Genomic DNA, 144,179 nt, shown 5'->3' with positions numbered 1-144,179 from the left:
ATCATTGGGCCATCAATGTTTGTGATCATTGGGCCATCAATTGTTGTGATCATTGGGCCATCATGGTTGTGATCATTGGGCCATCAATGGTTGTGATCATTGGGCCATCAATTGTTGTGATCATTGGGCCATCAATGGTTGTGATCATTGGGCCATCAATGGTTGTGATCATTGGGCCATCAATGGTTGTGATCATTGGGCCATCAATGGTTGTGATCATTGGGCCATCAATGGTTGCAGGGCAATAAAATATCTTATCAGCCTTGTAAAACTTTTCCAAATAATGTGAGGATGAAAACTATGCATTTATACAAAATTCAAAATGATGCATAAGATCAATACAAGTATAACTTTTTGAATGGTATTCAGGTTAATAAAGTTGTAATGTAACCTTTGATTAATACTGTAATTGATAAAATAGTATAAAGTCAAACTATGAACACTTTCTCAACCATAGTTTACCAACCATTCTTTAAAAAAAAAAATTCAAAATACACAGCAAAAAATGCTTTTCTTAGTATTTGTGTCTTGTGTCCAGTATAAATATCTAAAAATCCCTAAATCAAGATAGGATTACTTGGGGAGTATACAAATCCAATGATTGTAAAAGGACCTTAGTGGTATTTCTGTACAAACGTCTCCATAATCTAAGCCAGGTAAGAAAATAGCTTCCACCAGCTTTCTCTTGGCTGACTGTGAAAAACATGCACTATTTCAAAAGTAAAACCCCAGCTGTAGCCTTAACTTTGATAACAAATGCTTAATATGTAGCTTAAATGATAAGTCCTCTTCCAACACAAAGCCCAGGTATCTATAGGAGGAGACTAGTTCTAGAGAATTACCCTGCAAAGTGTAAAGAGAAGGTAAAGAAGATTCACACTTATGTTTCTTAGAAAATACCATTTATTTAGTTTTCTTATCATTCAGAACTAGTTTTAAAGAGATGAGGTTACGCTGAAGTATTACAAATGCTTCCTGCAGCTTTAAGATGCATTTATAACTATTTAAGATAATTTTGCTTGCTTTAAGGAAAAACTCAATTAAATTGTATTTATTTTCCAGGAAACAAGACTTAATATCTTATGTCATTTTACTACTTTGGTAAATGCATCTTGAGTTAAGAAATGTTCGATATTTGGACTGGAAACAAGACAAAAATACTAAGTCAGAAAAGCATTTTTTTTGCTGTATATTTGTAAAGTTTAAAGTTATGAACACGTTTTACAATCTGTTAGCTACAATATACACTTTTATTAACCATTATTAAGGATTAATGTAAAACTTTATCTCTGATAAAACTTTTCCAGATGGTAGCTCCTCCCACCCGATAAACAATTGAAATCAACATGATTGGTCTGCTGGCGATGACATCACACGCACTGGTGCAGTATATATACTGCAGCCGGATGAAGCACACATTCACTTTGTCTTCAAATCTGATTACAGAGACTACCTTTTGACCTTTGCAAGGACATCTTCAACTTTTTGGGAAAATGGCATCTGAATAGTAAGTTCACATTTCTTTTTTCTAGTTGATTTTTCCTATTTGTGTTGTGTCTGATCAAATATTTTTTCCATGTTATTACCATGCTGTTGTTATATGCTGTTATTTGCCTATTGGTTATTTGCTTGTTATTGCCTGTTATTGTTATATGCCAGTTGACAAAGTATGGATAAAAACATGATATAACTAATGTTGAGCAAATTGTGGAAAATTAAAGGATAGTATCTCTTTAAAGTAAGACTTGTTTCTCATCCCAAACCTAAACTAGGTCAAGGGCCAGGTGTGAATTGGTCAGTCACTTTAGCACACACCAGGCCCCTTTCTTAAGAAGGCTGAAAAACTGGTTCTGGTAGCATTACAATAGCTTTCTATGATAAGCTTTGCTGGTCATTTTTCACATTATGCCTCTGTTTTAAGAATGCTCTGTCTTCATTCATTTTCACATTTGTAATCGTTGGTGTGTCTGCTTTGTCTCACAGCCAGAAATCTGACCGCCGCATTGTTCACTGCTTGCTGTGTGAAAAACCACAGGAGATACTGACGACGCATCTGAGCAGAGTTTGCATGAAGAAAAATACACCCGAAGAACGGCTGAAGGAGGTGAAGAGGGCCAAGGAGTCTGCCAAGGCGTGGACACGGCAAGCAAGGAACTGGGACTACAAGGAAATGGTCAAACGTTACCCCCACAGACCATCCAGGCTGGCTCTTCTGGAAGAGCTGCACCAAAGAAACTTTTTTGTGGCTAATGCTCCTAATCAGGCAGACCTGGTGTACGAAGAGACGTCCACCAGCACGGCTGCCGTTCCCACAGCCAGTGACCCTTCTGGAGCGGCCGGTGTCAGCTCTGGGGCGGACAGTGGCATCTCTGTGGCAGAGGTTAGCAGCTCTGAAAACAGCACCACTGATCCAAGTGACCGGACATGGCAAAAGTAAGTTCTAAACCTCACACACATCAGTGCAGAAACTGTGAACAAACTGTAAGGTTGCTTTGAGCTCATTTTCTTCTGTCTATTTTTTTCAGAGAAGGCCCCCAGGCAGAGAAGAGAAGGCGAGTGAAAGAGGAGGTTGGCAGCCCAACACCAGACTTTGACGCTTTCCTACAGGCCTTCCCTGTAGGAATCACTGGCCAGCCACCCAACAAAACCCAAAGAGCAAACGCTGGGTTCCCTGCCGACCGAGTGTTTTATGACAAGTGGAGAGCGCTGCAGTACAGCAAGCGGGAGCAACATCTTTTGTGTAAGTGTAGATACTTTCTTAGCCAATGATTAGATTTGCACCAACAGAAACATTTAGAACTCGTGTGTGAACCTGAATTTTAATTTAAATGTTCTCTCTTTGACAGCAAAATGCTCAAGACTTGCCCCGACTGCAGTGACGGTGGCTAAAGTCATAGAGGCAGAGGGGTGGACGGCCAATCATCCCTGCCCAGAGGACGTCATTGCAAAGTGGAGGCCGCTCAGCAGAGCACAGGCACAGAGTGACCCAAACATCATCAGGGGGGTGACCAAGCAGAAATGGTCGGGTCTGGCTGTGAAGGACTTTGGGGAGCAGAAAGGTATGTACAAATGTCTTATGAACACAGTAAAATCCATCAAAAAAAAGAATATAATAACATCGTGGACAGCAAATTAATGACTCCTCTTTTTGACCACAGTTGTTGTTGCAACCAAGGCCTTTGGGAAGGGCTCCATCCTGTGTGATTTCCATGGAAAAGTGATCACAGGTGCTGAGGGCAGGGAGATGGCAGAGATGCAGGACGAGCTGGGCAACCTGTTTTTCTTCAAACATGGCAGTGAAGAAGTCTGCATCGATGCAGAGACCTTCCCCTGCGAGTGCCACCCGTCTCTGGAAACCACAGGGAGATGGATTACACACTCCAGGAAGAACTACAACGTGCAGCCACTCCACTGCATACTGAAGCTTCAGGGAGGAGACAGGCACGTCCTGCTCTTTCAGGCCACCAAGGACATTGTGAAAGATGAGAAGATCCGCTTTGACCACAGCATCAAGAAGAGGTCCTATTGTGGGAAGAAAGTGGAGCTGGAGTGGCTGGACGTCTGATTTCTGAAAGATTCTGAAACTGGGAGCTTGCATATGGACTATCAATAATTTACGTCACAATACTGGGAGCTTGCGTACGGACTATCAATGTTTTACATCACAATACTGGGAGCTTGCGTACGGACTATCAATGTGTTACATCACAATACTGGGAGCTTGCGTACGGACTATCAATGTTTTACGTCACAATACTGGGAGCTTGCGTATGGACAATCAAGTTTTTACGTCACAATACTGGGAGCTTGCATATGGACTATCAATAATTTACGTCACAATACTGGGAGCTTGCGTACGGACTATCAATGTTTTACATCACAATACTGGGAGCTTGCGTACGGACTATCAATGTTTTACGTCACAATACTGGGAGCTTGCGAATGGACTATCAAGTTTTTACGTCACAATACTGGGAGCTTGCGTATGGACAATCAAGTTTTTACGTCACAATACTGGGAGCTTACGAATGGACTATCAAGTTTTTACGTCACAATACTGGGAGCTTGCGTATGGACTATCAATGTTTTACGTCACAATACTGGGAGCTTGCGTATGGACTATCGATGTGTCATAACATTGGTTATGCGACCCAGACTCGGAGAGTCGTTGCTGGGATGTGCTCCGCTTTCATGTGGATGAATGCAGCAGCCACAGCGCCGTTATTCCCATGACCTGCCGGGCAGCGTCTGGGCTGTAATTCCTCTTGTTCAGCCACAACATTATTGTTTGCGTTATTTAGGTAAGCACATATTCTCGAAGAATGAGTGGATTTGAGATGATTTCTGTGTTTTATTAGATTTATAGTTTCAATTTTATTGATTTCTTTTTATTAAAATTTATTTATTGTAGTTGATGTTGACAAATGGGACTATTTTTCAGTAGATTTGACCTGCTGAGATGCTGAACCAGAGGAGGACAGACATGCTTCACAGACACATGCAACCAGGTAAGGTCACACAATTGGTTCAGTGGGTTGCTGCTTGAGTTATGTACATAATAAAACTGAAAACAGTGTCAAGTTAATAAAATGTGCAAACAAAATGCAATGTATATATTCTTTCAGAGTGCTGAATGTGTTTGTAGCTGCTGCTTAAGCAAGGCCTCCCGCAACTCTCTCTCACACACAAAAAGTGCTATATAAATAAAGGTGACTTTTTTTAATTGCAAACACGTATCTCTTAGAAATCTAACATTTCCAACAATGTAGATATTAAACAAGTAAACTCATGGGACATGTGGTCTTCACCTCACAGCCGGTGGAAAATAGGACTCAGGCAGAAATCACATTCATGCATGCGGTTATTAACGTTATTGTAGTGAAGCAGAGCAGGACCGAGTGTTGAGGAGCTGAGCACGGCCGCTGGAGCGATTGGTTATTAACGTCACTTTAGTGTAAAGCAGAGCAGGACCGAGTGTTGTTGAGCTGAGCACGGCTGCTGGAGCGATTGGTTATTAACGTTACTGTAGTGAAGCAGAGCAGGACCGAGTGTTGAGGAGCTGAGCACGGCCGCTGGAGTGATTGGTTATTAACGTTACTGTAGTGAAGCAGAGCAGGACCGAGTGTTGAGGAGCTGAGCACGGCCGCTGGAGCGATTGGTTATTAACGTTACTGTAGTGAAGCAGAGCAGGAGCGAGTGTTGTGGAGCTGAGCACGGCCGCTGGAGCGATTGGTTATTAACATTACTGTAGTGAAGCAGAGCAGGAGCGAGTGTTGAGGAGCTGAGCACGGCCGCTGGAGCGATTGGTTATTAACGTCACTTTAGTGTAAAGCAGAGCAGGACCGAGTGTTGTTGAGCTGAGCACGGCTGCTGGAGCGATTGGTTATTAACGTTACTGTAGTGAAGCAGAGCAGGACCGAGTGTTGAGGAGCTGAGCACGGCCGCTGGAGTGATTGGTTATTAACGTTACTGTAGTGAAGCAGAGCAGGACCGAGTGTTGAGGAGCTGAGCACGGCCGCTGGAGCGATTGGTTATTAACGTTACTGTAGTGAAGCAGAGCAGGAGCGAGTGTTGTGGAGCTGAGCACGGCCGCTGGAGCGATTGGTTATTAACATTACTGTAGTGAAGCAGAGCAGGAGCGAGTGTTGAGGAGCTGAGCACGGCCGCTGGAGCGATTGGTTATTAACGTTACTGTAGTGAAGCAGAGCAGGAGCGAGTGTTGAGGAGCTGAGCACGGCCGCTGGAGCGATTGGTTATTAACATTACTGTAGTGAAGCAGAGCAGGAGCGAGTGTTGAGGAGCTGAGCACGGCCGCTGGAGCGATTGGTTATTAACGTTACTGTAGTAAAGCAGAGCAGGAGCGAGTGTTGAGGAGCTGAGCACGGCTGCTGGAGCGATTGGTTATTAACGTTACTGTAGTGTAAAGCAGAGCAGGACCGAGTGTTGAGGAGCTGAGCACGGCTGCTGGAGCGATTGGTTATTAACGTTACTGTAGTGAAGCAGAGCAGGAGCGAGTGTTGAGGAGCTGAGCACGGCCGCTGGAGCGATTGGTTATTAACGTTACTGTAGTGAAGCAGAGCAGGAGCGAGTGTTGAGGAGCTGAGCACGGCCGCTGGAGCGATTGTTAAACAAATACCCGCCTTGTGAATACCGGGACTTTGATTATGACGGGACGGGACACATTCACCAGGAGCCGGCACTGATCCGCTCTTCCGGTTATGATTGAGGTAATGGAGCTCAGTTTATCATATTAGATACATTTAAGTGTGTTGAAAATGATGTTATGACGTTACTCTGTCCGTTCACTTGTTCACACTGCTAAGAGTAAAGCGCTCCTGCCAAATAAAACCCGAAACCGAGGGTAGCGCAGATATGACGCGATTGACAGCCGACTTCCTCAAACGCTATGCTGACACGTCCCGGTGTGTGTGTGTGTGTGTGTGTGTGTGTGTGTGTGTGTGTGTGTGTGTGTGTGTGTATGTATGCATGCATGTATGGAAGGGCCGGGACTTTAACGCGTTAATTAAGATTAATTAATTACGGGACTTTAACGCGTTAATTACGATTAATTAATTACGGGACTTTAACGCGTTAATTAATTAAGCAAAAAAAATAAATAAATTTAGCCACACTTATTTTTGCACCGCGGAACGTTTTTCAATGAATGAGTTTCGACGGACCGATTATACTGGAACACCAACTAGCGCTCCGGAGTCACGACAACAACAAACCATCTCATGTTCATGTTCAAGACTGAACATGAACGAAGAAGCTGATGAGACCGCTTTGCTTGGCCGTGATGGGAAATTTTGTTTTAAAAAACGAAAGAATGGAAGCGTCGTCAAGAGCATGGTTGTGTGCAAGCTATACAACAAGGAATTTGCGTATCACCGCAGCACATCGAGCCTCAAATATCACAAATATGCTTTTGCTAAACTTACTGGCAAACATTGCACCGCTAGACTGAAATAAATAAACGATATTTTGTTGATTAAGAGCTTATGTATTCAGTCATTATTCAATGGTATACTAAAAATACATGTGAAAAATTACTTCTCATTGTTCTCAGGTCAAATATTTATATGCAATTAAAATGCGATTAATTTCGATTAATTAATTACAAAGCCTCTAATTAATTAGATTATTTTTTTTAATCGAGTCCCGGCCTTAAATATATATATATATATATATATATATATATATATATATATATATATATATATATATAATATACAATTTTTTTTTTTTGTTCCATAAACACACAATTTCACTTCATTTTCACAGAGGAATTTTTATTACTTCAAAAACTCCAAACAATAGTTGTTTCCAGTAAGAAGACACATTAAAAAGTGACATGTCAGTTTGTGATAGTTCCATTATCAAAAACAAGAAAGGTGAACTCTTGCAATTGATGACGACACTGGTCACAACTCCCTGAAAGTCCGCGTTGGCAGATTCGTACGTCCACCTTCTCGCCAAACTTTAGAAACAATAAAAAGAAAAATAAAGAAAAAACACTTTAAATAAGTACTTAGGGTTCGAGAGAACCTAAACAACTACAAATCTCAAATTAGGGATAATTATTATAATTAAACAATAACAAAACATACATAGGAAAAAGTGCGGAAGTGAATGGAAACGTGTGTGTGTGTGTGTGTTAGCAGGTGAATCTGTGAGTGAGTGTTGGCGTGAGACTGCAGCGGTGAGCACACTGACCAAACTGACCGTAAATGGAGAGTTTAGAGGGACCTCATCAGGCTCCAGGATGAACGGGACAGCCTTTGAACTTCTCGTGTCCAGCCGACCATTGAAGTGCGTCGCATCAGAAGTCACAGACTCGCGTCGTACCAGACAGTGTGCGATGAACAAGCGGCCGTTTTCTTCCACGGTAACCAATTCTCTCTCTCTCTCAATCAAATGAATCCTCGCTTATGCTGACCAACAACAACACTGACGTGTCCTTTTTTCCTGGCTCTCAGGTGAAACAGACCTCGCCTTTATATACTTATTTCCGCTAGTTAATTTACTCCACCCTATTCGTTTTAAAGTGACAGTGAAAGTAAATTCCTATTTGCTATTCTGTTACAACCGGCCTAGTGGTTTTTGGATATATTACTATAAAAAATACTACATAGTGCACCTTTAACTATCCAATTAAATTTTCTGTTTGTTTGCCCCCCCAAAAAAAAAAGTTTGTGTCCTGTGCTCGATTAACTGAGATTTCTTACAGCTTTTACAGGTTGTTGGCCTTGTTTGTTTCGTTGCTTCTATTGCGCTCCTCTTTTTGTAATTCGTTTTGGATAAAAGCTCCCTGCGCCGCTGAGGCGCCCTGCTCTGCCTGCGCCGCTGAGGCGCCCTGCTCTGCCTGCGCCGCTGAGGCGCCCTGCTCTGCCTGCGCCGCTGAGGCGCCCTGCTCTGCCTGCGCCGCTGAGGCGCCCTGCTCTGCCTGAGCCGCTGAGGCGCCCTGCTCTGCCTGAGCCGCTGAGGCGCCCTGCTCTGCCTGAGCCGCTGAGGCGCCCTGCTCTGCCTGAGCCGCTGAGGCGCCCTGCTCTGCCTGAGCCGCTGAGGCGCCCTGCTCTGCCTGAGCCGCTGAGGCGCCCTGCTCTCACCGCACCTCCCCCTGCCCCCGCGCCGCCCTGGCTGCCTAAACTCTACGGGCCGCCCCGGCCACTTGAACTCGGTGGGCCTCCCGAACTCGGCGGGCTGCCCTGGTCATTCGAACTTTGTGGGCCACCATGGCATCCTGAACTTTTTGTTTTCCTTGTCCCTCCCTTGTTTACCCCTCCCTTGTCTGTTCCTTCCTTGTCTGTTTCCCCTTTCCCTCCCGTGCCCCCATGGTCTGTCCCTCCCGTCCCTAGTGGAGCGTCTGGTAGCCGCTCCTTAAGGAGGGGGTAATGTCACATGCCTGTCCTGTCTTGTGTGCACATGTGGGTTTTGTCATGTCTAGCATGTGCTCCTGTCATTGTCTGATCCCTCCCCCTTGTTATCTGATTAGTGTTGATTTCTCCCACCTGTTCCCTCTTGATTTCTTCCCCTTATAAGCTCCTTGTGTTTGTCAGTCTGTGTTGGATCCTTGTGTAATGTCTGCGTCTTCCGTCCTCCCTGTGATTCTGTTGGTTTGTTTAAGTTTGTATTTTTATTAGTCTATTATGTGTTTTTCCCCCTCGTGGATTGTTGTTTTGAGTTTGTTTTATTTTGTAAATAAATTATCATTCTCCTGCACATGAGTCCTCGCACCATTTTCCCTTGTCTGTGACGTGACAATTAGAAATATACTTACAAAAATTGTACCATTTCTAAATATATAAAAAATATATTAGCATCATATTTCACAATACAACTTTTAACACACTTTAAAGCTACACTGTGTAAATTTTGTAGTTTATTCTTAGCTAAAATCACTTAGTTCTTTCAAAAATATATGTGCTCATTAATGTATATTTACTTCTTTCAAGTAATAATGTATTCTCGTAATTTTATAATATTCCATTGAAAATACATACGGATGAGGGTTCGGATGGCGTTCGCCATGTTGCTCCTCCATCTTGAAAGTACATTTGCCAAAGAGGGACAAACCCGTAAATTCAAGCTTCGCTTTTCGCGTTTTAACACTCGATGGCACTGTGTCGAATGTGAAGAGGAGGATTGCTTGAGGCTGCTATATGATGACGGAGGATCACTCTTAAGCCCCTTTCACACTGCACGTCGGACCTGCAATATTCAACTGCAACAGAAACTATTGACTCTCTCCTTACTAGCACTTTAGACATAGTTGCTCCCCGGCGCTTAAAGAAGATTAAAGCAAATAATCCAACGCCGTGGTACAACGAGCACACTCGGGCCCTTAAAACAGCAGCCAGAAAAATGGAGCGCAGCTGGAAGAAAACAAAACTAGAGGTTTTTCGCAATTTGTGGAAAGAGAGCATGATTGCATACAGAAAGGCCATAAAAACTGCTAGATCTGCTTATTTCTCATCTCTTTTAGAAGAAAACAAACACAACCCTAAGTATTTATTCGATACAGTGGCTAAATTATCAAAAAATAAAGCTTCAGCTTCTGATGTTTGTAAACAACACAGCAGTAATGACTTTGTGAACTTCTTTACTAGTAAGATTGATAATATTAGGAATAAAATTATAACCATGCAGCCGTCTATTACAGTATCACTTCAGACAGAGCACTGCAGGGTCACTGAGGAAAAATTACACTCATTCACTGCTATAGGAGGAGAAGAACTGGATAAACTTGTAAAATCATCAAAATCAACAACATGTATGCTTGACCCTATACCGACTAGGCTATTAAAAGAGATACTTTCAGAGGTCATAGATCCTCTGCTTAATATCATTAATTCATCTTTGACATTAGGATATGTACCGAAAACTTTTAAGTTGGCTATAATTAAACCACTTATTAAAAAAACGCAACTTGATCCTAAAGAATTAGTCAATTACAGGCCAATCTCGACTCTACCGTTTCTATCAAAAATACTAGAAAAGGCTGTGTCTTCACAATTATGTTCTTTTTTAGAAAGAAATGGTATATGTGAGGATTTCCAGTCAGGATTTAGACCGTATCATAGCACTGTGACTGCTCTAATTAGAGTTACAAATGATTTACTCTTATCATCTGATCGTGGTTGTATCTCTCTATTAGTGTTACTCGATCTTAGCGCTGCATTTGATACTATCGATCACAATATTCTTCTGAATAGAATCGAAAATTATGTTGGCGTTAGTGGAACTGCTTTGGCATGGTTTAAATCGTACTTATCTGACCGTTATCAGTTTGTAGCAGTAAATGAAGAGATGTCACACCGATCACAAGTTCAGTATGGGGTACCGCAAGGCTCAGTGTTAGGACCGTTGCTTTTCACCCTGTATATGCTACCACTGGGAGATATCATTAAGAAGCATGGCGTTAGTTTTCACTGTTATGCTGACGATACTCAGCTCTATATTTCCTCACGCCCTGATGAAACCTACCAATTCACAAGATTAACAGAATGCATAGCTGATATAAAAAATTGGATGAATAGTAATTTTCTGCAACTTAATTCAGATAAAACTGAATTTTTAATTATTGGACAGAAAAGCTCCACAAGTAGTAACCGAGAATACTGTCTAACACTTGATGAGTGCTCTGTCAAGCCCTCGTCGTCAGTGAGGAACCTGGGTGTGCTCTTTGATACCAATCTTTCATTTGAAAGCCACGTTTCTAGCATCTGTAAAACCGCATTCTATCATCTTAAAAATATATCTAAATTACGGCACATGCTTTCAATGCAAAATGCTGAACAGTTAGTACACGCGTTCATGAGCTCAAGGCTAGATTATTGTAATGCTCTACTGGGTGGTTGCCCTGCCCGCTTAATAAACAAACTCCAGCTAGTCCAAAATGCAGCAGCTAGAGTTCTTACTAGAACCAGGAAGTATGATCATATTAGTCCAGTTCTGTCAACACTGCACTGGCTCCCTATTAAACATCGCATACATTTTAAAATCTTGCTTATTACTTACAAAGCACTAAATAGTTTAGCTCCCCGGTACTTAAGCGAGCTCTTAACGCATTATACCCCATCACGTCGATTGCGGTCTCTAAACTCTGGCCAGTTGATAATACCTAGAATATCTAAATCAACTGCAGGCGGTCGATCATTTTCCTATTTAGCTCCTAAATTGTGGAATAGTCTTCCTAGCATTGTTCGGGAAGCAGACACACTCTGTCAGTTTAAATCTAGACTAAAAACACATCTCTTTACTATGGCATACACATAGAACATTTTTAACTTTCATTATTCAATTCAATTGACTGATTGTTAGGCTGCATTAACTAGGTCAGCCGGAACCGGGAACACTTCCCATAACACCTGATGTACTCGTTACATCATAAAAAGAGTGGCATCTACGCTAATGTTGTCTCTCTGTTTATCCCGAGGTTTATCCCGGATCTGGGCCCTGTCCGGATCGGATGGTGGACCTGCCTGGACATGACCAGCTCATCCTGGAGTGTCTGCTGAGCCGTGTCAAATGGTGTCTCCTCCGAATTTGCCTCACTGGCACGACATGCTCAAAACCCGTCTTCGGCGCAATAATTCCGATCTTTCATGTATTCATACTCTTGTGTAATCGACGCCCCATCCTAAATAAACCCGTCTCTTCCGTGATACCCTGAAAATTTTGAATAATCCGATCTAATATGATTTCCGACCTGTAAGGTTGCCAGAATAATAATCTTACACGGTGTGTTAATAGGCCAGAGGAGAACTGGCACCCCGACTGAGTCTGGTTTCTCCCAAGGTTTATTTTTCTCCATCACGCCCCGATGGAGTTTTGGTTCCTTGCCACTGTCGCCTTTGGCTTGGCTTGCTCAGTTGGGGACACTAAAAATATGATTAAAGTTATTCAACTTATTATACAAATAAAATATATGAATTAGGTCTTATTTAATTCTATAAACTATAATACTGATCTGCCAACATTGTCTCTGTATGATAAATTAAAATAAGCTGATAACATCACTGTTTTCTCCAGTACGACTGTACAGCCAAATCTAATTTTGTCGCAATATTATCATGTTTTACACTGTGAAGCGGCTTTGACACAATCGTGATTGTAAAAGCGCTATATAAATAAAGTTGATTGATTGATTGATATTCCCAGAACAGTGCCGGGTCTCCTTCTGTGTGAAAGCAACCACGTCCCGGAATTGATTACCGAATTCGACCCGAGTCGGGGACCTAGTAACATGCGGGATATGTATCAGAGTCGCCAACGAAGCGGAAAAGAACATTAAGACGGCAACGCAACGGGCAAATCAACAAGACAAAAGTAAATATTGGAGTGGCCTTTCCAAGATGGAAAGAGCTCATGAGGAGCAACGATTTTAAAAAGAACGCCGACGTTGCCTGCGTTCTTCTCGACAGGTAATATTAATTCAGCCTATTTGTGTATATTGGAAGTTTTATTGTTGCTTGGCTAATTATATCATGGTGTGCTGTGCATAACACTAGAACGACGTCTGGATAGTTTTCCTCGCGTCAATGATGAAAAAATATTGTTTACCTTATAACATAAATCTGTGTTCTATGACGGATAACATGAGATTAATATTTTAATTGCATTATAATTACTTAGATTAGCTTGTATTCGTCTGGGAACCTGATAGCTGATGTTAGCAATGAAATGGTAAAAAATAACGAAAACGTAAAACTATTATTCATTTTACATAGATTAATTTCATCATAGATCATTTGGCAAATTAAATAACTGCAAATTATAATTGTTGCTTCAAGTGATGAGGTTACTTTTGAAAGCTCTCACTGAAGAGGTCGAACTGGAAGCCATGACTAAATCAGCCACCGTAGGAGTTAAAACGAAATCGAAATTGAGAGGAACAGAAACTATTATTCACTGGATGGTCATATACCTTTTCACCACTAGATGGGGGAAAATATCACACAGTGTAGCTATAAAATAATTGTATTTTAGTATATTTTCTAAAAAATATATACTGAAAATTAGTCTGGCCGCAAGTATATTTAATATACTTTTTTCACTAGGGTGTCCTTTAAACATATGCAATGCCTTTAACTTTTAAAAACTTTGAAACACAGTAACTTACCTTTCTGAGCTTGTTCCTTCATTGCAATGGCAATCATACACGATTAAGGAAAGATACAGTGTTTAAAACAGAAATCCTCAGTGTCTGATGAAGGAAGGTCTGTGGTGATGTTTGCTGGAATCACCACTAAACCCGGCTACATCAGTAAGTTGGTTTTATTACAGTGACTCACTTTAAATTCACTCCATTTCCAGGTAAGTGTACAGTGACTTACTGTAAATAAACAAAAATCTCACCTCTAACTTATTTGACGGGTACATTTTAGGCTAATTGTGCAAAATGAATAGCTGTACTGTATTTTACGGTGTCCCCTGTGTGGTGGACAATAAGTTTTATCACATAATACCACTTTAATTATGAAGTCTGTCCATCAATGGACAGACAACAGACAGCCTGCGGCACTTCACCATATGTGATGTGTTTCCTAAAATCCAACGACATGTTTCCGGGAATTCATCAGCTCAAAAAAACTGAGTCTGAACCGGCATCCTACCTGTGATCTATATGACGGGGCAAGGCATGTGCCAGTATCAATTTATCATGTTGCGATTAATTGCTGAAGCTTTTATTACGGTATACGGTATTATCACGATACTGAAATAAGCTGCAAAAGAAGTGTTGTCATAGTATAACAGCTTTAAGGACCCCTTTAGTAATAACAAAAATAACTGAATGTTTAAATACAATAATACAATGCACCAAACATATATAAAAGTAACATTTTCAATCAGATTAAAGTGCTAAAGAATTAGGCTATGAAGAACAACTGGTAACACTACAATAAGGTCTCATTATTTAATGCATTCACTAAGATTGAGCAATAACTACATTTGTTACAGAAAGTATAATGTTTTGTTAATGTTAGTTAAGAAATACTGATCATTGTTAGTTTTATCTTAGGTCCAAACTTCTTTTGATTTTAGTAATGTTATTAAACAGTAACTAAGAAATGAACATTACTTAGAATAATTCATTCTTTATAAGTATTTTTCATTGTCATTGACCCCCCATTGCCCCCCCCAATCAAAATTGTCTGGAGCCGCCACTGATGGAACATGAAGGTTTAATCCACCCCAGCCGATCTGAGAGAGCTCTGCTGGTAAACATACGCCATTATTTCACCACAGGGTGGCAGTCATCGTCTTACTAGTGCCGCGATGCTGGAGTGTGTTGACATCTGATGAACACAAGCCTTTATTTATTTGTATTAAACATTTAGAAAACTATTCTGTCATTTTTCATTGTGAATAATTTTATTGTATGTAATTTACATTTATTCACATATTCACATACACATATACATATATTCATATGCACTTAAGATAATCATCATGTGAACTGGTCCCCAAAGAAGCTATCTAAAGCTTATACTAGAGCCGTGACAAACCAAATCAAAAACAAAAAATGTCATCACATTCATACAACAAAAGAAAGGAGATCCCAGTTAACAGATGCCATTTTAACTAAACCCTAGAACAACTTTTTTTAGTTAATGATCTGCAAGAATGGAGCTTTATTATTATTGTTCATTGAGTCGAGTAAATGTTTTGACAGTTGGGTTTAAAGTGTTTTAATTCTATAATATATGGTGTAAAAACGTCTTAGTGCTGCCCTCTTAAGGTTGAACGGTGGCTACTGCAGTTGAATTTTCCTATTGGACGTTATGGTACTTCGTTACGTAGGTTTGTACTTCCAACGGCTCACTACCACGCCCCTGGCGGGAACTCACAACGCCCCTGGCTTAGTGTTTAGCTTTTCTTCTGATATTTTTTGCCGCCTATCATGTCTACAGATAATTTTCATACCTCAGACGCTTTCAGACAAACCCTGACACGCAAATGGTTGCCGTGGTAACGAACAACAAATCTGTAACGTGCTAGACTGCTGGCGTATGTAGTCTAACTTTTATTTAATGCATGAGGAATATTTAATATGAGGAAATCTGTTGTAATAGGCTATTCGGTTTGAACTTATTGGTCCTGCGCTTTTTTAGTGGCATTCAGTATAAGTATATGGCTGTTCAGTGTTCATAGATTAGTTAGTGATCTCATTCTCTCTTGCGCTGCTGCTTCGCTAGCATGAATGAAAGCATCGTCGGCATCGGGAGTTAAAGCAGTTTGAGCCAACAAACTCTGTGTCTACAGACATTTCACCCTCCTCCACTTCAGGTGAAGGTGGTGGAGAAAAGTCCTCTAGTTTAGATGACTGCTCTGTTGCAAAACTACTGTCCTCACTCCAGTCACTATCCATCTTTGCGAGTCTGACATTCTGTCATTTTGGCGTGTCTATGGCACGCGGTTTTTCGCGTGCATATGAGACGCATTTTATGGCGTATTATACATACGAACCCCCCACCCCACCACCCTAAACCTACCCAAGCGCGTCATATATACGCCATAAAGTGCGTCTCATATGCACGTGAAAAACAGCGTATCATATCCACACCAAAATGAGTTTTGCCGTATACATTCCACGACATTGCACACTCGTACTATTTATACGCATTTATGTGTGATCGGGTTGAAAAATACACTGATACCATATTCCCCCTTCTCAATGGCATCATTGATCTTTTCAGTAAGATCCAGGATCGCCATACAGGTGGTGTGTTTTTTTCTAAAGCCATACTGGGAGGGCTTGAGTATGTTCAGTGTATTTAGATAATGAATAAGTCTTTTATAAACCACTCTTTCCAATATTTTGGAAAGAGTTGGTAAGATGGATATGGGACGGGATATGGATATGTCATTTTTATCACCAGATTTGAAAATCTGAATTATTTTTGCAATTTTGGGAAGAGTTCCTGTAAGCAGTGAGAGATTAATACAGTGTGTAAGTGGTTCTATTATTTCTTTGGCAATACTTTTTTAATATTTTACTGCTGATTTGATCTTCTCCAGCAGAATTTGAGCTCTTCAGAGCCATTATGATATTATGCAGTTCAGGGCGTCTGTAGGCTTTAGGAAGAAGGAATCTGGATAGTTGCCTGACATATATTGTTTGTAAGAGACACTGTGTGGTTGAGTTATGTTTTTTGAGAGATTAGCCCCTATTGATTCAAAGTAATTATTAAAATGATTTGCAAGATCCGTATTATTCATTGTGTCTGGGAGCACAGTGTCTTTATGGCCTTTATTCAAAACTTTATTCAGCACTTTCCATGTTTTTATAAGTTCAGAATAGTGACTATATTTACTTTACCTGATTATATATACCAGTTTATTCTTATAAACATTGTATTTAGTTTTATTCTCTGTATTTGTTTTTTAACATATGTTTGGTAGAGTTTATTTGTTTTGTTTGATGGAGATAAAGATGGCCCTTGTTAGCCAGGGTTTGTGTTCTGCCCTACTGCGTGTGACAGTTTTTATAGGAATGGAGCAGCGAATAGAATCTGTTATTTCATTTACCAGGGAATCATATGCAGTGTCAGGATCGCAGCAGCAATAAACAGAGGTCCATGCTTTAGCTTGCAGACTTGCCCTAAGTTGATGCAATGTTCTATCATTTACTACTTTCATTTTTACTGGTTGACATAAAGGTAAACATTTATAACTGTAACGGGCGCGCTGTGTCTTTAACAGGTTGTTAGGTTGGATGCACGCCCATTAACCCTTGTATATTCTGCGTTGTGTTCTTGTTGGGTTGAATGAAGGAAAGACGCAGACCACGATCAATTGCTGGTTTCTCTTTTAATAAGGGTGAAACAGCAAATTTGGTTCCTCTCAGCGAACCTGGTAGACTGTACAAATCAACAAACAAATACATAAGTCACATGCAGCCTCCTCCACACAGGTTTCAAGCTCCTTCTCTCAGCTAGTCTGGCGCAAACTGCATATACATACTGATAAAACTTTCAGTATTATCAGCAAAAATACTTGTAAATAAAAATATGAAAATGAACTGAATAAATTATAAAATGCTCAATGTAATTGACAACATGAATTTCTTTTACATGCTTAATACAACCAATGTTACCACTATACCAAATGAATTATAATGAACATTATACAAATACCTGTACAAATCAACAAAAAAATACATAAGTCACATGCAGCCTCCTCCACACAGGTCTCAAGCTCCTGTTAGCAGATAAACACACAGAAAATCCTGTAGTCTAGCACGTGGAAAAATGTCTACTTTAAAGCTTGCAAAAAGTCTGTTTACAAGGTTTACGTTCAATTGACACTAACTGCATGTTCACAACCTCAAAGTAGTGATGGGACATCTGAAGCGAGGCTCCGGAGCTTGTGTCGAGCAAAAAGGGGCGTTCCAGATGAAGCCCCGATTCGAGGCTTGTATCGTTTCCGTGAAAATCACGTGACGATGACAAACGAGGCCTCGTTTTCTGTTGAATACGTCATTGCTTCATTCGGAGTATCGCTTTCGGATAAAAGTGGTTCGAAACCTCGCGCCTCTTGTGGGGTTTGCAGTAGGCGTTTGCCTTGGGTGTTGAGGTGTTGGTTGTATGTAGTAGCGATATCATTATATATCATAGCTTGTATTATATATTATATTACATTATACTTAGTTTAGTAGATTATTAGAGTAAATTATACATAGTTCAGTAGATTATTAGAGTAAATTATACATAGGTCAGTAGATTATTAGAGTAAATTAGCCTATATCTAGGTGTAATACCTATACTACGTAATTATATATATATATATATATTAGGGCCGGGACTTTAACGCGTTAATTAAGATTAATTAATTACGTGACTTTAACGCGTTAATTAATTACGCAAAAAAATAAAAAATTTAACCGCATTTATTTTTGCACCACGGAACGTTTTTTAATGAATCAGTTTCGACGGACCGATTATACTGGAACACCAACTAGCGCGACAACTACAACAACAAACCATGGGTGCGTCTCAATCCGCTCCCTAGTTCAGTAGTCAGGGCACTGATCAGGGAGTCAGCCCATTGACTTATGTCTTGATCAGTGCCCTGACTAGGGAACTAGGGAGCTGATTGAGACGCAGGGCATGCGTGAACATGAACGAAGAAGCTGATGAGACTGCTTTGCTCGGCCCCGTGGATGGGAAATTTTGTTTTAAAAAACGAAAGGATGGAAGCGTCGTCAAGAGCATGGTAGTGTGCAAGCGATACAACAAGGAATTAGCGTATCACCGCAGCACATCGAGCCTCAAATATCACAAATATGCTTCTGCTACACTTCATGGCAAACATTGCACTGGTCTGCTGAACTGAAATAAAGAAACTATATTTTGTTGGTTAAGCTTATGTATTCAGTCATTATTCAATGGTATACTAAAAATACATGTGAAAAATTACATCTCATTGTTCTCAGGTCAAATATTTATATGCGATTAAAATGCGATTAATTTCGATTAATTAATTACAAAGCCTCTAATTAATTAGATTAATTTTTTTAATCGAGTCCCGGCCCTAATATATATATATATATATATATATATATATATATATATATATATATATATATATATATATATATATATATATATATATATATAGCCTATATTAGTAGTAGTGTTATTATTATATATATATTATTGCTATTATTATTAATAATAATATTAATATAAGACTAGACTGTATTAGATGAATCCATTGATTCTACTAAATCTTTAGATGAATCCATTGATCTACTAAAGATGAATCCAAGATGGCTGCCTGTATGTAGTATGTGTGTTGTTTATCTCTGCTTCTTTCCAACTTAAAAGGACATCAAAGACTGTTTTAAGGCTTACGTTGGATTTTTATCTACATTATTATTATTACTATAACTAATTAATTGCCTAAATGAGGGCATATTTTATATTTGTTTATTTGCTTGGCTGCCTGACGCTGTGGATCCCTATGGACGGCATGCTTAATGCTAATGAGGGGAGAGATACACCTGCATCGTATTCGTGGATTATTCCGAACACTGTGACTTCCCTGGAGCCGGTTGATGGGAATCCTGTCATGAGGCCCTGGGTTGAGAGGTGCCTTTTTGATCGGGCGCCTTTTATTCTGAGGGATGAATCAAGAGGTCTGCGATGTTTGTGGGCACGTGGAAACGGAAAACTGTCTCCCTATGCGACGTTCATCTATAGGGACAGTTCGACAGCTGGCGCAGCACGGAAGAGCTGGTTGGTCTTTCTTTTGCTCCTAATATCGGGCAATATCCACCCTAATCCAGGCCCAGAACTTGCGCAGCTTCAGACTCCTGCTGAGTTCAAGTCTAGTAATGGTTTGCATCTTTTTCACCTCAATGTCCGCAGTTTGGTAAACAAAATAGACTTAATAAGCATATGGGCTGATTCAACGAACTCTGATATAATTGTTCTATCAGAGACATGGTTAAAGAAGTCAGTTCCTAATAACATGATCCATATTGAGGGGTATAATGTTTTTAGATCGGATCGAACAAAAAAAGGTGGTGGAGTTGCAGTTTATATTAAGTCTAAGCTAAACTGCACTTGTATATTATCCACCAGCAAACCAAACTGTTTTGAACTTTTGGCAATTAAATTAGTTTTTGGTAATGGTCCAGATATCATCGTTGTTGGATGTTATCGTCCCCCTTCAGCTTCAAGTGAAGCTATTACTTCACTTACGGACCTTCTTCATAACTGGACTAAATCAGAGCTTATTTTACTCGGGGATTTAAACTGGGATTGGTTATCACAAATGTCTGACCCACTCAAGGGTATTTGCGACTCTCTTTGTTTGGATCAATTGATAAAGTTACCCACCCGGTTAAATCATAAAGATCTAGTTAAATCCACGCTACTTGATGTTATTTTAACCAATGCTCCTCATAGATTCTCTGCAGTTGGCGTTTTTTGTAATGATGTAAGTGACCATTGTGCAATAGTATGTGTAAGGAATTGTAGGATTCCAAAGAGTAAACCACGTTTTATTTTAAAACAACAATTTAAACATTTTAATGATCAAGCCTTTCTGCAAGATATTTATAATAGTGATTTATATGTTGTTTCACAGATACCTGATGTTGATATAGCATGGGAGTATTTTAAATGTACTTTTTTGACTATATGTGACAAACATGCACCTTTTAAAAGGTTTAGAGTAAGAAGTAGAGATAATCCCTGGTTTAATGAGTCAATATCTTCTCTTATAAAAAATAGAGATAATGCATGGGCTAAAGCAAAGAAAACAAATAATAATATGGATTGGGTAAATTATAGGACAATAAGAAATAACTGTACAAAATTGATAAAAAAATCTAAATGTGATTATTATTTAAATATGATGAATGAAAATTTGAACAATCCGACAAATTTCTGGAAGTTGACTCAATCAATTGGTGGTAAAAAAAACTCCACCAGTCTGCCGGACTGTTTAAAAATAAATGAGAGTGTAATACGGGACAAGGAAAATATTGTAACAGCTTTTAACAACCATTTTATCACTGCTGGCTTAATTCCGGACTTTAGTAATTTAGAGGAACATAATGTAGAAGGCAATGTGGCAAATGCTTCGTGTTGTTCTCAGCTGTTCACCTTTACTCCTATTTTGGCTACACAAGTTTATAAAGCCTTGTCAAACTTGGATTGTAAAAAATCAGCGGGATTTGATAAAATAGAGCCTTACTTTTTAAAAATTGCTGCAGATCTTATAACAGAACCCATCACTTCAATTTTTAATTTAAGTTTAAAATCAAATGTTATTCCTCGTGCATGGAAATCAGCTATGATTCTACCTTTGTTAAAAGGTGGTGATCCATCTGAGATGAATAATTACCGTCCAATTTCAAGGTTGTCAGTGATGGCAAAAGTATTTGAATCTTTTATAAATGATCAAGTAAAACAGTTTATTACTGAAAATAACATTTTGAATGAATTTCAATCAGGCTTTAGATCAGGTCACAGTACTGTAACTGCAGCCATGCTGGTCACTAATGATATTATTAAATGTTTGGATAGTAAACAGCATTGTGCAGCTTTATTTGTAGATCTCTCCAAAGCATTTGACTCTGTAGACCATAAACTACTGTTGCAGAGACTTAGTTGTGTGGGTTTTAGTGAAACAGCTCTAAATTGGTTTAATAATTACTTATTTGAACGAACTCAATGTGTCTCAGTTGAAAATTTTATATCTGCAGAACAAACAATTAAAAAAGGTGTCCCACAGGGTTCAGTTTTAGCACCAATTTTATTTTCTATTTATATCAATGACATAGGTTGTGGGATAACTCCAGCTAGAATCCATCTATATGCTGATGACACAATCATTTACACAGTCGCACATTCTTTGAATCAAGCCATGGAGTTTCTGCAAGATTCTTTTCGGTCTTTGCAGCTGTCATTGTCAAATTTGAAACTGGTTTTAAACACACAAAAAACAAATTATATGCTTTTCACCCGGGGTTCCATTAAAACAGATTTCCCGATTTTTACTTTAGAAGGAGACTGTATAGAAAGAGTAAACTGTTATAAATACTTAGGCATATGGCTAGATGAAAAATTAGGTTTTAATGTACATATTGAAAATCTCTTGAAAAAGCTTAGACCAAAACTGGGTTTTCTCTTTCGTTTAAAGAAATGTTTTCCTTTAGAAGCAAGAAAGAGAATTATTCAAAGTTGTTTCCTCTCCGTCTTAGATTACGGTGATGTGATTTATATGCATGCAAGTTCATCTTCTCTAAAAAAGTTAGATTGTGTATACCATGCTGCCTTGCGCTTTGTGACGAGTGATAGAAGCACTCCCTTCTTTAAAAGTTTTTAAAAATCTCTTATTAACCAAGTTAAGGGAAACATGTGTATGTTTTGTTAAGTAGATTTTGTTGTTATTTTGAGTGTTGGACAAAATTTTATGAAAGATTCAGATTTTTTTTTTTTTTTTTTTTTTTTTGTATGTTGTTTATGTGAAACTTTCTGTGCTGCCATCTTGGCCAGGACTCCCTGGAAGAAGAGATTTATATCTCAATGGGACTATCCTGGTAAAATAAAGGATAAAAAAAATAAAATAAAAAAATTAGGGAAAGCTTTTCCCATTTGCTGTTCCAGAATTCCAGTCCCATAAGCACTGCACTATTGCACTCCCAATCAGCGCAACACTCACAATAATTTATTTACAATCATTCTGGGCATTCACTATCATCACTAACCTAAAGATCTACTGAATAGTTGAACACAAAGTTGTGTGTTTGTGTGAGTTGTGTGTACATAGGTTAATACAAGCAGAGTAAAATACTTTATTAATACACAGGCAATAGAAAAAGGGTGTGCCCACACTATGACAGTTTGGTTGTTCAGGATGAGTAGATTTGTGTGCGATGCATTGCTTTGGACAGCAGGTGTCACTAGGGAGCACACTGTTTCATGAGGCTTCAGGTCAATGAACCTTTTGGTGAACCAATGGGCTGGAAAGCCTCAGTGGTTCAGGAAGCCTCATTTGGCCATCACTACCTCAAAGCTTACATTTATACATGCATAAAACAAGGTTTGCATCTCACAAAAACTAAAATAAATGTTTAAAACTGACGAGCAAAATGAAACATTACCTTCTCTCAACTAGTCAGGCGCAAACTGAAAGAAGCGCGCGAATGACGCCACAAAGCCTGCGACACTCTTAAAGTAACAGTACAGGTATTAACATTATGGTCTGAATACAACATCCAGCCATAAATATTGACAATAGAACATACAGAAAACATATAGAAAACAAATGTTCATCAGGATTTGGTGACATTTCAACCGTAAAAGTAAAGATATAATTTCAACCTGGTTACATAATCAAGATCAAAGTATAATATTATTGGGTAATGATCCGTTATATCAGAAAGTAATGCTCCTGATTCAAGCTTAACTTCTCATATATTTGTGAGAATATTGTCTATAACAGTTGTAGAAGTATCTGTAACTCTAGTAAATATCTTTATATTTGAAAAGAAAGAGGAGGAGTGCGGTATGTTAATGAAGTCATTTTTGACTGCATCGTCCTTGGAGACATCAATATTAAAGTCTCTAAGGAGGACGCAGTCTTTATTTAATTTATTTTAAAATTTCTTCAAGTTTGTTATTAAAGATGTTTAAATCAGAATCCGGGGGCGGTAAATTACGCCCACAATAATGCTTTTACCTTTGTCATTTTTTATCTCAATAAAAAGAGAGTCTGTGTGATTGTCATTAACAGCAAGATCGCAAACATCGGCATGCATGTTCGAGCGTACATCGAGGCATACCCCACCACCAGACCTGCCAGATCTGTCCTTATGATATAGTTTATAGTCTTCGAGGTTTAAGGCATCTATGTACGATTGGTCATTTAGCCACGTCTCACTACAGCCAATTATGTTAAAACAGCCTTTAGTGTTTGAGACAAGCTCATCGTGATGTTTATTCAAACTTCTTATGTTTAAGTGCAGAAATGAGAAGTTATTTACTATATTCAGACTTTTTACATGCGCATGGTCATAATATTTATAAGTTATGTTGTTTTCAACATCAATACAGTGATGTATATCATCTCCATCATATGTCAAGTCTTTAAATCCCATAAAGATAAAACAAAAACATTTTCCCAGGATCACACGGAAGCACACACACACACACACACACACACACACACACACACACACACACACACACACACACACACACACACACACACACACACACACACACACACACACACACACACACACACACACACTGCCCGTCATTTCATCCTTAAGATAATTAATTGGCTTGATATATTTATTTATTATTCAGAATGCACAAAAAAATATAGAAACATTACAGGAACGTGCAAGGTAGTAAAGCGTCTAACGTTAGGTCTCTGTTCCTTCAGTAAACCAGAAGATCTTGGTTTCGTTTGATCAATCTGTATTTGAGAGATTTATTAGGTATGGAATCACTGCTGGGTATGGAAACCTGACTGTTCAATTAAAAACTAAATTAGCACGACTGGTACACACTGCTCAAAAATTGTAGGGTTGAAGGATTAAACACATTACACAAGAGCTGTACGAGGCATCAATTTTTAAACAAGCTAAACAAATTGTTGCTGATGACACACATATTTTGCACATGTATTTTAATTTGTTACCATCAGGGAGACGATTTAGGGTTTTGAAGAGTAAGTCAAACCGTTACAAAAACTATTTCGTGCCAACTGCGGTCAAAATCTTAAATAGAGAATCTTATGTCTGATATATAATGCTGTATTTTTATATTAAAATTTAGGCTTTTATGTATGTAAGTATGTGTGTATGTATTGTCCTATTGTACACTGGCCGTGTCACGATGTCTAAGACAAATTTCCCAGTAATGGGACAATAAAGTATATTCTATTCTATTCTATTCTATTCTATTCTATTCTATTCTATTCTATTCTATTCTATTCTATTCTAGTTAACCGCCATTTCTTTTTATTTTCCATTTTAAAATTTCTCCGTTTAAACGACGTGATAATTCCTCGAGCCGTCTTTCCTGCTCCGATCTCTGCACCGCTCTTACAGTGTTGCCCCTGGCAACCGATAGCGTCGGATCCCAAAATGGTGGACGGGCCCAAACACCGCCCGATTTGTCACGTGACAGCAAGCTACCATGACGGATGTCCTCATTCTCAATTACAAACGGTACGATAAGGACTTTTATTAGTAGCGCTACTTTAAGGAGGACAGCGCCTGAGCTGTATTTCTTAATGTGCGTTGATGTACGTGACATTAGGTGTCAGGACGTGTGTGAGAGCTCTGCTTCAGCCGCTCAATAAACATTAGAAGCAGAAGAGTTAAATATAGACGTGCAACGCATGACAGAGAAAGCAACAGAAATATCTGTGCATGAGAAGAAAAAGGACCGGACCACCAGACTCTGACCTGAAGCTCACACACACACACAAGCACACACACACCTTTCAGACAACAAACATGCGATCGCCATTCAGTTCTTTCGCGGGTTATTATTTGGGTTTGAATGGTCAAACATGTAAAAATGCGCAGTCTGGCGAGTATTGAGGTAAACACAGTCGGAGATGTCTTTAGTGGACATCTACAGCTGAGGTAATGAGATCAGTGCAGGTCTGAAGACAGATCTAATATTCTCTCATTAATGTTAAGCTAACAATGAACAATACAGGGTTCGTACACCTTTCCAAAGGTCAAATTCAAGCACTTTCAAGGTCCATTTTAAAGGTTTTTCCAGCACCTAACACCGCTGTAAATTACATACCAATACTGTCAAAAATATTATTTAGTGTTATCATCAGATTAAAAAGATAATAATGCTATAAACAGCCAAAATTGTGTTTCGTAAAGCAGAAGGATCAGATATTGAACCAAATCACAAGCTGTATTTCTTTTAAAATGTATCACTGTCTAAGAAGACTGTGCTTACTATCTAACCTGCCTTCGGATTAGATTAGTTTTTACAATAACCCTAAAGAAAATCACTCGACGGCAGAGCCGGCCCAAGCCTTCATGGGGCCCTAAGCAGAATTTTATTTGGGGGCCCCTCGGTACCGATTGACTATTGTCAATTCTTGATAATAATCGCACACCCATTATACCTTTTATTAGTTGTAGCTGTGTTGCTTACGAGATCTGTCTGTCTGTCATGTTTTCACCCGTATACGGTTTTTAATTGTAAAAGTAGCAAACGCAGTTTTGCCAAGAGTGCTCAGGTGTTCATTTGCACTTAAATATTCAAAGTCTTACAGTACAGTTCAGACTGGGATATGTACGATTTAAACTTTTCTTTTTTTTAAGGAAGTCTCATGCTAAATATGCTCACAATTCGTTACCCCAGGACTCTTTGATGAATAGAAAGTTCAAAAGAACAGGATTTATCGAAAATAGAAAGCTTTCAAAGAATCATAAAAAAAGATGTTTACATAAGTGTTTCCAACATGATAATAAAAAATTAATGTTTCTTGAGCAGCAAATCATCATGAGAATAATCTGTGAAGGATAACGTGACAGTGAAGACCGGTGTAATGATGCTGAAAATTCAGCTTTGATCACAGGAACACATTACAATTGACTTGATATTCACATCACATATGAATATCACTATATATATATATATATATATATATATATATATATCATAGAAAACAGCTATTTTAAATTGCAATAATATTTCACAATATAACTGTTTTCACTGTAGTTTTGATCAAATAAATGCAGCCTTTGGTGAGCAGAGACTTCTTTTAAAACAAGAAATGGTGGATTTCTTTCAACCATTAAGCAGAGCTTTTATTTTGGCGGAAATTCACACAGAAAGACATTAGTAGCTACTTTTATTTGTTGATAACAGCATATTTATAAATGATTCTCATTACAAATTGGGGAAGGCTTTTTGGGAAGAACGAATTTGCATTCCCCAACAAAAAAAAAGATGATTTTGAGCGACTCGACTAGTGTTATCACTTGCAGAGAAGCATGTACCGTGAACAGAAACTGGAAGCTCCGTCCAAAACATGCAGCATGTCAAATAAGATATTTGCACTAAACCAAAGCGCATTCTCAAACCCATCCATTCATAAAAAGGTTACCGGGCAACTGACGAGTAGCGCCGTTTCAGCGCCGATTTTTTATGCACAGTAATAGTCACCTGCACACACAGATATCCCCCTAAAATAGCTAAAACTAAACACTAAAACTTCCAAAAATATTCAGCTTTGATATTAATGAGTTTTTTGTATTCAATGAGAACATGGTTGTTGTTCAATAATAAAATTAATCCTCAAAAATCCAACTTGCCTAATAATTCTGCACTCCCTGTAGTTCGCTTATGCCTTGGGCCGGCCCTGCTCGACGGGTTCACGCAACTTTCAATTCATTGACTGAAAATTTTAAAAATGCAAACATTCGTCTTTGAGGTAGACAGTCAATCAGATTCAGCTCATTGACCTTTTCTATTTTTAATTAATTTCCTTTTTTTTGTGTGTATGTCTATTAAAAGTCTAGGCAATCAAATATTTCTTCTGAAGAGATCACTTTACATGATAAAGCTTAAGTTTTTTGTTCATAAACATAGATCAATTACCATTACCATTATCTCACAAATATGCTCACAGTGCATGTTCTACAACGGGGTAATTGTGTTGCAGTGGCTTACACAGAGCACAAGAAAGCTTGACTTCAAATGGTAAAAAGAAGAGAAAACAGTAATAAAATAGGAACAAATAAGCAAAAACAATAGCACAAATAAATCAGGTAGGTCTAGAAACTGAATTAACAAAATAAACAAGTTATCAAATTTAAAATAACATTGGATTTTCATTGTAAAAATTAAATATTAATCTGTTAAAGTTACTCAAGTTAATCAGTAAAGAGCAGCAGGTGATCTTTTGTCTTTTTGTAGTTTGAAGAACTGCTGCCCCTTTAAGACCTGACGCAAGAGTGGACTCAAAACACTGACCTGTTACTCATTCTTCTGAACTGTTTACGACTGTATTTACCCTAATACACACCCAGAAGAACAGTGTAACATTTTGTGTGTATTTGACCATTAATAAGCTGGGAAAAGGAGCTATTTTTTGTATTTACTTGTATGTCAGAGGTCGGCTTTATTACAGTATGTGCCCACTTCAGATATGAGCGTGAAATCTGCGGGAATTTGTAGAATTATGTGTCAGTCTAATCCCGTGTGAAATTCAGACCGATCACACACTAACACACTGTAATAAAGAAAAATCCAGCAGAACACATCGGCACGTTAGTGTTCAGAGGGTTAACCTGTCGGCCGGAGAGGAGAGCAACAGGTGTAAAGAGGTATCGTTTCAGATATTTCATTATCGATGCATATCAAAAATATCAATATTTCTGACAGCACTAAGTTACTTGTATGACCATCTGACACTATTTTTATGCACTGAGCTAACGTTTGTAGGTGTTAATTTGCGGATTTTGGGCCTATTCCACAAATGAACATGCCATAACGGACATGCTAATCTTACATTATCACATTATACATATAAGTACTCTGTCACTAATGCGAAGTCCTAGCTAGCAGTTAATAGTGCAAGTTAAACAAATAGGCGCTAATGTGTAGGCTACAGTAAACTACTTTAGTTAGCTTAAGGCTGGAATACACTACCCGATTTTTCGAGGCTAGTTGACAAAAGTCAGAGCCAGTCTGCAGATTTCAGCCGACAGATTCCATGAAATATCGCGTAGTATATCATGGCCATAGACTGTTTGACATGTTTGATATTTTGAGCCGATTTTAGAACACGACGCATCGCTACCGAAACCGGAAGTCACTGACTACAAGCCAACGAAAATCAACAAAGAAGAAATGGAGACCAACCCTGCGTCCCAATTCGCATACTATCCATCCTAAATAGTATTCGAAAATAGAATTAGTATGTTCCAAATCGTAGTATGTTGAAAAGAGTATTCCAAAGATTCCCGGATGGTTTACTATTTCCGGTCCGAATTCACAGTAACGGCTGATATTACCCACAACCCATTGCGAGTTGGCCGAGGATTCGATTAGAACTACAAACGCGGATAAAAAGCGTTAAAAAACTACAAACATGACGGATGTGCGAGTTCGACGGTTAAGTAGAGAAGTTTAGATAAAGGGGTTTGAGTGACCAACTATCAATATTTAACCTGACAAAAATATATTTATTCAGTGTTGTCACATTATATTTCAGCTGCAGCAGCATTGAGAACTTTTGTAATGACACGTTTGGCCATTAACTTTTAAATGCATCATTATATTTAAACTGTAAACACACGAGGAGAGTCTCTGCATTAAAGACCCACACATGGCAGATCAACGAGCGGCTACATTTCTCTCCGATATGGTAGGAGATTAATCTGCATGTGGAGGATTTGAACTGTGACGAATCTGACGATGATTGACAGGGCAGATAAACGGTGACGGGATGCTCGTAACTAAGCGACAGAGTCCGGTAAAGATGGCGAAGTAGTATGTCCCGAAGCTTGCATACTTTTCTGCTACACACTCAAAAGTATATACTTTTCTTCACAAAAAGAGTACATACTTTTAGGACGTAGTATAAGTAGGCGAATTGGGACGCAGCACAAGATCACAAAGTGGAACTCCGCCATGGAAGAAAAACATATTCAGCTGTGGCAGGAGCACGAGTGTGTCTATAATGTGGACGACAACTGTTACCACAACGGAGTAGACAAAGAAAAAAGCTGGATGGCAATCGCAACAGAGCTAAACCAACCACGTAAGTAACGTTACTGATTTGCCGATAGCTTTGTCTTGACATAATTAGCAAACCAAATTCTGAGGTAAACATTTGTCTTAATTCATTATTATGTTACTATTTACCACGGGTTTTACATTAACACTTTCCTGGAATTTGGGTGGCCATACGTCAGGATTTTGGCCGGACAGTCCGGATTTTAAGCCCCCTGTCTGGTGTCAAAAAAATGATTGGCTGAAAGCGGTGTCAAATAAATATCTGATATATCATTTAATCCGGAATGGACAAAAGAGCACGAATTTAAATCAAAAAGCACACTGTCATTTAGTGTCCTCCTGTTTGGTGTTATGGAAATGGCCACCCTACCCAGAATACGTGTTTAAACGGGATCAAAGCATCAAGATGCGAATTATTAATTGTATTAACGCTACATTAAATGTTAACAGATTATTTAATAGCGTAAACAAGATTGCGCTACTCGATGCTCACGCATCTTGTCTGTGTGAGACTCTTGTAGGACTCAAAACAGCAAAACTATTGTATTAAGTAACTTATAAATATTGTCAACGAAAGTAGTTCCTAACAAAGCCACACCATAGCCTGTGTGCTTCTTTGAGCATGAAAAACTCAATGTTTTAAATACATTTATTATTTAATGATCTATTTATTCATAAAGATAGTAACACTAGCTTTGTTTTTGAATTAATGTTTTAATGAATCACTCATTTAAGACAGTGTGCACCACCTACTGGCGGTCTTTGCATTAAATGTATGGCATTTTGTCTAACGTTTCATATTTATAACGTTAATGTCATCTTATAAACATTAATCTTATAACATTCATATCTTTTTTACATTTCAGTTTCAGAGGTGAAGAAACGCATTACTTCATTGTGAACCCAGTACAGCCGACTACTAAAGCCAAAGCCAAGTGGCAGTGGAGATATCACTGCTACAGCAAAGCAGATCTGGCTTCTTAAAAATATGGACTTTTTAAGGAAACACATGATGCCACGCCACACAGAGACCAGTGTACGTATTCCACTTGTGTTCTCCATTCCAAAAGTGTTTTGTTGTATAGACATGGCAGTTAGGAGACTGTAATACACAACTGTGAACCTAAACAGATTGTAGAAAAGAGTTAGTGTGCACTTTCCAGTACAATTACATTTCTGAATGGACTGACAAATTCAGATCCGGGAGGGCCACAGTTCAGCATAATAAAGCTCCAACCCTACTCAAACATAAATCAGGGCAAAGACAGAGAAAGCTTCGGTGCCACATCATTTTTGACATATGCCAAAATGATGTACCGCAATTTGCATGGCTCAGTCAAAGTTTCTTCAGAATGGTTAAGGACCTGTGACAACAACACAACTCATCAGTTCTTTATTGGCCAAACTCTTATTCCTTCAGTCCTTTTTATTTATTTATTTTTTTAACTAATTTTAAACCTCTTTTCTTGCATTCTTACTGTTAATTCAAATGCAGTGCGATTTACTTAACATTGCATTCCAAGTTGCAATAAAAATGTCTGCAAAATGCCATGACAACAATGTTGAAAAACTGAGTCAAAATTATGCTTGCTGATCATTGATTATGAATCAATGATCTTGTGTACACTTATGTATTTTCAGAATGTTATTTTTACTTGAGTACATCAAATTACATTTCATTTAAAAGTGATTTTTTAAAAGTGATTGATTGATTAAATGTTTACTGTGTTTAACTGTATTTTAGTGTAAACGTTACCTTTTTATTGTGGATACTTCTACTAGTCAATTAACTATTTATCACGACTTTAATGACTTTACAGCTTGACCCATCTATAAGGGAACTGTTAAAAGGAGATGAGAAGAACCCAAATGAAGCAAGTGAGCAAGAAGATGGATCTGACCTGGATGCAAGACCAGTTCAAAAACAGCCTGGGTCTGCTCAAACTGATAGGTGCCATGAAAAGAGCGTTTTTACAACAACAAAACACAACTAAAGAAACAACAGAAACAGAGGCAATCTGAAGACATAGAAATTCAAAAACTTACAGTGTTAAAAGATATGTCAGCGGCATTCATTCAAACTGAACAATTCAACTAGGGCTGCCCCTGGTTTACATTTCCTTACTTCAGTTACATTTGCTTTGTATGAATTTTCGTAATACATTTGTAAGTTTACTTTACTCAGGGAAGTCTGTAGTACAGGATAATATACTTCATTGGGGTGACAAAATATATTTATTTCTCTCTGTTCATCAAATAAAATTAATCAAATAAAATGAACAGGTGAATCTGTAGTCCTGGTGTAATTACTCAATCACTGTACAAAAGGAATGCCTCACGGTACAATTAAAAACAAGTGTTATTACAACAGATTCTATTACAGTTTACTAGACTGATGCAAACTCAAACAAATGTTTCTCGCCAAGGAACAAGGCCTGCAGGAGAAATAAAGCAGTCTTTAAGTGTATCTCTCTGCTGTCTTGCTTCAAGGCTGAAGTTTTTAGCTCTTCCTCCTTGCCATGACTGCAGTGCTAGTTCCTCTGTCCTCCATCCTCCTTTCATAAGTCTGTGGTCTTCATCTTCTCTGTCAGCCAGTCCCGGGGGGGTGTATGCCTCAGAGTGTCCTTCGCTGAGGAAGTTATGGAGGCAGACTGCTGCCAATGTGATTTTTCCTACATTGTTTGGATGAAGAGGGATAGTGGTGCGAAATAGCCTCCACCTATTGGTCAGAATGCCAAAGGCATTTTCAACAACACGACGCGCACGTGATAGTCTGTAATTAAAGATCCTCTCCTGACGCTCCGTGTGCCTGTGAGAGTTTGGTTTCATTAGGTCTGCACGTAAAGGATACGCATCATCTCCTATGAACATGAAAGGTACAAAGACTTCTGAGTTTGGCAGTGGCTGTGGAGGTGGGATGTGGAGGAGTCCCTGGTCAAGTGCTTGTCTGAAGTCAGAGTGGGCAAAAAGTCCTGCATCTGCTATCCTGCCCTGAGCACCAACACTCACATACAGAAACTTGTAGCTGGCGTCCACCACTGCCATCATCAAAACTGAGAATCTGCCTTTATAATTATGAAATGTACTCCCACTGTTTGCTGGTGGCTGAATAAATATATGTTTCCCATCCAGGGCACCCAAACAGTTCGGAAACTGCCATTTTTGCTGGAATGAAGCGGCAATTGTTTGCCATTCCTTCTCAGTTTTTGGTGTCTAAAAGTTTATAAAAGAAGAAGAAATAAAATAAGTACATGCTGTATTTTCGTAATTACTTACTGGCTCCCTAACACCCAAATTTAATTGGGAAACAACCACTTAAGCATAAATGGACATTAATCTGTAACTGTTACGTAAAGCAGGGCTCGACATTAAGCCTTGTCATGTGCTTGTCCTTCGGTCATTGGTCATTCACTTAAATAAAAATAAAAAACAAATTAAAAGTAGCCTAAACTAATATTAATAGACTGTAGAAGAATGTAACCCACATTAATTGGAAATGTCAAATTGTGGAGTGCAGTAAGTGATGAGACAAGAGACGGAGATGCGTTGAGTCAGCTTTACTAACACTTCAACATAATTTTCCAAACGTTACAGCGAGCAATGTAAACAACTCTCACACAACGTGAAACCGGAACTTCTCTGCCGGAAAAACCCGCTCCCTTAAAGGGGCCGCGTCTGGGTGAATGTCTCATACCGTTTAACTTGTAGGTCACCACACAGGCCCCCCCAGAATTCACCCCATATAACAGGCCCAGCCCGAACAGGTACCCCAAACCGAACAGTCCAGCTCCTCACAGTCCCTAAGAGTCAACGTATAGGGGGGCGGACCAGGCGGCCATACCGGCTGCGCTTAACAGGAGGGGGGCAAAGGGCCAGGGGCGGGGCAGGGACAGTGCTAGGGGCATGAGCAGGTGCCGAGGCTGCCGCCGGCGGGCGTCCTCTCCTTGGGGGTTGGCCCAGCTGAATGGGTTCACCAATATCCAGATGAGCAGGTTTGAGACGGTCTATAGCCACCCGCTCAGGCCTACCTCCCATATCCACAACAAAGTTCTTAGCCCCTCCGGCCAGGACACGGAAAGGCCCATCGTAGGGGGGCTGCAATGGTGTGCGATGGCCGTCATGGCGGATAAAAACATACTTGGCTGATGGTAAGTCCTTAGGCACATAGGGCTGGGGGAGGCCATGGTGAGACGTTGGAATAGGGACAAAGGCCTCTGCAATTTTCCGGGACACGGCACGATGGGAGGCAACCGACCAAGGCCCCGTGGCATCTGGAAGGAACTCCCCTGGAACGCGCAGGGGCTGGCCATACACCAGCTCGGCCGAAGAGGCCTGAAGATCTTCCTTAGGGGCGGAGCGAAGGCCCAGCATGACCCACGGAAGACGGTCAGCCCAGTTGTTGTCCGTAAGGCTGGCCCTGAGCGCAGCCTTCATGTCCCGATGAAAGCGCTCACAAAGTCCATTGCTTTGTGGGTTGTAGGCTGTGGTACGGTGGACCTTCACCCCCAGGACCTCGGCGAGTGCCGTCCAAAGCTCTGATGTAAACTGCGGACCTCTGTCCGAGGAGAGGTCTGAAGGTGTGCCGAAACGGGCCACCCAAGACATAATGAACGCCCGGGCTACTTCAGCTGACGTAATGGAGGACAGGGGACACACTTCTGGCCACCTCGTGGTCCTGTCGACCATAGTGAGGAGGTAAGTATAACCACGGGAGGGGGGAAGCGGGCCCACCAGGTCCACATTCACATGATCAAAACGTCTCTCCGGCACTTTGAAGGGTGCCAAAGGGGCCTTGGTATGACGAGTCACCTTTGCACGCTGGCATGCAACACAGGCAGCAGCCCAGGCCCTAACGTCCCTCCGTAGGCCTGGCCATACGAACTTGGCCCCCACCAGCTTGGTGGAGGCCTTCCCCCCGGGGTGGGAAAGGCTGTGGATGGCGTCAAAAACCTTTCGCCTCCAGCTAGCAGGTACCATGGGGCGCGGTTGGCCCGTGGAGACGTCACAGAGGAGTGTAGCGTTGGCCGTGTCAAATGCCACATCTTCCATGAGCAGCGCCGTAGGGGCTGTTCTGTAGGCTTGCACCTCAGAGTCCGCAGCCTGCTCCTCAGCCATGGCTGCGTAGTCAAGGCCCAAGTGGACAGACCCAGTGATCGCCCGGGAGAGGCAGTCTGCGACGAAATTGTCTTTGCCAGCCACATGCTGTATGTCAGTAGTGTATTCGGAGATGGCAGAGAGCTGGCGCTGCTGTCGACCAGACCATGGCTCCGAAGACTTGGCCATGGCGAACGTCAGCGGCTTGTGGTCAACGAAAGCCGTGAACTGCCGGCCCTCCAACAGGAAACGGAAATGCCGAGTAGCGAGGAAAATACCAAGGAGTTCCCTGTCGAAGGTGCTGTACTTCCTCTCATTGTCACGGAGCTTCCTGCTGAAAAAGGCTAGCGGCTGCCAGGCTCCGCCCACCCACTGTTCACACACAGCCCCCACGGCATAATCAGAGGCATCCGTGGTAAGAGCAATGGGGGCGGTTGGAGACGGGTGCGCCAGCAGAGCAGCGTTGGCCAGTGCAGTTTTGGCAGCATGAAAAGACTCCGTCATCTCTGGGGACCAGTCCAACACGTCTGCCGGTTTTCCACCCCGCAAGGCGTCGTACAAGGGTCGCATGAGTTGGGCTGCATGGGGGAGGAAACGGTTGTAGAAGTTCACCATACCCAGAAACTCCTGCAGGGACTTTACAGTGCGCGGGCATGGGAAACTGGCTACGGCGTCCACCTTAGCTGGGAGGGGAACGGCCCCCTTTGGGGTGACATGGTGGCCGAGGAAAGTGATGGATGACCGGCCAAACTCGCACTTGGCCGGGTTGATGATGAGACCATGCTCACTGAGTCGGCCGAACAACTGCCTGAGATGCAACAGGTGGTCGTCTGCGGACGCGCTGGCCACAAGAATGTCATCCAAATAAACAAACAGGAAAGGCATGTCCCGCAGCACAGAGTCCATAAGGCGCTGAAACGTCTGCGCTGCCCCCTTGAGGCCGAAAGGCATCCGTAGAAACTCGAAAAGGCCAAAGGGCGTGATGACTGCTGTCTTGGGGACATCCTGTGGGTGGACTGGCACCTGGTGGTAACCACGAACCAGGTCCACCTTTGAAAAGATGGTGGCGCCGGCCAGGTGGGCGGAGAAGTCCTGTATGTGCGGCACAGGGTACCGATCGGGGGTGGTGGCGTTGTTCAGGCGACGGAAATCACCACAGGGACGCCAACTGCCATCAGCTTTGGTCACCATGTGCAGGGGGGAAGCCCACGGGCTGTTGGAGCGTCGCACAATGCCGAGGTGCTCCATAGTGGCGAACTCCTCCCTGGCGATCGCGAGCTTGGCAGAGTCGAGGCGTCGGGGCCGTGCGTAGACTGGGGGGCCCACCGTGGTGATGTAGTGCTCCACGCCGTGCTTAGCCACAGCCGATGAGAATGTGGGCGTGGTGATGTCTGGGAACTCAGCCAGTAGGCGTTGATACAGGTCTCTGGTGGCCAGCGTATTCGACAGACAAAGTGCCCCCGGCCCTCCCAGCGTGCAGGGGTATGAAGCAAAAGAAAGTGCGTCGATAAGGCGGCAGTTTGTAACATCCACCAACAGTCTGTAAGCGCAGAGGAAATCTGCCCCCAGGAGAGACGTAGACACAGCGGCCATGACGAAATCCCAGCCGAAACGCCGCCCGCCGAAACATACTTCCACATACCTCGTGCCATAAGTACGAATGGGTGTGCCGTTAGCGGCATCCATCGGGGGGCCATGCCCGCCAGCCATAGTATCCACAATTTTCGCCGGCAGGATGCTGCGCTGAGCCCCAGAATCAACCAGCAGCCGCCGGCCAGACAAGGCGTCAGTGATGAATAACAGCTTGCAGTCACGGCCAGCACCCATAGCTGCTAATGAGCGCCGGCCCTGGCTTTTCCCTGGGCTCCAAAACTGCAAGGCTGACGACACTGTTTGGCCTTGGCCCCAAACCTGGAATGGTAATAACACCAGCCGTCCTCACGCTGTCGGCGGGCTGTCACAGCAGCTGCCGTGCCATGGTCGTCCCCCGGGGGCGGACCTGGGGCAGACGTGTGATGAGGGGGCAACAGCGCATGCACAAACTGCTGCCGGTTGGCAAGGAAAATCCTGTCTGCTTCCACAGCCAGCGCCCGGTAGTCCCTGGAGGAAAGGAGGGAAGAACTGGCCAGTGCGGTGCGCACGGGTGCTGGAAGCTGCCGCAGGAAAATGTGGGCGAAGAGGAATGACGGATCCGCTGCTCCCAACACAGTCAGCATCCTCTCCATTAACTCTGAAGGCTTGCTATCGCCAAGGCCATTCAGGGACAGCAGGCGGTCTGCTTTCTCCAGCTCTGACAGCTCAAAGAGGCGCAACAGGAATGCTTTAAGTGCATCGTACTTGCCTTCAGCCGGAGGAGCCTCTAATAGTGCCATAGCCCTGGCTGTCGTCGAGGCATCCCAAGCTGTTACCACATGGAAATACTTCGTAACGTCCTGCGTTATTCCTCTTAGCTGGAACTGGGCCTCGATGTGTTGAAACCATGGCCGTGGATTGTTCTGCCAAAAGTCCGGCAATTTGATGGTGGCCGCGTAGATCGCGCCGACATTAGCTGCGCCGACATTAGCCGCGCCGATAGCAGCGGCGGGCGCCGCAACGGCATCATTTTCACCACCGCCGTCGTGTAACATAATCCAACCTTATTCAACTCGCGTCGGGTCACCAATGTGGAGTGCAGTAAGTGATGAGACAAGAGACGGAGATGCGTTGAGTCAGCTTTACTAACACTTCAACATAATTTTCCAAACGTTACAGCGAGCAATGTAAACAACTCTCACACAACGTGAAACCGGAACTTCTCTGCCGGAAAAACCCGCTCCCTTAAAGGGGCCGCGTCTGGGTGAATGTCTCATACCGTTTAACTTGTAGGTCACCACAAAATCATCTTAATATTGCCAATATTTAATGGTTTTGTGTTGACAATATTGTCCACATGATCACCCAGTGCAGGGGGGTTATCACAGGGCCCCTATATACCTGTGACCGTCAGCTGGGAAACAGCTGTTTGTTGATCGTACTGCTATTGTTAGTAGGCTACATATTATCTTTAGCCAAAAATAGAGCAAAAACAGACAATATTGTGTCTAAAATGTAATCGCTCAATATTGACTACTTTTTGTAGGGATATATTTCCAGCCCTTCAAAAAACAACAACCATGTCATAGCTGAGAATAATGCTCCTTAAATATGAAGTTATCATTATCATTCTGTCTTTCTGTCATGATCAGTTTTTTATCCTTTTTGTTTTATATTAAGTGTAGATTTACATACTAAATGTAATTTTAAGCATGCCATTTAAGTTTTACATCAAAACATTTGTTTTACTCCCTTACCTTTAGGTACTCTTCTTTCAGTTCTTGGTGCAATGCTTCTGTCGTTTCTGTAACAGTCCTAGAGATTGTGCAAGCCCCCATTCTGTACTGAAAGCTTAATGATTTGTAGCTTTCACCTTCGGGAATACAAATGTATGACAAGACATTTTTAAAATATGAAGCACACACTCACACACATTCTTTATTTTATATTTATAAAATGTAATCATAATCATCATCATTGCTATTTTTAAGTAAAGCACCAGATATCATATGAACGAACAAACCTGTTGCTAAAAAGCGAAGGGTTAATGACAACCTTTCTCTGGCAGTGATGGCCCGTCTCATTTTCGTATTCTGTTTTGCGATTAGAGGTTCAACCGTACCAAGAAGGATGTTAAATTCCTCCTGGTCCATTCTTAGCATTTTTCTGAATCCGAAGCTGTCCTCTATCTACATGTGTTGCAATAAAATGAAATACAATAACAATAAACGAACAGAACACGCTTACAAATTAGACTCAATATCTTGACTCCTCAGCACAGAAAAACACTTACCTCTAACTCCCGCTGTAATCTGTAGAGACCATACTGGCCACGTCTGCCCACCCAAGACTTCATCCAAGTGCGTTTGGCTCTTTTTTTCACTTTTTTCTCAGCGCACAGAGTTGCTACAAAAATTACCGCGCTCATCTCCTGCACATCCATAGCTGTGTCTCATTTCGTTAAATTTCGAAGGCTGCGTACTCCGGAGGACACGTCCTGTGTGGGATGCAGTATACGGAGTGTCCTCAATCAGAATTAAACGAGACGTCCTTCTTAGGACACACAGGCAGGAAGTATCACATTGCTATCCCAACCTGTTGAGAAGTGAAAGGTTAGTGGATGATAACATGATTGATAATGTGATCTCTGTAGGATGTTCACACTGGCTGTTATTATAGCAATAAAAGGAGGGAACGGTCAGAAACCAGCGCAGGAACTGCTGGCCAAGGGAATTTTAAGTAAAAAACAGTGTTGGGCAGTAGCGTCGCTACAAGTAGAGACGCTACTAGCTTAACTACATTTTTCAGTAGCGTGGTGGTAGCGTCGCTGTTTTCTCAATGAAATAGCTTTTCAGTAGCGAAGCTCTTCTGTTGATCAAGTAGTGCGGTAGCGTCCACAACAAGCTAACGTTACATTTTCCCAAGCATTTCTGAGGATCAAGCTCAAATTGGAAACACAACTGATAAGAACGCGGATATACTTAACTTTCTACGTTCCTTTCTGCCTCGCGCAGACGCGCACAGATGCGCGCGCGAGCCTTTCAAAGATCGGACAGATGCGCGCGCGAGCCTTTCAAAGATCGGACAGATGCGCGCGCGAGCCTTTCAAAGATACGCACAGATGCGCGCGCGAGCCTTTCAAAGATACGCACAGATGCACGCGCGAGCCTTTCAAAGATACGCACAGATGCGCGCGCGAGCCTTTCAAAGACACGCACAGATGCGCGCGCGAGCCTTTCAAAGATACCCCACCCAGCACCAGACGTCTTTTAGACGTTGTTTTTTGGGCTAATTCAAGTCGGCCCGTCATGGCCTTCATTTGGCCCAAAAAAAGACGTTGAAAATTGGGCTCTGTTTGGTCCGTCGGATTTGGTCCAAATTTAGCCCAAAAAAGACGTCGAAAATTGGGGTCTGTTTGGTCCGTCGGATTTGGTCCAATTTTAGCCCAAAAAAGACGTCGAAAATTGGGCTCTGTTTGGTCCGTCGGATTTGGTCCAATTTTAGCCCAAAAAAGACGTTGAAAATTGGGCTCTGTTTGGTCCGTCGGATTTGGTTCAAATTTACTGTGCTGTGCATCCGCATACCGCGCACGCAAAGCAGGTTGCGCTTCTACTTCTCAAGTGACAAACTGCGCAACGTTACCTCACAGCAGGCAATTCTTATTCGCGTCTTCTGGCTCTAACACCCGGGTGATAACTGCGTAAACGACGGCAGCCCTCACATGGATGTACAAACTTTACAAAGAGAGCCCACGTTTTTCTTTTATTATCGCTGTTATTGTATCATCACTGAGGACCCAGTGTAGGCCTATGTGTAAGCTATCCATCGACAGAAACAAAGCATTATTTTCATGTTATAAATTATATTTCAAGGACTTTTACACATCCCGGTTGGAAAACACTGACCTATTGGGCAATCATAATGTAATAATAGTGCAATTGCCCATTCCAAACCTGTTAGTTACTTCAGGATGAATTAGCCTAATATTGTAGAACGTAAAAGAAGATTTAAAAAAATCTAACTCATATTATGGGGAAGTAGCCTAAATGAAGACATTTTTGAGTGATCTAGCTTCTCTTTAACAACAGTAACATTGGTAAAGAGTTGAGTTTATTTCTAATTTAAGTAGCCTAAGACAGTGATTTTTATATTTCATCAAGCTATAATTTAATTAATTTAGGCCAACTTCAAATATTGTTTTTAATCTAACATCAGTTAGATGGTATTCACAGATAAAATCATGCTCTTAGTTCCGGCTATTTCTTCATAGCTGTAAGGTAAATTATTGACAATTACCTCATCATCATCATGCATGGTCCACAGAACCAATCTGTGTTAAACAACATAGCGCAATTTATCACTTGAGAAGCAGAAGCGCAACCTGCTTTTAGTGCACAGAATGCGTTTCAGTTTTTCTTAAAATACATAAAATACATAAAACGGAATTGAGCTATGTAGCTCATGTCACTTTTATATACACTCTAAAAACTCAAATTAATAAAATGTTGGAAGAGCAAAAAAAGATATGTTGAACTAATTTTCTTACTTGTGCTTAGTTAAGAAGACTAATTATATTAAGTCTGCAGAAATATATTTGAAAAACATTAAATTAATTGATATTTTCAAATCCAGTTAACATTTAGAATTGCAAATGTTGACTGGACTAAAAAATGCGAATCCAGTCAATATTTTATAAAAGTAGGCTATATGGCAAACACAATATTTTACTATGGTAAATAGATTTTTGTTTGTGCTGTTGAAATGGGCTGTTAGAAACATTTGATAAAATAGCCTATATCAGAACAATATTTGTGAAATTAGATATTATATAGTATTTTCGAGGTTTTGTTTATTATGGTAGGCCCTATCTGCATTATAATGAGAAGATGGATCCTACAATATTACATATTACATATTTAATATACATATATACTTCATGAACATATGTAGTTAATTTTGTATGCCAAATGTTATAAATGCAGATGATACAATGTGCTTTAATTTGTTTTTATCCTCACTATAACATGTTGTAACTAGTTCCACCACTGCAATGTCTAGTAAAAATTAAAACCATTTAAAAATGAAACCCCTAATTAAAACGTTTTAGTTGAATTAATTATAAAAACAGGTTGAGTAAAAGTACATTTTAAAGTTGAAGTCAAGTTTGAGCCAACTAAAAATTATTAATTCAATTAACTTTAAAAATAATTGAGCAAACATACATTTTAATGTTGAAGTCAAGTTTGAGCCAATTAAAAAATATTAATTCAGGTAACAATCTCTAGAACGAAATTGAGTGAACGTAAAATATCTGTGGAACTAGTTACTAAATAATAATTAGTTGAAAGCACTAGAATTTTTTTTACAGGTTATTTCTGAGAGGTGGGATTTTTGTCAGGGGAGAGACACTTCGATTAGATAAACACATGCATCTTAATTGATAAGAAAACGAAATAAATTGACGCTACGATGAGCATTAAAAAAAAATGCTTCGGATTGCGTGCGGGATAAGCTGGCTTTATAGAAAGTGTTAGCAAGCCTTTTAACGATTGGGAAAAGTTGTTCTTATTTTGCCCTCTTGGAAACATCTTCTGAAGGACAGTATTTTGTTGTTGTTGTTGCAAAAATTGCTTTTAATTCAATCAAATCATAATACGCATTTCTGAACATTTGTTAACAATCACAATTCAAAAACGTTTGCTAAAATGTTTAAATGTGTTTATAAATTAACATAAATGAAATATATTAGTCTATACCTAAATGTAAAAATTATTCCATAGCCTTCATAAAACTTTGTAGCATAACTGATTTTTTTTATATATAGCCTATATATAGGTGTCAACTAATTTTTAGAAGTTTAATTGCTTAAACTTGTCAAAATATGTTGTGATGTCATGCTGCACCAAGTAAAATACAGTTATTATTTACATTGACTGAATTGTGCAAGTAGCCCAGCAGTTTCTGTGATTTTTATGACAAGCTGCATGGTTTTAGTCCCTATTAATTTCCCATGGGGTCAAACAAGACCCCGAACATCCTGAGTGTGACTTTTACAACATTTAATATTTTATTTTACTTTACATTTACAGTCATTCTCTTATCAGCAGCGCACACTGCAAGCGTGGCGTATAGGCATCGCGGCTGCGTGGCGTGCCCGTTTTTATTTCGGTTCCCGTTAACAGGTAGAACTTTTCGTTTCTTCTTTTTTAAATAATAATGCATAAATACTGTGCTTGTGGGGGCAACAGGGCGTGCGGCTCCGCAATACATACGCAACGCAACGCACCACAGACGGAGTAGGCCTATGCGTGACGCGACGCCCGTTTCACACATACTCCGTCTGCAGTGCGTGTGCGGTGCGTATTTTTTTCCGTACCCATTTTAACGGATCACAGCTTTCACACTGCACGAGGATGCTGTCTGTCAGTCCGTTCCAGGTGCGTGCGTCTGCAGCAGTGCACGGATCTTTTTTCGTACCGAGTCTATTTTTTGCTGCGTTGCGTTGCGTTGCTGCATCAAGTGATAGAACATTGTTCGCATTAAAATAAACATGTACTGACGCGAAAATCTAGTAATTTCCCCACAGATGCATCATTTAAAATATAATCTTGTTTCAAAGTCAACACAAGGCTTTTTTCTCAAGTTAAGCAAGGAAACGACACCTTAACTGCCAATTAGGTTAAAAAAATGTGCCATAATGGAGAGCACTCGTACTTTCTTGGAGGTGAAAAGCAAAAGTTCTTTTTGATAGGCAGGATTTCTTTTAAAAGGGTGTAAAAACGAAAGAAAGAGAGTCTGCTGTTTTTGAATAGACTATTGTAAGTTTCTAATTTAAAATGTTTGTGATTTTATGTTTAAATGTTTTTCTACTTGTGTGAGCTAAATCTAAAATATGAATAAATCAGTTGCGGACTGCAAACGCAGCATATGTGAAAGCACTACAGGGTGTTGGGCTCCTGCAACGCACACGCAACACACACGCAACACACTGCAGACGGAGTATGTGTGAAACGGGCGTGACACGCAACAGAAATGCCACGCTGGCAGTGTGTGTTGCCGGCCTTAGAAATATCGCAATGTTACTTTATTTATTTATTAAGCCATTTAATGTTGGGGTACAATATCGCAAGGTATATTAAATATATACATATCTTTTTTATTAAATAAAAAAAATAGATAAATATTATAAAGTTATAGTTTATAAATTCTCACTCACGTGCCAAGCCCGCGAAAGAACCTGGCAGAGGGTATATAAGCAGCGGTCGGTGCCCAGCGCGCGCATAGCGGACGTCTCTTCTGACTGGATCGCCACAGAGGATCACAGAGTTTTCCAGAGGTAAAGTTGGTTATTTATACTTATACGTTTATTTTAATTACAATAAAACAACAAATATATAATTATAAATATGACACTTCAAAATATAGTGAATAATTATTATATTGGGATTCAGTGTGAAAATTTCGTTTTCCCCAGCTATTATTACAGCTAAAAATGAATAGCCCAACAGCTGTTCTCTCATATAAAACTAATTAAATGGTGAACAAGTCGACGGACACACACAAACAATGACTTTACGTATTTTTTGTAATCATCCACTGGTCAGTTAAATTACCGTTAAATATCCGTGACGTCATTTTTGCATGATGCGCTCAGACTGAGACGCTCTTTTGTTTTAGTCTTTTGTTTCAGTCACGTTCCTACTTATAATGAATTGTACTATTATTAACAACAACAACATTAATTATAACTTCACTTTTGTAGGAAAAGTAGCTTGTTCTCTCTGTTTCAGCCTTGGCCGTAAGCGCGCGAGCTGTCACTCAAACCCCAACCCCCTCCCCCCTTTGTTTCTCTTCTCCCTCAGAGTGCAAAAGGTAAAGGAAAACACTGATGAGGACAAATCTATAATAAAATCGGTCCCCATTTTTTTTTGTAATAATAATAATAATAATAATATTCATGAATAAATAAAACATTAGGTCAGTATTCATATAGTAGCCTATAGATCCGAAAATGTTCTGTCGTTCATAGTCACTGCCTTAAGTAAATTATCATTGCTTAATATAGCGCAGGGTTGGTAATGATCATCAAATGCATTTCTCTATGTATGCATTTCATGAAAATAATTATTTTCTTCTCTCTTTTTTGCAGCTTCAGTTATTAACTGTTTGTTGGTAAGTGATCATCTTGCATCTTTAATTTGCCATGTTCATAACATACTGATTATTATACAACAGGCAAAGCCTAGTTCCCTCAAGATTTTTCCATTTCGTTTTTTCAATTTATAAGTAAAATAAAGCATGTGGTAAACATAACTACACTATGATTCTACAACATAAATTACACATCCATACCAAAATGTTTAGAAAATGAGTTTTAAAAAAATGCATCAAGTAACTACATTGAGCAATCTTGGAGTGGGACTACAGTTTTGTAAGCTTTAAGCTTTATTTTACTCATATACTTAAAAATACCTTATAGCATATAGCATGTAGTTATATTTATTTAATTGTAATAGGTTTAAATTGCTGTCGGAATGCTATTTTTGCAATTTTGCACAATGATCACATTACACAATTTTAATTTCACATTGTCTATATTTTTAGACTTCCAGGTTAAGTCATGGACAACACTTTAATCATTGATGAACAGTAAAAACATTTTAATTAATACAAAACACACTTGTTTCTTCTTTTTCTTGCGTCAAAAGCAGCTTAATCCTCCCCAAAAGCTCTTTTAAGAGCCAAGACCAGTGAATCTTTTGGTTTTGTAAGTATGCTTTTACTAAGTGACAAACACCTTTTTGTCACTTAGTAGGTATCTGGGTTTAGATTAAGTTCTTAAATCTCAAGAATATTTTAGTCTATCCTGTTTTCAGTTGATGAATGAACATAACATTGTAGCACACCTCCCTTTCTCAAATCAAGCCGTTAGGCCGTGTGACGTCACACGACCCGACACCCCTCCCACAACTGTTGATTGACAAGCAGTTTCATCTCATACCCACCCTGCACGATCTCATCACAGTCCGCCATTGTGAATAGGCTGGAGCAGAATGGCGTTTAAGTGATTGTAGTGTTCTGATCTTGGGTGTAATAATGAACACAGCAGTCATTCTGATGTTCCTAAATCCAAACCACTCAAGACGCAGTGGCTGAGTTTTGTTTTCGTCAGGGGTTTTATGTCTGCGCGAACCATGAAGCATTTCTCCCCAGTGAGTAGTTTGAAAAAAAAAAAAGTAGTTTATTGTCTTCTGTCAAAAATAACCGGAAATGAATGGGAAATCGGCAAAAACAAAAAATTCACAGAAAGAAAAAAATACTATTTCTAGCAAGACTTTTATTTTTACTTCATAATAAATATATTTTTTAGATTGTTTAAATATGTATTCAAATCCAATCTAAAAAAAAAAATGTTTTATTAAATGTGTTCAAAAGAGAACTAGGGAATTCACAAGCCGGCAGTGTCATTGCTCACCACTGTGAAGGGAAGGAAGTTGTGCAAGACAGAACGCAGCGCTTTTAATAGTTTTACCTCATATCTATTTATTAGGGGTGTAATGGTACACAAATCTGACAGTTCCAGGAGAATCTGGCCGAGCATAAAGTCTCATCACCCAGTCTGCACGTCGAGTTTAAACACCTCCCCAAACGAGGGGCATGCGTCATCAACGAGAGAGACGAGGAAAACATGCAAATTAAAATTATTGCAGCCGGAAAAATTAGAGCTCATTTGTTTTTATTGATTAATTGATTTGTTTACTATTGCGACAGGCCTAAACACATAGTTTAATATATTGCTTAAAGAAACAGCTGGCAATATAGAATTCGCAATGTAACAACTATAAAACAGTTATATATAGTACGTGTATTTTCTTCATCTCTCCAGTACCGACAGCAGAACCGATAACATCAGAGATTATCGATACTGCGGTCTTTCATAATTTAGCAGCAGGGCTAATTTAATACCGGGTTTCGGTACCCATTCTTACCAGAGACGACTCCAGCACCCTGACCAGAGTCCAGAGACGACTCCAGCACCCTGACCAGAGTCCAGAGACGACTCCAGCACCCTGACCAGAGTCCAGAGACGACTCCAGCACCCTGACCAGAGTCCAGAGACGACTCCAGCACCCTGACCAGAGTCCAGAGACGACTCCAGCACCCTGACCAGAGTCCAGAGACGACTCCAGCACCCTGACCAGAGTCCAGAGACGACTCCAGCACCCTGACCAGAGTCCAGAGACGACTCCAGCACCCTGACCAGAGTCCAGAGACGACTCCAGCACCCTGACCAGAGTCCAGAGACGACTCCAGCACCCTGACCAGAGTCCAGAGACGACTCCAGCACCCTGACCAGAGTCCAGAGACGACTCCAGCACCCTGACCAGAGTCCAGAGACGACTCCAGCACCCTGACCAGAGTCCAGAGACGACTCCAGCACCCTGACCAGAGTCCAGAGACGACTCCAGCACCCTGACCAGAGTCCAGAGACGACTCCAGCACCCTGACCAGAGTCCAGAGACGACTCCAGCACCCTGACCAGAGTCCAGAGACGACTCCAGCACCCTGACCAGAGTCCAGAGACGACTCCAGCACCCTGACCAGAGTCCAGAGACGACTCCAGCACCCTGACCAGAGTCCAGAGACGACTCCAGCACCCTGACCAGAGTCCAGAGACGACTCCAGCACCCTGACCAGAGATGACTAAAAATTCAGCCCTGAGCCCACAACTACCAATGAGCCAAAAACTGAAGATGATCACCAGAAATCACATTATCGGCTTTAATATTTATTGCTCAAAAACGTATCAGATTGAAAACATTAAAAATGAGCATTTATCGGCTGATAATATGTTGACAATATGTTGTGTATCCCTACTTTTGTTGTTTGATTAACATTAATGACGCACTCCAAATGTACTACATTATAATAGATTTTAAGTCATGTTTAAAACTTATGTAACTATTAATTTATAAATGTAATTTCTGAATTGAACAAAGTATAGATAAATGCAGACATTAGGGCTGTCATGAATATACAATTTGGCTGTCGATTAATTGGCTAAAAAAAAAAGCAGTTATGCCGATTCATTGTCTGTTCTAGGCTTTGTTATACATTTGTGTGCTTCATTCATTAATTGGGATGCATTTAATCCTTTATAATAAAAAAAATCATAAGATTACAGTTAACACCTCTAAATATTAAAGTCATTTGTATATATTTATGGATAATATATTAACATAGTATGACAATAACAAGGTTGTGCACTCAAGCAGTCTTTTGAGGAGAAATAAAAATGAGTACAGCTCGAAGAAACTCCGTAACATACTGCATAAAAATGTGAAATGTGAAGTTATTATATTAGTAACATATGACACAGTTAAACAACAGCACACAACCAAGTGCTGTTTTCCTGAAAATCACCACGAATAAAAATGTCACACTGATTTCATATAACAGTTTCATAAGCAATTAATTAACAATAACACTTACATTTTAGATGCAATATTGACTATTTTTGAAAATAGTTCCAAACAAAGATCACAGCAGAACCAAACGCATCTCTCAGGCTGACTCAGCACTTATTCTGCCCTGTAAACACTTGTGTTGTGACTTATACACCGGGAGAATGGTAAAAAGCTCTACACAAGACATGTTTGATCATGCCATCTGGATGCTTAAAATTGAACAGGAGAATTCACGTTTTAAATAGCAGGTAAGTTGCAAGCGTGGCGTGAGAATCTCGGCTGCGTGTCGTGTTTTTATGTCGGCTCCCATGGTAACAGGTTAGAGCCTGCACACAGCCAAAAAACGCGTGCATGCTTCACGGTACCAAAATTCCAGTAGTTGGTAACAATACCAAACAAAATTGATGGAACTCTGTACCACAGCAAAATGTTATTTTGATTAACTATTTTCCTTTTTTATTTTATTAAATTCAATGAGTTTATTATTTATGATGATAATCATTAAATAATACATAAATGAAAAGGCTGTAGCCTATATGCCGGCGTAAAACTAAGCATTGTTTAAAGAGCAAGAGAAAAATAAGCAACCATCTAGGCATATTATTAGTAGATGCGTATTAGACATTGCTAAATCTACTGTAGCCTACAACAGCGCCGGTCCCCGCACACAGCTCGCACGTGCATCACACGAAGATCGCGCGCGCCGCATAGACTAATTTATTAGAGCAGACATGCAGTATCAACACTTTTCTGACATTTATCAATAAAATAGCTTAGAAACTTAAAAGTCCTACCATATATTTCCCACGCAATCGCTCTAATGCATCCATAATATATGTATTGTGCTACTCTGTATCTGATTCAGAACGAGCAGAAATCTGTAAGAAATGTAACTGATTTTAAAAGCTGTATGCAGGAGGAGCAATACACTTTTGGGCAGCTTAATATATGTCATTGCCGTCCTGTGCACAAGAAAAGCAAGCGGTTCTCAGCTCAAGGTTCAGATGGATGTCATTCCGCGCTTCAAAGTCAAAACGTAAACATAATTTAAAGAATCGCTCATAGTGAATAACCATACCATAACGAAGACTTCCATTATGAGTATGTGAAATTCTGCGTGGCATAGGGACGCAATAACGTGTCCCATTAATCGAACTTTAACATGTAAAACGTGAACATGAACGGGATGTGCTAAAAAACAGCTCATGTAAACACCTTAATCAGAATATTATCTTATTCTTATATATTATCTTATTCAGAATAAGACCAATGATGTAAGCCATGTTACCTAGTTATGCACACTAACGAAGCTTTAATTTCTCTTCAAATGCTGAGCTTCAAATTACGGCATATTATAAAGTATTATGGAACGAAACTTCTAGTCAGCTTAATGTGCTCAACAAGACAATATTTCAGACACTAAGGTGCTGACAATGCGTTTGCGTCACAAGAAAATGAAAAGCATTAACGTAGTGCACTTTTGCCGTTTGATAAACAGATCGTATGCCACATTTAATGCTTTCAAATATTATATAAAAGTAACCTTATGATGACTTAGCATCTGCACCAAAAAATAAAAAAATAATAAAAAATATAAATAAAATTGCCGCTTCAGACCTCCTCGTCAACTTTAGTGTCAGACTCGTTGTAAAACCAGGCCTCAGCGTGACTGGAGGCGGGAATGCCTCACAAAGGCTATCAACAAACTAAAATAAAATTACTTAAAAGTATATATAACAAAATATAAGCACAATATAGTAAATTATTGTAGATGTAAAATCACCTTTATCCAGGAAACCAAATCGGCACGAGAAACTAACTTTTCTGGAGGCCTAACTGCATCTCAAGAATAACTAGCTTATTTTCAATTCTGAGAAAAACACGGTCAGTTAGTAAATTATGAATGTGTTCACCCCTCTATTTTCGCCGAAAATGTTAACAAAAATGTATTTAATTTTAGAAAGAAAAAACAACTTACCGTCTCGGTGGCATGGAGCTAAAAGGGCGTTGTTATCTTGAGTAGGGCTGGGAATCGTTTAAAAAAAAGAATCGATTCCTTGACTCCAAGGCGTAAGGAATCAAGATTAAATTCCTAAGTTTGGTATCGATTCCAGCAAGCAGAATCGAGCCCTCTTTAAGACCCTTACTTTAACCGACAGAGTTAATCATTAATCTTCGCTCACTAATAGTGAATGGAAGTCTATTTGAATTTTGAAATGGAAAATGTGTAACTGCAACACCGCAAATTTTTTTACAATTTCATAGAAGAGACACCACAGTATGATTCAAATATGACGGATTTTATTTAATGTGAACATAACATTGCATAAACTTGCTAGTAATAAACAATTTTAGTGCATGTTAAGCATACTAGTTATTGTGTGTGTGTGTGGGGGGGGGCGTGTTGTGACATGAGGACAAAAATCGTATAATGGCATGGGTATGACAGGTATTACAAGGAGAGGGTGAAATATGAGGACATTGGCCATATCCCTTTCAAAATGCATATAAATCATACAGGATGATTTTTTTTAGAAAGTAAAAATGCAAAATGTTTCCTGTGATGGGTAGGTTTAGGCGCAGTGTCGGGGGATAGAAAATACAGTTTTTACAGTATAAAAATCAATACGCCCTAGGAATGTCCCTATGTGTCAAAAAACAGTGTGTGTGTGTGTGTGTGTGTGTGTGTGTGTAGGCTATGTTGGATAGACTGAACGTGAGATATACAACCAATCGGAGGAGAGCTCTTCTAGCCAATCATAATGAAAAAAATATTAAATTAAATTATTTCACCACCTTTTAGCTTTTGGCTTGCTCATTTGGGGAAACCTACATGTAATCTATATTACCTATCTGCTCGTATTGACACCATATGATAATTGAAATGAGCTGGATAACATCCCAGTTTTCACCAGAGCGACTGTACAACCGAATCAAATTCTGTCACATTTAACACTGTGAAAATGCTTTGAAACAATTGGAATTGTAAAAAGCGCTATACAAATAAAGTTGACTTTGATTTTTTTGTTGCTTTTGTGTCCACAGCAGCCCACTACACCCCAAAGGCTCTTTTAAGAGCCAAGACACAGTCAGTGCTTTGGCTTTGTAAGTACATGTTTTGTTAACTATGTACATGTTAACTATATAAGACAAGTTTGGGTTTATGTGAAGTATGCCATACCCTGCAGCAAGTCTTAGTGAAGACATTAACATTTGTTTTTTTTGTTTGTTTTTTTTTCTCTCAGATTTCCCAAATTAATTATGTTCTGATTAGTCTATAACCATTGATGAAATATTGTACCTTGTAGAGGCCCATCACACTCATATTCAACTGTTTTTCTCTTTTTTTGCTTTTGTGTCCACAGCAGCCCACTACACCCCAAAAGGCTCGTTTAAGAGCCAAGACACAGTCCGTTCTTTGGCTTTGTAAGTACTTCTTTTCACTAACTGTCAGACAAATTTTACGTAATTGTTGGCATAATGCAGCATAGCTGTACATGAAAAGAACCTGTTAGCAGGTTTAATTTATAACTAATTATTGTGATTTCTTTGTTTTATTAGATTTTGGATTGTCTTGCACTGCCTTCTCAGTTTTTATTTTTAAGTAAGTAATATTACTATACTGCTCCTAAAGGTATCCTCAGTAGTGCATGTTGTTTATTTTAAGACTTAAAACCGGATTTACATTTGGACAACTGGTCAAAATAGCAAACAAAAACAAACAAACAAGGTACAATGTTTTCAGACCTCAAATAATGAAACATGTGAACAAACATCCCTTTTAAACCAATACTAATGTTTCAACTTAGGAAGAGTTCATAAATAACTAATGGGACTGGATGATGAATTAATTCAATTTCTATCTCCCGGTAATTGTTTGACTTTTGCCATGATCATCCAGTCCCATCACTAAAATATTTGGGTGCTCCAGCTCATCCCAAACCTGCTTCAAAGCTTCAATGCCATGAGCCCATTCCAGAGACACATCCAACCCAAAGCCGCTCCAGCCCCTGAACCCGTTCCAAAGACTACTGTTTTAAATAATAATTAAACAGACAACTATTAAAAACTCATGTTTTGAACTTGATCCTTTATCGTCTGTCTTGCTTACACAATGCAAATAGCGGCAAAATGTTTAAGAAAATTCTGAAAACTTTTGCAATTTATTTATAGTTAAGGTATTTTATTTCATTTCACTTTTGTGTTTTTGTTTGGCAGACATAGCTGTTATTTTACAATTTTGTTTTCTACAGACACATGTAGCATTGTTAAAATGGCCTCAGATTATCTTAAAAACTGGAGGAAGGTCAATTATATGGTAAAAAAACTAGCTGAGGATGACAATGACGAGTTCATGGATGACCAGTACATGCCCTATCTAGATGATGACGAGTTTGATGCCGTGGATGACGGCAGGGATCAAGAGAGATACAGTGTTGAAGATCCTGACACAGAAGATGAAGTAATGGAAGAGGCACCTGAAATAGCAGATGCAGACCCAGATGAAAACAGATTGGACCTATGTAGTGACTTGGCAGACTGGGCAGTGACCAATAATCTGACACACAAATCCCTCAATGACTTGCTCCAAATTCTACGTAAACATGGTCACAATGAACTGCCAAAGGATTCACGGACACTTCTTTGTACTCCAAAAGTAGTGGAACGGCAAACAAGATGTAATGGCGAATACATCTATTATGGTTTGGAAACTGGTATACGGCGCACACTTCTTCAGTGCCCAACTTCACCAGATCACATTGCGGTCACTATTAATGTTGATGGTGTGCCATTATACAGATCCAGTGCTGCTCAATTCTGGCCCATGCTGGCAAAGGTTGAGGGATTTGAGCCTTTTATCATCTGCCTGTTTAGTGGTATAACAAAACCTGAACCATTGGAAGACTATGTCCAAGACCTGGTAGAAGAAATTCAAAGGCTCAGGGAAAATGGAATCCAACACAATGGAAATGCCTTACAGGTGCAGATAAAAGCATTTATTTGTGATGCTCCAGCAAGAGCTTTCATGAAAAACATAATCTACCACACTGGATACCACAGCTGTGACAGATGAAAAGTTCAACCAGATGGCCTACAGAGCAAAACACCAGAATGGGGAGACACCACTGATCAGAGCAGGCATCCCATGTGTCAGTTCTTTTGTTCTTGACTATATGCACCTTGTTTGCCTTGGAGTAGTGAGGCGCATTCTGTATTACTTGTGCAGGATCCCCAATCCTCGTAGACTTTCTCCAAGACAGAGAGCTGAACTCTCCAGTGAACTATTTAGACTGAGGAATGCAATGCCAAGTGAGATGGCCAGGAAGCCCAGATCCCTTCAGGAGTTGGATAGATGGAAAGCCACTGAGTTCCGACAATTTCTGCTATACACCGGACCAGTGGTACTCCATGGAATTGTGGACCCAGATTTGTACCACCACTTCCTTTGCCTGACGATTGGAATGTCGGTCCTTCTTTCTTCTGATCGTGAGAGGAGAAACCACTTTTTGCCATATGCAGCAGACCTTCTCAATCATTTTGTCATCAATAGCACTGAGGTCTATGGCAATAAATTCACAGTCTACAATGTGCATGCGATTAAACACCTCCATGAAGATGTTGCACATTTTGATTGTTCATTAAATGATATATCTGCTTTTCCTTTTGAGAACCATCTGAAAACCATCAAGAAGCTTGTCAAAACCAGCCATAACCCTTTGGTGCAAGTGGCCAAGCGTATGGCAGAGAAGGACCGTGCACAAAAAAATACAAAACAGAGACAAACTGACCTCCAGCCCGTGTCAGGAAAGCAGAGGGACCGTTGCTTTTTGCTCAATGATGGCAGCGTAGCTTTTGTGAATGAAAAAAAAAACAGATGGCAAATTGGTTTGCAGTGTCTTTCCATACCACCAAACCGCCAACCTCTTTGAAAAGCCTTGCCAGTCCAAACTCCTGGACATTGCTTTTGTTGGCAGTACCTGCAGCCCGATTAAAACACAGCTACTGCAAATCCAGGACTTAAAAACTAAAGCTGTATGTCTACCACATTGTGGAGGATATGCCATCTTCCCTTTGTTGCATAATGTAGAATGAATAAAGAACAATTTTTTTTTAAATTTTTTTTTAAAGTTGCCTTTTTTGTAGTTTCAGACATGGTTTTTGCAAGGGCTGTTTGGATTGAGGGTGAGAAACATTTTGAGGGCGTCATCCCAACGAATTGGATACTTGAAGATGAAAAAGTGGTGCGATGGCCAAAAACCCAGGTCCAGTCGGCACTAAAAAAAAAATTAGATCCAATGGAGGACTGGCTCACTTTCCAGCTGGTGAAAATTAAAATTACATCAGGTACAAACACACATAATAACCTACTAAATGTGTTGTTAATCCCCTTTGTTAGATCCCTGGGTTTCTGATTAGTTATGTCTCATTCACTTACCTTGTGCAGTGTTTCCCATAAGTTGATAATTTAGGCTACTTGTGGTGGTGGGCGGGCAGGGTGGAGAGGCACAGTGCTTGATGAGCTGGTTCAGAATAAGCTAGTCAAACAAAAGTTTAAGAATTGATATGCAAACATAGCTAGCGATGGGCATTTTTGTCAAATTTTCATTTCGATCGTCTCAAAAATTAGTAATGATGAACCGTGGGCGGGGCTTGTGCGGGGGGCGCGTATCCGTGATGAAGATATGAAACTATTTTAAGACTGTTACGAAAATTTATGCTGACAAAACACGAGATATCTATGCAAATAAGAACATATGACTATAAAAAATTGTCTTTAAAAAAGAAACTAAATAACCGTCTCAAATAACCCATGTCAATGATATTGGGCATTGTATTTGAGCTGAAACTGTGAATACAGCACCCCGCAGAGCTTTGCTAGAGAGTTAATAAACTCAATAAAACGCATCCTATATGAGATTAATCAGATATATGCCTATTACAATTTAAAGGACGCAAATGCGCACGTAAACTTGGCCAACAGGCTTGAAAACGAAACTCATTTTGAATGCGCTCTTTCCTTATCAACAATGCTAATACACGGGGAACGAAATCACAGATCATTTACAACGCTATAATCGTGTTCTTATTATAATTCTATGTAGCCTACGACAGATAGTTCCCTTTCAGTCGGTCACGTTCGACGTACGTCAGAACTGAACCGACGAATGGGATCTTACTTTAGAGACCAATCCTACTTCGAGCATCTAACAACGAGCCAATGAAATTTGGCATGCGATCACGCATTCCACGCTCCGCCCCGCAGCGCGGGTATAAATAGGAAGTGGAATGATAGATCAGCGCTTTCTACTTCGGAGCCGAACAGTGTTTCATTGCTGTTTCTACGAAGAGCTTCTGACTACGAGTCAAAAACCTTCCTGTGAAAGAGTTTGCCAGTGCGGGTGATACGGCGCGTCAGCGAGAGACCGTCCACTTCAGTGATAGAGTGTACAAAGAGCTGTTGGTTCGCTGAGCGTTTCCTTACACACACACATTACAGTTGGTTCGCTGGGCGCTCACACATACATATCACTGAGAGCTCACGCAGGCTTGCACTATCGAACTGCGTGGAGCCGCGGTCATCTCCCTGAGTGCTTCAGCACTAAAAGAGCAACTTCCTTTTCACAAAAGAGCAACACGGTTTGACCCTGCGTCTTTTTCAAGATGTCATTCAAGCCGTGTGTTTCTGGATGCGGTCGATTTCTGTCTCCGCTTGACGGACACGTTCGTTGTCTCTCGTGTCTGGGCGCACAGCACGCTGAGGCTGCGTTCGTGGATGAGACATGTTCCCATTGCGGGAATATGTCCATTGCAGTGTTGCGGTCCCGTCTCCAGTACCTCAGAAGAGGTGGAACACCATCGTCCATCCCCCGATCTAGTGGTCCTCCAGCTGCAAAGCAGAGGGCTACTACTTTGGCTGATGACCTTGGTGGGGACCTGAGGGTGTCGGTCAGGGTAAACCCGACGGGTCTCACGGCTCCTCGGGCCCCTCCCCCCTCCACTGTACTGGTGGAGCTTCCGGAAGGGCGCGCTGACCTCCCACGTGGAGCGCCAGTCGTCTCTTTTGGGGCTCCGGCGGAGGACCAGATGTCGGTTGCTGCATCGGGGGATGAGCTAATGGGTTCCGAGGATGAAGACTCGGCTGCGTTGCCCCCTTCGGGTGTGACAGCGTTGCCCGAGTCTGACCCGGAACTTACGGCTATGCTTGCCCGGGCCGCCGCAAGTGTCGGGCTTGAGTGGAACCCTCCACCACGTCCCGAACCTTCGCGGCTGGATGATTGGTTTCTCGGGACGGGTCGCGCTGGTTCTCAGCGTCCCGCCCCGGTGCCTTTCTTCCCGGAAGTGCATCAGGAGCTCACGAAGTCCTGGGTAGCGCCGTACAGCGCACGCCAGCGATCGACTGACTCCTCCATCCTCACCACTCTCGATGGTGGTGCAGCTAAGGGTTACGAGGGGATCCCTCCAGTCGAGCGGTCGGTTGCGATGCACCTGTGTCCTAAGACCGCTGCGGACTGGAGGCACGCCCCGCGTCTCCCCTCCCGGGCGTGTAAGTTCTCGTCCGGCTTGACGGGCAAGGCTTACTCAGCCTGCGGAGAAGCTGCATCAGCTTTGCACGCCATGGCGCTCCTGCAGGTCCACCAGGCCAAAGCGCTCATGGAACTGCACGAGGGTGGTTCCGACCAGGCAGTTATGCAGGAACTGCGAGCCGCGACGGACCTCGCCCTCCGGGCGACGAAAGTCACGGCCCGCTCCCTGGGTCGGGCGATGTCCACCTTGGTGGTCCAGGAACGCCACCTGTGGCTGAACCTGACAGACATGCGGGATTCGGACAAGGTTCGGTTTCTAAACGCCCCTGTCTGTCAGGCCGGCCTCTTCGGCGACGCCATCGAGGACTTTGCCCAGCAGTTCTCGGTGGCCAAGAAGCAGACGGAGGCCATCAAAAACATCCTGCCCCGGCGGCCCGCTGCTGCCTCCACCCAGCCGCCCGGGGCAGCCCCCCAGTCTGCTCGTCGCCGAGGGCGTCCTCCAGCGTCCGCCTCCGCCCCTGCTAAGCCCAAGCAGCAGCCTCCACCCGCGAAGCAGGGCGCCGGACGCAAGGGGGCCGCCCAACCCGTCCAAGGGCCCGCCAAGCCTGCCGGCAAGCGCAAGGGGAAGCGGCCCTGAGACGGGCAGCCCAGGGAGAAGAGGAGCTGCTCTGAGGGAGATGATGTCCGCATCCCTCCCACCCCCCCGGAGGAGGACCGGGGGGACTTCACTGGTCACAACATCTCTGCCGCTGGCTCTCCGGAGTCCAGCGGTACCCACATTTTCACAAAAAGAGCAGTTTCCTCTCTCTCTGGGCCCCAAGAGGGTCAGGTTGGCAGTGTGCGACGCCCACGGGCCTTGTCACTCCTTTCCTACCCTCCCGTCGCCAGGGGGCAGCTGTGTGAGCCTCGAGGACGCCCCCGGGCCTTCTCACCCACACACTGCCTCTCTTGTGAGCACTCAGTCAACACTCCGGGCCGCCCACGGGCCTTCCGGGTCGGGGCTGAGTGCTTCACTTCCCTGCCTCCGGGCAGTGGACAGCAGAGTGGGCTCCGAGGACGCCCCCGGGCCTTCTCACCCACTCTCTGTCCAAACCAGGAGTGCTCAGGCAACACTGCGGGCCGCCTCCGGGCCTCCCGAGTCGGGCCAGAGTACTCCGCTTCGCTGCCCCACCCCGGGCACGTCTGTGGTGCCGTTGGTCCCGCTTGTACGGTCTCTGGGGGCCTGGCTAGGTCTCCCCAGGCCGTCTCGCTGGCTCATCCGTACTATCAGACTCGGCTACGCGATTCAGTTCGCACGCCGGCCACCCAAGTACAAGGGCATCCTCTTCACCTCCGTGCGAAGCAGCGATGCTCAAGTCTTGCGGTCAGAGATCGAGGTCCTACTGGCGAAGGACGCGATCGAGCCGGTTCCTCCAGCCGATATGAAGACGGGGTTTTACAGCCCCTACTTCATTGTGCCCAAGAAAGGGGGTGGGTTACGGCCAATCCTGGACCTGCGAGTTCTGAATCGGGCCCTGCACAAGCTCCCGTTCAGGATGTTGACGCAGAAACGCATTTTCCAATGCATCCGTCCCCAGGATTGGTTTGCAGCGATCGACCTGAAGGACGCGTACTTCCATGTGTCTATTCTCCCTCGACACAGACCGTTCCTACGCTTTGCGTTCGAGGGGAAAGCATATCAGTACAAGGTCCTGCCCTTCGGGCTGTCCCTGTCGCCCCGCGTCTTTACGAAGGTCGCGGAGGCAGCCATTGTTCCACTCAGAGAACGCGGCGTTCGGATTCTCAACTACCTCGACGATTGGCTGATCCTAGCCCAGTCGAAGGACCAGTTGTGCGAACACAGGGACCTGGTGCTCAGTCACCTCAGCCAGTTGGGCCTTCGGGTCAACCGAGAGAAGAGCAAACTCTGTCCCACACAGAGGATCTCTTATCTTGGTATGGAGCTGGACTCGGTCAACCGGACGGCGCGCCTCACCGAGGAGCGAGTCCAGTCGGTGTTGAACTGCTTGAATATGTTCAAGAGCAGGACAGCGGTCCCACTGAAGTTCTTTCAGAGGCTCCTGGGGCATATGGCATCTGCAGCCGCGGTCACGCCGCTCGGATTGCTCCATATGAGACCGCTTCAACGCTGGCTCAATGGCCGAGTCCCGAGGTGGGCGTGGCAGAGCGGTCAGTACCGGGTCCCAGTGACTCCTTACTGCCGCCAAACCTTCAGCCCGTGGTCCAGCACTTCGTTTCTCCGGGCCGGGGTGCCCCTAGAACAAGTGTCCAGGCATGCTGTGCTATTCACGGATGCCTCCACCACAGGCTGGGGGGCCACGTACAACGGGCATGCAGTTGCTGGTCTGTGGACGGGGCCGCAATTGCATTGGCATATCAATTGCCTCGAGTTACTGGCAGTACATCTGGCACTCCGCCGCCTCAAGGGGCCGCTGCGTGGCAAGCATGTACTGGTCCGTACGGACAGCACCACGGCCGTTGCGTACATCAACCGTCAGGGTGGTCTACGCTCCCGTCGTCTGCTCCAACTCGCCCGCCACCTCCTCCTGTGGAGTCAGAAGCAGCTGAGGTCGCTTCGGGCCATTCATGTCCCTGGTGTGCTGAACCAGACAGCCGACGAGCTCTCTCGTCAGCCGACACCTCCGGGAGAGTGGCGACTCCACCCCCAGGCGGTCCAGCTGATATGGGACCAGTTCGGAGCCGCACAGGTCGACCTGTTTGCCTCTCCGGACTCGACCCATTGCCAGTGGTACTATTCCCTGACCGGGGGTACCCTCGGCACAGATGCACTGGCGCACAGCTGGCCCCGGGACCTACGCAAGTATGCGTTTCCCCCAGTGAGCCTTCTTGCACAGACTCTGTGCAAGGTCAGGGAGGACGAGGAGCAGGTCTTGTTAGTTGCGCCGTATTGGCCCAACCGGACCTGGTTCCCAGAACTCACGCTCCTCGCGACAGCCCCTCCTTGGCCGATTCCCCTGAGGAAGGACCTTCTTTCTCAGGGACGGGGCACGCTATGGCACCCGCGTCCAGACCTCTGGAATCTTCATGTCTGGTCCCTGGACGGGACGCGGAGGTTCTAGATGGACTACCACAAGCTGTCGTAGATACCATCGCTTCAGCTAGAGCCCCCTCTACGAGGCGCCTCTATGCTCTGAAGTGGAACCTGTTCGTTGAGTGGTGCGCTTCCCGCCGGGAAGACCCCCGAAGGTGTTCGATCAGTGTCGTGCTTTCCTTCCTGCAAGATGGGTTGGAGAGAAGGCTGTCTCCCTCCACCCTCAAGGTATATGCTGCAGCAATAGCAGCATACCATGATGTAGTAGAAGGTAAGTCCGTGGGGAAGCACGACCTAATCGTCAGGTTCCTCAGAGGTGCGAGGAGACTAAATCCTCCTCGTCCATCCTCGGTACCCTCTTGGGACTTAGCTCTAGTGCTCCGAGCACTTCAGAGCCCTCCCTTCGAGCCTTTGGCGTCTTGTGAGTTAAAAATCTTGTCAATGAAGACAGTGCTCCTGACGGCATTGGCCTCGATCAAGAGGGTAGGGGACCTGCATGCACTTTCGGTCAACGAATCGTGCCTAGAGTTCGGGCCAGGTAACTCTCACGTCGTCCTGAGACCCCGGCCCGGATATGTGCCCAAGGTTCCTACCACTCCCTTCCGGGATCAGGTGGTGAACCTGCAAGCGCTGCCTTCGGAGGAGGCAGACCCAGCCCTGGCTTTGCTGTGTCCGGTCCGCGCACTTCGCGCTTACGTTGACCGGACCCAAAGCCTTCGGACCTCAGAGCAACTCTTCGTCTGTTACGGAGGCCAGCAGAAGGGAAAGGCTGTCTCCAAGCAGAGGTTAGCCCACTGGATAGTGGATGCTATAGTCTTGGCCTACCAGTCCCAAGACGTGCCTTGCCCGTTCGGTGTAAGAGCTCACTCCACTCGGAGTGTTGCTTCTTCCTGGGCGCTGGCTCAAGGCGCCTCGCTGACAGACATATGTAGAGCTGCGGGCTGGGCGACACCTAACACGTTTGCTAGATTCTATAGCTTACGTGTAGAGCCGGTATCTTCCCGCATCCTCGCCCCCAGTGGCCAGGAGCGCTAAGTGCCCGTTCTAAGTGTCGGCTTGCGAAACGCCACTCCCGCCCTCTGGGCCGGATACGTGCGTCTATTGTCTCCAGTTGTGTTCCCCGGGAAACCGGCTAACCCTGTCGAGCTCCTCCGTCACCCCTCCGGTGTCAGACGTTGCGGACCGTCTGACGCCAGGCCTGCACCCGTATGCTTGTGAAACGTGGCTGTAGGCTGGGTTCCATATGTAGCGGTTCCCTCACGGCAACCCCATATGTGTATTCTTCCACGGTATCAGCTACCCTTCGGGCTAGCCCCGTGTCTTTCCCTCGACAGAGCCCGCTCTGTCGTCTCTGGGCGTGTTCTTTCCCCCCTTCAATCAGGCTGGAACCACCCCAGAGACTACCATATGTTGCACTACCCTGCCAGGTTAGTCCTTATGTGTATTCTGCCACCTCTCCTTCCCTGAAGGACGTGGCCCCGCAGCGTACCCTCTCTCTCAAGAACGAGGTAGGCACGCTTTCCCAGCGTTATCCAATAGTCATTCTGAGTGGGTCTTGCAGAAACAGCAGTGACTGTACTCCCTGCTTGGAGCCCTGACTTCCGTACCATACTAGACGGTGCAGTGCGCTCAAGCAGGACGCTGGAAGGGCCAGCATCCTGGCGTTTTCCATAGGGATCCCATTCGTCGGTTCAGTTCTGACGTACGTCGAACGTGACCGACTGAAAGGGAACGTCTCGGTTACGTATGTAACCCTCGTTCCCTGAAGGAGGGAACGGAGACGTACGTCCCGTCGCCAGATGCTGTGCTTCCGCTGGGAGTCCGGTCACCTTCGGCTCCTCAGTAGGAAAAGCGCTGATCTATCATTCCACTTCCTATTTATACCCGCGCTGCGGGGCGGAGCGTGGAATGCGTGATCGCATGCCAAATTTCATTGGCTCGTTGTTAGATGCTCGAAGTAGGATTGGTCTCTAAAGTAAGATCCCATTCGTCGGTTCAGTTCTGACGTACGTCTCCGTTCCCTCCTTCAGGGAACGAGGGTTACATACGTAACCGAGACGTTTTCGAATCCAAGAGAAACAACTTTAAAACAGATCTACTTTTAAAAAATGAGGGACACTTCTGCATCATTAATATCATCAATGATTGTGAAAAATAAATAGCCTATCTAAAAATAATATGACCGTCTCAAATAACCCAGAGTCGAATGTCGGGCTGTTTGCATTTGAGCTGAAGAGAATGAACACCAGCAGAAATAACGGCAGCGCTTTGCTAGCTGGTTATTAAACTCAACCAAACGCCGTCCTATATAAAATTAAGCAGATACAGACAACATATAATTAAGTATTAAACAAGTAATCTTACAATGTGCATCTGTGGAAAGAGACGCGCAGTAGCAGTATTAACATTAAGTGACAAGGCAGCTTTCTCACTGGATCTCTAGTGTGCATACTATTAACAGTGTCGATTGCTCCATCTATACCGTTTAAATGGATATCACATAGATGACTCAGAATATGTTTTATCGCGTTTTGATACTCCCCAGAGAAGAGGAAATAACTGAAAACGTTTTAGGCGTAAAAATAAATCTTTGTTTGGTGTCTTTTTTTGAAAACTATCATTAGAAAAGTCAAGATTTACCTGAGTTAGGTCCTGAATGAATCAGCCGTTTAATTGCAGTTGATCACCTTTGTGACGCACGTTGGCTAACGAGTCAAAGTCGCGCGCATCAGTTCACGCTTCTTCTTCTTCTTCTTTAGGCAGCTTGCATCTTTTGTTGCATTACTGCCACCTACTGTATTAACCCCCTTTTCTCGCTCTATTTATTTTTCTTGTCTATTCTGAAATTACCCCATTTTCATTCTGCCTAGAATTTCGTTTCCTACTCATACCATTATCTATTAATACACCCACTCTGTTTTTTTTATTATAGTAGAATATAAATGTTTCCCTTTTTCATTATGCCACTGCTGCTGCCATTTGTCAAATATTTCATTCCACATATGCTCTTCCACTCTGATTTAGAAAACATAAGATTGATTTTAACATTTGCCTTTTGGTTGCCTATGCTAAATGTATCTTCTTTCCTTCTTTTACAGCCTTTTTTCCCTTCCTATCCTTCCTCATTTCAACCATCAACCCTATAGCAGTTTCACTGCACCATAGACTGTACAAAACTAAATAACAAAATTTAAAAAATTAAAAATCACTCAGGGTATCCAACAGAGGGCCGAAAATACTGAAATCCGTGAAGTGAAATCAGATTTTATCTTCCTGGGCAGGTCACAGTTTACCTTATGGGAAACACTGTTGTGTACATGTGCTCTGTCAGTTAGGATCATTGCTTATGTGTGTAGTATGTGTTAGCTTTACCCCTGCAAGTACTCAGTGTTCTGATTTATTGAAGACATTTGAACTCTCATCCCCCACCACCTCCAAGTACATACACTTTACTTTACATTTCTATTTAACTTGGTAATTAATTTTGCAGAAAACGAGAAAGACTGTGAGCTTTATGACTACACGTCATCAGCCCAAACTGACCACGAAAATACTATGCCAGAGAAGAGAGTTGTAAAAAAGAGGAAATTTAAGGATTATATGGAATGTAAGTGCATACATGTTTTCAAAAATATTGTATAGATTATTTTACTTGCAAAAGTAGGCTTACTGATTTAAAAATTGCAGGGCCAGTTATCTCAGAAGATGATGACTCAAGAGTCAAGAAGAACTCCGGTTTCATTTCTTGAACCTATTAGAAATAAGGATTTTCTACAGATTTATCACAACACATACTGAGTGCTGTATAAATTCCAATTTTAATGTTTTATACATAGATAACAATGCAGGTTTGCAGGCGTTTCCGAAGCATCCGCAACTCACAAAAAACCAAACCCCTGCAATCGCTGTCCAAACCACTTCTGAAGGTAAATCGAGAGGGCTATGTAGACCAGTGTTCAACAGATAGAATATTATTGCTTATCGTTGTGTAAATAATCACATTTTATAAACAAGTTCTCTGTATAAAGGTTAAATACAAACCAAGTAATTTTATATCACATCAGTTTAGAAGTTTCCTGTTTGATTGTTGTTGTTTTTTTCCAGAATTACCCATGGTTCAGAATGACCAGTTTTTAAAAGGGCTGCCAGATTTCTTCTTAGGAAACTCTGAAAGTGGAATTTCAGGTATTGTTGTGTGTGTAAAAATCATGCATGGTTCTGGTGGGATAAGCTGTGGAAGTGAGCTAAGCAACATCACATGTTAATCTGAAAATCACCATTATGATGTGCATTGTTTATAGATGTTGAAAATAACCCCACACCAATAAGGAAGCGCTCCAGTATCAAAGCACATGGAAGCGGTAGAAGGCACTCCAATTCTAGACATGGTAAGATAAGCAACTTGTTATATAGATTGTTGGGTTAGAGTTGAGTTTATTTCAAACACTCATGATGACACGCCCTTACATGCACTAGTAGGATCGACTTGGAACGTGGCTATTGGCTCATTGACTTTTACATCTTTTTACACATTTTTTTTAATTTAGATTAATATTTAAACATACAATTATTATAATGTGACAGGGTTGTTGGTGAGTTTATATGTTCTCAGATTGTATATATGGCTTTTTTAATAATATAGGATTTTCAAACTACAAGTTGTGTTGACCGATTATAGCCCAATAACAAAAATCAATGCACTCAAACGCAAACAAACTTTATTCTAAGTTTATAATTTAAACATTTTCTGTTTTCCTGTAACACATTTAATGCTGATGTTACAGTGCATTCCACCCCAGTAAGGGAGCGCTCCAGATCTTCCAGCAGAGCACATGGAAGCGGTAGAAGGCACTCCACTTCTAGACATGGTAAGATAAGCAACTTGTTATATAGATTGTTGGGTTAGAGTTGAGTTTATTTCAAACACTCATGATGACACGCCCTTACATGCACTAGTAGGATCGACTTGGAACGTGGCTATTGGCTTAACATTTTTTCACAAGTAATTATTCCACGAGTTAAGGCACCATTTGGGGTCACAACAGTACATAAAATACATATTGTGTACATACAATATTGTTTAGTTTTTGAAAATACAATATGATGTGCATGTGCAACTATTTTTTTCTCTTTCTCTTGGTATGAACTGAGTTTTAAATGTGTATTTCAGAAACACCAAGGGCTCCAACTGGCAACAGCATGGATGTATTTCCAATGCCCATGGCCAGTAAGTGATTACTTTGTCTTGTATATTTGTAGATGGGCATAAAGCCTGCTGTTTTTGTATTTATCTGCACATGTTGAGGCAGCTGAATATAAAGGTACAAGCAACAATCAAAAATCACACAACTTCTTACAAGGCAGTGTTTCTCAGTTCTGGTTTTGGGGATCACCTATCAAAATGTTTAAGATGTCACACTAATTGACCTTTCAACAGATAATTGACTGACAACTCAAATATACAATCAAATCGGTGCACAGAAAATTCTATGGCAAGCTGTTTGGACTTTTAATCATGCTCAGAATATGCATTTTTGATCATTTATTTTTTGCTAGTTAAAATGCATATTTTATGGAATTTCAAGTAATTTTTTGAATTCTAGATGTGAACATCACTTGCATTCTTGCAGATCAATTCTTGATTTCTGAAATAGCTTAAAGTTACTTCCAGAAATACCAAACATAATTTGCAGACAATTGGAAATTGATTTTAGATACCTAGTCTCAAAAATGAAATTTAAACTATTAAAATCACATTTTTTCTTGATATCTGTAACTGAATTATTGTGTGTAAAAAGTATCACATGTTGAAAATACATGTTTACTTGTGAAAATTCTCTTTTTGCATATGCATAATAATTGTTTTAAATATTCAAAGGACGAAGGTTCCAATAGCCTACTTGTTCACTGTGAAGAAGCTGAAATTGATCAATATATAACATTAATATACATTAAATACCGTACATTTGTAAACGTGAACAATTACTATTATAATATAAATAAAGTAATATTTTAGTAAGTAATTCCACAAGGTTACTTTTAGCTTGAAGGTGGATTACATTACATATCTAAAATATTGTTAAACAATAAACAAGAGTCAGATGATTTTTCTATTGTGAATATATCACATTTTGGCCTGCTGTCACTATTGGATTATGTCTATCAATAATTACAGTTTTCACTATTTGAAATTAAATTTCCCAATGTTTGATACCAAGAATCCCAATTTTTACAAGTCAAATTCCATTACTGATAACAACATTAATAATTTTATCAATTGAAAATGTAAGTAACGATAAATAATATTCTTGTCATATGCTTTTAACATTTTAGAATTCCAGGCATGTGGGCTAAAAAAGCTAGTGGAAATTGCACAGGAAGTCAGACGAATTGGAACTGCAGAACCTATTTCTTCGTCTTTCCATATTAAAAGGATGGGGACTACAGAGGAGCTCCACACTTTGGAGGACAAGCTTCACAATAGTGAAGAGAGAGATATTTTGGTAACATTTCATTATTTACCAGTTTGCTTATTCTTTTCTTTAAAAAAATTGCTTAGAAAATGTTACACTAAGCACTTAGGTATGTAATTTATTTAATCAGTCCTGGATTTTTTTTTAAATGTTTTATTATTGCAGCCTAGAATTACTGCTTTTGTTGCAGATTTATCCTAAGCAATAAAAGTAAGTTCAATGGATTAGGTTGCAAGGACTAAATTGTTTTTTATTGTATGTTTTATAAGTATGATATTTACTTTTCCCCCCTTAGATAACCCAGTTAAGTAAAATAGGAGGCAAAAATATCAGGGACTGCTCAACCAAGATTTTGGACAGGTATGCCTTGCTGAAAATCTCACATTCAAATCACAGGCAGAAATTTCTTTGATCATAAAATCTTTGATTTCTGATAATAAAATAAATGTAGCCTTCCCTCATCACTTCTCACATCTTCTATTGCCACTGTTTTTGGAGGGCTATGTAGAGGAGATGACTGGTAATATAAAATAATGTATGGGAGCCAATGTATCCCTCTCTTTAGCACTGCTTCTTTGTGCATACACATTTTCTTTTAAATCTCAATCTTTTTCTCCTTTCACTTTCTTCCCCTCTCTCTTTCAGGCTGATGACCAACAGTCTCATGGCACAGCTCAACATGAAGGGCCACGGCTCAAAAACAGCTTTTCAGTGTACAGCACTGTACTCCACCATGATAGGTATATTCTGATATTACTTTGATTGTGTTTTATGATATTCTATTTATTAAACAGAGGTTTACTGAATGTATTGTGGCTCTGTCTGTAAATAAATTAAATTAGAATTATAAAATATAAAACTATAATAATGAATTAATAATTATAAAATCAATAAAAAATGAATAAATTTAATCAATTAAAAATATATATCAATTAAAAATATATCTAATTTTAAATGGACACAAAATTAAATCTATCTATGCTAATGTTGTAAGCCTCAGATGTTCTTCAGTCACTTTTAGCTGAAAAGGTAACATTTTAACATTTTACAATCAAAAAATATAGCTTCATCAAAATGGTACAAAACTTGGTGACTTATGGCACTTAGTATGTGGTGGAAATAAATAAATAAATAAACACAGCAACGAAGGAGTGACACTAAAAATCAAGAGTGCAAAAAGACCCCCATCCACACTTTGCATCTCAGAAATAAATTATATTTTAAAGTAGGCTATATTAGAAAAAGAGAAACATTATTTTATATTGTAATACTATTTCACAAGAGTTACAGGTTTTTCCGTTAATTTTTGATTTAATGAGACTTCTCTAAAAAACAAACAACAACAAAAAAAATCATACTGATCAGAAACTTTTAAACGGCAGTAGGCCTGTGAATTATTATCACTAACAAGTCAAATATAGGCTTATACATATTATAAGCCTTATATAATGCATATCTTTACATATATCTTCTCTATAGCGAAATAACTATTATTGATACACTTTCATGAGATCAAGACAAAGAACATACTTGCGGTCGCAGCCTGTCTTCCCTTATTGTAACAAATTAAAATACACATGTATAATCAGCATGCACACATGCAAAATGCGAACGACCCGTACCGTTACGTCTCCAATAAATAGCCTATCTGAACTTAGTGCAATTGTTTTTCTTTGTCATTACAGATGCAATCAAGAAGTGGAACGGCAAGGCAACTGATCACGACATTTACAAAGCCGTGGGAGACCACCTTAAGCATGCCCCTGGACGATCTGGCGGCGGGGGATATACTGCAAACGATTAATCACTTATTTTTTCTCCCCATGTAATGTAGTATGTAATGTAGCCCATAGCCTATTTGGCGTATAAATAAATATGTTTATTGTTACCTAATTTCTTCAGTTGTCCTACTTTTGAGAGTATATAGGCTATAATAGTAGCTATAACGAAATGATTAGGCTACATAATAATGAATTTATTCTTGAAATTAGGCTAAGCCTCAAAAAGACCTCATTGTAGCCAAATTAAGGCTTTTTATAGACGTCTTTTCAACAACCTGAAAAAGACGTCTTTTCACCTTTCACTTTTCAACCAAATTTAGACTTAAAATGGACGTCTTTGTATAGACGTCTTTTCAACGACCTGAAAAAGACGTCTTTTCACCTTTCACTTTCAACCTAATTTTAACGTTGTTTAGACGTCTGCCAAAGTCGTCTTTTCAACGTCTTTTCAACGTGTTTTTGCTGGGTGGGACGATGCGCGCGCGAGCCTTTCAAAGACACGCACAGATGCGCGCGCGAGCCTTTCAAAGACACGCACAGATGCGCGCGCGAGCCTTTCAAAGTACTCCTTTGGCAGTGAGCGCGTAAAGACGGGATAGGCGGGATCTAGTTGACGGGTTTTTTTCTCCTAGCGTTAAATTCGCTGTTGCACGCGCATCGTCCGCGCGCTGACAAAAGAGAAACTGCAAAGTTTTAAAATCTATTGTGTCTCTTGAATAAACACCTCTTGTTAAAAGTATCGGGGTCCAGCCTGGCCACCTCTTGATATGAATGAATTAATGATTGAAACTTGTTTCATGTGTGTGGGAGACACACACACACACACAGACACAGGACTTTTTTTGTACAAGTTGAGTTGTAAATTAACTTACAGTTTGTCCTGCAAAAGTGCCCAAGTCTAAACTGCGCATAAATGCAAACACACAGTTGTGTATGCATATCATACACATACAGATGAACACACACACACACACACACACACACACTCTCGACACCAGGGGCCTATTGCACAATACTAGGATAAGGGATGAAGCTGGGATATTTTGGTGATCCTGGCTCAATTTATCCACTAATACACAGTTATCTTTCATTATCGTTATCGTTCTTGGTATGAGTTTGCCTTCAGGGTATGTTTACATGACAGCTGTGTACTAAATTTGGCATAAAAATGACAAGATCATCAAGATATCCCGGCTTAATCCCATATCCTAGTTCTGTGCAATAGGCCCCTGGTTTTGTTAATATTTTGGATCACATGTTTTTGTTGCCGAATTGATTTCGGACAGTTTTTGTATAACTAAAAAAAAATGTGTGTCTATATGCTTGACTTTTATTGATCACTGAAATAGCATTGATTGGAATAACGTTGGTTCAATATGAAATTAAATAAATAAAAAGTAGCTTAGATGTAGTGAAGTACTTTTGTCAAGTTGCTGTAGCTTAGCTTGCTACATTTCCCAGGGGGGGGGGGGGGTAGCTTCAGTGTAGTGAAGCTGAATTTAATGTAGAGTAACTTAGCTCACTACATTTTCCAAGTAGCTTGCCCAACACTGGTAAAAAATAAATAAAACAATGAATAATAAGTTCTGTTGTCATATAAATCATATTATCTGTTTTTCTGTTTGTTTTTTACCGTGGTATCGATTTAGTATCGGTATCGAGGTATTTTAGTCTGGTATCGTATTGAAGTCATCATTTAGGTATCGTGACAACACTACTTAATACATACCCAGAAGGCCTGGAGCCTTTTCAAAATCATCTATAACACACACACTCAATTTCTCCATATTGAAAAAAAAACCTATATATATATATATAGTATACATTTTTAACACAATATGGAGAAAAATACACACACACGCACACACTTTTTTCTCTGAAGGGACAGTTTTCTTGAACTTTATTTTATGATTATTTTTAATTAATTGACAAAAGCAGGTATGCTAGTTTGAGATTAAACTTACTGTGAGCTCTCTATAGCTTGACTTAATGTGTCGGCCCAGATGTCTAAAGGTAATGCCACACTCGGGACGCTGGAGGTCTCTTAACTTCACCCACCATGTAGTGGGTGAAGCCTTCAGCTCCTCTGTGAAGATGGCAGCCACATCTGTCTCCACGGTCCTGCGGATCTGCTGGCTCTTGATGTTGGGCAGTTTGTAGCTGCAATGGGGCAGAAATATCAGATGAAACTCCCAAACCTGAATTATGTCATTTTCTAGAGGCTGATCCGTTTAATAAATGCACAAATCTGTTATTAGTTGAATGCTAATCCAACAGATACTTTTTGGTCTTATGGGCAGCTGTTAATACTTACTGTTGGTGCAGACGAGAGAGGTCATTGGTTGCACTCCTAATCTCCGTGCCCGACGGCAAAACAAACAATCTGTTAGTATTGTCTACATCTGGCCGGATGGAGTCAGGGTGGATCCATGTGCAGTATGTGTCCAGCATCTGCAGAGACAAAAAATAAATAAATACATCTGTTAATATCTGTTGGTTCATTGCTGGTGTCATTGCATATCATGGTAGGGCAATTTAGCCTGTACAAAGTGTCCTTACTGCTGCCTCCTCTATTGTGAGGGCAAACACGGCGATCTGCATTGTCACAGTATTGTGTTCGCTTACTGCCACGCACACCTTTCCCCCAGAATGTTTTCTGTTGTCCCACTCTTCTGTCTTAAAAAAACATACACAGAGTGAATAACTGACATAAACGTCCTTGTCGCAGACTACCTAATATAATCTGTTTAAGCTGATGTCCCCTGAAAACTGAGGTCTTAACACTTACTGTTATTGCCTCCACCGCTCCTGGTCTCTGGAAGTGACTGAGGATCAGGATTGCTTCACAGTAGTAGCAGAACATGGTCTTTCCCTCTGAAGCCACGTGGTCACCTTCCAGCAGCCTCCCATAAACGGACAGCATGTCTTTCTTTGCCTTCCGGAGGACGGCCTGGCACTCCTGAAGGCTTTTCTTACCCTCTTGGAACCGTTCATACCTAGAATGACATACAACACAACAATGCGGCGGAGAATTACACACGTCTCTGTCACATTACCCCAGATGTACAGCCAGCACATAAGTACTATCAACATGGAGGAAGTCATTAAAGAAAAACAAATGGAAAGCAGATTAGCAACTGACCTTGTTTCACAGATGACCTTGCTGTTGGACTTTGCCACTGGCTTTCGGATGGAAGTGAGGAGGTCAAGGTAGGCTTGGCACTTCCTGTAGAAGTCAGGATCTGCTGCAGCCAAGTTCAGGTGGGTCTTCAAAAACTGAACAAACCGGATCATGTTCTTGATGTAGTTCAGAATGGTGGCTGGGCCCATGTCAGCGCGCCGGAGTTGGGTGAGGTAGTCTTTGGTCTCAGTGGACTTTAGCAGGAAGTCCAAGCTGACTTCATCCCCACTTGGCTGGATGTACCTCAGCATCCTGGAGACGTCGTCTACCTGTGATGAAAGAAAAAGAGAAATGTGAGATGATGCAGTGAGAAGAAAAGCCACACACCAGCCAGCCACACACAGACACCCCTAATAAAGCTGTGTTGTATCCCTTCCTTTATGGAACGTAATAGCTGCTCTACACGTGTGTGAAAACATTTCCCGGTTACAAAGAGCAATACGGAACAGACTTAAATAAAACTTGCATCATCTTAACCCTGACACTTGTGCTGTACTGCGCTTGATCTCTGAAAAAATATAGACAGAAGAAAATTGGCTCAAAGCAACCTTACAGTTTGTTCACAGTTTCTGCACTGATGTGTGTGAGGTTTAGAACTGACTTTTGCCATGTTCAGTCGCTTGGATCGGTGGAGCTGCCTTCGTATGGAATTACTTCTGTGCCAATAATAATGAAAGTACATTTTCAAGACTAACAGACTGTTGATCTTTGCCCCCCTTCCCGTCACTCCTCACAGTCATTTCATAATTAACATTTCCTTTTACAGTCTCTAGGTATAAACTGGCAGCTTGCAGCAGTCAGAAAATGTGTGGGGCCGTTGGTGTAGCTGCCAAAAACCTGCCAGCGCACCAACAGGAGGCCATCAACCGCTACTGGGCACCTAGTGCTGGTGTGGTCCAGATGCAGGAAGTGGTTGAGGCAGCCATAAAGGCCATCAACCGCTACTGGGCACCTAGTGCTGGTGTGCTCCAGATACAGGAAGTGGTTGAGGCAGCCATAAAGGCCATCAACCGCTATTGGGCACCTAGTGCTGGTGTGCTCCAGATGCAGGAAGTGGTTGAGGCAGCCATAAAGGCCATCAACCGCTACTGGGCACCTAGTGCTGGTGTGGTCCAGATGCAGGAAGTGGTTGAGGCAGCCACAAAGGCCATCAACCTCTACTGGGCACCTAGTGCTGGTGTGGTCCAGATGCAGGAAGTGGTTGAGGCAGCCATAAAGGCCATCAACCTCTACTGGGCACCTAGTGCTGGTGTGGTCCAGATGCAGGAAGTGGTTGAGGCAGCCATAAAGGCCATCAACCACTACTGGGCACCTAGTGCTGGTGTGGTCCAGATGCAGGAAGTGGTTGAGGCAGCCATAAAGGCCATCAACCGCTACTGGGCACCTAGTGCTGGTGTGCTCCAGATACAGGAAGTGGTTGAGGCAGCCATAAAGGCCATCAACCGCTACTGGGCACCTAGTGCTGGTGTGGTCCAGATGCAGGAAGTGGTTGAGGCAACCATAACAGCCCTCAACCGCTACTGGGCACCTAGTGCTGGTGTGGTCCAGATGCAGGATGTGGTTGAGGCAGCCATAAAGGCCATCAACCGCTACTGGGCACCTAGTGCTGGTGTGGTCCAGATGCAGGAAGTGGTTGAGGCAGCCATAAAGGCCATCAACCGCTACTGGGCACCTAGTGCTGGTGTGGTCCAGATGCAGGAAGTGGTTGAGGCAGCCATAAAGGCCATCAACCGCTACTGGGCACCTAGTGCTGGTGTGCTCCAGATGCAGGAAGTGGTTGAGGCAGCCATAAAGGCCATCAACCGCTACTGGGCACCTAGTGCTGGTGTGCTCCAGATGCAGGAAGTGGTTGAGGCAGCCATAAAGGCCATCAACCGCTACTGGGCACCTAATGCTGGTGTGGTCCAGATGCAGGAAGTGATTGAGGCAGCCATAAAGGCCATCAACCGCTACTGGGCACCTAGTGCTGGTGTGGTCCAGATGCAGGAAGTGGTTGAGGCAACCATAAAGGCCATCAACCGCTACTGGGCACCTAGTGCTGGTGTGGTACAGATGCAGGATGTGGTTGAGGCAGCCATAAAGGCCATATACCGCTACTGGGCACCTAGTGCTGGTGTGGTCCAGATGCAGGAAGTGGTTGAGGCAGCCATAAAGGCCATCAACCGCTACTGGGCACCTAGTGCTGGTGTGGTCCAGATGCAGGAAGTGGTTGAGGCAGCCATAAAGGCCATCAACTTCTACTGGGCACCTAGTGCTGGTGTGGTCCAGATGCAGGATGTGGTTGAGGCAGCCATAAAGGCCATCAACCGCTACTGGGCACCTAGTGCTGGTGTGGTCCAGATGCAGGAAGTGGTTGAGGCAGCCATAAAGGCCATCAACCGCTACTGGGCACCTAGTGCTGGTGTGGTCCAGATGCAGGAAGTGGTTGAGGCAGCCATAAAGGCCATCAACCGCTACTGGGCACCTAGTGCTGGTGTGCTCCAGATGCAGGAAGTGGTTGAGGCAGCCATAAAGGCCATCAACTTCTACTGGGCACCTAGTGCTGGTGTGCTCCAGATGCAGGAAGTGGTTGAGGCAGCCGTAAAGGCCATCAACATCATGAATATCCTTCATCATGGTCCTCCGTTCTGCCGCGGTGATTACCTTTCCGTGGTAATCACAGACAATGTCATCTTTGAACATTCGCATCTAACCACTCCTGTTATATAGAAAACATAAAATTGAGTAACTGAATAAACTTTGCCTCTAGACAGACATTTCAGTAGAAGTAAAAAAAAAATAAAAAAATTCTGGCCTTAAAAAGACAACTAAAATATTCTTACCAAAACCTGATACACCAAAATCATTAATAGCAAGACTCATCCACGTCTGCTCCGTCACACAACGAGCTCTGTAAGGGTGTGTCTTTAAAATGCATTATGTGGCTGCTTTCCAACATTTGTTATTTCCTCTGGTTTGAAGCCATTTGTCTTCTACCCCTCCTGGGCAATCAGCCTTGCCACTTTTGTGGCTGAAGGCTTGTGTACAGAGAAGAATGCTGTAAGACAGAATGACAACTGTTCTCATGCGAGTCATTTGTCCCCGTGAATTAATGCCGAGTTAATGGGTGCCAGTGCTGTATTTATGGATTTTGATACTTACAGAGAAGATGTTCTGTTCTACTGGCATGCTGGGAGAGGTGCCACTTGTCATGAAAACCCACTATCAACACACTGCTTCTTTGATGGTGGTGTGCCCTCCGGAGAAACTGGAAATATTTCCAAAAACGTTGAAAAGTCTTGCAGTTGGCTCGTGCTAGTTTCAGGAGAAATGGGTGTCCCTCCATCTGAAGAAGTCCTGCATAATTGAGGGATATAAAGTTTATTAAAATATTCAATAAATATTCAGTTTATACCTGCAGACTGTAAAAGGAAATGTTAATTATGAAATGACTGAGGAGTGAAGGGATGGGGGGCAAAGATCAACAGTCTGTTGATGGTCCATGTAGCTCTCAATAGTTCCAAACAAATCTGCGCTGTCAACCAGTTTGAATGGTTTTAAGTGGGACAGACAGCAGCAGATATATTTGCAGCCATTATTGGTAAATATTGATGCATAATGTACATGTATTATTACGTTGCTATTTATATTAAATACATATATTTAAAAAAAATTGGGGGGAGGGGGGGGGGTGGAAACACAGCATTATTCAGTTTTTTTGTGTTTAATTTTGGAGGGAAAAGGCGGGGCTGCTCCCATAACACAACGTTAGAATACATTTATATTTTACAGCAATTACTATATTTGCCGCAATTTCCGGTAATTGACGATAACGTTCATTGATTATAAAGTTGACACCTAAAATACATATAGATAGACTATCTACATTTTTTTTTTTTCTGGGGAAAAACGGAAACAGCATTAATGTTATTTTTAATTTTGGAGGAAAGAGGGCTGCTCCTAGAGCACATTTACAGCAACGACTATTTGCAAATTTTCGGTAAATATTAACGCATAATGTACATTGGTTATTACATTGACTACTATTCTATTCTATTCTATCTGGGGAGTGATGGAGAAATGGCATTAACGTTAACAGTGTGTTCTGTTATGAGATGGTTAAATGACCTATGTTCCTAATAGCCTACGATCCATAACATTAACGCTGATAACGGGATTACTTTCAGTACGGCCGATGTACTGTGTTATACGTATATACATTTATGTGCGTCTAATTCAAATATAAATATATTATATAGACGTGCGTATATGTATGTACACACTGTTTGTAAAACTGAATATATGTATGTATGTGTGTGTATATATATATATATATATATATATATATATATATACACATATATACATACATACATACACATATACACACACACACACACACACATACATACAAATGCCAATAAAGCCCTTTGAATTTAATTAGTTTTTTGTGTTTAATTTGAGGGAAGGAGGACTGCACCCATAATGTATAACATTTACAGTATGTACAGTAGGCCCATGTTTTTCCTCTGCTACTATGGTCATAATTACTAAAATCCTTATATGTTAAGATACAGTCACATAAAAATGCACAAGTAAATATCAACAAATGCCAGAAGCTGCTCAATTTAAGTCAATTCAACAAAACATTTAATTATATATTAACACTTATTAAAGGGGTACTTCAGCGCTGGGAAGATGAATCTGTATTTAAACTGGGTCATCAATGCAGTAGAAATGTGAAATTATTTTTGAATTTTGTGCCTTCTAGACTGAGAAAAGACAGAAAATGTATTTTTGTCTCATGGGGATGAAAGACTACAATTCCCAGAATGCTTCACTGCCCTGTGAGGCCATTCCCAACGCAACCAACTTCATTACTGTGACTGAGTTAGAGAAGACACTACAATTAAAAACTGAACGTGTGTGTTCAATATAATGAGTCGCAGCGCGAGGATCACAGCACTGAGCACTAACTGCACGAGTGATGAGAGCTGAGGTAATCGCGATCACACTCGCGGCATACATTCACAACGCGAGTTCAGTCTGCCGCATTTTCAGTTCATGCCTTTGCAAGCTTAACTTTCATAGAAATGAATTTGAGAAGTTAAAAGACTTACATTGCTCACCATAGCTCCGTTTAAATGGTCCTGTATCTGCCAGCTGAGCTCTCCCTGCAAGCTGAGTGTAATCTCCCATCCCCCAATGCCGGATTCAAAACATGCGGAAATGGCTCCCTCTGCTGGCTGTAGTCTTTAGCCTTTGGCCAAACATTCCTCCTATGATGCAAAAATCGTCAATTTGCATCATAGGAGGAATTTTTCCAGATATAAAATGCATAAATCTCTCGTCTCAGGGAGATATGAGGGGGGAAAGCACAATAATTTGAATATACTCCAGGGTTTCTACTGATACAAAGCCATATGCTAATCGCTGAAGTAACCCTTTAAGAATCAGTCAAATGCTTATCCACACAATGATAATAAAAGCATTCAAACTCCACACAATATGTAATATTATAATTGAATATTTGGGTTGAGAGCATTTCACTGCCAAAAGCAGACCGTGTCATAGGCCCCAGAGGAGACCGTGTCATAGGCCCCAGAGGAGACCGCGTCATAGGCCCCAGAGGAGACCGTGTCATAGGCCCCAGAGGAGACCGCGTCATAGGCCCCAGAAGAGACCGCGTCATAGGCCCCAGAGGAGACCGTGTCATAGGCCCCAGAGGAGACCGTGTCATAGGCCCCAGAGGAGACCGCGTCATAGGCCCCAGAGGAGACCGTGTCATAGGCTCCAGAAGCAGACCGTGTCATAGGCCCCAGAGGAGACCGGGTCTTTAGCTAAATCAAGCCTGTTGCTGCTGGAGAGAACTGGGAGTGGTAAAGAAAGAGTAAACACTGTTAAAGGATTTGTTCACTTCAAAATGAAAATGTCCTGATTGGAGGTGTGGGCAACTATTAGCCTGACAAGCCAGACCCACAACAAGATGTTTGGTCTGGAAACTCACCATAGACAGGGCTCAATCCGAGGGGCGGGATAAACAGTTGTCTTTCAAACTCCCTCTGCACGGGATAGGATAGCGCTACACCAACCAGAGCAACGAAGGTGAAACAGAGCTCGCTGACAGATTAAACAGTCGCCGTATCCGGTCGGCTAAACTCCGAAACACATCTTCCCTTTTTAAGAATGACTTCAGTGCCGTTCTTTGTTCTTTTCTCAGAGAAAAGTCTTCCAGAGTCGCGGCCAAAGCTGATTCAAAAGACCGCCGTTCGCCAGTTTCTGTGTTTATTAGAAGCACGCAAACGCAACTCGGCCGTCGTCATTATGGCCCCACCTGCCGACTCTATAAACGATGTGATTGGCCCATCCAGATTGTGAGGAATACAGCTCAGAAGGGTATTGAGAGTGCCTAGACGACACTTGCGGGCAGATTAAATTGGCAGCCGCTAGGGTGCGTCTAGATTTCTAGGCTAGGCAACTACAGGATTGCAAGTGCAATGAGATAGGAAGGAATAATTAGCACACCTTCCCTGAAAACTGATCATAACATTAACTTTTATAGATTGATTTTCTTACCATGGTTGGCTGTGCAGTATTTGGATGCACCAATCGGTCCGAGAAAGGGATCCGGATGTATGGCTTCCCAAAAGATACTGACAGGAGAAAGAAATGGTAAGCTCAAGTCAGCAGAAGCAACCTTACCATCATGAAAGATTACAACAACAGAAAACTATGTGCAGTAAGTTACATTTATAATGGACATTTCACTTGTGGATCAAGGTTCAACATGTTTTACTGTCATATGTACAAGATTGGAATGAAACTGTGATTTACAATTATGGGCTATTATCAGTGTGGAAAATAACCTCATAAGTAACTCTGCAGGCACATTTTGAGGGACAGCAATCAAGAACAAAAAAAGGCCAACTGATATTGAGAACTGATGCCGTTCCAACCATATTTGTGCAGCGCCCTGAGCCCAAGAAGAGAAAAGGTCCGGCAATTAGAAGAACCTCCAGTACATGTCCATGCAGTGGCCAGTGACCACACATATTGTCCTAAAATGAACTTTGGGATGAATGATGTGGTCAGAATTTAAATATAAGTGTTTTCAATGACTAGCCTCAGAGCCATAGAAAACAGTTGCGACACGATTTGATCTCACCACCAAAATTCATTCAAAAGAAGAGAAATGACTAATGAGCCAAAAAGTGTTCATCTTCCACCATCTACTTGCTATAGTGGTCATCTCTTTTATCATTTTAACGTCCTAATGTAATTTTATAATACTCGAACCATACACAACAGGTGAATATTAACAAATGATGCTAGTTTACGCAATTTATCCCAAGAAAGAATGTAATAGTTTGGAACTATTGTTTGCTCCGTGACATGCTTTACTTCTGCATTCCTTAGTTCCTATGGGAATGTCGTAACTGTTTTTCAACAGCTCTGACTAGCCTATACACACTGTATGTGACACTAACAATGCCATGTCACCATTTCAGACATGGAGGGAGAAAGTAAGGAAAGTGAGAGTAAGGAAAGTGAGGAAAGAGAGGACACGGAAGGTGAAGACTGTGAGGAAATTGAGAGGGACATACCAGGAGCCAATGAGCCAGAAGCCAGTGTGCAGGAATCAAGTGAACAGGGAGCCAGTGTGAAATACCTGAGAGAAGAGTTGGAAAGACAAAGATTTCAGACAAGGGCAGAGGGCAGAAGGAGCTCTTATCACGGCACAAACAACAAGGGAAAATGGTGCGAGGACTCATGTGCAAAAGAAGTGATAATTTATTATAAAAATAAACATAAATACAAAACAAAACCCACAAGGGGGCAAAAATACATAATCAAAACATAAACTCAAAACCATACCAGAACAGAATCACGGGGAGGACGGGAGACGCATACATTCTTCTATCGCTCCTCAAATTTAAGTTGTTTTGAAGGCACTTTCGGTATGTACATGATGCTACATAATTATTTCTATGCATATTTACTTTAAATTGTTATATAATATGTCAAATGTGGATTTCTTCTTTATTTTGTGAATTGTAAGACCAATTTCTGATATAGTTGATGCTAACTATGTGATGTAAAGAGCCTTCATTGTGTTATATGAACATGTAGACGCTGTACATTTACAGTAGAATTCTGTATTTTGTATTTCTACAGTTTTACGTTATTCCTTGGGCAACAGTAAAGCTTGAAAATCAATCCCTGTGTCTGTTGTCTTTGGGAGGCGTTATCTGACTGCATACTCAAGCAAGCCGTTTGAGATAAAGGGCAGAACAATCCGATCAAAGCAATCAGTATGAAGAATAAGGGAGGCATGAGATGGGGAAATGCTAGTCAAAAAGGCCATAAAACTGGATTTTGCCACAGGCTACAGATTGCTCCAAGACATGGAGATTCCTCTCCCTGATATCAGAACCCTGCAAAGAAGACTGCAGCATATAAAGATGGAACCAGGAGTGTTAGAAGATATATCTGACATGCCGAAGCTGAAGGTAGATGCCCTGGCGGTGATGGAGAGGGAGTGTGTGCTAACTCTGGATGAGATGGCAAATACACCGTGTGGAGCTGCACCTTGGAAGAGGGAAGTTTTATGGGGATGTGATAATTACTGGCCAAAAAGGAATGGCAACACATGCATGTGTTTTTATGTTGGCAGGAACCACAACTCGATGGAAGCAAGTAGTGGCTTATCACTACAGTGGCAACTCCACTAATGGGGCAACCTACAAGCCCATCATCCTCAACATTATTCACAAGGCAGCTCCCATAGGGCTTCATGTGGTTAATGTCACCACCGACATGGGCAGTCCTAATTGGGAAATGTGGAAAGCCTTTAAAGTAGATCACAACAGAACATCTATCCCACACCCAGCAAGACCAGACAGGAGGCTATACTTCATGCCAGATGTCCCACATTTCAATAGGTCCACTGAAAGATTTGGTGGATTTTCAAGAGGGGATGGCATTGAAAATTGCTCCTAATATATCACGTAAAACCCTTCAGCCCAGTCATTTTGACAAGATGAAGGTAGGCCCTGCAATGAATGTTTTCATTCATTCGGACCTTCGGTTTCTGAGATACGGTCACTTCCGGTCCAGGTTTGTGGGGTCGTTTCTCGAAAACCAAACCGAGTTGGAGCTCCAAATTTCTGGTGCTGGGGGAATGCCTAGGGGCCCTTCCAACCCCACCGTCCCCAGCTCCCGGGACCACTGCGTTCACGAGAAATAAGGCCAAGAATCCACATTTTTAACCGCCCATTACTCCCGAACCACGGGGCCCAGCAACTCGGGGAGAACTCGGGGAGGGCGGCAGCTTTTCAACAAGACTCCGCACGAGCGTCGGAGCCGCTGCGTTCCCGAACGGGAGCCCAAAACACAAAGACGTACAGATTTCCAATTACGTAATGGCAGAATAATAACTGACTCCAGGTCTCAGTGCTTATGGGTGATATTTCACATTTAACATACATTTTACGGATGAAAACACCTCTACTGATCAGGGCACACTTAAACAAACCCACTCATCTAACTTTCAGGTGATTTGAGTGCTTAATTTACATAGAAAAGGCAGGCCCGTGGACCCGTTATTTGGGGCCACAGCATAAATTTGAAAATGGAAGTTTTTATGTTTGGGGCTCCCGTTCAGCTATGGAAGGCTCCAGGGCCCCCAAACCAACGCTCCTCTCTACGCCACAGCACCGCCTATCGGAAGGGTGTACTTCACCATATGTGATAATATTCTTTTATTCAGTGCATCAGACACTTGTTTTGCAGCCAAAAAAAAGACATGACAGTAATGAACTTTTCAACATTTTATTTCAAACAAGAACACATTTACAGAACACAGGGAACAAATCAAAAGAACTTTGGTGGCTCCCTCTGCCGCTTGGCTAGAATCCGGAGGGTCTGCGTTTTCAGCGGCGATATCAAGACTAACGGATAAGTCTTTCTGGGTGTCAGGGAGTCACCCCCTCCGCTTTTTGGGGGTGCTAGGTCGCTGCTCCATCTCCTGCTAGGCCTCCTCCTCTGACTCCGGCTCCTAACCGGCCTCCGGCACCAGCTCCTGTATCGCCTCCAGCACTGCCTCCTGCCATTCCTCCCATGCCTGCCTGGCCTCCGGCACCGCCTCCGCCTCCGGCACCAGCTCCTGCCAGGAATCCAGCACCGCCTCCTGCTTCAGCGCAGCTCCTGTATCACCTCCTGCACCGCTTCCTGCCATTCCTCCCATGCCTGCCTGGCCTCCACCACCTCCTCCTGCACCGGTACCAGCTGCGAGATTGAGGTGCAAGATTGTGTGTGTGTGTGTGTGTGTGTGTATGAGAGAGATATGTGAGTCTGGTGCGCGCAAAAACAGCTGTGTGAAATGCAAGTGAATGACAGAGTGTCGGGTAGGGGTCTTTTATAGCCTGCGGATTCCAACGTCACGTTTAACACTTGTGAAATTGAAAAGTGGGCGAGGTAAAGGTCGACCAATCGGCTGACGGCACATCAGATCAACCGTGGTGTGAAATTCTGTGGAATCCAACGTCACGTTAAATACGTGTGAAATTGAAAATGGGGCGAGAAAAAGGTCGACCAATCGGCTGACGGCACATCAGATCAAACTTGGTGTGAAATTCCGTGGAATTCAACTTCACGTTAAATACGTGTGATATTGAAAAAGGGGCGAGGTAAAGGTCGACCAATCGGCTGACGGCACATCAGATCAAACTTGGTGTGAAATTCCGTGGAATCCAACTTCACGTTAAACACGTGTGAAATTGACAAAGGGGCGAGGTAAAGGTCGACCAATCGGCTGACGGCACATCAGATCAAACTGGGTGGGAAATTCCGTGGAATTCAACTTCACGTTAAACACATGTGATATTGAAAAAGGGGCGAGGTAAAGGTCGACCAATCGGCTGACGGCACATCAGATCAAACTTGGTGTGAAATTCTGTGGAATCCAACTTCACGTTAAACATGTGTGAAATTGACAAAGGGGCGAGGTAAAGGTCGACCAAACGGCTGACGGCACATCAGATCAAACTTGGTGTGAAATTCCGTGGAATTCAACTTCACGTTAAACACGTGTGATATTGAAAAAGGGGCGAGGTAAAGGTCGACCAATCGGCTGACGGCACATCAGATCAAACTTGGTGTGAAATTCCATGGAATCCAACTTCACGTTAAACACGTGTGAAATTGAAAAAGGGGCGAGGTAAAGGTTGACCAATCGGCTGACGGCACATCAGATCAAACTTGGTGTAAAGGATATTTTTCTTTTCTTTTGATCTTCTCGAAACTCTGGATTCCGATAGGGGCCGCTGAGACATAGATAGGAACGCAAGCCTGGTGGCCCCAGGGCCTTCTGGGGCCAAACGGGAGTTGAAAACACAAAGACGTACAGATTCCCAATTACATAATGTCCGACAAATAACTGACTCCAGGTCTGTGTTTATGGGTGATATTTCACATTTAATATACATTTTATGCATGAAAACACCTCTACTGATCAGGGCACACTCAAACAAACACACTCATCTAACTTTCAGGTGATTTGAGTGCTTAATTGGCATAGAAAAGGCAGTCTCGTTGACCTGTTATTTGGGGCCACAGCATAAATTTGAAAATGGAAGTTTTTATGTTCGGGGTCCCGCTCAGCTATGGAAGGCTCCAGGGCCCCCAAACCAACGCTCCTCTCTACGTCACAGCACCGCCTATCGGAAGGGTGTACTTCACCATATGTGATAATATTCTTTTATTCAGTGCATCAGACACTTGCTTTGCAGCCAAAAAAAGACATGACAGTAATGAACTTTTCAACATTTTATTTAAAACAAGAACACATATACAGAACCCCGGGAACAAATCAAAAGAACTTTGGTGGCTTCCTCTGCCGCTTCGCCAAGATCCGGAGGGTCTGCGTTTTCAGGGGTGATATCAAGACTAGAGGGTATGTCTTCCCGGGATTCAGGACCCTACGTTTTTTGGGGGTGGTGAAAATGGAAATGGAAATGGAAAGAAGAAAGAGTCAGCAAACACGCCAACCAACGAATGGTTAAACAATCCTCCCACCAATGAGAATGATGGACTTACGGAAGTGGCAGAATCCACCTCCTCTTCATGCGCTCCCTGGCTGTCGGAGGGCGACGGGCTGGCGGGGGTTCGCCTGGCCGGCCTGGTGGTCCTGATGGGCTTGGTGGGCCTCTTTCTTTTCCTTTCTTCTCCGGAGACCCCGGTGTGGTGTCCTTTCCCTCCACGGCAGCATCAAACAGTCTTCAGTGCTCCGTGGCCTGTATGGCATCTAGGTTGAGGGCGTAGAACCGGTCAGCCGTAGAGGTATCGTGACACATAAACTGGGACACCTTGTGCCGGTCCCCGTGGTTATGCGTGTTCTTGGCCTGTGAGGATAGAGTGGAAAGCATAGTCAGAAACAAACACACACCTCAAAAACACACACCTCAGAAACTCAAGCCATGCGGGAGCACTTACGTGGGTGGCGATGGACGTCCGGATTTCAGTAAAGTTTGGGGTTCCTGGGAGGCCCATCCCAGCCCATGCATCCTGAAAGTACTGATTCAGATTTTTGCATGAGCTGGGCTTAGACGTGAAAAAAAAATAGGTGGGGTCGGCCCCCCCCACCATATAGGGCCTCAGCACCAGGAACCCCGTCATCCATTTGTATTCCTCCTCGTTTAACGGCAACTGGGCCGCTCCGAACGCTTGGTTCGTCTTGTGTGTTGATATCTGCGGAAACAGAGACAAACTGTAAGAGACTGAGAGAGAGAGAAAGAGAGCGAGCGAGCGAGCGAGCGAACGAGAGATAGATAGATAGATAGATAGATAGATAGATAGATAGATAGATAGATAGATAGATAGATAGATAGATAGATAGATAGATAGATAGATAGATAGATAGATAGATAGATAGATAAAACAACTCACATTGATCACATAGCAGCCATCCTTACAGTTGTTTCTGGCCGCCTCTACCTCCTGAATGGTCATATTTTGGAACACCCCACTGCGATGCCCATAAATGCAGGCAAAGTATGCAGTGAGGTGTCCATGAAACGACCACTGGTCATCCCGGTCCGGTGACTGGCAGAGACGGGCTGTGTGAAAAGAGGGAGAATTGTCAACCATGTGTGTGTGTGTGTGTGTGTGTGTGTGTGTCTTGAAGGTGAGAGGAGTCAAAAACTTACCCAGGATCTTCAGGAAGGCAACCTTTGCCTTGGCCAGGCATTGGCGAAGAGTGGTCTTCGAGATAAGGCGGCCCTCCTTGGCCTGCTTGACCTTCACCTCATGCATTACCACTCTCTGCCGGACGGAGCGGATCATATTTTTGATCTCCCGGTTCAGCCCCACCATGACTGTCCGGGAGAGTCGGCTGGTGGGTGGCGGGGTCTCGGCCACGTAGGCCAGGAACTGGGCCACATTTTTTAGATAGTGATGTATCGTCGGCTCCACGATCATGGCCTGGTTGAGGCTGTTCAGCCAAGACCGCATCCTCGCCGTCTGATTAAGAAAGCCCAGGCTGGCCAGATCTGTCTGCCCCGCCGCCATGTAGCCCACAAAATTCTTGATGCGAAAGACTTTGGAGGCTACATTATTTACCAGCCTCGGGCCTGGATCCGCTCCCTCCTGGTGGCCTCTGAATTCCTCAATCAATACATCTGCGGAAAAACACACAAGAACAACAGGGTTAGTCAGAACAACAGGGTCAGTTAGAACAACAGGGTCAGTTAGAACAACAGGGTCAGTCAGAACAACAGGGTCAGTTAGAACAACAGGGTCAGTTAGAACAACAGGGTCAGTTAGAACAACAGGGTCAGTTAAAACAACAGGGTCAGTTAGAACAACAGGGTCAGTTAAAACAACAGGGTCAGTTAACCTGATAACCGTCACGAGGACGAGGACGCACTGAAGGTCTCTTTGTTTAAATTAGCTCAAAATTACTATCAGATGTAAGTAATTACCTTGACAAACTATACATCATTAAAAAGATCTAAGACTAAAGTTTAATTTTTTTACCTCTGTTTTATTCTCAAAGTCTTATAGTGACCGTAATGTGTTAATATGTTCCAGGAGTTATGAATATGATCTTGGGCGTCGCTACCTTTTGATTGTAATATGCGCGTCATTTGCTCCCATTCATAAAAAAATCCTCCTTGGTCGTCATGAAGACACTCGACAAAACAACTTCCCTCAGGGCTTTTACTTCAAAAGTGTGCAGATGTGGAGAAATATTGATAGATTCTCACACGTTTGAGTCAAATTTCTATACAGAGAAGTATTATTTATTCAATCTTTATCCAAAATCCGCGGATGTGTGATTATGAGCGCAGTAGGCTGTGATATGCTGTGTTTTCAATTCATTCTGGCAGCCGGAGGGCGCTGGAAAGCTGTACTACTGAAAATTCACCCCATGGGGAACACATGAAGAACAGACACACCATGTGACATTCAGGAAGTATCTGACATATGGACATATCCACACAGCTCCCTGGGATCGTCAGATGGCTATTTTATGCAGATAAACACGTTTTAAGACAATAAACACACAATCGCGGCAATATATGGTTGGTCTGTGTTCTTTATGCCATGTTGGGTGGTTTCATAATAGATGATATTTATAATGCAATGCTATTCCACATAGCTTTTAGCATTGTATATTTTCTGTCCGATTTTTTGACCCGAAGCTATATGAGATCACATATTGTTATATAAAACACTCTACATATAAAATATAAAGTGATATGAAGCAAGTTTTGAATAAAACATGATTTTAATCGTATAAATTGTTGTTTTGCTGGTGTGCTAAGCTAACATGCTAGCTTGCCCTAGATGCACCTGCCACTGAGTAAATACTTTATTTTTATGAACATTTTCTAAATGTAAAACTACTGAAATGCTTATTTGGACGAAATGCATTCAATAGAGTCTCAGTGAGGGTAAAGTGAGAGGTTTGATTTAGAAATGAGGTTTGAATAGAACAGTTTGAATAGAGAATCGTTAGTAATTATAATGCAGACAAAAGAATAATAATTGGAGCCATAACCAGTCCGCAGAAGTGTGAATGCCGGGGAGACAAACTGAATGGGGCAGTTTGCACCTCTAAACAATAGAGGCAATACAGCGACTGAAAGCTGAGAAGATGTGGCAATAAACATCAGTTGATATTTCAGCGATATCTCAAAATAAAATCACATGAAACGATCTTGTAAAACGTTTAATAAAATGCAGAGTTTTAGACTGATCATCTTCAGATCTGAAATATAACATGGTCAGACTTGTGGCTTTAGCTGTAGTGCATTTCTAGATTTCTCCAAGGCCCACTTCAATTTTATTTTCATAAAGATATATCATACAAATAAATTTCTAATAACTTTACAAAACTTTGAAGCTTATTATAGCTTTTTTTATTATAAAAAATATTATCATTTTGACTTTACAGTAAACTGCCAGGTGTCTGCTTTCAAATGAGACCATAATTATGCTTTTAGTGCAAAGGATTCACAAACTGTATTTGTTTTAGTCTGAGTATACATTTCTTAGGATTTTTTCAAAATTTAGAAATCAGCTTAACAGGTTAAAACAACAGGGTCAGTCAGAACAACAGGGTCAGTTAGAACAACAGGGTCAGTTAGAACAACAGGGTCAGTTAGAACAACAGGGTCAGTTAAAGCAACAGGGTCAGTCAGAACAACAGGGTCAGTCAGAACAACAGGGTCAGTTAGAACAACAGGGTCAGTCAGAACAACAGGGTCAGTTAGAACAACAGGGTCAGTTAGAACAACAGGGTCAGTTAAAACAACAGGGTCAGTCAGAACAACAGGGTCAGTTAGAACAACAGGGTCAGTTAAAACAACAGGGTCAGTTAAAACAACAGGGTCAGTCAGAACAACAGGGTCAGTTAGAACAACAGGGTCAGTTAGAACAACAGGGTCAGTTAGAACAACAGGGTCAGTTAGAACAACAGGGTCAGTTAGAACAACAGGGTCAGTTAGAACAACAGGGTCAGTTAGAACAACAGGGTCAGTTAAAGCAACAGGGTCAGTCAGAACAACAGGGTCAGTTAGAACAACAGGGTCAGTTAGAACAACAGGGTCAGTTAAAACAACAGGGTCAGTTAAAACAACAGGGTCAGTCAGAACAACAGGGTCAGTCAGAACAACAGGGTCAGTTAGAACAACAGGGTCAGTTAAAACAACAGGGTCAGTTAAAACAACAGGGTCAGTCAGAACAACAGGGTCAGTTAGAACAACAGGGTCAGTTAAAACAACAGGGTCAGTCAGAACAACAGGGTCAGTTAGAACAACAGGGTCAGTTAAAACAACAGGGTCAGTCAGAACAACAGCCACAGAGACACAGTGAGAAAGAGAGGGCAAGAGGTACTCACTCAGAGCTGGCACGTAATCTGGGAAAGGGTAGGCGACGGAGGAGCAGGAGGTGGAGGGCAATGCGGTCGCCGGCGCCACAGCCGTTGCCACAGTAGCAGCGGAAGAAGTAGCCCCTGGCTCCGGCTCCGTCTCAAGCTCGGGGTCCTGGCAGGGTTCCTGTAACGGCTGGGCCAGGGGCTCGTTGTCGTCCTCCTCCTCCACCTCCTCGGCCGCCACAGCAGCCGCTCCTATCCCTGGCGAGCGGCAGGAGGCGAGGAGCTTGCCGGCCACCCGTGAGAGATGGCTGGATGGGGGGCCCAGGCACCTCCTCTTGAGCAGGCAGAAGCGCCGAGACAGTTTGCAGAGCAAATCCGTCAAGATCTCCACCTGCTTCCGCAGATCTTCCTGGTCCGTCCCGTCCTTCTGGCATCGGGGGTCGTCGCAGGGGTGGCCGTCGGCTGCTGCTGCTCCTCCTCATCTCCCAGCGCACAGACGGGGTCGTCCCCGATGTCCCCGGCCTCGTTTAGGTCAAGCATGGAGGACATTGGAACTGCCGGGTCGCTGGTCCGCAGCTTGGCCAGGTCTGCGAGGACCTTTTTTCTCTTGAGGGAGTCCATGGCCTATTTGCGGGCCCGACCCGTCAGTTCCGTGTGGGCCTTGAGGTGCCGGTCCATCCGGGCGGTCGCCTTTCCGCAGCCCAGCACGGGGCAGGTGCCTTTGCGAACATCAACCCTGCCGGATGGGATGGAGAGGAGAAGTTTCCTCTCCTCCTTGTTTCGGACGCCATGACTCACTCGAAGGTACTGGCTGAGCTGGCTGTACCCTCTGTAACAAATGGGGCAGTCAACAACCATTTTTCAAACGGAAAAACAAAAGTGTGGAACGCGTCAGGAACCGTGAGGTGCAAAGTGTGTGGGTGTATGTGTGAGAGCGATGACAGAAACAGCTGTGTGAAATGCAAGTGAATGACAAAGAGTGTCGGGGCAGGGGTCTTTTATAGCCTGCAGTTTCCAACTTCACGTTAAACGTGTGAAATTGAAAGGGGCGAGGTTAAGGTCGACCAATCGGCTGACGGCACATCAGATCAAACTTGGTGTGAAATTCCGTGGAATCCAACTTCACGTTAAACACGTGTGAAATAGAAAAAGGGGCGAGCTAAAGGTCGACCAATTGGCTGATGGCACAGCAGATCAAACTTGGTGTAAAGGATGTTTTTTTTCTTTTGATCTTCTCGAAACTCTGGATTCTGATAGGAGCCGCTGAGACATAGATAGGAACGCAAGCCTGGTGGCCCTAGGGCCTTCTGGGGCCAAACGGGAGTCGAAAACACAAGGACGTACAGATTCCCAATTACGTAATGGCTGCCAAATAGCTGACTCCAGGTCATAGTGTTCATAGATGATATTTCACATTTAATATACATTTTATGGATGAAAACACCTCTACTGTACAGTGAACCCCGGAGGCTGCACTCAAATCACAGTAGAGAGGATCACAGTAATAGATCCTCACCATCACTGATCATCCTCAGTCTTCACTTCATAAACCCCTTCATCACATTCCTCCTCTGTTTCCTTCTGTTGTCAGACAGTACCAGCACTTTGAGCTCAAGATGAGGACAGGTTGCAGGTCTCTGTGGCCCTTCATTACATGCACACAAAATAAAACATTCAATAACTCAATTAATAAAAGAAATACGGCTCCTGACTAGGGTCAATACACCTGCTGTGATGTCATCAGATGGTGACTAAAGTCCTCAAAGCTCAACATGCTCAAGGAAATGATGTCCTCGTCATTAACAGCCACAGCAAAACTCAATCAGTCAAAAATAAATGAATAAACTCAAAGTTTGTTGAGGACGAGGAAACATGAGGAAGATCTAGACTTACCTGAAGTAAGAAGATGATGAGAAAATAAAAACCATTTCTTCTTCTCAACTGCTCAAACTAATAATTGCGGTCAAAGATCCATACGGGGAACTACAAAGAGAAAACAACATAAAGAGTGTGTGAGATTTCGCTCTCAGATCCACAAGCAGAGCAGGAAAACACACTGTGTAGCTCTGCATCTGTAGACAGACATACGAGGAAAACACAACCTTTGCCAAACCTTTCCTGGAGTCGCTTATAAAACTTGTGTTGGGCAATTCCAGCGTTACGGACGTGACATTTGCAGTCAAAACTTGAAATATAAATTCTCAGAGAACGCATTTAATACCAACATATTGAACCGTTGTTTTATATATTCATCAGTGTTTCCTCTACAGTGTATTCAGCAGCAGCACCGCTGGAAAATCTTCACATGATCAGTAATATGTGACATTCACTTACACACTCAAACCCGGAGGAGGTGCTGTCGAGTGTTCCGTGACAACTCATGACCGTTTGAATCTTTTATTTGAGGATTGAAAATCATTTTATTTGGTGTTTTGAACAACACGCAGTTTGCTGATAATAACAAAACATGCCGCCAAAAAAGGAGACAAAACAAGAAGAAGAATATGTGACTATCAGCTGTGTAAATGAAATGCTGCAGCAACAAAAGGAAATGTTTACCGCATTACTGGAACAACAACACAGCAATTTCAATGTCAAGCTACTTATGGGCTCCCCTAACTCGAGATTAGAGTCAATATCCAGAGAACTACAAGAAATAAAAACCAGCCTGCAGTATACACAAAATGTGGATTATATTAAAAGTGAGATAATAGATCTGAAGGAACGCAGTACCTCGATGCAAAATGATATTTTTAAAATATGTGACAGTTTGATGCTGAGCTGGTCTACATGTGTATGTGGATATAGGGGTATAGATATGTATGGGTGTATGTATGTATACGGTGTGTGGGGGGTATGTACATGTGTATGTGGATATAGGGGTATAGATATGTATGGGTGTATGTATATATACGGTGTGTGTGGGGGGGTATGTACATGTGTATGTGGATATAGGGGTATAGATATGTATGGGTGTATGTATGTATACGGTGTGTGGGGGGTATGTACATGTGTATGTGGATATAGGGGTATAGATATGTATGGGTGTATGTATGTATACGGTGTGTGGGGGGGTGTACATGTGTATGTGTATATAGGGGTGTAGATATGTATGGGTGTATGTATGTATACGGTGTGTGTGGGGGTATGTACATGTGTATGTGGATATAGGGGTATAGATATGTATGGGTGTATGTATGTATACGGTGTGTGTGGAGGGTATGTACATGTGTATGTGGATATAGGGGTATAGATATGTATGGGTGTATGTATGTATACGGTGTGTGTGGGGGTATGTACATGTGTATGTGGATATAGGGGTATAGATATGTATGGGTGTATGTATGTATACGGTGTGTGTGGAGGGTATGTACATGTGTATGTGGATATAGGGGTATAGATATGTATGGGTGTATGTATGTATACGGTGTGTGGGGGTATGTACATGTGGATGTGGATATAGGGGTATAGATATGTATGGGTGTATGTATGTATACGGTGTGTGTGGAGGGGTATGTACATGTGTATGTGGATATAGGGGTATAGATATGTATGGGTGTATGTATGTATACGGTGTGTGTGGGGGTATGTACATGTGTATGTGTATATAGGGGTGTAGATATGTATGGGTGTATGTATGTATACGGTGTGTGTGGGGGGGTATGTACATGTGTATGTGGATATAGGGGTATAGATATGTATGGGTGTATGTATGTATACGGTGTGTGTGTGGGGGTATGTACATGTGTATGTGGATATAGGGGTATAGATATGTATGGGTGTATGTATGTATACGGTGTGTGTGTGGGGGTATGTACATGTGTATGTGGATATAGGGGTATAGATATGTATGGGTGTATGTATGTATACGGTGTGTGGGGGGGTATGTACATGTGTATGTGGATATAGGGGTGTAGATATGTATGGGTGTATGTATGTATACGGTGTGTGTGGGGGGTATGTACATGTGTATGTGGATATAGGGGTATAGATATGTATGGGTGTATGTATGTATACGGTGTGTGTGGGGGGGGGGGTATGTACATGTGGATGTGGATATAGGGGTATAGATATGTATGGGTGTATGTATGTATACGGTGTGTGGGGGGTATGTACATGTGTATGTGGATATAGGGGTATAGATATGTATGGGTGTATGTATGTATACGGTGTGTGTGGAGGGGTATGTACATGTGTATGTGGATATAGGGGTGTAGATATGTATGGGTGTATGTATGTATACGGTGTGTGTGGGGGGGTATGTACATGTGGATGTGGATATAGGGGTATAGATATGTATAGGTGTATGTATGTATACGGTGTGTGTGTGGGGGTATGTACATGTGTATGTGGATATAGGGGTATAGATATGTATGGGTGTATGTATGTATACGGTGTGTGTGGGGGGGTACGTACATGTGTATGTGGATATAGGGGTATAGATATGTATGGGTGTATGTATGTATACGGTGTGTGGGGGGGTATGTACATGTGTATGTGGATATAGGGGTGTAGATATGTATGGGTGTATGTATGTATACGGTGTGTGTGTGGGGGTATGTACATGTGTATGGTTGCTAGGCAACGTGGGGGAGAGGACGCTGGCGTCGTCTGTTCGCCGCTTCTCCACCCACAAATGATCATGTTAATGTACTATTAGATTTAGATTTTATTTTATTTTCTTATGTTTGTGACTAGTCTAACAGTCAGAGCTACAATTGGGGCTGTTGCTGATTGCTGGCAGCCACTGAGAGGACGTTGTTCCTTGTTTCGCCGTTTTCCACCGCTTCTAATGTTTACGTTTGAATTGCTGCGGTTGGTTGGTTCTGGTTTGGTGGACATTTGATGTTTCTCGCCGCGGGTGCTCACTGGTGGTCTCCCTTGGGCTTAAGCTGCATGGTGGCTGAAGTTTGCACCGGGCTAGCGTCATCTGGGCCATCGTAATCAGCGTCCGGCATGATGTTGGGATGTTCCGCTTCTCGGCTGCGCCGCTGTTCCGTCCTGCATTGCGGCCGTGGAGCGGCTTGGACTTCTGCGCCGACCCCGGTGTGTCCACAGAAGTGCCCGAAAAAATGTTCTGCCTCCTGCATGGTGCTGCGGCGATCCCCATCGTTTGAATCGTCATGAAGACCCATCATCTGGTCTTCAGCTGTCCTGCCTCGGCGATGTCATCGGGACACTGCCGCTGGGAGAAATCTGAAACATGGAGTGGACCACAGTGTGCTGCGGAGCTAACAGAGACTTCCACCATCAGCTGTTTTCTGTTCACCATCAGCTCTGTTTCTGTTCACCATCAGCTCTGTTTCTGTTCACCATCAGCTCTGTTTCTGTTCACCATCAGCTCTGTTTCTGTTCACCATCAGCTCTGTTTCTGTTCTGTTTTCTGTGTTGGTTGATTGTTTGTAGTATTCTATATTTTTACTTGTTATTCATTTTTTGTTGTTATCCCCCCCCCCCCCCCCCCTTTTTGCACTTTGAGATTCTTCGGAATGAAAAGTGCATTATAAATAAAATCTATTATTATTATTATTATTATTATTATTATTATTATTATTATTATTATTTATGTGGATATAGGGGTATAGATATGTATGGGTGTATGTATGTATACGGTGTGTGTGGAGGGGTATGTACATGTGTATGTGGATATAGGGGTGTAGATATGTATGGGTGTATGTATGTATACGGTGTGTGTGGGGGGGGTATGTACATGTGTATGTGGATATAGGGGTATAGATATGTATGGGTGTATGTATGTATACGGTGTGTGGGGGGGTATGTACATGTGTATGTGGATATAGGGGTATAGATATGTATGGGTGTATGTATGTATACGGTGTGTGTGTGGGGGGGTATGTACATGTGTATGTGGATATAGGGGTATAGATATGTATGGGTGTATGTATGTATACGGTGTGTGTGGGGGGTATGTACATGTGTATGTGGATATAGGGGTATAGATATGTATGGGTGTATGTGGGGTTATGTACATGTGTATGTGGGGGTATTGAAATGGTAAAAATGGTGTCAGGTAGAGGCTGCAGGTTGGCAGGTCCTGCGAGCTCACCTTCCCTATTTTGTTCTGAAGAGTTGGCATTTAACAACAGTGGACCTGATGCTGAATTTCAGTTGCCTTATCTGAGAAAAAGTGGGCGACTTAATACAAATCACTCTGTGATTATCACTGTGTATGTGCTTGCCGCGGTTTTACTGTCAACCTGGAGTGATTGGCAAGCTCTTTGTTGCCGATCGGATTACAACGCGACGCGTCTGTAAGACTGAAAAAACTAGTATATGCCGAAATGTCTGAATGAAGAACAAGGACTCTCTGAGAAAATAAAGGAAATTAACATCTGAACTGTCCCTCACACACCACTGGAGACGCAAGTCTCACCTCACTATCAGCTAATCTACATCTTTCCCTATATACCCCGTCTCCCCCAATTCCTTCCCTCTCTCATGCTGAGATCACCTGAAAATACACACAAAATCTCTATATTACAATGTCAATCCACACGTTACAGTATTATATGTGTTTGATATCGTTTGAAATGTCTCAGTGCGACTGGTACAAATATCTCAACTCCACAGAAGTTAACCAAAAGATAATCAATGTTTTAAGAGTTTAGAGATATCTTGTCTTAGTTTGGTGGGTGTGGCTTTCAGCCATTTGGCCTTTACATCAATACAAGTCTTGATCAATGCAAATTCCCATTGTGAACTCGTGTTTACATTTGAAAGAGTTTGTGCATTTGTTTCTGGGTATTTAAGGAAATGTTGCAAAGAGCTCAGGGCTTGACACTTTAAACCGGTCAGCCCGTAATGCTGGATGTCTCAAGATAGCCAGCATTATGTAATTTCAGAAGTCAGGTATACATTTCATTCTTCACTTCAGAGTATTTGATGTTATATATGGATTACCTTTGAATTGACTATGTAATTGGCTTTATACATTTACCTGACTGTTAAATAAATTGTTAAACTTTGATTGATTCTGACTTGCTCTGGAATTATTCAGGTTGGGTATAATTTCAACAAAGGGTTAAACGGAATAATTAAATGTGTAGTTAAACTATTAAAAATGAATGACCAAATAACCAAATGGCATTCTAACCTAAATTCTAAATTATGATTAAATGGAGTCAGATAACGAGGAATTGGATTAAAATCCCCTTTTCCCCGCTGAAAAGACGAACGCGCAGCGACCTTCACCCGCCGATCGTTAGCCTCCATTGGGACGATTTGGGCGGCCTTACACATCACATACTACTATCTTTCAACACATGGAGCAAACATGCCATTTACACGTCTGTTTTAAAACACGGACGCGCAGTTGTGTCTTTATCGATCAGTATAGATATGTATGGGTGTATGTATGTATACGGTGTGTGTGGGGGGGGATGTACTTGTGTATGTGGATATAGGGGTATAGATATGTATGGGTGTATGTATGTATACGGTGTGTGTGTGTGGGGGGTATGTACATGTGTATGTGGATATAGGGGTATAGATATGTATGGGTGTATGTATGTATACGGTGTGTGTGTGGGGGTATGTACATGTGTATGTGGATATAGGGGTATAGATATGTATGGGTGTATGTATGTATACGGTGTGTGGGGGTATGAACATGTGTATGTGGATATAGGGGTATAGATATGTATGGGTGTATGTATGTATACGGTGTGTGGGGGTATGTACATGTGTATGTGGATATAGGGGTATAGATATGTATGGGTGTATGTATGTATACGGTGTGTGGGGGGGTATGTACATGTGTATGTGGATATAGGGGTGTAGATATGTATGGGTGTATGTATGTATACGGTGTGTGGGGGGGGGTATGTACATGTGTATGTGGATATAGGGGTATAGATATGTATGGGTGTATGTATGTATACGGTGTGTGTGGGGGGTATGTACATGTGTATGTGGATATAGGGGTATAGATATGTATGGGTGTATGTATGTATACGGTGTGTGTGGGGGGGTATGTACATGTGTATGTGGATATAGGGGTATAGATATGTATGGGTGTATGTATGTATACGGTGTGTGTGTGGGGGTATGTACATGTGTATGTGGATATAGGGGTATAGATATGTATGGGTGTATGTATGTATACGGTGTGTGTGGGGGGTATGTACATGTGTATGTGGATATAGGGGTATAGATATGTATGGGTGTATGTATGTATACGGTGTGTGGGGGGTATGTACATGTGTATGTGGATATAGGGGTGTAGATATGTATGGGTGTATGTATGTATACGGTGTGTGTGTGGGGGTATGTACATGTGTATGTGGATATAGGGGTATAGATATGTATGGGTGTATGTATGTATACGGTGTGTGTGGGGGGTATGTACATGTGTATGTGGATATAGGGATATAGATATGTATGGGTATATGTATGTATACGGTGTGTGTGTGGGGGGGTATGTACATGTGTATGTGGATATAGGGGTGTAGATATGTATGGGTGTATGTATGTATACGGTGTGTGGGGGGTATGTACATGTGTATGTGGATATAGGGGTATAGATATGTATGGGTGTATGTATGTATACGGTGTGTGTGGAGGGGTATGTACATGTGTATGTGGATATAGGGGTGTAGATATGTATGGGTGTATGTATGTATACGGTGTGTGTGGGGGAGTATGTACATGTGTATGTGGATATAGGGGTATAGATATGTATGGGTGTATGTATGTATACGGTGTGTGTGTGGGGTTATGTACATGTGTATGTGGATATAGGGGTGTAGATATGTATGGGTGTATGTATGTATACGGTGTGTGTGGGGGGGTATGTACATGTGTATGTGGATATAGGGGTATAGATATGTATGGGTGTATGTATGTATACGGTGTGTGTGGGGGAGTATGTACATGTGTATGTGGATATAGGGGTATAGATATGTATGGGTGTATGTATGTATACGGTGTGTGTGGAGGGGTATGTACATGTGTATGTGGATATAGGGGTGTAGATATGTATGGGTGTATGTATGTATACGGTGTGTGTGGGGGTATGTACATGTGTATGTGGATATAGGGGTATAGATATGTATGGGTGTATGTATGTATACGGTGTGTGGGGGTATGTACATGTGTATGTGGATATAGGGGTATAGATATGTATGGGTGTATGTATGTATACGGTGTGTGTGGAGGGGTATGTACATGTGTATGTGGATATAGGGGTATAGATATGTATGGGTGTATGTATGTATACGGTGTGTGTGGAGGGGTATGTACATGTGTATGTGGATATAGGGGTGTAGATATGTATGGGTGTATGTATGTATACGGTGTGTGTGGAGGGGTATGTACATGTGTATGTGGATATAGGGGTGTAGATATGTATGGGTGTATGTATGTATACGGTGTGTGTGGGGGGGTATGTACATGTGTATGTGGATATAGGGGTGTAGATATGTATGGGTGTATGTGGGGTTATGTACATGTGTATGTGGATATAGGGGTGTAGATATGTATGGGTATATGTGGGGTTATGTACATGTGTATGTGGATATAGGGGTGTAGATATGTATGGGTATATGTGGGGTTATGTACATGTGTATGTGGATATAGGGGTGTAGATATGTATGGGTGTATGTATGTATACGGTGTGTGTGGGGGGGTATGTACATGTGTATGTGGATATAGGGGTGTAGATATGTATGGGTGTATGTATGTATACGGTGTGTGGGGGGGTATGTACATGTGTATGTGGATATAGGGGTGTAGATATGTATGGGTGTATGTATGTATACGGTGTGTGGGGGGGTATGTACATGTGTATGTGGATATAGGGGTGTAGATATGTATGGGTGTATGTGGGGTTATGTACATGTGTATGTGGGGGTATTGAAATGGTAAAAATGGTGTCAGGTAGAGGCTGCAGGTTGGCAGGTCCTGCGAGCTCACCTTCCCTATTTTGTTCTGAAGAGTTGGCATTTAACAGTGGACCTGATGCTGAATTTCAGTTGCCTTATCTGAGAAAAAGTGGGCGACTTAATACAAATCACTCTGTGATTATCACTGTGTATGTGCTTGCCGCGGTTTTACTGTCAACCTGGAGTGATTGGCAAGCTCTTTGTTGCCGATCGGATTACAACACGACGATATAGGGGTATAGATATGTATGGGTGTATGTATGTATACGGTGTGTGGGGGTATGTACATGTGTATGTGGATATAGGGGTATAGATATGTATGGGTGTATGTATGTATACGGTGTGTGTGGAGGGGTATGTACATGTGTATGTGGATATAGGGGTATAGATATGTATGGGTGTATGTATGTATACGGTGTGTGTGGAGGGGTATGTACATGTGTATGTGGATATAGGGGTGTAGATATGTATGGGTGTATGTATGTATACGGTGTGTGTGGAGGGGTATGTACATGTGTATGTGGATATAGGGGTGTAGATATGTATGGGTGTATGTATGTATACGGTGTGTGTGGGGGGGTATGTACATGTGTATGTGGATATAGGGGTGTAGATATGTATGGGTGTATGTGGGGTTATGTACATGTGTATGTGGATATAGGGGTGTAGATATGTATGGGTATATGTGGGGTTATGTACATGTGTATGTGGATATAGGGGTGTAGATATGTATGGGTATATGTGGGGTTATGTACATGTGTATGTGGATATAGGGGTGTAGATATGTATGGGTGTATGTATGTATACGGTGTGTGTGGGGGGGTATGTACATGTGTATGTGGATATAGGGGTGTAGATATGTATGGGTGTATGTATGTATACGGTGTGTGGGGGGGTATGTACATGTGTATGTGGATATAGGGGTGTAGATATGTATGGGTGTATGTATGTATACGGTGTGTGGGGGGGTATGTACATGTGTATGTGGATATAGGGGTGTAGATATGTATGGGTGTATGTGGGGTTATGTACATGTGTATGTGGGGGTATTGAAATGGTAAAAATGGTGTCAGGTAGAGGCTGCAGGTTGGCAGGTCCTGCGAGCTCACCTTCCCTATTTTGTTCTGAAGAGTTGGCATTTAACAACAGTGGACCTGATGCTGAATTTCAGTTGCCTTATCTGAGAAAAAGTGGGCGACTTAATACAAATCACTCTGTGATTATCACTGTGTATGTGCTTGCCGCGGTTTTACTGTCAACCTGGAGTGATTGGCAAGCTCTTTGTTGCCGATCGGATTACAACGCGACGCGTCACATACTACTATCTTTCAACACATGGAGCAAACATGCCATTTACACGTCTGTTTTAAAACACGGATGCGCAGTTGTGTCTTTATCGATCAGCTCCCGTTTTTATAAGCGCCACCGAGGATCAGCTGTTTCATTTTTGACCTTAGGGTGCTTTCACATCTCTAGTTCGGTTCATTTGGTCCGAACCAAGGGCAAACAATTATACATTGTTGCATTTTTCAGATTTTTTGGTTCCTTTTCACACCACACTGATTGCTTTGGTCCGAACCAGTTGAAACGAACCAAAACGCAGTCATGTGACAACATCCACATCACTCATTGACCATGGCGTATTTCCTAAACTGCTTTTCGATTTGTCAGAATTTACGTGTGGGAAAATTCCAACAGAAGAGGCAAAGCCAGCAAACTATAATAACACTATGGAGAGACGACTACGCGGGCCAGTTTTGTCCCTGGCCATAATCTACTACACGGTGTGTATTTACCACAGTATGCAAACAATACATTTCTATAATGAAGCGCGGATGCGACGTGAAAACAACGCTCTGATGCACTGCAGACGGCGAGCGCACATCGCTCGTCACTTCAAGAGGAGGCGTGCATTAATTATTAACTCTTGACATGCTTCCATCTTCCGAAAATATTGCCAACGATCTATCAGGTAATAATATCATGCACACAATGTCAGCGCAGCTAACTACGGCAGCTGGTTTAGTCCAAAAATGATCAGTAGTTTTGCAGTTGGTTCTGTTCGAGGTCGGATCACGTTCTCACCACAAACGAACCGCTCCAGAGTTTGTTTGAAAGCGTACCGAGACCAGCTCTTCAAGGAGGTCTCGGTACGCTTGTTTGGTCCGCTTTTGGTGCGCACCCGAGTGCGATTGCTGCTTTCAGACCTGACCAAACGAACCGCACCAAAGAGGGAAACGAACTCTAGTACGATTCAACCGAACTAAATGAGGCAGGTGTGAAAGCACCCTTACTCTTACTGTGCGGAGATATACATCTAAACTAGGGATGGGACGAAATATCGTTTGACAAAATATCGCGATACAAAACGTGACTAAACGCATCGAGGTCGAAAAAAATGTATCGCGAAATAAAGATAGATGGCACTGCTGCATGATTTGCATAGAATGAGGTTGGGGTGCAGCAGCAAACATTAATAGGGAAAGAAAAGGGTTGACATTAGCATTAATATTCTAAACCAAAAATGCAGTTATTGCCTACATAAACTACCATATTTTCTGTTTAACTTTTATTAGACTCCAGAAAGAAAAGTGTGTTTTTTCACTGAGCACATTCTCTGCAGTCTGAGCGCGATGCACTGCAGCTCACTCTCGCTCATGTCTGAGGTAAATCATTAACACCATCACCCCGCTTACAGTACACGTGTTTTATTGAGCTAAATACATTACAATCGGCTAAAACGAATGCACAGGTTACTTTCCTGAACAAGCGCGATCCCGAGTCCGTGTTCTTCACACTGTCCACGTGAATCACGGCCCAGTTCGGCACGCACACGCAAAATACCGGCAGTTCAACAGGAAATGCGGATCTCTTAAAGGGGCCGCACTATATTCATACTCGTGTAATATGGACCTCCTCCAGGTATGGTGTGGTTCTGGTGCGCTCACTGGTACACATTAACAATTTTTCATACGAACTTTGCCCTGTTCTGAATTAAACTGCCAGTGTAAAAACTCCCTTTATATTCTTAAAATGAGAGAAATCACTAACAGTTACTTACTCATTATTTTTAAGTTTAGGCTTAAGAGAACAATTTCTTAGATAAACATATCTATGACCTTTGATATGTCTAGTCTTCATACTGTATTGATTATTATTGAATAAGTATGGTTTCACTAATAATAAATGTACATTTCCATAAAGCATGCATATTTGTCCATACCTATGTTGATTAGAGTATTAAAAACTTAATTTAAACTTAATTTAAGATACATTTACAATTGGTAAAAAGGTGCGATTTAAAATCGAGTTAACTCATGACAATCATGCAGTTAATCGCGATTCAATATTTTAATCGGTTGACATCCCTACAGTGCCCTCCACAATTATTGGCACCCCTGTTTAAGATGTGGTCGCGGACTTCTAAAAATTCTCCTTTTTTTTAAACAACATAGAACCAAAATGCAAAAAAAGAGAAAAATCCTACCTTTCGTTTAAGTACATTACTTTGGTGGTAAAAAAATCACAGATTTGAAAAAAATAAAAATAAAATTTGATATCGTATCGTGACGTATCGTATCGTAACCCTGGCATATCGAGGTGCATCGTATCGTGAGTTTAAGTGTATCGTCTCATCCCTAATCTAAACCCCGGTCCTGGCGGCAGGGAAGAACTAACGGGAACAAATGGCGTTTCATCGTTGTGTGGATCTACAGTCACAACTGCAGTGAGTTACTCTTACGAACACACACAAACAAATGGACAAAATTGCTTGCCATCATCATTGTGCACGACGGAGGAAAGATTTGGAACTTTGCAGGTTTCTCCTGCTATAAAGTTTGATGTGCTTTCATCAGGCAGTATTGAAACATTGCGTAAAAAGAACTTGTCGGGTGCATGTGAATCGGTGCACTCGTGTCATTTATCCATACCGTGTCTTTCAAACGCTGTCACCAAACAACAGAGATACAGACTACTTCAGACTGTTAACCATGCCAAAGTTCTCTGGGACCCAAAGGTTACACCTAAACATGTATTTGTGGGACACCTAAATATAAGAAGCGCTGTATCAAAATCGGAACAACTTGAACAGCTGCTAACACATTCCAATCTTGACTTTTTGTGTGTTTCTGAGACTTGGCTAAAACCTACCACTTCAAATAGTGCTGTTTATATTCCAGGCCATAACATCTACAGGCGTGACTGTGGTCATGGCAAAAGAGGCGGAGTAATGATCTATGTAAAGGACAGTTTTCAGTGTGTACACATGAAATCAGTAGGAGATGTTTTGGAATGTGTGGGGATCAAAATTAGGCTGTCTCCGGAAATGTCATTTGCTTTTCTTTTTTTGTATAGGCCTCCAACAGCAAATAATATATTTTTTGATCACCTAACTGGCATTCTTAAAGGGATCCCCTGGTGTTGAGACTTGTATGGCTTAATATAACATAAATGATGTCTCTTACTGAATTATGTAGAAGAAAACCCATGAAAGATTACGTTATTTAAAAAATCAATTTTATATTTGGACCATGGGCGGCGCCATTTTGTTTGTGTTCTAGGTTGATGATGTAGAATGGTTGAACTCCTCAATCAGCTGGCGTTACCCGTAGCTATTTTTACCACAACGCAACTCGAAAATTGTTTCAGAGTTAAACAAAACTAGACATGTGCCGATTTTCGATAATGCGATTTATCACAATAATGAATATGTACAATATTGTTATCGTGGGCACTTTAAAATATCGTAAATAATAATTTATTAACAATTAATATATTTTTTTATAATGCACTCAAGAATATTTTGCCCCTCAACCGTATAAATGCTCAACACCGCTGTTCTGCGTCAAAGGGACACGGCTCAGATATAAACAAGCCCAACGTGCGTTTGCACATGACTGAACCGGTGAAGGAGATGCGCTGCTGAAGTGCCGCTCAGTGACAGCAGAGGGCGCTGATGAACCGGTGAAGGAGACGCGCTGCTGAAGTGCCGCTCAGTGACAGCAGAGGGCGCTGATGAACCGGTGAAGGAGACGCGCTGCTGAAGTGCCGCTCAGTGACAGCAGAGGGCACTGATGAACCGGTGAAGGAGACGCGCTGCTGAAGTGCTGCTCAGTGACAGCAGAGGGCACTGATGAACCGGTGAAGGAGACGCGCTGCTGAAGTGCCGCTCAGTGACAGCAGAGGGCACTGATGAACCGGTGAAGGAGACGCGCTGCTGAAGTGCCGCTCAGTGACAGCAGAGGGCACTGATGAACCGGTGAAGGAGACGCGCTGCTGAAGTGCTGCTCAGTGACAGCAGAGGGCACTGATGAACCGGTGAAGGAGACGCGCTGCTGAAGTGCTGCTCAGTGACAGCAGAGGGCACTGATGAACCGGTGAAGGAGACGCGCTGCTGAAGTGCTGCTCAGTGACAGCAGAGGGCGCTGATGAACCGGTGAAGGAGACGCGCTGCTGAAGTGCCGCTCAGTGACAGCAGAGGGCGCTGATGAACCGGTGAAGGAGACGCGCTGCTGAAGTGCCGCTAAGTGACAGTAGAGGGCGCTGATGAACCGGTGAAGGAGACGCGCTGCTGAAGTGCCGCTCAGTGACAGCAGAGGGCGCTGATGAACCGGTGAAGGAGACGCGCTGCTGAAGTGCCGCTCAGTGACAGCAGAGGGCGCTGATGAACCGGTGAAGGAGACGCGCTGCTGAAGTGCCGCTCAGTGACAGCAGAGGGCGCTGATGAACCGGTGAAGGAGACGCGCTGCTGAAGTGCCGCTCAGTGACAGCAGAGGGCGCTGATGAACCGGTGAAGGAGACGCGCTGCTGAAGTGCCGCTCAGTGACAGCAGAGGGCGCTGATGAACCGGTGAAGGAGACGCGCTGCTGAAGTGCCGCTCAGTGACAGCAGAGGGCACTGATGAACCGGTGAAGGAGACGCGCTGCTGAAGTGCTGCTCAGTGACAGCAGAGGGCACTGATGAACCGGTGAAGGAGACGCGCTGCTGAAGTGCCGCTCAGTGACAGCAGAGGGCGCTGATGAACCGGTGAAGGAGACGCGCTGCTGAAGTGCCGCTAAGTGACAGTAGAGGGCGCTGATGAACCGGTGAAGGAGACGCGCTGCTGAAGTGCCGCTCAGTGACAGCAGAGGGCGCTGATGAACCGGTGAAGGAGACGCGCTGCTGAAGTGCCGCTCAGTGACAGCAGAGGGCACTGATGAACCGGTGAAGGAGACGCGCTGCTGAAGTGCCGCTCAGTGACAGCAGAGGGCGCTGATGAACCGGTGAAGGAGACGCGCTGCTGAAGTGCCGCTCAGTGACAGCAGAGGGCGCTGATGAACCGGTGAAGGAGACGCGCTGCTGAAGTGCCGCTCAGTGACAGCAGAGGGCGCTGATGAACCGGTGAAGGAGACGCGCTGCTGAAGTGCCGCTCAGTGACAGCAGAGGGCACTGATGAACCGGTGAAGGAGACGCGCTGCTGAAGTGCCGCTCAGTGACAGCAGAGGGCGCTGATGAACCGGTGAAGGAGACGCGCTGCTGAAGTGCCGCTCAGTGACAGCAGAGGGCGCTGATGAACCGGTGAAGGAGACGCGCTGCTGAAGTGCCGCTCAGTGACAGCAGAGGGCGCTGATGAACCGGTGAAGGAGACGCGCTGCTGAAGTGCCGCTCAGTGACAGCAGAGGGCGCTGATGAACCGGTGAAGGAGACGCGCTGCTGAAGTGCCGCTCAGTGACAGCAGAGGGCACTGATGAACCGGTGAAGGAGACGCGCTGCTGAAGTGCCGCTCAGTGACAGCAGAGGGCGCTGATGAACCGGTGAAGGAGACGCGCTGCTGAAGTGCCGCTCAGTGACAGCAGAGGGCACTGATGAACCGGTGAAGGAGACGCGCTGCTGAAGTGCCGCTCAGTGACAGTAGAGGGCGCTGATGAACCGGTGAAGGAGACGCGCTGCTGAAGTGCCGCTCAGTGACAGCAGAGGGCACTGATGAACCGGTGAAGGAGACGCGCTGCTGAAGTGCCGCTCAGTGACAGCAGAGGGCGCTGATGAACCGGTGAAGGAGATGCGCTGCTGAAGTGCCGCTCAGTGACAGCAGAGGGCACTGATGAACCGGTGAAGGAGACGCGCTGCTGAAGTGCTGCTCAGTGACAGCAGAGGGCACTGATGAACCGGTGAAGGAGACGCGCTGCTGAAGTGCCGCTCAGTGACAGTAGAGGGCGCTGATGAACCGGTGAAGGAGACGCGCTGCTGAAGTGCCGCTCAGTGACAGCAGAGGGCACTGATGAACCGGTGAAGGAGACGCGCTGCTGAAGTGCCGCTCAGTGACAGCAGAGGGCGCTGATGAACCGGTGAAGGAGATGCGCTGCTGAAGTGCCGCTCAGTGACAGCAGAGGGCACTGATGAACCGGTGAAGGAGATGCGCTGCTGAAGTGCCGCTCAGTGACAGCAGAGGGCACTGATGAACCGGTGAAGGAGATGCGCTGCTGAAGTGCCGCTCAGTGACAGCAGAGGGCACTGATGAACCGGTGAAGGAGACGCGCTGCTGAAGTGCCGCTCAGTGACAGCAGAGGGCACTGATGAACCGGTGAAGGAGACGCGCTGCTGAAGTGCCGCTCAGTGACAGCAGAGGGCGCTGATGAACCGGTGAAGGAGACGCGCTGCTGAAGTGCCGCTCAGTGACAGCAGAGGGCGCTGATGAACCGGTGAAGGAGACGCGCTGCTGAAGTGCCGCTCAGTGACAGCAGAGGGCACTGATGAACCGGTGAAGGAGACGCGCTGCTGAAGTGCCGCTCAGTGACAGCAGAGGGCGCTGATGAACCGGTGAAGGAGACGCGCTGCTGAAGTGCCGCTCAGTGACAGCAGAGGGCGCTGATGAACCGGTGAAGGAGACGCGCTGCTGAAGTGCCGCTCAGTGACAGCAGAGGGCGCTGATGAACCGGTGAAGGAGACGCGCTGCTGAAGTGCCGCTCAGTGACAGCAGAGGGCGCTGATGAACCGGTGAAGGAGACGCGCTGCTGAAGTGCCGCTCAGTGACAGCAGAGGGCGCTGATGAACCGGTGAAGGAGACGCGCTGCTGAAGTGCCGCTCAGTGACAGCAGAGGGCACTGATGAACCGGTGAAGGAGACGCGCTGCTGAAGTGCCGCTCAGTGACAGCAGAGGGCGCTGATGAACCGGTGAAGGAGACGCGCTGCTGAAGTGCCGCTCAGTGACAGCAGAGGGCGCTGATGAACCGGTGAAGGAGACGCGCTGCTGAAGTGCCGCTCAGTGACAGCAGAGGGCGCTGATGAACCGGTGAAGGAGACGCGCTGCTGAAGTGCCGCTCAGTGACAGCAGAGGGCGCTGATGAACCGGTGAAGGAGACGCGCTGCTGAAGTGCCGCTCAGTGACAGCAGAGGGCGCTGATGAACCGGTGAAGGAGACGCGCTGCTGAAGTGCCGCTCAGTGACAGCAGAGGGCGCTGATGAACCGGTGAAGGAGGCGCGCTGCTGAAGTGCCGCTCAGTGACAGCAGAGGGCGCTGATGAACCGGTGAAGGAGACGCGCTGCTGAAGTGCCGCTCAGTGACAGCAGAGGGCGCTGATGAACCGGTGAAGGAGACGCGCTGCTGAAGTGCCGCTCAGTGACAGCAGAGGGCGCTGATGAACCGGTGAAGGAGGCGCGCTGCTGAAGTGCCGCTCAGTGACAGCAGAGGGCGCTGATGAACCGGTGAAGGAGGCGCGCTGCTGAAGGGCCGCTCAGTGACAGCAGAGGGCGCTGATGAACCGGTGAAGGAGACGCGCTGCTGAAGTGCCGCTCAGTGACAGCAGAGGGCACTGATGAACCGGTGAAGGAGACGCGCTGCTGAAGTGCCGCTCAGTGACAGCAGAGGGCGCTGATGAACCGGTGAAGGAGACGCGCTGCTGAAGTGCCGCTCAGTGACAGCAGAGGGCACTGATGAACCGGTGAAGGAGACGCGCTGCTGAAGTGCCGCTCAGTGACAGTAGAGGGCGCTGATGAACCGGTGAAGGAGACGCGCTGCTGAAGTGCCGCTCAGTGACAGCAGAGGGCACTGATGAACCGGTGAAGGAGACGCGCTGCTGAAGTGCCGCTCAGTGACAGCAGAGGGCGCTGATGAACCGGTGAAGGAGATGCGCTGCTGAAGTGCCGCTCAGTGACAGCAGAGGGCACTGATGAACCGGTGAAGGAGACGCGCTGCTGAAGTGCTGCTCAGTGACAGCAGAGGGCACTGATGAACCGGTGAAGGAGACGCGCTGCTGAAGTGCCGCTCAGTGACAGCAGAGGGCGCTGATGAACCGGTGAAGGAGATGCGCTGCTGAAGTGCCGCTCAGTGACAGCAGAGGGCACTGATGAACCGGTGAAGGAGATGCGCTGCTGAAGTGCCGCTCAGTGACAGCAGAGGGCACTGATGAACCGGTGAAGGAGATGCGCTGCTGAAGTGCCGCTCAGTGACAGCAGAGGGCACTGATGAACCGGTGAAGGAGACGCGCTGCTGAAGTGCCGCTCAGTGACAGCAGAGGGCACTGATGAACCGGTGAAGGAGACGCGCTGCTGAAGTGCCGCTCAGTGACAGCAGAGGGCGCTGATGAACCGGTGAAGGAGACGCGCTGCTGAAGTGCCGCTCAGTGACAGCAGAGGGCGCTGATGAACCGGTGAAGGAGACGCGCTGCTGAAGTGCCGCTCAGTGACAGCAGAGGGCACTGATGAACCGGTGAAGGAGACGCGCTGCTGAAGTGCCGCTCAGTGACAGCAGAGGGCGCTGATGAACCGGTGAAGGAGACGCGCTGCTGAAGTGCCGCTCAGTGACAGCAGAGGGCGCTGATGAACCGGTGAAGGAGACGCGCTGCTGAAGTGCCGCTCAGTGACAGCAGAGGGCGCTGATGAACCGGTGAAGGAGACGCGCTGCTGAAGTGCCGCTCAGTGACAGCAGAGGGCGCTGATGAACCGGTGAAGGAGACGCGCTGCTGAAGTGCCGCTCAGTGACAGCAGAGGGCGCTGATGGAACGGCAGAATGCAGCGGTTACCCCGGAAACCAGCAAACAAAAGCATCTGCGCTAGTGAAGGAGTTTTTAAAACAGCCATTCGTTTTTTGTAATCTCAATGTTCATCACAGCACCAAATACTTAATACTTAAAAGACTTAATAGGCTATTTATTTTCAATATTAATTTTTTTTATGTTTTAATCTGGACTACAACATGCACTCATGATAGGACATGTTTTAATTATTTGTTATTGTTCAGTTAAACTCTGTGACATACGACTTCATTAGTTAATATGTTAATTCATTATTACCAAACTGACAATGAAAAATACTTATAAAGAATGAATTATTTTAAGTAATGTTCATTTCTTAGTTACTGTTTAATAACATTAAAATCAAAATAACTTTTTTAATGGACCTAAGATAAAACTAACAATGATCAGTATTTCTTAACTAACGTTAACAGAAACATTATACTTTCTGTACCAAATGTAGTTATTGCTCAATCTTAGTTAATGCATTAAATAATGAGCCCTTATTGTAATTTGTAAGCCTACCTGTTGTTCTTTATAGCCTAATTCTTTTGCACTTTAATCTGTTTGAAAATTGTACTTTTACAGCTCTGAAAAATATCAAGAGAGCACTTAACATTGATTTCTCTTCATTTTTTTCCCAGAGCTGTATCTATTTTTGGTGCATTATTGTATTAAACATTCAGTTATACTAAAATAGTTCTTAAAGCTGTTATGCTATGGCAACACTTTTTTTGCAACTTATTTCAATATCGTGATAATATTGTATATCGTGATAAAACGTCAGCAATTAATCGCAACATGAAAAATTGATATCGGCACTAGTGTTGTAGTCAAGACCACCTAAACCGAGACCAAGACAAGACCAAGACTTTGAAGGGCCGAGACCGAGTCAAGACCGAGACCAGTGCATGTCCCCACACTTATGATAAAATGTGGAATATGCATATGATTGGCACTTCTCTCGTATATTATTTTCAACAACAAGAAAATAAACCCTGTACTTGCATTTTTTGATTAACTACAGTTTGATTTTACACATCTCGCATGTGCAGGGTTTTTCCTGGGTCAAAAATGGTCTTTGGTGGTGGCTGACACACACACACACACACACACACACACACACACACACACACACACACCATTTTTTTTTTAAATGCAACGAAAGAATCATTCTTTATTATCTTATGTTATATCTCATATTATGTATGATCTCTTATCTTGATGTTTCTTTTGTTCCAACAGGTTGAATTGTTTTGGTATATAATCATATCAATATTAGAAATAGCATTAACAGTCAACAAATAGCCACATTTTCTGCCATATACAATTTAATAAAATGATCCGCTAGCTAACAAACAACTTTGTTCTGTTTTCACCTCACTCCAGTCTAAACTAAATGATTTTAGACTATTATTTACTACACATTCAACATACATAAGCTGAAATACTGTGGATAGTTAAAACTAATAAATCTTACTCTCCACTCTCGCTAAATTGGGTAAGCGCACTTGCGTTCTCATTTCTGAGGTGTTCTGAGTAAATGTTTAAAGGGGGGCGGTGAAATGCTGTTTCATGCATACTGAGCTTTCCACTGTTAAAGACTTGGATTCCCATCCTAAACATAGACAAAGTTTCAAACACTAATGTTGGACGTTTGAAGGAGTATTTCTGTGTTAAAAATACTCCTTCCGGTTTCTCACAAGTTTCGGCGAGTTTTTTTCGAGTATGGGTCTACTTGACGTTAAATAGAGCGGAAGGTCCTTGTATGGGCTGTACGGGCTCTTCTCCCGGTAGGGTGCGCACGCGTCACTAGAGGGAGAGAGAGGAAATGCACGCCCATAAACAGTCTCTCAGATGCAGATCCAGTCGTCCGAGAACACTTATGTGGCGCCGCGCTCCACTTTATTCCTATGGGTGACGTCGAGCGACTTCAACGCTTCAGCACAGCATTCTGGGAAGGCAGCGCTGCATTTGAACCGATTTGAACGCAGAAATGACGGGAAGCTTCAAGGCATCGCTTCAGTCGCGTCGCAAAGTGGATTTACACGTCACTGCTGTCACAGGACTTCACCAAATCATACCAAAGAAGTGTGTTTTTGACAGAGCGGTCCTGCTTTGGAAGATGCCGGTGAGTAAATCAACTTCAAATGTCTCTGCTATTGGCTACCGTCGCATGAGTAAACATCAGTAAACGATACGATCGCGTGCTTCGTCATTCAAATGCGCTAACGGTTACTCCATTGTTGTTCTGTATAACGTTACAGTATTCTGACTCTGACGTCCAAAACCGTTTTGCTTGCTACCTCTAAGGTCTAGTCACATACAATAGTCCATAAACCGAATCATGTCCTCATAAACTGCACACAAAGGCCCCTAAATACAGTACATACCACAGAGACGGACATCCTGATGTTGCCGTTTCTCCTGTTCAATTTATTTCAGCCTCAGATTTGATTCTGGATCATTATCTGTATTAGCTGAGATAGATGGGTTTCTCCACGCTTGAGGACGTCACCGCTTTGCGCGCTTGTCATTCTTTAGCTCCGCCCACACGATCCACAGTTCTTATTACCGTCGTTAAAATGATTCGGTTCAAATGAGTCATTTGGTCGTGAATCGGACATTAGCAGACCCGTTGTGTGAATCACGGCTGTCAGAACATCGCGGAAGGTTTGTCACACAGAAAACACTTCATAACTGGATAGTAGGGATGCACGATATTATCGGCACAACATCGGAATCGGCCGATAAACGCTTAAAATATAAAAATCGGCATCGGACGATATGAAAACATTATGCCGATATGCCTTGCCGAAATGATAACGTGTTGATATGCGCCTGCAATAACTCACGTGTGCAAGGAGTGCTACAGCGATGAGACCATGTCAGCACTGCAGTCATTCTTCAAGTGAAAACAAGAAAATACATTGCATGTACAGTGATTTATAGTGACTGTTTTTAAATGCTGCCTTGAATTTCTGAATGCAGGTACAGAAGGACGTGACCGTCAGCAGCAGATTTGCCAGTTTTCACAACAAAACTAGCCCAAAACAAGCCCAATCGCGTCTCCCCACTCTCTAGCGCGTGCGGCAGCCTCCACAGCAGCAGAAGCTCCTCCAGGTCCTAGTGCCCTCCCGCTAGACCGCTATATATTTATACATGTAGTGGGTGCGCTGTTGTTGCACTAATACGAAAATGAATAATGAATAATGAAAAGTAGAATACACAAATATATTGAAGTTACTTCTTGTTCTGAATAAACAAATCAGTAATGATGTCATAAATCACAAGCATGACACTTGTAAATTAAATACTTTTATATACAGTGTATTAATCTGTAATACAAATGTACGAAATGGATGATGAAAAATAATCCAAGGAGCTCTACAATAATTGTAGAATTAAAAGACAGCATCAATGGATGTCATGCCACCCCCACTTCATGTGCACAAACGTTAAATCCAAAAATACAATATTTAGGTTACAGCTGCATCTGGGGTGAAAAATTACTGACTTTATTATTGTTATTTTCAGAGCTTTTAATATACTCTTATCATAAAAAGAACTTTATTAACATTTATTTATCTTCAACAAGAATCCTTTTAGTAAGGATACCTCAGAAATCTGAAACCAGAATTAAAAAAAATTGTTTTTGCTCAAAATGGTGTTGTTTCCAAACAAAGGGAAAAAATAAACATATATCGGCATCGGCATCGGCATCGGCCAAAATGAGCTGAAAAATATCGGCATATCGGATATCGGCAAAAATCCAATATCGTGCATCCCTACTGGATAGAAATTGTTTCCTGTTTATTTAATGTATGATTTATGTCAGCTGTTTAGCTGGTCAAACGTTTTTTGAGCGCAATTCACACCGAGCGGTACTTCAAAACAGTTCTCCGAAGTCCGAACGCGCAACGTTCAACATGGATTCGGTTTTCTGATCTTTTGATTTAGCTTAATATGTGAAGTATCAGAGAGAGCTTATGTGCTTATTTTGAAGACAGAGAGAGAGAGAGTGCGCGCAGGGTGGAGTTCTCTGCTCTTTATATGCCTTCAGCTGTGGTCTTGACCGGTCTTGAGACAAAATCCCGAGTCATCTTCGCCTGAGACCGAGACGAGACCGAGTAAAAATGCAGTCGATACCGAGACGAGACCAAGACCTTTAAAAAGTGGTCTCGAGACCAAGACCGATCTCGAGTACTACAACACTAATCGGCACATGCCTAAACAAAACCAATGAATTGCTTTGTAAATGTACTTAAAACACACTCAAACATACATGTGCACACAAACTCACCTACACAAGTCACAAACAGATCGGCGGGCGCACACACACACCTGACAGACTGCTCTGTCTCAATCGAGATGTTGGGCTGCTCAGTCTCCACGGCAGGGGCTGAATCCGAAACCGACCCCTATACCCTGAAATAGGGCGTTATTTGAAGGGACGGCCATTTGTAGTGTTGTCCGACACCATAGTGGACACAATTGTGTGGGATGCAGGTGATGAGTCAGCATGGTCCTAATTAACGTCAAACCTGTCACATTGAAGACAATTGGGACTTAGAATTTGCCACGACATTACCACAAGAGTTTAATCGATAGTTATCATTTATATTTTACATATTTTTTGGTTTTGCCGTTTGATCATACACGAGTGCTGTGCTAGTGGTGTTTTTATGTGTGTGTGTTTTTAGGATTTAAATTAATGTGATTTTATAATTATGTAGTCTTGTCCCTTGTACAGCACAGTGGTCAACTTTTGTTGTATTAATATGTGCTTTATAAATAAATTGAACATTGTAAAAATGACCAACTAATATCACTGATTCAACTCTATATGACAATCTTGCCAAAAATCCTGACTAATCATTTAAATAAAGTTATATCATCACTAATACATGTGGATCAAGTAGGGTTCATTAGCAGCCGTAGCTCTTCTGATCATATTCGTCAGTTTATTGCCCTTTTGTGGTCAGTAAGGGAGGAACAGACCCCAGTCGCAGCCGCCTCATTAGATGCCCAGAAGACTTCTGACAGCTATTGGCTCGCTTCTGTCTTGAGCTCCTGAGATCTCACCTGATCATCCGTCATCAGTGATCGTCTGCCTGTCATCGCTTCTGCCCACGCCGATCGCTCAACATCTGCCTACAAGAGAAAGATCTTCATCACCAGATCAGATGTTGTGTTCACTCGTCTGCTGAGATCCTCACCATCACTGATCATCCTCAGTCTTCACTTCATAAACCCCTTCATCACATTCCTCCTCTGTTTCCTTCTGTTGTCAGACAGTACCAGCACTTTGAGCTCAAGATGAGGACAGGTTGCAGGTCTCTGTGGCCCTTCATTACATGCACACAAAATAAAACATTCAATAATTCAATTAATAAAAGAAATACGGCTCCTGACTAGGGTCAATACACCTGCTGTGATGTCATCAGATGGAGACTAAAGTCCTCAAAGCTCAACATGCTCAAGGAAATGATGTCCTCGTCATTAACAGCCACAGCAAAACTCAATCAGTCAAAAATAAATGAATAAACTCAAAGTTTGTTGAGGACGAGGAAACATGAGGAAGATCTAGACTTACCTGAAGTAAGAAGATGATGAGAAAATAAAAACCATTTCTTCTTCTCAACTGCTCAAACTAATGATTGCGGTCAAAGATCCATACGGGGAACTACAAAGAGAAAACAACATAAAGAGTGTGTGAGATTTCACTCTCAGATCCACAAGCAGAGCAGGAACACACACTGTGTAGCTCTGCATCTGTAGACAGACATACGAGGAAAACACTTCACTTAACTGATTTATAATAAGTCTGTTTTAGATGCTCAATAATGTCTGGTTTAACACTGGTTTAATCCATCGCTCAGCCTTATAAACGGTCTGATAATGCGGCTCATGGATTCTCATCTCTGGAATAAGACACGGCCGGTGTTTTGCCGGTTTAGCAGTAACGTGCATGTAACTAAATATTATTTTAATCAAGTAATGCAATTACAATTACTGAAATGTAAAAGAGTTTGTTACTCGCGTTGCAGACCAGAAGCTCAGATCTAGGCCCGTCTGTGTTTTTCCTTATTTCCCTACACATTGCTGAAGCCATTAAAATAGCTCAGTTTCATTTTTAATGTCAACGTAATTATATTTTGTTTCTTTTCTTTATTAAGTTAATTTAGAAAAAATGTTTCAAGATTTTTTTTTGTTGTTAAATTAAAGTTGTTTTTGAGACAAAGCGGCTGACAGTGAGTTAACCTAACGCTTTAGCCTCTCAAATCAACACTGGACTCGTCTTGCTTATAATAAAACAGATTTAAAACAGTGAAAAACACTTCATCACAAATTTAGTGTAAACGTTTATACTCATATTACAACATATATAGGCAACACGCTCACACACGTTTATTTTTTAACCATTTGCCAGGAGTATAATGACTTTAATGATGGATAGATGCACTTTTATGATGGATAGATGCACTTTTATAATGGATAGATGCACTTTTATGATGATAGATGCACTTTTATAATGGATAGATGCACTTTTATAATGGATAGATGCACTTTTATAATGGATAGATGCACTTTTATAAAGGATAGATGCACTTTTATGATGATAGATGCACTTTTATGATGGACAGATGCACTTTTATAAAGGATAGATGCACTTTTATGATGATAGATGCACTTTTATGATGGATAGATGCACTTTTATGATGAATAGATGCACTTTTTTGATGGATAGATGCACTTTTATTTATCATGGATAGATGCACTTTTATAATGGATAGATGCACTTTTATAATGGATAGATGCACTTTTATGATGATAGATGCACTTTTATAATGGATAGATGCACTTTTATAATGGATAGATGCACTTTTATAAAGGATAGATGCACTTTTATAATGGATAGATGCACTTTTATAATGGATAGATGCACTTTTATGATGATAGATGCACTTTTATGATGGATAGATGCACTTTTATGATGAATAGATGCACTTTTTTGATGGATAGATGCACTTTTATTTATCATGGATAGATGCACTTTTATAATGGATAGATGCACTTTTATAATGGATAGATGCACTTTTATAATGGATAGATGCACTTGTATGATGATAGATGCACTTTTATGATGGATAGATGCACTTTTATAATGGATAGATGCACTTTTAGGATGGATAGATGCACTTTTATGATGGATAGATGCACTTTTGTGGACTTTAATACAGAAACAGCTATTCATAAAGCTTGGAAGAGCCAGGGCATTTATTAATATAACGTTGTTCATCTAAAAGAAGAAAGTCATACACACCTAGGATGACTTGAGGGAGAGTAAAACATTTCTGGGTGAACTATCCCTTTAACTTACCTGAGCTTCTGTGAATAAGGCCATCTCTCCTGGAAATCTTTAACTCTTCATGTCTGTATGAGAACGAGATCACACAAAAGTTGTTCAAAAGTCATTAAAATAACACAAAAATCACACTTCATTCCTATAACGTCCCGCATTAAACACATTAAAACTCCTGACTGACCGCACAAGTTCTCGGCGCCATTTCCTCTCATTATTGCTGTGACGCACTTTTAAATAAACACCAATTAAGAGCTTTTTCTGGCAATTTAATACATCGTGTCCACATTGTACTAATAACGTAAAATATGGTAATAATTTAGTAAAAGAAGGTAACTATTTAATAAATAGTAGGCTATACGAATTAGGTAAATTATGAGTGAATGAAGTTATCGAAAACCTGCTCGAGTTGTTCGAGGACACGAAATTTCCTCCATAAAGAACTATTGGAGACCAAATAACGAATATTAAACGAAAAGATCATGATTTAATAGCGTATTCAATGTTTTTAGGCGGATGTATGTAAAACGTGAAGTTTAAAACTAGCTATGACTAACGTTTTGCGAAGCTAACTCGACATACACACTCTAAACTTATCAAATGTACAGAATTAATTAAGTGATGACAACACAATCATAACGAGATAACGTTTAGTGAATAAATGAGATATAAAACTCTGCGGTATAATGCCGTTTACCTGAGGGCAGATGGAGTGGAGAAGGCCTGATGGTGATCGGGTCGATGCGCAGATTAGTGACTCGCCTCAAGACGGCGCCAACTTTACTTCATTAACTCATCAGAATATAACAGTCACAAGCTTTCTATTGGATGGCAAACATATACAAGTAAAAATGTAGTTAGTATTTATAATTTACTTTTTTACATACATATAAATTAAGTTTATCAATAAAACAGGGATAATCATGCATCCAAGAACAATATTTTTAGATGCATTATTCTTCCTGTTTTATTTACTTAGGCAAAAATCTTTCTTTACAGTGTAGATGATATTTCATATAATACACACCTGTATTGGTTAAACCACCTTTTTTACACTCAACTGGACACATTCATCTAACTTTCATCCTTTCAGAGCTTAAATGTTTTTACTATTTGGCAGATATTTAATAAACTGGATCTGTGACCGTCCTGAAATGTATCAGCTCCAGTTTATTTGGTGACCACCGAGTAGCTTTGTGGACCATTCTAGATGATATTTCTTCTTTAATAACATTTTTTATTAATTAAATCACCTGTTCAGTATAAAGAGACCACGTTTTTTACAGTGTGTTCAGGGGACAGGCAGCAGCAATAGTGAGGAGATGTTTGCTGTATGTGACAAAAAATGTTTTGGCCTAAAAACACTTAAAGCACTTTTAATTAAAACACCTGTTCTGTCGTGTGGGCTAGGAGAAAAGAACAGGAGGATCCAATAGCGAATAAGTAAAAGTTTATTACTCTCAAAACACCAGACAGATCAGAACAGTAAAGTCTCAGTAGCTGATAACAGCAACGTCAATGAAGAAGGGTTCGCTGGGCACTGATGAACGTCCGTGAAGCAGGGAGGCAAACGGGCAGACACGGTCAGCTGGAACCGGAGCGAAGCAATCCCACGGAGAACACACACAGGACACACTGAAACGATCTGACAACAAGACTGAGTGAGACACAGGAATACATAGGCCCGTTAATGAGGTGCAGCAGGTGAGAGTGATCGGTTGATGAGTAATCAGTGACCACGCCTCCAACAGCACACAGACAGAATGAGACGAGGAATTCATGAACCAGGACACGTTCAGTACGAAGCAGATTGAAAATTTGAAGAAGCAAAAAAGACAAGACAATAGGAACTGTACAAAGATTTAATTAAACAACACATTGTTTCAACATTACACACTCAGAACTAGAACATCGAACAACACCTCAAATTGAAAGAAAAACTCCACCAAACTATTTTGAGGGGACTGTATCGGGGACAGCCAGACCCCTGAGGTTTATCCCCCTGACCGGCATCTTCTGGCTCCGCTTCACCGGACTCGGCCCATCCTGGAAACAACGAGATAGCCAAAGTGTCAGCAAACACTACACACCCCAGACGGTTAAACCAACCCACAGGAAAATAAACGCACCGAAGCGGACTCCTCAGACGGGGCGGGGCACTTCCAGGTCGCCCCTGCTTTGGGGCAGTGTGTGGCTGGTCTGGTGGCCCTGGTCTTCTGATTCCCCCGGGGGCCTGGAGAGAAGGGCCGATAGGAGTGTGTCCGTGACCTGGGTGACCTGGGCTGATCTCCTCCTCAGCAGGAGGAAGCTGCGGCTCACTTCTCTGAAGGAAAAGCTCTGCGTGTCCAGCTGAGCCTGGAGCTTTCGGCAGTTCTGGCAGGCCTCGCGTGGGGTCTCAGGTGGGGTCTCAGGTGGGGCCTCTGGTGGGGTCTCAGGTGGGGCCTCTGGTGGGGCCTCAGGTGGGGCCTCTGGTGGGGTCTCAGGTGGGGCCTCTGGTGGGGCCTCAGGTGGGGCCTCTGGTGGGGTCTCAGGTGGGGCCTCTGGTGGGGCCTCAGGTGGGGTCTCTGGTGGGACCTCTGGTGGGGCCTCTGGTGGGGTCTCAGATGGGGCCTCAGGTGGGGCCTCTGGTGGGGCCTCTGGTGGGGTCTCAGATGGGGCCTCAGGTGGGACCTCAGGAGGGGCCTCTGGTGGGATCTCAGGTGGGGCCTCGGCCTGAGAAAAGTCATGGACCAGGGGGATGGCTGGCTCCGATTTCCAAAGATCTCGGAGCTTCCCCATGGTCACTGACTTCCTCAGCATCCTCACCACCTTAGACCTTGCCAACTCCTTCAACATTATAAAAACAACATTTCAGTATTCTTTACACAACCAGACAGTTGTTTCATACATTAAAGTGAAACAACGTGGTCAATCCTGTCAGTTTTAAGACTGGTTTGGCTTACCGTCAAGTCCCTGTGTGCCCTCTGCAGGTGCTTCTCAGGGTATTTAAAGAACGTGCCGCAGAGAGGGCAGTCCAAACAAGTCAACCTCACCCTGTGGCGCGCAAATTTAATGAGCAGCATCCTCTGCTCTCGGTTGACCATATTGTGGACCCCAATCAGATAACTGTTGATACTGACGATCCACACGGGGCACACGGGGCACTTTACTGCTGTATTTAAAGATAAATTATAGAAATTGTTAGAACACACAGCATATATGACGCAAAACGATTAAATACTGTATAATAAACGATCAATGAATAGATCAACTTACCATTATTATATTTTCGCATGTCTATAAAGAAGATGATAAAGAAAAAGCATGAGAAAAAATGTATTACATGAATAAATACCATTGCCTTATAGATTATATCATATCTATGTATATATATATATATATATATATATATATATATATATATATATATATATATATATATATATTAGGGCTGGATTCATCGAGGAACTCGAGTTAATCAAATCAAATAAATCCTTGAGGCAAAATCATCTGCCTCGACGCTTCGCTTAGTCCATTTAACTACACACAGATGTTGCAGAAAGACATTTTTTGTGTAAGGACTCGGAGTATGAGCGGATTGTGGTTATGTGGTTTGGCTGCGGTTGGTTTCTGGTTTGGAGGACATTTGATGTTTTTCGCCGCGGGTGCTCAGTGAGCACTGCTCACTGGTGGTCTCCCTTGGGCTTAAGCTGCATGGTGGCTGAAGTTTGCACCGGGCTAGCGTCATCCGGGCTCTCGTCGTCGGCGTCCGGCATGATGTTGGGATGTTCTGCTTCTCGGCTGCGCCGGCTGCGCCGCTGTTCCGTCCTGCATTGCGACCGTGGAGCGACATCTGCGCCGGCCCCGGTGTGTCCACAGAAGTGCCCGGAGGAATGTTCTGCCTCCTGCATGGTGCTGCAGCGATCCCCATCGTTTGAATCATCATGAAGAAGACCCATCATCTGGTCTTCAGCTGTCGTGCCTCGGCGATGTCATCGGGACACTGCCGCTGGGAGAAATCTGAAACATGGAGTGGACCACAGTGTGCTGCGGAGCTAACAGAGACTTCCACCATCAGCTGTTTTCTGTCCACCATCAGCTCTGTTTCTGTTCACCATCAGCTCTGTTTCTGTTCTGTTTTCTGTGTTGGTTGATTGTTTGTAGTATTCTATATTTTTACTTGTTATTCATTTTTTGTTGTTATTCCCCCCCCCCCCCCCTTTGTTGCACTTTGAGATTCTTCGGAATGAAAAGTGCATTATAAATACAATCTATTATTATTATTATTATTATATCCGCGGTTCAGGTGCGTAAACATCCCAAAAATTGCGGGTGGATGAGAGAAATCGTTAATATGTTGATTTTAATAAAGACGCGGAACTCTCATTTTAGGCTAAAACGCAATGAATGCGTGTCGTTCTTTAACTTTGGTTTTCAGCTCATTCTTATTCCGGATCTCCACAGGATCTCACTATCCAGTATTTATCTATCCAGCAAAACTCTCAACTGTGCATGCAAACTCTACTGCGCATGCGTATGTGACGTCATCCAATTGTGAATGAAACCACCGATCTCACACCGGACTGAAGCTCAGCGCCGCGCCTCAGGATCTCACACCGGACTGATGCTCAGCGCCGCGCCTCAGGATCTCACACCGGACTGAAGCTCAGCGCCGCGCCTCAGGATCTCACACCGGACTGAAGCTCAGCGCCGCGCCTCAGGATCTCACACCGGACTAAAGCTCAGCGCCGCGCCTCAGGATCTCACACCGGACTGAAGCTCAGCGGCGTCTCAGGATCTCACACCGGACTGAAGCTCAGCGCCGCGCCTCAGGATCTCACACCGGACTGAAGCTCAGCGCCGCGGCTCAGGATCTCACACCGGACTGAAGCTCAGCGCCGTGTCTCAGGTATCTCACACCGGACTGAAGCTCAGCGCCGCGCCTCAGGATCTCACACCGGGCTGAAGCTCAGCGCCGTGTCTCAGGTATCTCACACCGGACTGAAGCTCAGCGCCGCGCCTCAGGATCTCACACCGGACTGAAGCTCAGCGCCGCGCCTCAGGATCTCACACCGGACTGATGCTCAGCGCCGCGCCTCAGGATCTCACACCGGACTGAAGCTCAGCGCCGCGCCTCAGGATCTCACACCGGACTGAAGCTCAGCGCCGCGGCTCAGGATCTCACACCGGACTGAAGCTCAGCGCTGTGTCTCAGGATCTCACACCGGACTGAAGCTCAGCGCCGTGTCTCAGGGATCTCACACCGGACTGAAGCTCAGCGCCGCGGCACAGGATCTCACACCGGACTGAAGCTCAGCGCCGAGCCTCAGGATCTCACACCGGACTGAAGCTCAGCGCCGTGTCTCAGGATCTCACACCGGACTGAAGCTCAGCGCCGCGCCTCAGGATCTCACACCGGACTGAAGCTCAGCGCCGTGTCTCAGGATCTCACACCGGACTGAAGCTCAGTGCCGCGTCTCAGGTATCTCACACCGGACTGATGCTCAGCGCCACGCCTCAGGATCTCACACCGGACAGAAGCTCAGCGCCGCATCTCAGGATCTCAAATCGAAACTCAGCGCCGTGCCTCAGGATCTCACACCGGACTGAAGCTCAGCGGCGTCTCAGGATCTCACACCGGACTGAAGCTCAGCGCCGCGCCTCAGGATCTCACACCGGACTGAAGCTCAGCGCCGCGCCTCAGGATCTCACACCGGACTGAAGCTCAGCGCCGCGCCTCAGGATCTCACACCGGACTGAAGCTCAGCGCTGTGTCTCAGGATCTCACACCGGACTGAAGCTCAGCGCCGCGCCTCAGGATCTCACACCGGACTGAAGCTCAGCGCCGCGCCTCAGGATCTCACACCGGACTGAAGCTCAGCGCCGCGCCTCAGGATCTCACACCGGACTGAAGCTCAGCGCCGTTTCTCAGGTATCTCACACCGGACTGAAGCTCAGCGCCGTGTCTCAGGATCTCACACCGGTTTGAAGCTCAGCGCCGCGCCTCAGGATCTCACACCGGACTGAAGCTCAGCGCCGCGCCTCAGGATCTCACACCGGACTGAAGCTCAGCGCCGTGTCTCAGGATCTCACACCGGACTGAAGCTCAGCGCCGCGTCTCAGGATCTCACACCGGACTGAAGCTCAGCGCCGCGTCTCAGGATCTCACACCGGACTGAAGCTCAGCGCCGCGTCTCAGGATCTCACACCGGACTGAAGCTCAGCGCCTTGTCTCAGGATCTCACACCGGACTGAAGCTCAGCGGCACGCCTCAGGATCTCACACCGGACTGAAGCTCAGCGCTGTGTCTCAGGATCTCACACCGGACTGAAGCTCAGCGCCGTGTCTCAGGTATCTCACACCGGACTGAAGCTCAGCGCTGTGTCTCAGGATCTCACACCGGACTGAAGCTCAGCGCCGTGTCTCAGGTATCTCACACCGGACTGAAGCTCAGCGCCGTGTCTCAGGATCTCACACCGGACTGAAGCTCAGCGCCGTGTCTCAGGATCTCACACCGGACTGAAGCGCAGCGCCTTGCCTCAGGATCTCACACCGGACTGAAGCTCAGCGCCGTGTCTCAGGATCTCACACCGGACTGAAGCTCAGCGGCACGCCTCAGGATCTCACACCGGACTGAAGCTCAGCGCTGTGTCTCAGGATCTCACACCGGACTGAAGCTCAGCGCCGTGTCTCAGGTATCTCACACCGGACTGAAGCTCAGCGCTGTGTCTCAGGATCTCACACCGGACTGAAGCTCAGCGCCGTGTCTCAGGTATCTCACACCGGACTGAAGCTCAGCGCCGTGTCTCAGGATCTCACACCGGACTGAAGCTCAGCGCCGTGTCTCAGGATCTCACACCGGACTGAAGCTCAGCGCCGTGTCTCAGGATCTCACACCGGACTGAAGCTCAGCGCCTTGCCTCAGGATCTCACACCGGACTGAAGCTCAGCGCTGTGTCTCAGGATCTCACACCGGACTGAAGCTCAGCGTCGTGTCTCAGGATCTCACACCGGACTGAAGCTCAGCGTCGTGTCTCAGGATCTCACACCGGACTGAAGCTCAGCGCCGTGTCTCAGGGATCTCACACCGGACTGAAGCTCAGCGCCGTGTCTCAGGATCTCACACCGGACTGAAGCTCAGCGCCGTGTCTCAGGATCTCACACCGGACTGATGCTCAGCGCTGTGTCTCAGGATCTCACACCGGACTGAAGCTCAGCGCCGTGTCTCAGGATCTCACACCGGACTGAAGCTCAGCGCCGTGTCTCAGGATCTCACACCGGACTGAAGCTCAGCGCCGCGCCTCAGGATCTCACACCGGACTGAAGCTCAGCGCTGTGTCTCAGGATCTCACACCGGACTGAAGCTCAGCGCCGTGTCTCAGGATCTCACACCGGACTGATGCTCAGCGCTGTGTCTCAGGATCTCACACCGGACTGATGCTCAGCGCTGTGTCTCAGGATCTCACACCGGACTGAAGCTCAGCGCCGTGTCTCAGGATCTCACACCGGACTGATGCTCAGCGCTGTGTCTCAGGATCTCACACCGGACTGAAGCTCAGCGCCTTGCCTCAGGATCTCACACCGGGCCCACATTACACGAGCTCAGTTCTGAATCGACTTCTAACAGAAGTGCTGCACGATGAGTGTTTCTTGTAGCACAGGGTGAAATCAGTATGTACATTGACAATTTGAGGGTAATATAAATTTTATATAAAATCTTGAAATGGAGCGGCAGGATTTTAAACAACTTCCTAAGTCGCCGTGGACAGGCACCGAATGCCACTGCTGAAAGCCACCGCTTAGGCCATCCTTAAAAATATTCTTGTTTGCCGTAACCCGACCGACCCTGTCAATTTAGGGCCAACTCAATTTTTTATTTATTTTTTCCTTTTAGTCCGACCGACTTGCCGGTTGTAAATTGGCTTTAAGACCGACCAATTTCTTTCTTTACTCTTCAAACAACTAATACAACAGTAATAAAATTATATGAATTATATTTTAGTAAGTATTATAAATGTATAAATTGCCTGGGCCATACAAACGAAGGCTACGTTCTTTCTTTTATAGAAAAACCCGTGACGTCATCTATGTTTACACTATGGTTAACGGATGTCACACTATGGCCTGTGCGTTCGTTCCGGCTCATCCTCTCATTCACTGTAACGTTAGACTATTAAAGCCCTGTCGGAGATTTCGCCGCATTGTGTGACAGGAGTCAGGACCATGGACACGTTACACACACCAGGCAAGAGCACTGCAGAGGGGAGGGCTTTGAGCCCCTGCCCTTTTTGAAAATTAATCAAAAGTGCCCCTCTCAACATTTATCGTTACTATATTGTGGCGAATAAAACAGAATTTGAATTATAATTAATATAACAACGTGTACAAAACGGAAACAAATGGAGGAAAAGCCGTTTATCTTGTCTCTGTCCGTCTGAAATGTCGTTGTCCTAACGCGTTGCTATGGGTAGCGTGTGTTTTGCTCGACTGCGCGTGGTGGGAGCGGCGGCACTGGTTGTAACTTGAAGAATAATGCTTTATGTGCGGTTCTGTCGATGGAGACACGTGCTGGCTCCTCAGAGATAGGCTACACTACAACAGCAATAATAAAAGAAAAACGTGGGCAAAACGGTCTATCTTTGTAAGCTGTGTTCAATGCGTGCGAGTGCTGCCGTAGTCATTTTCAGCATCATCACTCAGTATATTCGCCAGAAGACGCGAATGAGAGCCCTCTGCAGTGTGTGAAGATCTGTCTCTCTGCGCAGCGCGCACGTCTCACAGCGCGCAAATATTGAGTTCTTCAAGTCTTGCGTTTGAACGGACAAACTCACACAAAAAGTATGTCAACATGTCGATCTTGATGAGTATCTATCAGACATAGTCTGTATATGCCTTTAGAGAACTTTATACAGTCGAGAAAGGTGTGAATACACCTCACATAGAAAAAGCTGTTTTCATTTGTAATGATATTTCACAATATTACAGTTTGAACTGTATTTTTGATTAAATAACCGCAGCCTTGGTGAGCAGCAGATAAACATTAAGAAGCTGTCCTTTAGCTCTGCATTATTCATATGATATAGGGCTGCACGATTTGGGGAAATACATAATTGTGATTATTATGGGTAAAATTGGGTAAAACACATTAGAAAGGTCTAAGCCTAAAGAGTTTTTGAAAAATAAAAGATATATATATTATTATAAAAGTCTGTGTTGATTATCTGTGATATCAATTTCTTAAAGTCGGTCTTTAATATGAAATATGAGCCTCTTGTGATCCACTGTGGGGGAAACTCCTGTACACTGAAGAAAAACAGGGACTGTCTGTAAACAGGAGATAGAGACGCTTCGATTAAACATGACGACAATAAACACGACTGCAGCTAAATATGGAGTATTTGAGTTCTTCAAGCCGTCAAGGGTATTTTCATAATAATAAAGTGTATTATAATGCAGTGCTGATTGAGATAGAGTACTGTAAAATAACGCCTCGTAAGCCACATCAGCTCACACACACTCGACTGACGATATGAACTGAGGTGAACATGTTATTAAACGTTGTCTTTTGTTGAACAGGTTTATGAACGCTTCACTAGTTTGTGAAGATGTTTGACTCGTGTTGTTTCTTCAAATGCGCGTTATAAGCGACTCAAACTCGCAGTCTTTCAGACGGAGCAGCGTTACTCCTGATCTCAGAGCCGCTCCGCTAACACACTTATGGAGCCAGAATGGTGACTTTAAAATTTGGCATCACAAATTAAAATTGTCATTGAAACAAAAGCAGAACTGAAAAAGGAAACATTGGCCTTTAAACATTTGCACTGAAAACAGTTGTATTGGCATTGAAACAAGTATTGGCACTGAAAAAATAAAATTATTAAAATCTTACAATCGTATTCTTTTATTGAATTGGCATTTATTTGTATTTTTCAATGACAATCTTCAGATTTTTTCTTCATGTCACTCTTTTTCAGTGACAGTTTTTTTTTACAATGTCAGTTTTTTTTCAATGTCACTGATTTTCAGTTTCAACTTTCTGTCACTGTTTTGGCGTGGAGAGGGGCGGGGTCTGGGGGGAGGGGTAAGTAGAGCGTAGTTTGCATATCATTTGCATATAGGTATACTGAACCCGTCACCAGCTCTGAAGCTGCATGACTAATGTCCAGTTTACCGGGAACTTCCAAGCCGCAAGTCTGTTTTTTTTTATCTGCCATTTACATGTTTATTCACGTGCAACCTGGCCGGTTTGGTTAACTTTTAACGGCCGTTATGCTGTTATGCTGCTAAATTAAATACAGATAAAAGCACACTCGCGGCCCTAGGAGTAACGTCTGTCTCCGGTGTGTGTGTGTGTGGTTGGGGATGTCAGTAGTGTAACTTACACAGCCGCATTAACCACAGTTAAGTTAGCCAACACGGCTAATGTTAGTAGGCTAATTTACATGTTCCAGTCGACGTCAGAAAAAACAAAACACCATAACGACCGTTAAAAGTTAACCAAGCCGGCCAGGTTGCACGAGAAAACATAGAAATGGCAGATAAAAAATATAAAAAAAGACTTAAACTTGCGGCTTGGAAGTTCCCGGTAAACTGGACATTAGTCATGCAGCTTCAGAGCTGGTGACGGCTTCAGTATACCTATATGCAAATGATATGCAAACTACGCTCTACTTACCCCTCCCCTCAGACCCCGCCCCTTTCCACGCCAAAACAGTGACAGAAAGTTGAAACTGAAAATCAGTGACATTGAAAAAAAACTGACATTGTAAAAAAAACTGTCACTGAAAAAGAGTGACATGAAGAAAAAATCTGAAGATTGTCATTGAAAAATACAAATAAATCCCAATTCAATATAAGAATACGATTGTAATATTTTAATAATTTTATTTTTTCAGTGCCAATACTTGTTTCAATGCCAATGTTTCAATGCCAATGTTTCCTTTTTCAGTTCTGCTTTTGTTTCAATGACAATTTTAATTTGTGATGCCAAATTTTAAAGTCACCATTCTGGCTCCATACACACTGGGCATTTATTTAATTAATTTTAAATCGCAGCGTTTGAGCTTTCATAATCGCACACAAGCCAAATCACGATTGCGGTTCGATTTCGATTAATCGTGACGCCCTATTCGTATGATATAGCCTGCCTATTGCCAATAAATAGCCCATTGAGATGGCTTGATAAACACACATAAAGCATATATTGTCTCACTCGTCTGATTGTCGTCGTCACGCTTTAGCTCATAACGATGGTTTTCCTTCACCTGCAGCTCCAGTGGGACAGTAAGTTTCTACGAATCCGCTTTTGGACTTTCTGTGAGAGTGCCCTCCTCATATTTAGATATTTAGATGTGAATAAAATGACAGGTCATGCATAGATCATTTTTTGTCTCTGAATTTAAATCTTGATGTATTCACATTGGTTTCTATGTAAATACACTTGCCCGTGACCTCAAGAAGCGCGCTATGAACCGAGGTTAGAGAAAGCTGTCGTTAGCGCCCATTAACTTGCCCGCCCCGTAACGCCGGTTCGAATCCCGCTCGGAGCGGGTCGACTAGGATCAGCGAGACCCAGTAAACGTGCGGGGGACACGTCCCCCCGTCCCCTGCGTAATCTACGCCTATGACGCGGTGGTACGCCATGGTATGAGCGGCTGTATAAAACGGACTGTACAGTGTTCATCTAGGTGTCGGGAATAATGCACACCTTTTGGATTTTTGATATTTAATAAAATAAACTCATATATGAAAATATGGAGATTAATTATTTTACTGGGATACTGTTTGGGCTCATACACAAACTCTGCTAGGTTTAAACGCGTCATAGCTGATAGGACACTGATGAGAATACTGCTTTAACATATTTATAGAGATAATATTATAGATTATATTTACACCAAATTATTATTTATGCATTATATGGCGCTATATGCAGAATATAATCTTGCTTTAAAAAGGCCATAGAGCGGCTTGATTTATTTGATGTTTGTTCATTTTCAAATATAAAGCTTGTTGAAATGTTTTCAGTGTGTGCGAGGGTTGTGCTGATAGACGATAGTATCGTGTATCGACGATAGGCAGAGAGATCGCCGAAAGCTGAAGCTGTTGGCGATTTCAAGGCCATATTTGGCTCACTCCCCATGAATATAATAAATAAATAAAAATATTATGATCATAGTTATTATTATTATCATCATCATTACATTAATTGTACTTATTCTGCTTAGCCTTACTATTCACATCAACATCAGAGCGCGTGGTGTTGCACTCAGGCTATGTGCCGCATATATACTGCGAGAGCAACACCACACGCTTTTAAAATGTAAAAATGAGTTACTCTTCAGTGAAAAAATGTTTTTTAAAGACTAAAAAACTATGTAGTTTCAGAATTTAATTGCAAGGTGATCAACCTAGCCCTATATTCACAAATTCACATAAGCCACGGCGAAAACGGCATCATCATCATCAGGCTAAAGCATCTTTTCCCCATAAATGTACATTTATTTTATACTTATAATAATACAATAACCAATTGCTATATTGTAATTATAGGCTATAGCCTATACATTTGAAGAGAGCAATCAGTCAAAAAGTAAAAGCAGCTTTATTTCAAACGACTTAACGACTGAACAACAATGAACAATAAATATTGCACTGGCCGTTAAGCTAAGATTTCTTGTTAAAGTGCAGTGAAATACTTAAATGTCAGCAGACAATGTATTTTCTAATAAAGTGTTTTAGCCCTTGCCCGCTGTATGGGCTACAGAAATAAATAGTCCATTAAAATAGACAGGCTGCGACACCAGGTTGACGGTAGCCTAAAAATAATAAATAACGAAATAGGCTTTAATAAATAAAAAACACAATGAAAGAACTCGGCAAAACAATTAAATCACCTCAAATGTAAAGGCTACTCGAATGAACTTATTGCTAAAACAAACACAAGGCCACAAACAATTAAGACAATAATTATTGTTATGCAATTCAGGAATCTATTCCCAAAAGTGTTTTGTATAAGAAAGCCAGCTGGTTTACTCTCTGGGGTTTGAGAAGGTTGGGGAGCTGGTGTACTCTCTCGGGTTTGAGAAGGTTGGGGAGCTGGTTTACTCTCTCGGGTTTGAGAAGGTTGCGGAGCTGGTGTACTCTCTCAGGTTTGAGAAGGTTGCGGAGCTGGTGTACTCTCTCAGGTTTGAGAAGGTTGCGGAGCTGGTGTACTCTCTCAGGTTTGAGAAGGTTGCGGAGCTGGTGTACTCTCTCGGGTTTGAGAAGGTTGCGGAGCTGGTGTACTCTCTCAGGTTTGAGAAGGTTGCGGAGCTGGTGTACTCTCTCAGGTTTGAGAAGGTTGCGGAGCTGGTGTACTCTCTCAGGTTTGAGAAGGTTGCGGAGCTGGTGTACTCTCTCAGGTTTGAGAAGGTTGCGGAGCTGGTGTACTCTCTCAGGTTTGAGAAGGTTGCGGAGCTGGTGTACTCTCTCAGGTTTGAGAAGGTTGCGGAGCTGGTGTACTCTCTCAGGTTTGAGAAGGTTGCGGAGCTGGTGTACTCTCTCGGGTTTGAGAAGGTTGCGGAGCTGGTGTACTCTCTCAGGTTTGAGAAGGTTGGGGAGCTGGTGTACTCTCTCGGGTTTGAGAAGGTTGGGGAGCTGGTGTACTCTCTCAGGTTTGAGAAGGTTGCGGAGCTGGTGTACTCTCTCAGGTTTGAGAAGGTTGCGGAGCTGGTGTACTCTCTCAGGTTTGAGAAGGTTGCGGAGCTGGTGTACTCTCTCAGGTTTGAGAAGGTTGCGGAGCTGGTGTACTCTCTCAGGTTTGAGAAGGTTGCGGAGCTGGTGTACTCTCTCAGGTTTGAGAAGGTTGCGGAGCTGGTGTACTCTCTCGGGTTTGAGAAGGTTGCGGAGCTGGTGTACTCTCTCGGGTTTGAGAAGGTTGCGGAGCTGGTGTACTCTCTCAGGTTTGAGAAGGTTGCGGAGCTGGTGTACTCTCTCAGGTTTGAGAAGGTTGCGGAGCTGGTGTACTCTCTCAGGTTTGAGAAGGTTGCGGAGCTGGTGTACTCTCTCAGGTTTGAGAAGGTTGCGGAGCTGGTGTACTCTCTCAGGTTTGAGAAGGTTGCGGAGCTGGTGTACTCTCTCAGGTTTGAGAAGGTTGCGGAGCTGGTGTACTCTCTCGGGTTTGAGAAGGTTGCGGAGCTGGTGTACTCTCTCGGGTTTGAGAAGGTTGCGGAGCTGGTGTACTCTCTCGGGTTTGAGAAGGTTGCGGAGCTGGTGTACTCTCTCGGGTTTGAGAAGGTTGCGGAGCTGGTGTACTCTCTCGGGTTTGAGAAGGTTGCGGAGCTGGTGTACTCTCTCGGGTTTGAGAAGGTTGCGGAGCTGGTGTACTCTCTGGGGTTTGAGAAGGTTGCGGAGCTGGTTTACTCTTTGGGGTTTGAGAAGGTTGCGGAGCTGGTGTACTCTCTGGGGTTTGAGAAGGTTGCGGAGCTGGTTTACTCTTTGGGGTTTGAGAAGGTTGCGGAGCTGGTTTACTCTCTCGGGTTTGAGAAGGTTGCGGAGCTGGTTTACTCTTTGGGGTTTGAGAAGGTTGCGGAGCTGGTTTACTCTCTCGGGTTTGAGAAGGTTGCGGAGCTGGTTTACTCTTTGGGGTTTGAGAAGGTTGCGGAGCTGGTTTACTCTCTCGGGTTTGAGAAGGTTGCGGTGGGGAGTATGTTGCCCGCTGCACTGAACACGCGTTCAGATGGAGCCCGTTTCACACACACTCCGTCTGCAGTGTGTGTGCGGTGCGTATTTTTTTCCGTCTTTATTGTCTTTATTTCATCATGGCTTTAATATTTTAGAAACAGGTGATCAGTACTGGACACCTATACGTGTTGAGGCTAATGAGCCTTCGTCAGGGTGTGAGCCACACACACAATCTGAGTTCATTAAGTTTATTAATTATAATATTAATCATCATCTGGTCACGCTGTACAGGACTAGGAGGAGGACGATCAAATAATACAAAGAGAAGGCATCTCACCCAATATATGGGCCTAATTTCAGTTACATTTCCATTTTAGGCTGTAGTTTTAATTTAGTTATTTTAAATATATATATTTTTATTGTATTAACGACTCAGCTGTATGTGGACACCTTTTTGGGGTAGAAATGCACATTGCATTTTATGTTGCAAATGAAACTCCCATAGTCCATAACTCCTGTAGTTGTAGCTAATATTAATATATAAATTCAGTTAAATCATCGAACATTTGTGTGACTGCAGGGACTTGACTTGACTGAAGCTATGACTTTACTCGACTTGATTCTCACAACAAATGACTTGGACTGGCACATGTGTGACTTACTCCCACCTCTGATATGTATAATACAGTATTAATACATTACAGTTCTGTAATAAAGCTAAATAACACAGATGTATGTAAACGTCCACAACGGAAGGGTGACCTCCTGTGCCAACGGTCTTAAATAACGGCCTGATGGGCTGATTTAGGCCGAGATACACAAACAGTTTATCATTCAGAATAATCGTGGGATAAAGCTTTATGAGCATTGTGTACTGGTGAACTAAACCAAACTGTACTGACAGAGGTCGACATTTTACAAAGATGCCATTTATAATAACACTTTTATAACATATTGACATTAATAATTGATTTTCTCACCTGTCTTGAGTCCGCATTAGTAATGAGCTCAAGAAAATGGGGTGGGGGAGGGGTCGCTATACTAACCAATAGCAGCCCTTGTTTATTACCATGACAACTGTCACCTGTCCATGGACAAGGAACGCCCACTAATCCAAATGGACCCTCACACAAAAAAGTATTTCAGTCTTTTTTTATAATATTTTTTTAATATATTTTTTTCCCTTCATTTTTGAAGACATTCCATAGTTTTGCAGCAAAAAAGCAGAAATGATAGTGGGATCTTTTTAAACATTTATTTATTTGTTTTATTTTTCCCTTTGGGATTGAAGGGAGCAGGAGTGTTTGACACAGGCTCTGCTGCTCACACACACTGACTGAACCTCAATAAATAAAACGCTGGTCAGTGACTTACATCAAACAGAAACACACACTAGTATCTGAATATTAAGCGGCAAAAGACTGTTTAAATATGAATCCTGCATGTTTCTCTGTCTCTGCGAATGAATGTAGGAGCCTCTCTCTCTCACACACACACACACTCACACACACACACACACTGAAACTCGCGGTGTTTTTCAGCCTCTGCCACCTCGATATGACGACATGAATTCATCTCCAGTCACTTTATGAGCATTTTTACCGTTTCATTCGACAAAATCTATCGTCACCATAAACACACACACACACACACACACACACACACACACACACACACACACACGGGAACTCGAAGCACACGGCAACCCGTCAAAATAAAAGTTCAGTTCAACAAAGTGATTGTGACAGGATTAATGTTGTACAGAAGAGCTTCGTCTCAATGCAATATTAATAGGCATATGCATTTAATTTATACAGCGGAGAATATGCAGCGTAATGTAACATTAAACCCACAAACCCACTTAAAAAGCACAGTTCTTCATATTTTCTGTTGTGTGTGTGTGTGTGTGTGTGTGTGTGTGTGTGTGTGTGTGTATTAGGGGATGCCACAATTCTCAATATAATATTAAACCGTTCGGTTAAGCAGGATTTCGGTAAAGTATGAACTTATCTATCCCTCTACGGGCTCGTTTTTTTGAGAACTTGTGAAATAATAAAATAATCAGTGCTAACTCACGAAAAATGCGTATAAATAGTACGAGTGTGCTCATTTTCGCAAAACTCATTTTCGCGATCTGCATTTTTTGGTGTATTATACATTTGAACCCCCCACCCCACCACCCTAAACCTACCCAAGAGTGCGTCATACGCCGTAAAGTGCCCGTCATATATACGCCCCACTACCCTAAACCTACCCAAGAGTGCGTCATACGCCGTAAAGTGCGCGTCATATATACGCCCCGCTACCCTAAACCTACCCAAGAGCGCGTCATACGCCATAAAGTGCGCGTCATATATACGCCCCGCTACCCTAAACCTACCCAAGAGTGCGTCATACGCCATAAAGAGCGTGTCATATATACGCCCCGCTACCCTAAACCTACCCAAGAGTGCGTCATACGCCATAAAGAGCGTGTCATATATACGCCCCGCTACCCTAAACCTACCCAAGAGCGCGTCATACGGCGTAAAGTGCGTGTCATATATACGCCCCGCTACCCTAAACCTACCCAAGAGCGCGTCATACGCCGTAAAGTGCGCGTCATATATACGCCCCACTACCCTAAACCTACCCAAGAGTGCGTCATACGCCATAAAGTGCGCGTCATATATACGCCCCACTACCCTAAACCTACCCAAGAGTGCGTCATACGCCATAAAGTGCGCGTCATATATACGCCCCACTACCCTAAACCTACCCAAGAGTGCGTCATACGCCATAAAGTGCGCGTCATATATACGCCCCACTACCCTAAACCTACCCAAGAGTGCGTCATACGCCGTAAAGTGCGCGTCATATATACGCCCCACTACCCTAAACCTACCCAAGAGCGCGTCATACGGCGTAAAGTGCGTGTCATATATACGCCCCGCTACCCTAAACCTACCCAAGAGCGCGTCATATATACGCCCCGCTACCCTAAACCTACCCAAGAGCGCATCATATATACGCCCCGCTACCCTAAACCTACCCAAGAGCGCATCATACGCCGTAAAGTGCGCGTCATATATACGCCCCGCTACCCTAAACCTACCCAAGAGCGTGTCATATATACGCCCCGCTACCCTAAACCTACCCAAGAGCGTGTCATATATACGCCCCGCTACCCTAAACCTACCCAAGAGCGCATCATATATACGCCCCGCTACCCTAAACCTACCCAAGAGCGCATCATACGCCGTAAAGTGCGCGTCATATATACGCCCCACCACCCTAAACCTACCCAAGAGCGCGTCATACGCCGTAAAGTGCGCGTCATATATACGCCCCGCTACCCTAAACCTACCCAAGAGCGCATCATACGCCGTAAAGTGCGCGTCATATATACGCCCCACCACCCTAAACCTACCCAAGAGCGCGTCATACGCCGTAAAGTGCGCGTCATATATACGCCCCACCACCCTAAACCTACCCAAGAGCGCGTCATACGCCGTAAAGTGCGCGTCATATATACGCCCCGCTACCCTAAACCTACCCAAGAGCGCGTCATACGCCGTAAAGTGCGTGTCATATGCACGCGGAAAACAGCGCACCATATGCACGCAAAATGAGTTTTGGCGTATACATTCCACGACATTGCACACTCGTACTATTGCATGCACGTTCTGGGTGTGATATTTCAACAACTACACATCAGAAAATATTGTAAAGCAGGATTTCGGTAAAGTATGAACTTATCTATCCCTCTACGTGCTCGTTTTTTTGAGAACTTGAGAAATAATAAAATAATGCCACCTCCAGAATGCTTTGTGGGCACATAACGTGGCATGTTCTGGGTATGACATTTCAACAATAACACATAAAAACACGTATAATGCAGGATTTCGTTAGAGAATGAACTTTATTTATATACAATGAATTGTCAGAATGAAGTAATTGAGATCTTCTAATAAAGAACAAAAATGGCATAACATTAAAGGCACAATATGTAATGTTTCAGCATTAAAAATATAACAGATCACTATATCTATGTTATATATTTTTTAAAGTTGTGTGTTTACATTATCCCGACAGTTCCAATTAACTTCTAAATCCAGAGAAATTAATATTTTAATTCGAAGACACGGACCGTGTCTTTATTTCCGTTATGTCGCCCGTCTTTCACGTCATATCCACGTTTGCGTCTTGCTTCCTGCGGATCTCGGCGGAACCGCCAAACTCAAAGAGGAACACTGACAGACAGTATAAGGGGAACCCCCGTATAAAAAAGTCTGTATGATAATGGATCGTGACTACTCTTTGCCTGTACGTTTTGCCAGCTCAACAAAGCGCAAACGTACGGGTGAAAAAAATGACCCGAGAAGATTTTGGGACAGTAGAAGAAGCAAGAGACGTGTAAACCTTGGAGAAGCCTTTGAAAGATGGCGAAATCTTCGTGACAAGCTCGGACTGCAGAGAGATGCTGATCTCGCTTTCGTTTTAATAAACAGGTCATTTAAGTAACCATTCAGCTAACATAATAATCATATAATCATAACATGCTGTATGTTTGCATATTGCATAGCGATCTTGACCACATTGAGACGCGTTTAGCTGAATACGTAATGTTATACATTTTGTATCGGCTTTTCAAACAGGCGGATTCTCTGTTTTTGGAGACTGAAAGAGCTATTTTTTAAAAAACTGATTCAAAAGTATTTCTATCCGTATATTTGGTGACACGATGATGTCATGTGTAAAACGCAGATGGACTAGCTATTATTGGTTTTATATGTAGCTGGAGAAAGTAACGTTAGCTTCATAAGGTAATATGCCACTATCTTGGTCAATTAATATAAGGTGACCGTCACTTTTATCATATGTTAATACTAGCTACATATAATATTGATTTAATAATGATCTACTTATTCATATATCTCTGAGTTCCAAAATAAATGTTTATTAGAATGATTGATGAACGTGGGGAGCGACACAGCGCGTGTTCCAATGAACAACGTATTGCTGGTGCTGGTTCTCTCATTTACTGTTTTATGTTGGTAATGATAAACTAAATTGAAATTTATTTCCTTATTGAACAGTTGATATACAGAATGTTCGACAATCGCGGATGCCATGTCAATATATCTATAATTTGAGTAACTCAAATTATGATGCGCGGTTAATATGTCAACATAGCCTACCAACTTATAGGTATGTTGGCATAGCGACCGCCCGCACAACATTCTGTCTCGCACATTATCTAACGTTACTGATAAGTTTGTTAAGTAACGGTAGCTCGCTGCTATTTCATTAGATTGACATTACATAAAGTGAAAAGCCGTAACTAAACTTAACAATAATAGAGATGTAATATGACAATTACCTTGTCAGTGAACATGTTTTCTGCTGGAGATGCCAGATTCGCTGGTTGACAGTGACAATGACAACAACTCCCATGAGCCCACGCACTTTCCCGACGTCATCAAAGTACGTCTGTTGTTATTATTTTGAATGAGTGACCCCTAGTGGCCAAAAGTTGCATACTGCACGTTTAAATCTCAGATGCAAACACAAATGCCATCAATGCCACACACACAAAAGCTTGGAGGACTGAAACAAACATTCTTTCTTTTCTTTTTTTTCTGGCATACATTATTTAAAATTAGTTTTGTTGTTCAGGCAAAAACTTATGGCAGTGACTTCGGTTTTTGTGTAGAACTTTTTTTCCCCACAGCGCCGGATGTCATATGGTGACTGAGAAACACACGCAACACTTCACTAAATTATTTCATGGTTAAATGTGTTATTTTTCATGTTAACCAGGTTAATTTTGATCAGAACTGTATTGACTAAGTCCTAAACTAAGTCTAATACTGGTTGCTAATATAACGGATTAAGTTCAGACGTGTGCCAATGTGGTCTCATACAAATCAAGAGTTCAGTCTTTTTACTATTATCTAGCAAGTTTATTCTCCTCCAATACATATTTTAGAGGCAATATCTTAACTCTACAAACCCTATTGTTCACCATAAAGGTAAGACACAACATGACACAGTCGAAAAACTGTTTGCTTCCCAATCAGCAACAACTGTTTCTGAATTTCCTCCAAGTTAAATGACATACCCGGGCTGACCTGAGATCAGCTGAGCCAAAGCACATACCTAGTGCCCCCTAGTGGCATATGACAGAATTACATATAATAAAAACTGAATATGGCTCTTACAAGAACAATGTACTGTGGCTTTAATTCATTGTGAGCAGCGCGTCAAAAATAGACCTGGCGCCGAAACGACACTGCCGCTTCTGCTCTGCTCCTGCTACGTGCCGCTGCGCTGCCTCTGCCGCCGGTGTGAATGCTCTCATCTGTTAACATGAGCGCCGAAACGATCGCGGCACTGCCGCTCCTGCTACGCGCCGCTGCGCCGCCTCTGCTGCCGGTGTGAATGCACTCATCTGTTAACATGAGCGCCGAAACGATCGCGGCACTGCCGCTTCTGCTCTGCTCCTGCTACGCGCCGCTGCGCTGCCTCTGCCGCCGGTGTGAATGCTCTCATCTGTTAACATGAGCGCCGAAACGATCGCGGCACTGCCGCTCCTGCTACGCGCCGCTGCGCCGCCTCTGCTGCCGGTGTGAATGCTCTCATCTGTTAACATGAGCGCCGAAACGATCGCGGCACTGCCGCTTCTGCTCTGCTCCTGCTACGCGCCGCTGCGCTGCCTCTGCTGCCGGTGTGAATGCTCTCATCTGTTAACATGAGCGCCGAAACGATCGCGGCACTGCCGCTTCTGCTCTGCTCCTGCTACGCGCCGCTGCGCCGCCTCTGCTGCCGGTGTGAATGCTCTCATCTGTTAACATGAGCGCCGAAACGATCGCGGCACTGCCGCTTCTGCTCTGCTCCTGCTCCGCGCCGCTGCGCTGCCTCTGCTGCCGGTGTGAATGCTCTCATCTGTTAACATGAGCGCCGAAACGATCGCGGCACTGCCGCTTCTGCTCTGCTCCTGCTACGCGCCGCTGCGCCGCCTCTGCTGCCGGTGTGAATGCACTCATCTGTTAACATGAGCGCTGAAACGATCGCAGCACTGCCGCTTCTGCTCTGCTCCTGCTAGGCGCCGCTGCGCTGCCTCTGCTGCCGGTGTGAATGCACTCATCTGTTAACATGAGCGCCAAAACGATCGCGGCACTGCCGCTTCTGCTCTGCTCCTGCTACGCGCCGCTGCGCTGCCTCTGCTGCCGGTGTGAATGCTCTCATCTGTTAACATGAGCGCCGAAACGATCGCGGCACTGCCGCTTCTGCTCTGCTCCTGCTACGCGCCGCTGCGCTGCCTCTGCTGCCGGTGTGAATGCACTCATCTGTTAACATGAGCGCCGAAACGATCGCGGCACTGCCGCTTCTGCTCTGCTCCTGCTAGGCGCCGCTGCGCTGCCTCTGCTGCCGGTGTGAATGCACTCATCTGTTAACATGAGCGCCAAAACGATCGCGGCACTGCCGCTTCTGCTCTGCTCCTGCTACGCGCCGCTGCGCTGCCTCTGCTGCCGGTGTGAATGCTCTCATCTGTTAACATGAGCGCCGAAACGATCGCGGCACTGCCGCTTCTGCTCTGCTCCTGCTACGCGCCGCTGCGCTGCCTCTGCTGCCGGTGTGAATGCACTCATCTGTTAACATGAGCGCCGAAACGATCGCGGCACTGCCGCTTCTGCTCTGCTCCTGCTACGCGCCGCTGCGCTGCCTCTGCTGCCGGTGTGAATGCTCTCATCTGTTAACATGAGCGCCGAAACGATCGCGGCACTGCCGCTTCTGCTCTGCTCCTGCTACGCGCCGCTGCGCTGCCTCTGCTGCCGGTGTGAATGCTCTCATCTGTTAACATGAGCGCCGGAACGATCGCGGCACTGCCGCTTCTGCTCTGCTCCTGCTACGCGCCGCTGCGCTGCCTCTGCTGCCGGTGTGAATGCACTCATCTGTTAACATGAGCGCCGAAACGATCACGGCACTGCCGCTTCTGCTCTGCTCCTGCTACGCGCCGCTGCGCCGCCTCTGCTGCCGGTGTGAATGCTCTCATCTGTTAACATGAGCGCCGAAACGATCGCGGCACTGCCGCTTCTGCTCTGCTCCTGCTACGCGCCGCTGCGCCGCCTCTGCTGCCGGTGTGAATGCACTCATCTGTTAACATGAGCGCCGAAACGATCGCGGCACTGCCGCTTCTGCTCTGCTCCTGCTACGCGCCGCTGCGCCGCCTCTGCTGCTGGTGTGAATGCACTCATCTGTTAACATGAGCGCCGAAACGATCTCGGCACTGCCGCTTCTGCTCTGCTCCTGCTACGCGCCGCTGCGCTGCCTCTGCTGCCGGTGTGAATGCTCTCATCTGTTAACATGAGCGCCGAAACGATCGCGGCACTGCCGCTTCTGCTCTGCTCCTGCTACGCGCCGCTGCGCCGCCTCTGCTGCCGGTGTGAATGCACTCATCTGTTAACATGAGCGCCGAAACGATCGCGGCACTGCCGCTTCTGCTCTGCTCCTGCTACGCGCCGCTGCGCTGCCTCTGCTGCCGGTGTGAATGCACTCATCTGTTAACATGAGCGCCGAAACGATCGCGGCACTGCCGCTTCTGCTCTGCTCCTGCTACGCGCCGCTGCGCTGCCTCTGCTGCCGGTGTGAATGCACTCATCTGTTAACATGAGCGCCGAAACGATCGCGGCACTGCCGCTTCTGCTCTGCTCCTGCTACGCGCCGCTGCGCTGCCTCTGCTGCCAGTGTGAATGCTCTCATCTGTTAACATGAGCGCCGAAACGATCGCGGCACTGCCGCTTCTGCTCTGCTCCTGCTACGCGCCGCTGCGCTGCCTCTGCTGCCGGTGTGAATGCACTCATCTGTTAACATGAGCGCCGAAACGATCGCGGCACTGCCGCTTCTGCTCTGCTCCTGCTACGCGCCGCTGCGCTGCCTCTGCTGCCGGTGTGAATGCTCTCATCTGTTAACATGAGCGCCGAAACGATTGCAGCACTGCCGCTTCTGCTCTGCTCCTGCTACGCGCCGCTGCGCTGCCTCTGCTGCCGGTGTGAATGCTCTCATCTGTTAACATGAGCGCCGAAACGATCGCGGCAACTGCCGCTTCTGCTCTGCTCCTGCTCCGCGCCGCTGCACTGCCTCTGCTGCCGGTGTGAATGCACTCATCTGTTAACATGAACGCCGAAACGATCGCGGCACTGCCGCTTCTGCTCTGCCTCTGCTGCCGGTGTGAATGCACTCATCTGTTAACATGAGCGCCGAAACGATCGCAGCACTGCCGCTTCTGCTCTGCCTCTGCTGCCGGTGTGAATGCACTCATCTGTTAACATGAGCGCCGAAACGATCGCGGCACTGCCGCTTCTGCTCTGCCTCTGCTGCCGGTGTGAATGCACTCATCTGTTAACATGAGCGCCGAAACGATCGCAGCACTGCCGCTTCTGCTCTGCTCCTGCTCCGCGCCGCTGCGCTGCCTCTGCTGCCGGTGTGAATGCTCTCATCTGTTAACATGAGCGCCGAAACGATCGCGGCACTGCCGCTTCTGCTCTGCTCCTGCTACGCGCCGCTGCGCTGCCTCTGCTGCCGGTGTGAATGCACTCATCTGTTAACATGAGCGCCGAAACGATCGCGGCACTGCCGCTTCTGCTCTGCTCCTGCTAGGCGCCGCTGCGCTGCCTCTGCTGCCGGTGTGAATGCACTCATCTGTTAACATGAGCGCCGAAACGATCGCGGCACTGCCGCTTCTGCTCTGCTCCTGCTCCGCGCCGCTGCGCTGCCTCTGCTGCCGGTGTGAATGCTCTCATCTGTTAACATGAGCGCCGAAACGATCGCGGCACTGCCGCTTCTGCTCTGCTCCTGCTCAGCGCCGCTGCGCTGCCTCTGCTGCCGGTGTGAATGCTCTCATCTGTTAACATGAGCGCCGAAACGATCGCGGCACTGCTGCTTCTGCTCTGCTCCTGCTACGCGCCGCTGCGCCGCCTCTGCTGCCGGTGTGAATGCACTCATCTGTTAACATGAGCGCCGAAACGATCGCGGCACTGCCGCTTCTGCTCTGCTCCTGCTACGCGCCGCTGCGCCGCCTCTGCTGCTGGTGTGAATGCACTCATCTGTTAACATGAGCGCCGAAACGATCTCGGCACTGCCGCTTCTGCTCTGCTCCTGCTACGCGCCGCTGCGCTGCCTCTGCTGCCGGTGTGAATGCTCTCATCTGTTAACATGAGCGCCGAAACGATCGCGGCACTGCCGCTTCTGCTCTGCTCCTGCTACGCGCCGCTGCGCCGCCTCTGCTGCCGGTGTGAATGCACTCATCTGTTAACATGAGCGCCGAAACGATCGCGGCACTGCCGCTTCTGCTCTGCTCCTGCTACGCGCCGCTGCGCTGCCTCTGCTGCCGGTGTGAATGCACTCATCTGTTAACATGAGCGCCGAAACGATCGCGGCACTGCCGCTTCTGCTCTGCTCCTGCTACGCGCCGCTGCGCTGCCTCTGCTGCCGGTGTGAATGCACTCATCTGTTAACATGAGCGCCGAAACGATCGCGGCACTGCCGCTTCTGCTCTGCTCCTGCTACGCGCCGCTGCGCTGCCTCTGCTGCCAGTGTGAATGCTCTCATCTGTTAACATGAGCGCCGAAACGATCGCGGCACTGCCGCTTCTGCTCTGCTCCTGCTACGCGCCGCTGCGCTGCCTCTGCTGCCGGTGTGAATGCACTCATCTGTTAACATGAGCGCCGAAACGATCGCGGCACTGCCGCTTCTGCTCTGCTCCTGCTACGCGCCGCTGCGCTGCCTCTGCTGCCGGTGTGAATGCTCTCATCTGTTAACATGAGCGCCGAAACGATTGCAGCACTGCCGCTTCTGCTCTGCTCCTGCTACGCGCCGCTGCGCTGCCTCTGCTGCCGGTGTGAATGCTCTCATCTGTTAACATGAGCGCCGAAACGATCGCGGCAACTGCCGCTTCTGCTCTGCTCCTGCTCCGCGCCGCTGCACTGCCTCTGCTGCCGGTGTGAATGCACTCATCTGTTAACATGAACGCCGAAACGATCGCGGCACTGCCGCTTCTGCTCTGCCTCTGCTGCCGGTGTGAATGCACTCATCTGTTAACATGAGCGCCGAAACGATCGCAGCACTGCCGCTTCTGCTCTGCCTCTGCTGCCGGTGTGAATGCACTCATCTGTTAACATGAGCGCCGAAACGATCGCGGCACTGCCGCTTCTGCTCTGCCTCTGCTGCCGGTGTGAATGCACTCATCTGTTAACATGAGCGCCGAAACGATCGCAGCACTGCCGCTTCTGCTCTGCTCCTGCTCCGCGCCGCTGCGCTGCCTCTGCTGCCGGTGTGAATGCTCTCATCTGTTAACATGAGCGCCGAAACGATCGCGGCACTGCCGCTTCTGCTCTGCTCCTGCTACGCGCCGCTGCGCTGCCTCTGCTGCCGGTGTGAATGCACTCATCTGTTAACATGAGCGCCGAAACGATCGCGGCACTGCCGCTTCTGCTCTGCTCCTGCTAGGCGCCGCTGCGCTGCCTCTGCTGCCGGTGTGAATGCACTCATCTGTTAACATGAGCGCCGAAACGATCGCGGCACTGCCGCTTCTGCTCTGCTCCTGCTCCGCGCCGCTGCGCTGCCTCTGCTGCCGGTGTGAATGCTCTCATCTGTTAACATGAGCGCCGAAACGATCGCGGCACTGCCGCTTCTGCTCTGCTCCTGCTCAGCGCCGCTGCGCTGCCTCTGCTGCCGGTGTGAATGCTCTCATCTGTTAACATGAGCGCCGAAACGATCGCGGCACTGCCGCTTCTGCTCTGCTCCTGCTCCGCGCCGCTGCGCTGCCTCTGCTGCCGGTGTGAATGCTCTCATCTGTTAACATGAGCGCCGAAACGATCGCGGCACTGCCGCTTCTGCTCTGCCTCTGCTACGCGCCGCTGCGCTGCCTCTGCTGCCGGTGTGAATGCTCTCATCTGTTAACATGAGCGCCGAAACGATCGCGGCACTGCCGCTTCTGCTCTGCTCCTGCTACGCGCCGCTGCGCTGCCTCTGCTGCCGGTGTGAATGCACTCATCTGTTAACATGAGCGCCGAAACGATCGCGGCACTGCCGCTTCTGCTCTGCTCCTGCTACGCGCCGCTGCGCTGCCTCTGCTGCCGGTGTGAATGCTCTCATCTGTTAACATGAGCGCAGAAACGATCGCGGCACTGCCGCTTCTGCTCTGCTCCTGCTACGCGCCGCTGCGCTGCCTCTGCTGCCGGTGTGAATGCACTCATCTGTTAACATGAGCGCCGGAAACGATCGCAGCACTGCCGCTTCTGCTCTGCTCCTGCTACGCGCCGCTGCGCTGCCTCTGCTGCCGGTGTGAATGCACTCATCTGTTAACATGAGCGCCGAAACGATCGCGGCACTGCCGCTTCTGCTCTGCTCCTGCTACGCGCCGCTGCGCTGCCTCTGCTGCCGGTGTGAATGCACTCATCTGTTAACATGAGCGCCGAAACGATCGCAGCACTGCCGCTTCTGCTCTGCTCCTGCTACGCGCCGCTGCGCTGCCTCTGCTGCCGGTGTGAATGCACTCATCTGTTAACATGAGCGCCGAAACGATCGCGGCACTGCCGCTTCTGCTCTGCTCCTGCTACGCGCCGCTGCGCTGCCTCTGCTGCCGGTGTGAATGCTCTCATCTGTTAACATGAGCGCCGAAACGATCGCGGCACTGCCACTTCTGCTCTGCTCCTGCTACGCGCCGCTGCGCTGCCTCTGCTGCCGGTGTGAATGCACTCATCTGTTAACATGAGCGCCGAAACGATCGCGGCACTGCCGCTTCTGCTCTGCTCCTGCTACGCGCCGCTGCGCTGCCTCTGCTGCCGGTGTGAATGCTCTCATCTGTTAACATGAGCGCCGAAACGATCGCGGCACTGCCGCTTCTGCTCTGCTCCTGCTACGCGCCGCTGCGCTGCCTCTGCTGCCGGTGTGAATGCTCTCATCTGTTAACATGAGCGCCGGAACGATCGCGGCACTGCCGCTTCTGCTCTGCTCCTGCTACGCGCCGCTGCGCTGCCTCTGCTGCCGGTGTGAATGCACTCATCTGTTAACATGAGCGCCGAAACGATCACGGCACTGCCGCTTCTGCTCTGCTCCTGCTACGCGCCGCTGCACTGCCTCTGCTGCCGGTGTGAATGCACTCATCTGTTAACACGAGCGCCGAAACGATCGCGGCACTGCCGCTTCTGCTCTGCTCCTGCTACGCGCCGCTGCGCCGCCTCTGCTGCCGGTGTGAATGCACTCATCTGTTAACATGAGCGCCGAAACGATCTCGGCACTGCCGCTTCTGCTCTGCTCCTGCTACGCGCCGCTGCGCTGCCTCTGCTGCCGGTGTGAATGCTCTCATCTGTTAACATGAGCGCCGAAACGATCGCGGCACTGCCGCTTCTGCTCTGCTCCTGCTACGCGCCGCTGCGCCGCCTCTGCTGCCGGTGTGAATGCACTCATCTGTTAACATGAGCGCCGAAACGATCGCGGCACTGCCGCTTCTGCTCTGCTCCTGCTACGCGCCGCTGCGCTGCCTCTGCTGCCGGTGTGAATGCACTCATCTGTTAACATGAGCGCCGAAACGATCGCGGCACTGCCGCTTCTGCTCTGCTCCTGCTACGCGCCGCTGCGCTGCCTCTGCTGCCGGTGTGAATGCACTCATCTGTTAACATGAGCGCCGAAACGATCGCGGCACTGCCGCTTCTGCTCTGCTCCTGCTACGCGCCGCTGCGCTGCCTCTGCTGCCGGTGTGAATGCACTCATCTGTTAACATGAGCGCCGAAACGATCGCGGCACTGCCGCTTCTGCTCTGCTCCTGCTACGCGCCGCTGCGCTGCCTCTGCTGCCAGTGTGAATGCTCTCATCTGTTAACATGAGCGCCGAAACGATCGCGGCACTGCCGCTTCTGCTCTGCTCCTGCTACGCGCCGCTGCGCTGCCTCTGCTGCCGGTGTGAATGCTCTCATCTGTTAACATGAGCGCCGAAACGATCGCGGCACTGCCGCTTCTGCTCTGCTCCTGCTACGCGCCGCTGCGCTGCCTCTGCTGCCGGTGTGAATGCTCTCATCTGTTAACATGAGCGCCGAAACGATTGCAGCACTGCCGCTTCTGCTCTGCTCCTGCTACGCGCCGCTGCGCTGCCTCTGCTGCCGGTGTGAATGCTCTCATCTGTTAACATGAGCGCCGAAACGATCGCGGCAACTGCCGCTTCTGCTCTGCTCCTGCTCCGCGCCGCTGCACTGCCTCTGCTGCCGGTGTGAATGCACTCATCTGTTAACATGAACGCCGAAACGATCGCGGCACTGCCGCTTCTGCTCTGCCTCTGCTGCCGGTGTGAATGCACTCATCTGTTAACATGAGCGCCGAAACGATCGCGGCACTGCCGCTTCTGCTCTGCCTCTGCTGCCGGTGTGAATGCACTCATCTGTTAACATGAGCGCCGAAACGATCGCGGCACTGCCGCTTCTGCTCTGCCTCTGCTGCCGGTGTGAATGCACTCATCTGTTAACATGAGCGCCGAAACGATCGCAGCACTGCCGCTTCTGCTCTGCTCCTGCTCCGCGCCGCTGCGCTGCCTCTGCTGCCGGTGTGAATGCTCTCATCTGTTAACATGAGCGCCGAAACGATCGCGGCACTGCCGCTTCTGCTCTGCTCCTGCTACGCGCCGCTGCGCTGCCTCTGCTGCCGGTGTGAATGCACTCATCTGTTAACATGAGCGCCGAAACGATCGCGGCACTGCCGCTTCTGCTCTGCTCCTGCTAGGCGCCGCTGCGCTGCCTCTGCTGCCGGTGTGAATGCACTCATCTGTTAACATGAGCGCCGAAACGATCGCGGCACTGCCGCTTCTGCTCTGCTCCTGCTCCGCGCCGCTGCGCTGCCTCTGCTGCCGGTGTGAATGCTCTCATCTGTTAACATGAGCGCCGAAACGATCGCGGCACTGCCGCTTCTGCTCTGCTCCTGCTCCGCGCCGCTGCGCTGCCTCTGCTGCCGGTGTGAATGCTCTCATCTGTTAACATGAGCGCCGAAACG

General features: G+C 44.2%; 4 protein-coding genes and 3 long non-coding RNA genes across 8 annotated transcripts; 3 read left to right on the top strand and 4 right to left on the bottom strand.

Annotated features, from left to right (window-relative positions):
• Positions 1–32,159: 32,159 nt before the first annotated feature.
• On the bottom strand, positions 32,160–38,928 carry LOC137039804 (uncharacterized). Its single transcript, XM_067415078.1, has 4 exons — positions 38,716–38,928; positions 38,446–38,611; positions 38,180–38,295; positions 32,160–32,969 (listed from the first exon to the last, which is right to left on the bottom strand). The coding sequence occupies exons 1-4, from the start codon at positions 38,863–38,865 to the stop codon at positions 32,160–32,162; spliced, it is 1,242 nt and encodes a 413-aa protein (XP_067271179.1). The 5' UTR covers positions 38,866–38,928.
• A 9,080-nt stretch (positions 38,929–48,008) lies between these two features.
• On the top strand, positions 48,009–51,311 carry LOC137039654 (uncharacterized). The gene is made up of 3 exons (XR_010897742.1): positions 48,009–48,138; positions 50,936–50,995; positions 51,256–51,311. It is a non-coding gene; the product is annotated as an uncharacterized lncRNA (long non-coding RNA).
• A 1,650-nt stretch (positions 51,312–52,961) lies between these two features.
• LOC137039653 (uncharacterized) lies at positions 52,962–63,200 on the top strand. Its single transcript, XR_010897741.1, has 3 exons — positions 52,962–54,235; positions 62,958–63,074; positions 63,155–63,200. It is a non-coding gene; the product is annotated as an uncharacterized lncRNA (long non-coding RNA).
• A 117-nt stretch (positions 63,201–63,317) lies between these two features.
• LOC137039652 (uncharacterized) lies at positions 63,318–68,118 on the top strand. The gene is made up of 9 exons (XM_067414943.1): positions 63,318–63,393; positions 63,572–63,652; positions 63,769–63,855; positions 64,252–64,335; positions 64,638–64,694; positions 65,801–65,970; positions 66,236–66,300; positions 66,586–66,680; positions 67,626–68,118. Exons 2-9 carry the CDS (start codon positions 63,580–63,582, stop codon positions 67,742–67,744), a joined length of 750 nt encoding a protein of 249 aa, XP_067271044.1. The 5' UTR covers positions 63,318–63,393; positions 63,572–63,579; the 3' UTR covers positions 67,745–68,118.
• Positions 68,119–68,278: 160 nt separating this feature from the next.
• LOC137039803 (uncharacterized) lies at positions 68,279–78,625 on the bottom strand. The gene is made up of 8 exons (XM_067415077.1): positions 78,486–78,625; positions 77,458–77,534; positions 71,008–71,171; positions 70,510–70,717; positions 70,281–70,397; positions 70,036–70,172; positions 69,686–69,881; positions 68,279–68,389 (listed from the first exon to the last, which is right to left on the bottom strand). The coding sequence occupies exons 2-8, from the start codon at positions 77,458–77,460 to the stop codon at positions 68,279–68,281; spliced, it is 936 nt and encodes a 311-aa protein (XP_067271178.1). The 5' UTR covers positions 77,461–77,534; positions 78,486–78,625.
• Positions 78,626–82,739: 4,114 nt separating this feature from the next.
• Positions 82,740–111,479, bottom strand: LOC137040666 (uncharacterized). 2 transcript variants are annotated; one of them, XM_067416457.1, is made up of 9 exons: positions 111,454–111,479; positions 89,153–89,242; positions 88,776–88,904; positions 87,284–88,088; positions 84,087–84,557; positions 83,827–83,996; positions 83,374–83,628; positions 82,978–83,282; positions 82,740–82,859 (listed from the first exon to the last, which is right to left on the bottom strand). In XM_067416457.1, exons 5-8 carry the CDS (start codon positions 84,445–84,447, stop codon positions 83,160–83,162), a joined length of 909 nt encoding a protein of 302 aa, XP_067272558.1. In that variant the 5' UTR covers positions 84,448–84,557; positions 87,284–88,088; positions 88,776–88,904; positions 89,153–89,242; positions 111,454–111,479; the 3' UTR covers positions 82,740–82,859; positions 82,978–83,159. The 2 variants fall into 2 exon arrangements, with proteins under 2 accessions (XP_067272558.1, XP_067272559.1); XM_067416458.1 differs by lacking the exons at positions 89,153–89,242; positions 111,454–111,479 and having other exon boundaries at positions 88,776–89,085.
• A 111-nt stretch (positions 111,480–111,590) lies between these two features.
• Positions 111,591–115,256, bottom strand: LOC137039651 (uncharacterized). Its single transcript, XR_010897740.1, has 6 exons — positions 115,214–115,256; positions 114,535–114,587; positions 112,747–112,836; positions 112,370–112,498; positions 112,236–112,304; positions 111,591–111,694 (listed from the first exon to the last, which is right to left on the bottom strand). It is a non-coding gene; the product is annotated as an uncharacterized lncRNA (long non-coding RNA).
• Between the last annotated feature and the right edge of the window lie 28,923 nt (positions 115,257–144,179).

Source organism: Pseudorasbora parva, chromosome 14 (genome assembly GCF_024679245.1).
Source record: "Pseudorasbora parva isolate DD20220531a chromosome 14, ASM2467924v1, whole genome shotgun sequence".
NCBI lineage: Eukaryota > Metazoa > Chordata > Actinopteri > Cypriniformes > Gobionidae > Pseudorasbora > Pseudorasbora parva.
The sequence above is the reverse complement of the archived record's forward strand: the minus strand, read 5'-3'. Positions and strand labels throughout refer to the sequence as shown.

Bases quoted from the DNA above. Each gene is read 5' to 3' on its own strand.
- LOC137039804 (XM_067415078.1), bottom strand. From the start codon at position 38,865: ATGGATGTGCAGGAGATGAGCGCGGTAATTTTTGTAGCAACTCTGTGC. The intron at 38,296-38,445 runs GTTTGTTCGTTC...GTATTCCCGAAG, and splicing joins CCTTCGCTTTTTAGCAACAG to GTGAAAGCTACAAATCATTA. The intron at 32,970-38,179 runs GTAAGGGAGTAA...ATAAACTTTTAG, and splicing joins TGAAAGAAGAGTACCTAAAG to ACACCAAAAACTGAGAAGGA.
- LOC137039652 (XM_067414943.1), top strand. From the start codon at position 63,580: ATGGTTCAGAATGACCAGTTTTTAAAAGGGCTGCCAGATTTCTTCTTA. The intron at 65,971-66,235 runs GTAACATTTCAT...TTCCCCCCTTAG, and splicing joins GTGAAGAGAGAGATATTTTG to ATAACCCAGTTAAGTAAAAT. The intron at 66,681-67,625 runs GTATATTCTGAT...TTGTCATTACAG, and splicing joins ACTGTACTCCACCATGATAG to ATGCAATCAAGAAGTGGAAC.
- LOC137039803 (XM_067415077.1), bottom strand. The intron at 70,173-70,280 runs GTAAGGACACTT...TTGTCTCTGCAG, and splicing joins TCACAATAGAGGAGGCAGCA to ATGCTGGACACATACTGCAC. The intron at 68,390-69,685 runs GTAAGTTTAATC...CTCTTTTGTCAG, and splicing joins CAAGCTATAGAGAGCTCACA to CGCGCGGACGATGCGCGTGC.
- LOC137040666 (XM_067416457.1), bottom strand. From the start codon at position 84,447: ATGGCGGCGGGGCAGACAGATCTGGCCAGCCTGGGCTTTCTTAATCAG. The intron at 83,997-84,086 runs GTAAGTTTTTGA...CTTTTCACACAG, and splicing joins TGCCTTCCTGAAGATCCTGG to CCCGTCTCTGCCAGTCACCG. The intron at 83,283-83,373 runs GTAAGTGCTCCC...CTATCCTCACAG, and splicing joins GGACGTCCATCGCCACCCAC to GCCAAGAACACGCATAACCA.